The sequence below is a fragment of the Lolium rigidum genome, chromosome 1 (genome assembly GCF_022539505.1).
Source record: "Lolium rigidum isolate FL_2022 chromosome 1, APGP_CSIRO_Lrig_0.1, whole genome shotgun sequence".
NCBI classification, from domain to species: Eukaryota; Viridiplantae; Streptophyta; class Magnoliopsida; order Poales; family Poaceae; genus Lolium; species Lolium rigidum.
The window spans coordinates 240,942,056-241,086,234 of NC_061508.1; positions in this window are offsets into that span (position 1 = coordinate 240,942,056).

Below are 144,179 nucleotides of genomic sequence, written 5' to 3' on the forward strand. Positions count from 1 at the left end.
GGGATGAAGGGTGTCAAAGAGGCTTCGACGACATCAAGAACGCAGCCTACCTCGATTGGCGCCCTACTTTCTCAACACAATGATGAAGGAAAAGAGGTGGCTTGCTACTACTTGAGCCGCACCATGGTGGGTGCTGAGCGCAACTACTCTCCAATAGAGAAGTTATGCTTGACGCTCATATTCGCACTAAAGAAGTTGAGGCACTACATGCTACCACTCCAAATCCAGCTCGTTGCAAGAGCGGATCCTATAAGGTATGTGCTAAGTCAGCCCGCGTTGATGGGGCGACTCGGTAAATGGGCGCTGCTCATGATGGAGTTTGACATCACGTTCCTCCCTCAGAAGGCAGTCAAGGGTCAAGCCTTGGCGGAGTTCCTCGCGGCGCACCCCGTCCCCGATGATTCCCCGCTCATCACCAACCTTCCAGACGAGGAGGCGTTCGCCGTCGAGTTGGAAGCGCCATGGGAGCTCTACTTCGACGGTGCTTCCCGCACGGAGGTCGACCCCGACGGAACTCCTAGGCGAAGAGCAGGGGCAGGACTGGTGTTCAAGACACCACAAGGAGGGGTGATGTACCACTCATTATCCCTCCTTAAGGAAGAGTGCTCCAACAACGAGGCGGAGTACGAGGCGCTCATCTTCGGCCTTCTCCTAGCGCTCTCCATGGAAGTCCGTTCCTTACGGGCCTATGGAGATTCTCAACTCATCGTTCGACAAGTGAATGACATCTACGAGGTACGCAAGCCTGAACTGGTGCCGTACTACAACGCGGCCCGGAAGCTCATGGAGAAATTTCAACAAGTCGAAGTGCTCCATGTTCCGCGAAGCAGGAATGCACCTGCCGATGCGTTGGCGAAACTGGCATCGGCGCTGGTTCTCCCAAGTGACAAATCCATGCAAGTGACGGTTGAAGAACGGTGGCTTCTTCCCGCTGTCTTGGAGCTCGTCCCGGAGGACGGTAAAGTCAATACCATCACGACAAATGTCGTGGAGGAGGACGAGTGGCTGCAACCCTTCCTCAACTAATTCAAGCACGGCAGCCTCCCCGACGACCCCGTCAAGAGGCGCCAACTGCAGCGACGACTCCCGTTCTATGTCTATAAGGCCGGCGTCTTGTACAGACGGTCTCATGGGCAGGAGATTTTACTTCGGTGTGTCAACCGAGGTGAAGCCCTGCAGGAGATGCACCACGGAGTTTGCGGTGGCACCAAGGCGGGGCCAAAATGTACCATGGCATACGCCTAGCTGGGTACTATTGGCCCGGCATCATGACCGACCGTCTCCGGGTGGCCAAGTCATGCCATGGTTGCCAAATCCATGGCAACTTCAAGCATCAGCCGACGGCTCCTCTACACCCCACCATGCCCGCATGGCCATTCGATGCTTGGGGCATCGACGTCATCGGCCCTATTGACCCACCATCTTCCGAGGGACATCGCTTCATCCTTGCAGCGACCGACTACTTCTCCAAGTGGGCAGAGACTGTCCCGCTGCGAGAGGTGAAGAGCGACAACGTCATCAACTTCCTAGAGCGAAATATCATATATCGCTTTGGGATTCCACACCGCATCACCTCCGACAACGCCAAGGCCTTCAAGTCCAATAAGATGCACGGGTTCATGGCGAAGTACAAGATCAAGTGGACCTACTCCACGGGCTACTACCCTCAAGCAAACGGAGCCATTGAAGCCTTCAACAAGACGCTTGGCAAGATACTCAAGAAGACGGTGACAAGACATAGAAGAGACTGGCCCGACCGTCTCTTCGAGTCTTTATGGGCGTACCGCGTTACGGTCCGTACACCAACTCAAGCTACTCCCTACTCCCTGGTCTATGGGAGTGAAGCGGTTCTTCCATTGGAGGTCCAGCTACCCTCTCTACGGGTGGCTATCCAAGGCGAACTCACCAAGGACGAACAGGTACACTTGCGGTTTTAGGAGCTCGACGCCCTGGAAGAGGAGCGACTTCATGCCCTACAAAATCTGGAACTTTATCGCCAGAACGTGGTGAGAGCTTATGACAAGCTCGTCAAGCGGCGCGTCTTCCGGAAAGGTGAGCTGGTCCTTGTGCTCAGACGCCCCATCGTCGTCACACACAAGACGAAGGGGAAGTTCGAGCCGAAGTGGGAAGTACCATACGCCATTGAGCAAGTCTACGACGGGGGTGCATACCAGCTGGTCGATCCCCAGGGAGCCCGGCCCATGCCTCCAATCAATGGAAGGTTCCTCAAAAAATATTTTTGCTAAACATTTGCTCGTTCCATTGCCTTTTTTTTGTTTTTTTTAATAATGGGGAATCCTCGGTCGGCTCGATCTATGGTACATTCTTATATGCATGGCGTGGATATTTATTTTCCCCATTTTAAAATGGACCATGTCCAACAACAAAAATAAAACTGGCTTTCCCCCAACACACCATGCTTGTGATTGAAGATTTGGCCACCCTGGGGCTTGTCGGAGGGTGGCACAACGTGTCAAGCTGCAAGTTGAGCGGCTCTTACACCCATAAAGCACGGCACGTACCAAGTGTATGCTTCCGGAGGCGGTGGAGAAGATTACTTGGGCACTTCATCGTTCCGAGGCTCCACGCACTACTAGGAAAAGGGCAATCGGTGGCGCACCACTTTTACCCATCGGTGGCGCACTAGTGGTGCGCCACTGCTATCACGCCACTGCTAACTTTTAGTAGTGGCGCACTAGTGGTGCGCCATTGCTATTTGGCTTAGCAGTGGCGCACCATGTAGTGCGCCACTACTAGCTTCATGGTGCGCCACTCCTAAACGTCTGAGGTGCGCCACTGGATAGAAAAAAGGTGCGCCACTACTAAAATTTGAAATTTCTAGATCTGGATCTGGATCTGGATCTGGATCTGGCACATTTTTTTTCGATTTTTTTGGCTCGTTATTTTTTCTCGTTTTTGTTGCTAGAATTATTTGTGCAATGTTCATTCTCATTTTTCTTAGCCTAGCCGCCGGTGATGATGGATGAGGGACGTAGGAGAGGTGAAGAGAGGTGAGGAGATGTAGGAGAGGATGAACAAGAGGACGAAGGCCATAGGTAATGGAGGCTAGAGGGTCGCCGGAGGGTCGTCGGAGAGTAAGGTCACCGGAGGTCACCATAGTGGAGGAGCTCGCCGGAAAGTAAGGTCACCGGAGCTCGACATAGTGGAGGAGGTCGCCGGAGTGAAAGGAGGAGAGGAGAGGAGGAGGTCGCCGGAGTGAAAGGAGGAGAGGAGAGGAGGAGGTCGCCGGAATGAAAGGAGGAGAGGAGAGGAGGAGGTCGCCGGAGTGAAAGGAGGAGAGGAGAGGAGGAGAGCGAGGAGGAGGAGAGGAGAATATGTGGAGGAGGAGGGAGGAGGGAGGAGGGAGGAGGGGGTTAAGTGGCCGGCTCCTCCCATTTTGAAATTCGTGGGCGGGAAGCTTAGCAGTGGCGCACCAAGGCATGGGTGCGCCACCGCTACTTTTTTTCTATTTTTTGAAATTTTTTCATCAAAATCTAAAACCTGAAAAAAGTCCTGTTTCTGTTTTCCAATTGACGAATCCATTTTTTGTCCAAACGGCCGTAGGCGTGGGGACCGACTTCAGGTGCAACCTTTGAGGGAAGCACCCACCTCATCCATGAGGCGAACTGGACCGCCGCATCCACCTACGACGTTGGTGCCTCCAAGAACCCATGGGGCTCCCACGCGCTAAAGAAACCGCGGAGTTCTATACAAAGAACTTGAGGACTTGGTGCTTTTGGAGCCGCGGGAGCGTCGTGCATAGAAGATCTCCCTCGACTATGCAAGAAAATTACAAGCCCTCCTTCTCGGTAGCTAGGGATGGGGAGTTCTGCTCCAATCTCGCCGGGGGCAGGCTCTTCTACGCCCGCCCCAACAGCCACCTTGCTTCGAAGGCGAGGTTCCCACCGTCAACGAAAATCACGTTGAGGTGTCCCGGAAAGTCCGAAGACGTTGATCGGCAGCGGTAATGCGCCATCAACCATCACGCTACGGGTGCACAATGCTCCAAAGGAGGTGTGTGTAACCGCACAAGGTGGCGTGGTTAGAAGAAGAATCAAGGAGATAGAAGAAGCCGCAAGGGGAGCTCAAGACATGCAGCCCCCATCCCTCTACGTAAATGTGGCTTCTCCATTGGAGGTTTGGGCCATCCCAAATTCATCCAGAAGAGGCTTCTTCAACAATGAAGGCCGACCCGAGGATGGCTCGCCTGCTGGAGAAGGCCGGGTTTACCCTCCGGCAAAACGACAAGATCCCTCCGCCCCACGCAGTGTGTGAGGTGTGGTGGAGGGAATCCGAGGATCTCATCAAGAAGAGGTACAAGGCTCGACCCAAGTTCGGGCTCGGTCACATCAACCTTGGCGGCTACGACGATGAAGAAGAGGGGCCATGCTACATCCCACGAGCTACGTGCCATGCTACGTTTGTCTCTTCAGGAGACGACACTGAAACTTCACGCCGCGGTCTCCATCGACGAAACTACGACGACAACGACCAAGCAGAGGTGGGGGCGCTTGACTCGACATCGGCCCCGCAAGAGCTAGAAGACGGTGGGCAGCCCACGATCGATGAGCTCGTTGAGGTCAACATTGGGACGAGAGGATGATCCACGCCCCACTTTCGTTAGCGCCACGCTGATGGAAGAGGAGAGTGAAAGCTATCGAAGCTTCTTGATGGAGTATCGAGATTGCTTTGCCTGGAACTACAAGGAGATGCTGGGGCTGGACCCTCGTGTTGCCACTCATAAGCTGGCGATTGATCCGCATCACCGCCCAGTCAAGCAGCATCCACGACGCTTATGACCTGAATTTGAAGACCAAGTCATCGCCGAGGTAGATAAACTTATCCTTGCAGGTTTCATCAAGGAGGCCAAATACACTCGGTGGCTCGCAAACATCGTTCCCATAGAGAAGAAGAACGGCCGGGTGCGGGTCTGCCAGGACTTTCGCGACCTAAACCGAGCATGCCCCAAGGACGACTTTCCCTTACCCATCACGGAGATGGTAGTCGACTCCACCACGGTTCATGGCGCACTGCCCTTCATGGATGGTTCGTCTAGCTACAAGAAAATCAAGATGGACCCAGATGACGCCATCGACACCGTGTTCGAGGACCCCGAAGGGAAACTTCTACTACACCGTCATGCCGTTCGGCTTGAAGAATGCTGGTGCAACGTACCAGCGGGCCATGACCTGCATCCTCGGCGACCTGATCCACCATTCGGTGGAGTGCTACGTTGACGACATGGTGGTCAAGACCAAGGACCGCGAGGATCATCACAAGGACCTTCGGGTTGTCTTTGAACGTCTACGACAACACCAGCTCAAGATGAACCCATTGAAGTGCGCATTCGCCGTACAATCATGCCTCTTCCTAGGCTTTGTTGTCCATCATCGAGGCATAGAGATCGAGCCCAAGAAGATCAAGGCCATCCTCAACATGCCGCCTCCTTGTAACCTCAAGGAGTTGAGGGCATTGCAAGGGAAGCTGGCATACATTCGCCGCTTCATATCCAACCTCTCCGGACGTATCTAGCCTTCTCGTGTCTCATGAAGAAAGGAGCTCCGTTCGTGTGGGATGAAGGGTGTCAAAGAGGCTTCGACGACATCAAGAACGCAGCCTACCTCGATTGGCGCCCTACTTTCTCAACACAATGATGAAGGAAAAGAGGTGGCTTGCTACTACTTGAGCCGCACCATGGTGGGTGCTGAGCGCAACTACTCTCCAATAGAGAAGTTATGCTTGACGCTCATATTCGCACTAAAGAAGTTGAGGCACTACATGCTACCACTCCAAATCCAGCTCGTTGCAAGAGCGGATCCTATAAGGTATGTGCTAAGTCAGCCCGCGTTGATGGGGCGACTCGGTAAATGGGCGCTGCTCATGATGGAGTTTGACATCACGTTCCTCCCTCAGAAGGCAGTCAAGGGTCAAGCCTTGGCGGAGTTCCTCGCGGCGCACCCCGTCCCCGATGATTCCCCGCTCATCACCAACCTTCCAGACGAGGAGGCGTTCGCCGTCGAGTTGGAAGCGCCATGGGAGCTCTACTTCGACGGTGCTTCCCGCACGGAGGTCGACCCCGACGGAACTCCTAGGCGAAGAGCAGGGGCAGGACTGGTGTTCAAGACACCACAAGGAGGGGTGATGTACCACTCATTATCCCTCCTTAAGGAAGAGTGCTCCAACAACGAGGCGGAGTACGAGGCGCTCATCTTCGGCCTTCTCCTAGCGCTCTCCATGGAAGTCCGTTCCTTACGGGCCTATGGAGATTCTCAACTCATCGTTCGACAAGTGAATGACATCTACGAGGTACGCAAGCCTGAACTGGTGCCGTACTACAACGCGGCCCGGAAGCTCATGGAGAAATTTCAACAAGTCGAAGTGCTCCATGTTCCGCGAAGCAGGAATGCACCTGCCGATGCGTTGGCGAAACTGGCATCGGCGCTGGTTCTCCCAAGTGACAAATCCATGCAAGTGACGGTTGAAGAACGGTGGCTTCTTCCCGCTGTCTTGGAGCTCGTCCCGGAGGACGGTAAAGTCAATACCATCACGACAAATGTCGTGGAGGAGGACGCAGTGGCTGCAACCCTTCCTCAACTAATTCAAGCACGGCAGCCTCCCCGACGACCCCGTCAAGAGGCGCCAACTGCAGCGACGACTCCCGTTCTATGTCTATAAGGCCGGCGTCTTGTACAGACGGTCTCATGGGCAGGAGATTTTACTTCGGTGTGTCAACCGAGGTGAAGCCCTGCAGGAGATGCACCACGGAGTTTGCGGTGGCACCAAGGCGGGGCCAAAATGTACCATGGCATACGCCTAGCTGGGTACTATTGGCCCGGCATCATGACCGACTTGTCTCCGGGTGGCCAAGTCATGCCATGGTTGCCAAATCCATGGCAACTTCAAGCATCAGCCGACGGCTCCTCTACACCCCACCATGCCCGCATGGCCATTCGATGCTTGGGGCATCGACGTCATCGGCCCTATTGACCCACCATCTTCCGAGGGACATCGCTTCATCCTTGCAGCGACCGACTACTTCTCCAAGTGGGCAGAGACTGTCCCGCTGCGAGAGGTGAAGAGCGACAACGTCATCAACTTCCTAGAGCGAAATATCATATATCGCTTTGGGATTCCACACCGCATCACCTCCGACAACGCCAAGGCCTTCAAGTCCAATAAGATGCACAGGTTCATGGCGAAGTACAAGATCAAGTGGACCTACTCCACGGGCTACTACCCTCAAGCAAACGGAGCCATTGAAGCCTTCAACAAGACGCTTGGCAAGATACTCAAGAAGACGGTGACAAGACATAGAAGAGACTGGCCTGACCGTCTCTTCGAGTCTTTATGGGCGTACCGCGTTACGGTCCGTACACCAACTCAAGCTACTCCCTACTCCCTGGTCTATGGGAGTGAAGCGGTTCTTCCATTGGAGGTCCAGCTACCCTCTCTACGGGTGGCTATCCAAGGCGAACTCACCAAGGACGAACAGGTACACTTGCGGTTTTAGGAGCTCGACGCCCCGGAAGAGGAGCGACTTCATGCCCTACAAAATCTGGAACTTTATCGCCAGAACGTGGTGAGAGCTTATGACAAGCTCGTCAAGCGGCGCGTCTTCCGGAAAGGTGAGCTGGTCCTTGTGCTCAGACGCCCCATCGTCGTCACACACAAGACGAAGGGGAAGTTCGAGCCGAAGTGGGAAGTACCATACGCCATTGAGCAAGTCTACGACGGGGGTGCATACCAGCTGGTCGATCCCCAGGGAGCCCGGCCCATGCCTCCAATCAATGGAAGGTTCCTCAAAAAATATTTTTGCTAAACATTTGCCTGTTCCATTGCCTTTTTTTTGTTTTTTTTAATAATGGGGAATCCTCGGTCGGCTCGATCTATGGTACATTCTTATATGCATGGCGTGGATATTTATTTTCCCCATTTTAAAATGGACCATGTCCAACAACAAAAATAAAACTGGCTTTCCCCCAACACACCATGCTTGTGATTGAAGATTTGGCCACCCTGGGGCTTGTCGGAGGGTGGCACAACGTGTCAAGCTGCAAGTTGAGCGGCTCTTACACCCATAAAGCACGGCACGTACCAAGTGTATGCTTCCGGAGGCAGTGGAGAAGATTACTTGGGCACTTCATCGTTCCGAGGCTCCACGCACTACTAGGAAAAGGGCAATCAGTGGCGCACCACTTTTACCCATCAGTGGCGCACTAGTGGTGCGCCACTGCTATCACGCCACTGCTAACTTTTAGTAGTGGCGCACTAGTGGTGCGCCATTGCTATTTGGCTTAGCGAGTGGCGCACCATGTAGTGCGCCACTACTAGCTTCATGGTGCGCCACTCCTAAACGTCCGAGGTGCGCCACTCTGGATAGAAAAAAGGTGCGCCACTACTAAAATTTGAAATTTCTAGATCCGGATCCGGATGCGGATGCGGATCTGGCACATTTTTTTTCGATTTTTTTGGCTCGTTATTTTTTCTCGTTTTTGTTGCTAGAATTATTTGTGCAATGTTCATTCTCATTTTTCTTAGCCTAGCCGCCGGTGATGATGGATGAGGGACGTAGGAGAGGTGAAGAGAGGTGAGGAGATGTAGGAGAGGATGAACAAGAGGACGAAGGCCATAGGTAATGGAGGCTAGAGGGTCGCCGGAGGGTCGTCGGAGAGTAAGGTCACCGGAGGTCACCATAGTGGAGGAGCTCGCCGGAAAGTAAGGTCACCGGAGCTCGACATAGTGGAGGAGGTCGCCGGAGTGAAAGGAGGAGAGGAGAGGAGGAGGTCGCCGGAGTGAAAGGAGGAGAGGAGAGGAGGAGGTCGCCGGAATGAAAGGAGGAGAGGAGAGGAGGAGGTCGCCGGAGTGAAAGGAGGAGAGGAGAGGAGGAGAGCAGGAGGAGGAGAGGAGAATATGTGGAGGAGGAGGGAGGAGGGAGGAGGGAGGAGGGGGTTAAGTGGCCGGCTCCTCCCATTTTGAAATTCGTGGGCGGGAAGCTTAGCAGTGGCGCACCAAGGCATGGGTGCGCCACCGCTACTTTTTTTCTATTTTTTGAAATTTTTTCATCAAAATCTAAAACCTGAAAAAAGTCCTGTTTCTGTTTTCCAATTGACGAATCCATTTTTTGTCCAAACGGCCGTAGGCGTGGGGACCGACTTCAGGTGCAACCTTTGAGGGAAGCACCCACCTCATCCATGAGGCGAACTGGACCGCCGCATCCACCTACGACGTTGGTGCCTCCAAGAACCCATGGGGCTCCCACGCGCTAAAGAAACCGCGGAGTTCTATACAAAGAACTTGAGGACTTGGTGCTTTTGGAGCCGCAGGAGCGTCGTGCATAGAAGATCTCCCTCGACTATGCAAGAAAATTACAAGCCCTCCTTCTCGGTAGCTAGGGATGGGGAGTTCTGCTCCAATCTCGGCGGGGGCAGGCTCTTCTACGCCCGCCCCAACAGCCACCTTGCTTCGAAGGCGAGGTTCCCACCGTCAACGAAAATCACGTTGAGGTGTCCCGGAAAGTCCGAAGACGTTGATCGGCAGCAGTAATGCGCCATCAACCATCACGCTACGGGTGCACAATGCTCCAAAGGAGGTGTGTGTAACCGCACAAGGTGGCGTGGTTAGAAGAAGAATCAAGGAGATAGAAGAAGCCGCAAGGGAGCTCAAGACATGCAGCCCCCATCCCTCTACGTAAATGTGGCTTCTCCATTGGAGGTTTGGGCCATCCCAAATTCATCCGGAAGAGGCTTCTTCAACAATGAAGGCCGACCCGAGGATGGCTCGCCTGCTCGGAGAAGGCCGGGTTTACCCTCCGGCAAAACGACAAGATCCCTCCGCCCCACGCGAGTGTGCGAGGTGTGGTGGAGGGAATCCGAGGATCTCATCAAGAAGAGGTACAAGGCTCGACCCAAGTTCGGGCTCGGTCACATCAACCTTGGCGGCTACGACGATGAAGAAGAGGGGCCATGCTACATCCCACGAGCTACGTGCCATGCTACGTTTGTCTCTTCGGGAGACGACAACTGAAACTTCACGCCGCGGTCTCCATCGACGAAACTACGACGACAACGACCAAGCGAGAGGTGGGGGCGCTTGACTCGACATCGGCCCCGCAAGAGCTAGAAGACGGTGGGCAGCCCACGATCGATGAGCTCGTTGAGGTCAACATTGGGACGAGAGGATGATCCACGCCCCACTTTCGTTAGCGCCACGCTGATGGAAGAGGAGAGTGAAAGCTATCGAAGCTTCTTGATGGAGTATCGAGATTGCTTTGCCTGGAACTACAAGGAGATGCTGGGGCTGGACCCTCGTGTTGCCACTCATAAGCTGGCGATTGATCCGCATCACCGCCCGGTCAAGCGAGCATCCACGACGCTTATGACCTGAATTTGAAGACCAAGTCATCGCCGAGGTAGATAAACTTATCCTTGCAGGTTTCATCAAGGAGGCCAAATACACTCGGTGGCTCGCAAACATCGTTCCCATAGAGAAGAAGAACGGCCAGGTGCGGGTCTGCCAGGACTTTCGCGACCTAAACCGAGCATGCCCCAAGGACGACTTTCCCTTACCCATCACGGAGATGGTAGTCGACTCCACCACGGTTCATGGCGCACTGCCCTTCATGGATGGTTCGTCTAGCTACAAGAAAATCAAGATGGACCCGAGATGACGCCATCGACACCGTGTTCGGAGACCCCGAAGGGAAACTTCTACTACACCGTCATGCCGTTCGGCTTGAAGAATGCTGGTGCAACGTACCAGCGGGCCATGACCTGCATCCTCGGCGACCTGATCCACCATTCGGTGGAGTGCTACGTTGACGACATTTTTTTTCGTTTTTTTGGCTCGTTATTTTTTCTCGTTTTTGTTGCTAGAATTATTTGTGCAATGTTCATTCTCATTTTTCTTAGCCTAGCCGCCGGTGATGATGGATGAGGGACGTAGGAGAGGTGAAGAGAGGTGAGGAGATGTAGGAGAGGATGAACAAGAGGACGAAGGCCATAGGTAATGGAGGCTAGAGGGTCGCCGGAGGGTCGTCGGAGAGTAAGGTCACCGGAGGTCACCATAGTGGAGGAGCTCGCCGGAAAGTAAGGTCACCGGAGCTCGACATAGTGGAGGAGGTCGCCGGAGTGAAAGGAGGGAGAGGAGAGGAGGAGGTCGCCGGAGTGAAAGGAGGAGAGGAGAGGAGGAGGTCGCCGGAATGAAAGGAGGAGAGGAGAGGAGGAGGTCGCCGGAGTGAAAGGAGGAGAGGAGAGGAGGAGAGCAGGAGGAGGAGAGGAGAATATGTGGAGGAGGAGGGAGGAGGGAGGAGGGAGGAGGGGGTTAAGTGGCCGGCTCCTCCCATTTTGAAATTCGTGGGCGGGAAGCTTAGCAGTGGCGCACCAAGGCATGGGTGCGCCACCGCTACTTTTTTCTATTTTTTGAAATTTTTTCATCAAAATCTAAAACCTGAAAAAAGTCCTGTTTCGTTTTCCAATTGACGAATCCATTTTTTGTCCAAACGGCCGTAGGCGTGGGGACCGACTTCGAGTGCAACCTTTGAGGGAAGCACCCACCTCATCCATGAGGCGAACTGGACCGCCGCATCCACCTACGACGTTGGTGCCTCCAAGAACCCATGGGGCTCCCACGCGCTAAAGAAACCGCGGAGTTCTATACAAAGAACTTGAGGACTTGGTGCTTTTGGAGCCGCAGGAGCGTCGTGCATAGAAGATCTCCCTCGACTATGCAAGAAAATTACAAGCCCTCCTTCTCGGTAGCTAGGGATGGGGAGTTCTGCTCCAATCTCGCCGGGGGCAGGCTCTTCTACGCCCGCCCCAACAGCCACCTTGCTTCGAAGGCGAGGTTCCCACCGTCAACGAAAATCACGTTGAGGTGTCCCGGAAAGTCCGAAGACGTTGATCGGCAGCGATGATGCGCCATCAACCATCACGCTACGGGTGCACAATGCTCCAAAGGAGGTGTGTGTAACCGCACAAGGTGGCGTGGTTAGAAGAAGAATCAAGGAGATAGAAGAAGCCGCAAGGGAGCTCAAGACATGCAGCCCCCATCCCTCTACGTAAATGTGGCTTCTCCATTGGAGGTTTGGGCCATCCCAAATTCATCCGGAAGAGGCTTCTTCAACAATGAAGGCCGACCCGAGGATGGCTCGCTTGTCTGGAGAAGGCCGGGTTTACCCTCCGGCAAAACGACAAGATCCCTCCGCCCCACGCGATGTGTGAGGTGTGGTGGAGGGAATCCGAGGATCTCATCAAGAAGAGGTACAAGGCTCGACCCAAGTTCGGGCTCGGTCACATCAACCTTGGCGGCTACGACGATGAAGAAGAGGGGCCATGCTACATCCCACGAGCTACGTGCCATGCTACGTTTGTCTCTTCGGAGACGACACCGAAACTTCACGCCGCGGTCTCCATCGACGAAACTACGACGACAACGACCAAGCGAGAGGTGGGGGCGCTTGACTCGACATCGGCCCCGCAAGAGCTAGAAGACGGTGGGCAGCCCACGATCGATGAGCTCGTTGAGGTCAACATTGGGACGAGAGGATGATCCACGCCCCACTTTCGTTAGCGCCACGCTGATGGAAGAGGAGAGTGAAAGCTATCAAAGCTTCTTGATGGAGTATCGAGATTGCTTTGCCTGGAACTACAAGGAGATGCTGGGGCTGGACCCTCGTGTTGCCACTCATAAGCTGGCGATTGATCCGCATCACCGCCCAGTCAAGCAGCATCCACGACGCTTATGACCTGAATTTGAAGACCAAGTCATCGCCGAGGTAGATAAACTTATCCTTGCAGGTTTCATCAAGGAGGCCAAATACACTCGGTGGCTCGCAAACATCGTTCCCATAGAGAAGAAGAACGGCCAGGTGCGGGTCTGCCAGGACTTTCGCGACCTAAACCGAGCATGCCCCAAGGACGACTTTCCCTTACCCATCACGGAGATGGTAGTCGACTCCACCACGGTTCATGGCGCACTGCCCTTCATGGATGGTTCGTCTAGCTACAAGAAAATCAAGATGGACCCGAGATGACGCCATCGACACCGTGTTCGGGACCCCGAAGGGAAACTTCTACTACACCGTCATGCCGTTCGGCTTGAAGAATGCTGGTGCAACGTACCAGCGGGCCATGACCTGCATCCTCGGCGACTCTGATCCACCATTCGGTGGAGTGCTACGTTGACGACATTTTTTTTCGTTTTTTTGGCTCGTTATTTTTTCTCGTTTTTGTTGCTAGAATTATTTGTGCAATGTTCATTCTCATTTTTCTTAGCCTAGCCGCCGGTGATGATGGATGAGGGACGTAGGAGAGGTGAAGAGAGGTGAGGAGATGTAGGAGAGGATGAACAAGAGGACGAAGGCCATAGGTAATGGAGGCTAGAGGGTCGCCGGAGGGTCGTCGGAGAGTAAGGTCACCGGAGGTCACCATAGTGGAGGAGCTCGCCGGAAAGTAAGGTCACCGGAGCTCGACATAGTGGAGGAGGTCGCCGGAGTGAAAGGAGGAGAGGAGAGGAGGAGGTCGCCGGAGTGAAAGGAGGAGAGGAGAGGAGGAGGTCGCCGGAATGAAAGGAGGAGAGGAGAGGAGGAGGTCGCCGGAGTGAAAGGAGGAGAGGAGAGGAGGAGAGCAGGAGGAGGAGAGGAGAATATGTGGAGGAGGAGGGAGGAGGGAGGAGGGAGGAGGGGGTTAAGTGGCCGGCTCCTCCCATTTTGAAATTCGTGGGCGGGAAGCTTAGCAGTGGCGCACCAAGGCATGGGTGCGCCACCGCTACTTTTTTTCTATTTTTTGAAATTTTTTCATCAAAATCTAAAACCTGAAAAAAAGTCCTGTTTCCGTTTTCCAATTGACGAATCCATTTTTTGTCCAAACGGCCGTAGGCGTGGGGACCGACTTCAGGTGCAACCTTTGAGGGAAGCACCCACCTCATCCATGAGGCGAACCGGACCGCCGCATCCACCTACGACGTTGGTGCCTCCAAGAACCCATGGGGCTCCCACGCGCTAAAGAAACCGCGGAGTTCTATACAAAGAACTTGAGGACTTGGTGCTTTTGGAGCCGCAGGAGCGTCGTGCATAGAAGATCTCCCTCGACTATGCAAGAAAATTACAAGCCCTCCTTCTCGGTAGCTAGGGATGGGGAGTTCTGCTCCAATCTCGCCGGGGGCAGGCTCTTCTACGCCCGCCCCAACAGCCACCTTGCTTCTGAAGGCGAGGTTCCCACCGTCAACGAAAATCACGTTGAGGTGTCCCGGAAAGTCCGAAGACGTTGATCGGCAGCAGTAATGCGCCATCAACCATCACGCTACGGGTGCACAATGCTCCAAAGGAGGTGTGTGTAACCGCACAAGGTGGCGTGGTTAGAAGAAGAATCAAGGAGATAGAAGAAGCCGCAAGGGGAGCTCAAGACATGCAGCCCCCATCCCTCTACGTAAATGTGGCTTCTCCATTGGAGGTTTGGGCCATCCCAAATTCATCCAGAAGAGGCTTCTTCAACAATGAAGGCCGACCCGAGGATGGCTCGCCTGCTGGAGAAGGCCGGGTTTACCCTCCGGCAAAACGACAAGATCCCTCCGCCCCACGCGGTGTGCGGGGTGTGGTGGAGGGAATCCGAGGATCTCATCAAGAAGAGGTACAAGGCTCGACCCAAGTTCGGGCTCGGTCACATCAACCTTGGCGGCTACGACGATGAAGAAGAGGGGCCATGCTACATCCCACGAGCTACGTGCCATGCTACGTTTGTCTCTTCAGGAGACGACACTGAAACTTCACGCCGCGGTCTCCATCGAAGAAACTACGACGACAACGACCAAGCGAGAGGTGGGGGCGCTTGACTCGACATCGGCCCCGCAAGAGCTAGAAGACGGTGGGCAGCCCACGATCGATGAGCTCGTTGAGGTCAACATTGGGACGAGAGGATGATCCACGCCCCACTTTCGTTAGCGCCACGCTGATGGAAGAGGAGAGTGAAAGCTATCGAAGCTTCTTGATGGAGTATCGAGATTGCTTTGCCCGGAACTACAAGGAGATGCTTGGGGCTGGACCCTCGTGTTGCCACTCATAAGCTGGCGATTGATCCGCATCACCGCCCAGTCAAGCAGCATCCACGACGCTTATGACCTGAATTTGAAGACCAAGTCATCGCCGAGGTAGATAAACTTATCCTTGCAGGTTTCATCAAGGAGGCCAAATACACTCGGTGGCTCGCAAACATCGTTCCCATAGAGAAGAAGAACGGCCAGAGTGCGGGTACGCCGGGACTTTCGCGACCTAAACCGAGCATGCCCCAAGGACGACTTTCCCTTACCCATCACGGAGATGGTAGTCGACTCCACCACGGTTCATGGCGCACCGCCCTTCATGGATGGTTCGTCTAGCTACAAGAAAATCAAGATGGACCCGAGATGACGCCATCGACACCGTGTTCGGGACCCCGAAGGGAAACTTCTACTACACCGTCATGCCGTTCGGCTTGAAGAATGCTGGTGCAACGTACCAGCGGGCCATGACCTGCATCCTCGGCGACCTGATCCACCATTCGGTGGAGTGCTACGTTGACGACATTTTTTTTCGATTTTTTTGGCTCGTTATTTTTTCTCGTTTTTGTTGCTAGAATTATTTGTGCAATGTTCATTCTCATTTTTCTTAGCCTAGCCGCCGGTGATGATGGATGAGGGACGTAGGAGAGGTGAAGAGAGGTGAGGAGATGTAGGAGAGGATGAACAAGAGGACGAAGGCCATAGGTAATGGAGGCTAGAGGGTCGCCGGAGGGTCGTCGGAGAGTAAGGTCACCGGAGGTCACCATAGTGGAGGAGCTCGCCGGAAAGTAAGGTCACCGGAGCTCGACATAGTGGAGGAGGTCGCCGGAGTGAAAGGAGGAGAGGAGAGGAGGAGGTCGCCGGAGTGAAAGGAGGAGAGGAGAGGAGGAGGTCGCCGGAATGAAAGGAGGAGAGGAGAGGAGGAGGTCGCCGGAGTGAAAGGAGGAGAGGAGAGGAGGAGAGCAGGAGGAGGAGAGGAGAATATGTGGAGGAGGAGGGAGGAGGGAGGAGGGAGGAGGGAGGAGGGAAGAGGGGGTTAAGTGGCCGGCTCCTCCCATTTTGAAATTCGTGGGCGGGAAGCTTAGCAGTGGCGCACCAAGGCATGGGTGCGCCACCGCTACTTTTTTTCAATTTTTTGAAATTTTTTCATCAAAATCTAAAACCTGAAAAAAGTCCTGTTTCTGTTTTCCAATTGACGAATCCATTTTTTGTCCAAACGGCCGTAGGCGTGGGGACCGACTTCGGTGCAACCTTTGAGGGAAGCACCCACCTCATCCATGAGGCGAACCGGACCGCCGCATCCACCTACGACGTTGGTGCCTCCAAGAACCCATGGGGCTCCCACGCGCTAAAGAAACCGCGGAGTTCTATACAAAGAACTTGAGGACTTGGTGCTTTTGGAGCCGCAGGAGCGTCGTGCATAGAATATCTCCCTCGACTATGCAAGAAAATTACAAGCCCTCCTTCTCGGTAGCTAGGGATGGGGAGTTCTGCTCCAATCTCGGCTGGGGGCAGGCTCTTCTACGCCCGCCCCAACAGCCACCTTGCTTCGAAGGCGAGGTTCCCACCGTCAACGAAAATCACGTTGAGGTGTCCCGGAAAGTCCGAAGACGTTGATCGGCAGCGATGATGCGCCATCAACCATCACGCTACGGGTGCACAATGCTCCAAAGGAGGTGTGTGTAACCGCACAAGGTGGCGTGGTTAGAAGAAGAATCAAGGAGATAGAAGAAGCCGCAAGGGGAGCTCAAGACATGCAGCCCCCATCCCTCTACGTAAATGTGGCTTCTCCATTGGAGGTTTGGGCCATCCCAAATTCATCCGGAAGAGGCTTCTTCAACAATGAAGGCCGACCCGAGGATGGCTCGCCTCGCTGGAGAAGGCCGGGTTTACCCTCCGGCAAAACGACAAGATCCCTCCGCCCCACGCGAGTGTGTGAGGTGTGGTGGAGGGAATCCGAGGATCTCATCAAGAAGAGGTACAAGGCTCGACCCAAGTTCGGGCTCGGTCACATCAACCTTGGCGGCTACGACGATGAAGAAGAGGGGCCATGCTACATCCCACGAGCTACGTGCCATGCTACGTTTGTCTCTTCAGGAGACGACACTGAAACTTCACGCCGCGGTCTCCATCGACGAAACTACGACGACAACGACCAAGCAGAGGTGGGGGCGCTTGACTCGACATCGGCCCCGCAAGAGCTAGAAGACGGTGGGCAGCCCACGATCGATGAGCTCGTTGAGGTCAACATTGGGACAGAGGATGATCCACGCCCCACTTTCGTTAGCGCCACGCTGATGGAAGAGGAGAGTGAAAGCTATCGAAGCTTCTTGATGGAGTATCGAGATTGCTTTGCCTGGAACTACAAGGAGATGCTGGGGCTGGACCCTCGTGTTGCCACTCATAAGCTGGCGATTGATCCGCATCACCGCCCAGTCAAGCAGCATCCACGACGCTTATGACCTGAATTTGAAGACCAAGTCATCGCCGAGGTAGATAAACTTATCCTTGCAGGTTTCATCAAGGAGGCCAAATACACTCGGTGGCTCGCAAACATCGTTCCCATAGAGAAGAAGAACGGCCAGGTGCGGGTCTGCCAGGACTTTCGCGACCTAAACCGAGCATGCCCCAAGGACGACTTTCCCTTACCCATCACGGAGATGGTAGTCGACTCCACCACGGTTCATGGCGCACTGCCCTTCATGGATGGTTCGTCTAGCTACAAGAAAATCAAGATGGACCCAGATGACGCCATCGACACCGTGTTCAGGACCCCGAAGGGAAACTTCTACTACACCGTCATGCCGTTCGGCTTGAAGAATGCTGGTGCAACGTACCAGCGGGCCATGACCTGCATCCTCGGCGACCTGATCCACCATTCGGTGGAGTGCTACGTTGACGACATTTTTTTTCGATTTTTTTGGCTCGTTATTTTTTCTCGTTTTTGTTGCTAGAATTATTTGTGCAATGTTCATTCTCATTTTTCTTAGCCTAGCCGCCGGTGATGATGGATGAGGGACGTAGGAGAGGTGAAGAGAGGTGAGGAGATGTAGGAGAGGATGAACAAGAGGACGAAGGCCATAGGTAATGGAGGCTAGAGGGTCGCCGGAGGGTCGTCGGAGAGTAAGGTCACCGGAGGTCACCATAGTGGAGGAGCTCGCCGGAAAGTAAGGTCACCGGAGCTCGACATAGTGGAGGAGGTCGCCGGAGTGAAAGGAGGAGAGGAGAGGAGGAGGTCGCCGGAGTGAAAGGAGGAGAGGAGAGGAGGAGGTCGCCGGAATGAAAGGAGGAGAGGAGAGGAGGAGGTCGCCGGAGTGAAAGGAGGAGAGGAGAGGAGGAGAGCAGGAGGAGGAGAGGAGAATATGTGGAGGAGGAGGGAGGAGGGAGGAGGGAGGAGGGGGTTAAGTGGCCGGCTCCTCCCATTTTGAAATTCGTGGGCGGGAAGCTTAGCAGTGGCGCACCAAGGCATGGGTGCGCCACCGCTACTTTTTTTCTATTTTTTGAAATTTTTTCATCAGAATCTAAAACCTGAAAAAAGTCCTGTTTCTGTTTTCCAATTGACGAATCCATTTTTTGTCCAAACGGCCGTAGGCGTGGGGACCGACTTCAGAGTGCAACCTTTGAGGGAAGCACCCACCTCATCCATGAGGCGAACCGGACCGCCGCATCCACCTACGACGTTGGTGCCTCCAAGAACCCATGGGGCTCCCACGCGCTAAAGAAACCGCGGAGTTCTATACAAAGAACTTGAGGACTTGGTGCTTTTGGAGCCGCAGGAGCGTCGTGCATAGAAGATCTCCCTCGACTATGCAAGAAAATTACAAGCCCTCCTTCTCGGTAGCTAGGGATGGGGAGTTCTGCTCCAATCTCGCTGGGGGCAGGCTCTTCTACGCCCGCCCCAACAGCCACCTTGCTTCTGAAGGCGAGGTTCCCACCGTCAACGAAAATCACGTTGAGGTGTCCCGGAAAGTCCGAAGACGTTGATCGGCAGCAGTAATGCGCCATCAACCATCACGCTACGGGTGCACAATGCTCCAAAGGAGGTGTGTGTAACCGCACAAGGTGGCGTGGTTAGAAGAAGAATCAAGGAGATAGAAGAAGCCGCAAGGGAGCTCAAGACATGCAGCCCCCATCCCTCTACGTAAATGTGGCTTCTCCATTGGAGGTTTGGGCCATCCCAAATTCATCCAGAAGAGGCTTCTTCAACAATGAAGGCCGACCCGAGGATGGCTCGCCTGCTGGAGAAGGCCGGGTTTACCCTCCGGCAAAACGACAAGATCCCTCCGCCCCACGCAGTGTGTGAGGTGTGGTGGAGGGAATCCGAGGATCTCATCAAGAAGAGGTACAAGGCTCGACCCAAGTTCGGGCTCGGTCACATCAACCTTGGCGGCTACGACGATGAAGAAGAGGGGCCATGCTACATCCCACGAGCTACGTGCCATGCTACGTTTGTCTCTTCGAGGAGACGACACCGAAACTTCACGCCGCGGTCTCCATCGACGAAACTACGACGACAACGACCAAGCGAGAGGTGGGGGCGCTTGACTCGACATCGGCCCCGCAAGAGCTAGAAGACGGTGGGCAGCCCACGATCGATGAGCTCGTTGAGGTCAACATTGGGACGAGAGGATGATCCACGCCCCACTTTCGTTAGCGCCACGCTGATGGAAGAGGAGAGTGAAAGCTATCGAAGCTTCTTGATGGAGTATCGAGATTGCTTTGCCCGGAACTACAAGGAGATGCTGGGGCTGGACCCTCGTGTTGCCACTCATAAGGCTGGCGATTGATCCGCATCACCGCCCAGTCAAGCAGCATCCACGACGCTTATGACCTGAATTTGAAGACCAAGTCATCGCCGAGGTAGATAAACTTATCCTTGCAGGTTTCATCAAGGAGGCCAAATACACTCGGTGGCTCGCAAACATCGTTCCCATAGAGAAGAAGAACGGCCAGGTGCGGGTCCGCCGGGACTTTCGCGACCTAAACCGAGCATGCCCCAAGGACGACTTTCCCTTACCCATCACGGAGATGGTAGTCGACTCCACCACGGTTCATGGCGCACTGCCCTTCATGGATGGTTCGTCTAGCTACAAGAAAATCAAGATGGACCCAGATGACGCCATCGACACCGTGTTCAGGACCCCGAAGGGAAACTTCTACTACACCGTCATGCCGTTCGGCTTGAAGAATGCTGGTGCAACGTACCAGCGGGCCATGACCTGCATCCTCGGCGACCTGATCCACCATTCGGTGGAGTGCTACGTTGACGACATGGTGGTCAAGACCAAGGACCGCGAGGATCATCACAAGGACCTTCGGGTTGTCTTTGAACGTCTACGACAACACCAGCTCAAGATGAACCCATTGAAGTGCGCATTCGCCGTACAATCATGCCTCTTCCTAGGCTTTGTTGTCCATCATCGAGGCATTGAGATCGAGCCCAAGAAGATCAAGGCCAGCCTCAACATGCCGCCTCCTTGTAACCTCAAGGAGTTGAGGGCATTGCAAGGGAAGCTGGCATACATTCGCCGCTTCATATCCAACCTCTCCGGACGTATCTAGCCTTCTCGTGTCTCATGAAGAAAGGAGCTCCGTTCGTGTGGGATGAAGGGTGTCAAAGAGGCTTCGACGACATCAAGAACGCAGCCTACCTCGATTGGCGCCCTACTTTCTCAACACAATGATGAAGGAAAAGAGGTGGCTTGCTACTACTTGAGCCGCACCATGGTGGGTGCTGAGCGCAACTACTCTCCAATAGAGAAGTTATGCTTGACGCTCATATTCGCACTAAAGAAGTTGAGGCACTACATGCTACCACTCCAAATCCAGCTCGTTGCAAGAGCGGATCCTATAAGGTATGTGCTAAGTCAGCCCGCGTTGATGGGGCGACTCGGTAAATGGGCGCTGCTCATGATGGAGTTTGACATCACGTTCCTCCCTCAGAAGGCAGTCAAGGGTCAAGCCTTGGCGGAGTTCCTCGCGGCGCACCCCGTCCCCGATGATTCCCCGCTCATCACCAACCTTCCCGGACGAGGAGGCGTTCGCCGTCGAGTTGGAAGCGCCATGGGAGCTCTACTTCGACGGTGCTTCCCGCACGGAGGTCGACCCCGACGGAACTCCTAGGCGAAGAGCGAGGGGCAGGACTGGTGTTCAAGACACCACAAGGAGGGGTGATGTACCACTCATTATCCCTCCTTAAGGAAGAGTGCTCCAACAACGAGGCGGAGTACGAGGCGCTCATCTTCGGCCTTCTCCTTGTGGTGTTGAATTCGAATAGGAAATTTCGCGTAGATAGATTTTGATATAAAAAAGTTTTTCATCGGAGGTCGTATGCAACCAGAAATCCCGTTTTACCGAAAGATGACGCCATTTTGCATAATATATCAAAATTCATTTTTTAAAAATTTCACTAAACCTAGATGACATATTACATGGGCATCTCGAAGGATTTTATTTTTTGAAATTTCTATCTATTTCTTTTATTTTTTCCAAACCCGAAAAGGCGATTGCGATCCACGGGGGGGGGGTGGAAATGTTTAGGCACCACTTAGCAGTGGCGCACCAAGCATGGTGCGCCACTACTAAGTGATGCCTAAACATTTCCATCATCCCCTTTACATAGCAATGGCGCACCATGTAGAGGTGCGCCACTGCTACATAAAATAGCTGTGGCGCACCTCTACATGGTGCGCCATTGCTATGTATAAGGCTGGGTCAAACCCATGGTCAAACTTAGTGGTGGCGCACCACAGAAGAGGTGCGCCACTACTACATTTTTAATAGTGGCCCACCACTTTCCGGTGCGCCACTGCTAAGTAGTAGTGGCGCACTGCCCTCCTGGTGCGCCACTAACACCCATCTTACGGCTAGGCCTTTTCCTAGTAGTGACGCCCCGTGCTTCCCGGCGTGCCACTCTCTCACAGAGGCTCACGCTCCGGGGAAGACCTTAGGAGAAAGATCATAAAAGGCCCGCCCAACTCAGCACAAGTTGGACTAAGTGTGGAGCCACGTGACAACCCTGGGGCGTGCCACCATAAGCTCCAGATAAAGTGCCAGAGGGTTTCGTAGTCCACCAAGGTGAATGGTTGCCTTCCAAGTTCTCAAGATGGGTCCCCAAGAAAGCGAAGAAGAGTCAAGAAAGCGAAGAAGAGTCCCAAAAGTTCAAGCAGAGAAGAATTACAAAGAAGCTCAAGCAAACAAAAACTCCAAAATGAGTACATGCAATCTCATGAAGTTTATGGTCATTCAAATGGCCCGTACAAGCAGCCCTCACAAGATGGCAAACATCCAGAAAATCCAAGAATCAAATATAAAGGTCCCGAAGATCAATGGAACCATTGGAAAGAAGGCGGAAGGTAGCTGTTCACCACCCCTCAAGAAGGCATGGAAACTCCCAAGCCATTGTCCCAAAGCCATTCAGCCCCGTCCTACCATGCCCAAGCCTCTGGGTCCGTGGGGCATCAGGCTGGAGGCATGCTGAGCTGTGGGGTTCCTCCGTATCATGATGGGCTAGGGTATGAATCTCTATGCCTCTCGGAAGCATCTCCGAATACGGCGCCTCCACACACACTTACACGCAAGGACAAGATATAATCGTCATGGTCTTTCGACGGTTCCCAATGACAAGTCCTTCGGCGGCCTTCTCGGATATCACACATAGAGCTAGTGTATAACGGGAAAGCCAAAAAAAAATTTAAAAAAAATCCCAAGCCAAAACCGTGTTTTTTGTTACTCTCTACCTTGCTTTGTGTTTCCTTGCTCTTGTTTGCTTTACACCTCGAACTCGAGCAAATACAGAGTTGAGTGGCGACGGGGCATCCATTATGCTGGACTCACCTCAATCTTCAAATGTTTACACCGACCTACTTCGGCAATACCGGGACGGTGTTGATGCCGATGACTTTCCGGCGGCGCATCTACATCAATAAATGAAGATATGGGAGCAGTGCAGCGCGCCAGTGCGGCCAGCGCGAATCTGTGAAACCCTTCAATCTAGTCGGCTGGCACCGTGATGGCTACATGGTCCCGGCTGGATTGATAAAATTTCTCCACAACACGGCATGTTATTTCGCCGTGGACTGAAGATGAAGGAAGATTAGCCAGTTGGCTGGTATCGCACATGATCCCAACCGGTCTTCTTCAAATTGTGTACGCGGACGTACCTTCCTGCACTCATCTACATCAACACTTGGCTCTCGCGACTCTGCCTCTACATCAACACCTGGCAACCGCGACACCCATCTACATCAACACTCGGCTCTCGCGACATTGCCTCTACATCAACACCTGGCAGCCCTGACACTTCCTCTACGTCGATGCTCGACACTCGCGACACAGCCTCTACATCAACACTCGGCAACCGCGACACTTCCTCTACACCAACATTCGGGCAACACTTCCTTGAGCTGGAAGTTCGTCTGCGTCAACCACCTCGACCTCTGGCGCTGGGTTAAGCTCATCACCATCATCGCAACGACACGGCAACGACAGTAGTCGTGCACGTACCTGCGGTAAAGACGCCAGCTACTGGCAGCCGCGCAAAGGCCCTGGAGTGCGCGTATGTACTTCCAATGGTTTCACTTGAAGACCTTAATGAAAGGTGGGATGTGCATGTACACTGCTACGTACATATGCATCTCCTGACTCCATCAACTACGGAGGCCAGCGCATGGAGGCTGTGAGAAGTACAACGGTGCAATGTGCTTTGAAAAGGTTCATCCCCTGGCAGTTTTTTTCCCGAAACTCACGGAGCCACCTCTCGCGTGGCGACTAGGGTTTAGGGGAGTTTGGCGGCGCACGTCGATCCGATCGACGGGGTGAAGGGAGATCACCGGCCAGGCATGGATGCATCTGGGCGCGGTGGGGAGAAGGGGAAGGGAGTGGTGTCGCCGAGGATGGCGAGAGCGAAGCTGGAGGAACAATTGGGGAAGCTGGACATCTCTGATGCGGAGGCCACGCCGTTGGTGATTGATGATCGGGAGGAGGAGTCCATGAAGAAGTGGTTGTTGGCAGGAAAGGTTCTGCACTGTAAGGTGTTTCATATCCAGACCATAGTGAGTGCCCTTCGACCTGCGTGGGGAAATCCGAAGGGGCTGATGTTCCGATCTGTAGGTGCAAACATGTTTGTTGCAGAATTTGCGACTCAGGGAGATCAGGAACGGGTGTGGAACGGATCGCCGTGGCATGTCAACAAGAATGCGGTGATTCTGTCGGAGTTTGAGGAATGCATGAAGCCGTCTGAACTCAAGTTTGATCGGCTATCGTTGTGGGCGAGGGTGATCAATTTACCCTTCAATCTGCGAGATAAGAAGTGGTGGCTACCGATTGCGCAGCAGATAGACAAACATGCGAAGGAAGTCCACTTTGATCATGTTGGTGGTTTCTTGAGGGCTCGGGTAACAGTGGATGTTGCGAGCCCGCTGAGGCGATGGGTTCTGATTGAATCAGCCAGGAGGGGTGGTATGGATCTCTATGATATACAATATGAACAAGCCCCTCACTTCTGTTTTTCATGTGGTCGGTTTGGACATGCCGACCTGCTCTGTCTAACGCCTGGCACAAGAGATGCAAATGGTGTACTTCCTTTTGGGAAGGGCTTGAGGGCACCGGATGAGTGGAGGAAGCCAACTTTCAGTGATGGTACTTCTGGAGGACAAGGATCCGTCAAGAATGACAAAGCTGATACAAGGGGTTCGAGTAATGCAGCTGAGGCGGGTACAGAGGCCACATCTCCTCTGAAAAAGAATAACTCAAACAAACGCAAGGCTGGTGCAACGACGCAGGTGTATAGGAGGGTGGTGCCATCGCTCCTGCAGATTGAGCCGACAAAGGTTGTGGGGGAGGACAGGAGTATGGTGCCATACGCTGCCCCCGCGCAGCCGGTAACTAGCTCTGAAGTAGTTGAAGAAGTGGATGGGGACCGGGATCCCAAGAAGAACAAACCTACTCCGACGAATTCAGACAATATGGCAGTGGCTGTGATGCAGCCCTGCCAAGAGCAATGAGTTGCTTAAGTTGGAACGGTCGAGGGCTTGGGAACCCTGCGGCTGTTCGAGAGCTTCGCAATGTGGTGAAGCAAGAAGGGCCCAGTCTCTTATTTGTAATGGAGACTAAGATTTCTGCAGACCGAGTGGTGGCTCTAAAGCAAGTACTTGGTTTTGCTGGATGTTTTGCGATGGATAGTGATGGGTTAAGTGGAGGTATTGGTTTGTTTTGGTCAACTGATGTTTCAGTGGACGTAAAGAATTTCAGTTCCTGCCATATTGATGCGATGGTGAGGAAGACAAATAGTGGGGAACCTGAGTGGAGATTTACTGGCTTTTACGGGGCACCGAAACCCCGGGATAGACACCACAGCTGGAGAGCGATGCGGACACTAGCTGCGATTGAACATCCGGCATGGCTGTGTGTTGGAGACTTCAATGAGACAACAGAACATTTTTCCCGGGCTATTCGTCCAGAGTGGCAGATGAGGGCGTTTAGGGAAGCGGTGGAGGATTGTTCTCTCACTGACCTTGGATGGTCAGGGGTAGAGTATACATGGGATAATGGACAGATTGGTGTTGCAAATGTGAAGGCTAGACTTGATAGAGCCTTTGGTGATGAATTATTTGTTAACACTTTTGCTCACTATCGTGTCCGCCATATTGTATCGGCAGAGTCAGATCATTGTTTTGTCTTTGTGGAGTTTCGGAAAGAGGAACACATGGAGAGAGCCAAGGGTGCTAGGCAATTTAGATATGAAGACGTTTGGCAGACTCATGTTGATTATGATAAGCTAATTCTTGATAAATGGCAAAGAGGTGCTGGTCAACAGGGGCTCAGTGGTGTTGTGGACGCTTTGTCAAACCTGCAGACAAACCTAAGTGTGTGGGGAGCAAAGGAGTTTGGATGCTTGGCTCGGAAGGTGCGCAAGCTGCGGGAAAAGTTGAATAAACTGCGAACCCGTTCTGTGGGCCGTGGGCCAAATGAGGAAGAAAAGACGATTGTCAAACAATTAAAAGAAGCACTTCGCCAGGAGGAAATATGGATGAAACAACGCTCGAGAGTTCAGTGGTTACGTGAAGGTGATCGCAACACGGCTTATTTTCATGCACAAGCTGCCCAGCGGAAGCGAGTTAATAAGATCGAGAATCTTGAGCGGGAGGATGGGTCAAGATGTGCTACTTGGGATGAAAATTGTACAGAGGTTCAAAGTTTCTTTCAAAACCTGTATACATCTCAAGGGTTCAGGCATATGGACGAGTTACTGAACCTTGTTCCTACTCGTGTGACTATGGAGATGAATGCTGAATTACAAAAAGCCTTTACGGCTGAAGAAGTGAAAGGAGCCTTATTTCAGATGGCACCTTTCAAGGCACCGGGGGTGGATGGATTTACAGCGGGATTTTTTCAACGGCACTGGCTGCTATTGAAAGATGATATTGTTCCAGCTATTCTGGATTTTTTAAATGGAGGGGAGTTACCTGTGGGGATGAATGATACGTCGATTACACTTATACCCAAGGTACATCACCCACAACGTATTTCTCAATATAGACCCATATCGCTCTGTTCTGTTTTGTTTAAGATTGCTGCAAAGTGCATTGCAAATAGGACTAGAGATTTTTTGGGAGATATTATTGGAGAGGAACAAAGTGCTTTTGTTCCCGGACGTCTGATAACAGATAATGTGCTAGTTGCATATGAGAGTGTGCACGCTATGAAGAGAAGGAAGAAGGGGAAGAATAGTGTGTGTTCGGTTAAGCTAGACATGATGAAGGCTTATGACCGTGTCGAGTGGCACTACTTACAAGCAATTATGCTGAGGTTGGGTTTCAGTTCTAGCTATGTTAGATTGATTATGAAGTGTGTTACCTCGGTCAGGTTCACTGTCAGAGTCAATGGGGAACTGTTGCCTTCTTTCACACCCACGAGAGGGCTGCGACAGGGAGATCCGATGTCGCCATATTTATTCCTGCTATGTGGGGAAGGGTTCACGACACTACTGAATTTGTTTGGTGGTGTGCGTGCTGATAAAGGTATAAGGGTGAGTCCTCGCTCACCTTGGATTAATCACTTGCTATTTGCTGATGATAGTTTGATATTTATGAAAGCGAATATGCTGAGTGCGCAGAGGTTAAATGATGTTCTGAGAATTTATGAAGATTGTTCGGGGCAGTGTGTGAACAGAGAAAAGAGCTCTATTTTCTTTAGTCCGAATACTTCTCAGACTACTCGACAGTCTTTGAAATTGTTACTAGGCATTGCTGTGGAGGCGTTCTCTGAAAGATATCTGGGGCTTCCAACGGCGGTGGGCCGAATCACAAGTGACACTTTTGACCATATAGGCGAACGGATTAGAAGTAAACTGAATGGAGGTTCAGAGAGGATGGTGTCCTGTGCTGGCCGTGAGGTGTTCCTGAAAGCTGTGATTCAGGCAATCCCGACGTTTAGCATGAGTTGTTTTAAGTTAACAAAGAAGGTAATTAAGAAGTTGATTTCTTACATGGCTCGTTATTGGTGGAGCAGCTCTCTTGACCGTCGTTCGTTGCATTGGGTAGCATGGGATTTTCTCACAAAACCCAAGTGCCAAGGTGGGATGGGCTTTCGTGATTTGGAGATGTTTAATCTGGCCCTGCTCGGTAAGCATGGGTGGAGATTTTTTACTCAGCCTGATTCTCTGTGTAGTCGAGTGCTGAAACCCTCGAGACGGGGGAGTTGGCGATGCGCCGAGATTGGTTTGTGGTGAACGTTGGTTGTTGTTTATTTCATAAACCCTAGATACATATTTATAGTCCAGGGGACTTTCTAATTCAGGCGTGCACCTAACCGTGCACGGGTTAAACTCTAACTTCTAAACGACACGTATCCTACTATGTTACAGATACACGGGCAAACTAGCCCAAACTTGGTATAGAAGGCCGATTCATGTATTTCTTCTATGTATATTCTTCAAGTCCATCTTCAATCGCGGCCCACCTCTGATCCGGTCAAATTCTGGTGATAACACATGCCCCCCTGGTTTTGGAAATGACATTTCCAAAATCATTACGCTTTTCCTTCGTCGGGTCATGTCGTGGCAGAGCAGAACTGCCGCAGTATCCTTCATCACGATGCCTTGCCTCTTCCACTTCTCCGCGTGGCCTGACAAATTTTTTTTTCTGTTGGGCACCACTTCCTCGGAAACTGCTGTGGCATTGAATCTCCACCATATCCCCTTTTATTTAACCGTTCTAAACAGTTCGCTTCTTCATCCCCTTCGCATTAGCACCCAAAAAGCCCTCCTGCGCCACCATGTCTTCTTCCTCCTCTTCCTCTTCCGGTCTTTCCTATCGGTCTTCCTCCTCCCGCGAGCCGACGCCGGAGGACATACGCGCACCAGAAGAGTGGGACCAGGAGGACCACGCCTCCTCCGTCTGGTCCGAAGATGACAAGTCCTTGACCAGCGGAGATGAAGATCTCCAGTTCCTCGCCGATGGGGAACTGGAATCGGAAAGCGAGGATGACTTGTTCCCCTGGGACGGCTGCCCCTCCTCTGAAGAAGAGGAGGAGGAAGACGACGACGACGACTCCCTCGAGGGCTACCCGCCGGTGAAACGCCTCCGCATGTGGTGGGACGACGACGACAACGATGATGACGAGGAGGATGAAGCTCCCGTAGAGGGCTACGGGAGCAGCGACGAGGAGCCCACCGGCAGTAGTGCCGATGAGAGCTCCGAGGACGACGACGAGGGCAGCGACGGCCCGTAGACTAGGATCTACTAGTGTAGGCCTAGTAGTAGTAGATTGGTCAACAGACCCTTCTTTTGTTCTTCCTTCTTTGAGCAATCGGCTCTTTCTTTGTAAGAAATCCTGTTTATTAATGAAGAATTTTCCCCAATTTGGTTTTGCCGATTTCCTTTAAGCCGATTCTCAATGAGCCGATGGCAACGCATCGGTCCTTCACAATCTATCCTTCAACTCTTCGACTGATGACTCTGAGACCTGGTGGACAACGTGGAAGACCCTTGCCTTCACGAGGGTCCTTGAATTCCTCTCACCAGCTCCGGTGATCCTCCTCTGCAAAAACTCACCGTCCTTGAAGAAGGTTGCGACGCAGGAGCAGCCGATGATACTCCAATTGCCTTCTAGAAACAGAGCATCTACCAGGTCAGCTGCCCCCCGAGTCTCAGTCAAGGCGAAACAGAGACGAGGACACGCAATTCAGAAAAATGGACCTGGGCTCGATCATGTCTGAGAGAACTACCACGCAGAGCCAGCCAAAGCCGATCACCCCTCCTCCGTTGAAAGTCGATATTGCAGATGATCATACAACGGCTCAGAAACAGAACTCCTCTGACACAGAGCTGGAGGTCCTTGTGTTTTGCACATGCCACTGGTAGATCCCATGAAATTTGTGCTAGAGTCGATGGCCGTGCATCGGCTTTGTCCCTCAGCTCTAAAGTCGATGTCCGTGCATCGGCTGTACATTGCAAGAAACTGCGTGAGAATTTTTTTTTTACGGGCCGATTTTTCTATCGGCCCCCAATGTTTCACTGCACATGTATCGCACATGTTCATCCGATTAGGTGCCCCCCGAGCCGATTCTGCCAGGTAACTGCTGAAATCGGCTCTGTGGTTAGCCAAGGCACTATATGTGAACGTCGGCTCGGTTAGGACCAGTGTGGACTTCTTCTAGCTCATCAGCCGACGCAACCCCATTGCCCATTAGATTGGCGTTGAACCCAGGCAAAATGTATGGTGAGGATAATTTTGGCCGATTGCTGGAATCGGCCTCCATGTTGAATTGTTCAATGAAGGTTTTGTAAGGTTCCTCCATAGATCCTTGGGGCCGATCACATGGATCGGCATCGCCATGTTTGTGCCATCGATGTTGCTCTTGTTACACGGTCAGGCCGGTGGATAAAACCAGCCTAACCCCGTCCTTTGTCACGTCGATGCGTTCGCAGTCGTCCAAATTGATGCCTGAGAGTGGCTCTTGGCCTGATGTCTCCCAAACGTCCATGCCAGCCGTTGAAATCTCGGCTGAATCATCTGCGTGGACGACTTCTACTTCATCTCCATCCCACTGTATTAGGCATTGGTGCATCGTGGATGGAATGCAACAGTTGGCGTGGATCCAATCTCTCCCAAGCAGGACAGCATAAGTGCTCTTGCTGTCGACAATAAAGAACGTCGTAGGGACGGTTTTCCTTCCTACGGTCAGATCCACGTTCAGAACACCTTGTGCGTCAGATGCTTGGCCGTTGAAATCGCTCAGTGTCACATTGGTCTTGATCAGATCCGAGCTAGAGCGTCCCAACCGACGTAGCATGGAGTACGGCATAATGTTGACTGCCGCTCCGGTGTCCACCAGCATCTTGTTAACAGGCTGCCCATTGATGTAACCTCCCAAGTACAGGGCCTTCAGATGCCTGTAGCTTCTTTCTCGTGGCTTCTCAAAGATGACCGGCCGTGGGCCGCAGTCAAGTTGTGCCACAGGTGCTTCGTCTACTCCTGGAGCACTAAACTCCGTTGGAAGGATGAACACCATGTTTGTGCCAGCCGATGTCTCATCATCGGCTTTCTTTTGTCTGGGGTGCCACTCTTTCCTTTGTGGCCGACCTTCTTCGTCCGTGGTTCGCTGAATTTTAGCGGCCGGATCAGGCCGCGCCTTCCTCAACGTGTGCAGGTATAACCTTTCGGCCTTCCTCCAACCCACGTAGTCGCTGAACCCTTCGCTTTTGGGAACGGCTGAGCCCATCGTGGCACCACCTTGGCCGATGATACTTGTCTTCTTCTTCATCATCGTCCTCTAGTTCCTTGAGATCTTCCACCCGAGCGGACTCAGCATGCTTGTTCCGAGGCGGGAGAGGCCCTAGACGTTTGAACACGGACACGTTAGCCGCATCCTTCTTCTTTTGTTTACATTCGGGCGCTTGCCGATTGTAGGCAATCGGCTCATTCCTGAATCCCAGCAGTGTCTGAAGAAGGGGCAGTCCCAGTGCCTATCCACGTCGTCTTGCTCTCTCGACTTTTCCTTGGCGTGGCGCTCATATCGCTCCTCGTCGCGATCATGCCGACGACGTCTCCTGTCGTCCCTAGCCAGACGATCTTTTTCATCATCGTCGTTGTATCGTCGGCGTTGGTCATATTGACCCACATACTTGTTGAGGAGGTGATCAGAGAGAGGTCGCTGATATCTTACGTTCCTCACTTCTCCCTCTGTGATGTAGCGCTTGCCATCATGACGGAGCCGATCGCGTGGAGCGGCTTCCTCTCGTGTCCTTGCTATGAGAGCAGCTGCCCTCATCTCCGTCCTTACCAGAGTGGTGCCCAGGTCCTACCATGTTGATATTGCACGAGAATCCTGGCTGGCACCCTCCATGGTAAGTGTACTCCACCATGTTAACGACGGGGAAGGGGTGCGTGTCGACCTTCATGGCGTACTGGCTGAAAATTAGCCACCCTTGTTCTATCGCCATTTGGATCTGCTGACGCCACACCCTGCAGTCGTTGGTGGCGTGGGTGAACGTGTTGTGCCACTTGCAGTATGGCTTTCCGTTCAACTCCTGAGCCGTGGGGATCTTGTGGCCTTCGGGTACCTTTAGCTGCTTCTCCTTGAGTAAGAGGTCGAAAATCTGCTCAGCTTTGGTCACGTCGAAGTCAAACCCTTTTGGAGGACCTTGTGGCTTAACCCATTTACAGGACACGGGGCTTGCCCCCCGAGTCCATTCGGCCACTGCTACCTCTTGATCTCCCGCAGCACCTTCATCTTCGTCTGCCTCAACCAGGACCACCGCACGCTTGAATTTATCCTGGTAAACATCTGGGTGGCGCTGTTCGTATGCTGACAGCTTCTGCACCATGTGCGCCAGTGAAGGGTAGTCTGCTTGGGAGGCCACGTCCTTGATTGATGATGAGAGACTCACCACCGCCAACTCGACTGCTTCTTTTTCACTTACATGAACCGAATAGCATCGGTTCCTAACGGTCCTGAAGCGCTGGATGTATTCCGACACCTGTTTCCCGCGCTTCGTCGTACTTGTGCTAGATCGGCAATGCCAGCCTCGAAGCTTCGAGTGATACCGCACGTGGAACTGTTCTTCCAACCGCTTCCAAGTCCGGATTGAATTTGGTGGCAGCGATGTGTACCACCCGAAAGCCGATCCCGTGAGGGATCGTGCGAAGAACCTCACACGCAGCTCGTCCGATGCTGAGATCGTGCCCAGCTTGTGCCAAATATCGGCTCACATGCTCGATGGAGCCGGAACCATCTCGATCCATTAAACTTGGTGAAATCGGGGAGCCGATATTTGGGTGGTAGTGGGATCAATTCGTACTCATTGGGGTACGGCTTGGAATAGCCGATTGTCCTCCTTTTCGGCATCATGCCGAACCGATCTTTCAGATTGTACAAATCTGATCCGCGGTGATGGCTGCAGGCGTCGAACTCGAAGATTCGCCGGGGTGGCATACTTAGCCAGCCATGCTTGCTTTTCCAGCTCTGAGCCAACTGCAGGAGCTGAGCTCTGGAGGTTTGTCAGAGTGGCGTACTTAGCTAGCCACGTCTGCTTCTCAAGATCTGTTCCCGACGTTCCTCCTACTGTTCCAGAAGTCCCTGCGTTGCAGCCTGGTTCGAGAGTGCCCAGTTACTGCAGTCTGGCACGTATGCGCACGTGTATCCGTGGGGAATCTCCTTGGGCGCCTCATGCAAGAATTGGTAGTCACTAGGGTCACCACCGATCTTGTAGACGACGTATGCCGATGAATTCGGCACTTCTGGTGCTGCCAACGCGAACGGCAGCGGTGGGCGGGACTGGAGTGGCATCTCTCCTTGGTAAGTCCCCAGAGCCGGTCCTGACGGAGAATACTGATGGCTCATGATTTCCTGGATCACGCGCAGAGCGACACGCTCGAAAGTGTTCACCGAGCTCTCGGAATGGCGGTGCAGCGAATGAGCCACCATGAAGTTGATCTCCCGACGCAGCGAACCTGGTGTGTTCTTCCGACGGGGTGGACAGGTCCACTCCATCGAGCGCGCTCAGGTGAGAACCCTTTCCACCCGATGCCATGTGAGCGGGTTCCGTGAAAAGAGCCGATGAGGTCGGCTTCGAGGACTGCTTTGATCTCGTCATGCTTCTTCTTGAGCTCCTCGCCGGATCCTCGTACTTGACCGGAGTGCCTTCCGCCATCTCGGATGTAGATGGCAATGCGGTTGATGTCGAAGATGGTCCCACCGGGCGTGCCGGAATGTGTTGCGGTCGGAAACCCACCGGCGGGCAGCGACGGGCAACACCGTAGAGCCGGGAATCTCCCGAGACTGCGGCTGACCCTGGTCCCTCCGAGCGACGGCCCGCAAAGCCTTCGGCACGCACGTCCGATGCTGATGCAAGGGCGTGCCACCTGACCTATACCTGGTCAGGAAGGTGTTGGAGAATGCCTCGCTTAGTTTCCTGCATGGCATACACGTAAACGTTAAATACGAGCCTCGATCGGCTCTCAGGTTGTCCAGAGCCGATTCACCCATGATGCGTACGAGGTGTACGATCAGATGGTGGTCCTGCTTGATCAAGATAAAGCTAAAACGACCAACTACGATTTAGGGTTTTCACCGCATAATCGGAACATCCTACTCGTGATCAAGCCTCGCGGCCACGCACGGTGATCGTAAACCGACCCTAGACAAGGCCTAAAAACCAACACGAAGTTGATCCTCGGAACATCCTGTCTAGGGCTAGCAAACTACACCCTACGCGCCACTGGATCCTTTGACCCGTTTGTAAGGCCTAACAATTCAGATATTAAACTAATCCTTGAAGAACAAGGAGCAATCATAACGGATCGGATCTACTAGATAATGATCAAGCGGGGTGCCGCCCTTACACCTAAGATAGGTGTAAGGGCGGCTAGATGCCTAAGGGTTGCACGACGATAGCATATGATACGAAGAACAATGCTAACCCTAAAACATCTATGATAACTACGTTGCTCGCCATCAAAAAGGCTTCGAGTACGAGCAACGCATGGACGACGAATAAACGTAGGCTGCCTAGATCGCAAGATGCGATCTAGGCAGCATGGTGCTTACTCCGGAAGAAACCCTCGAGACGGGGAGTTGGCGATGCGCCGAGATTGGTTTGTGGTGAACGTTGGTTGTTGTTTATTTCATAAACCCTAGATACATATTTATAGTCCAGGGGACTTTCTAATTCAGGCGTGCACCTAACCGTGCACGGGTTAAACTCTAACTTCTAAATGACACGTATCCTACTATGTTACAGATACATGGGCAAACTAGCCCAAACTTGGTATAGAAGGCCGATTCATGTATTTCTTCTATGTATATTCTTCAAGTCCATCTTCAATCGCGGCCCACCTCTGATCCGGTCAAATTCTGGTGATAACAGGTTTATGTTCAGATTGTTATTCATCATCATATCACCTCTGATCATGTTCCATATGATGTCTCGTGAGTAGTTCGTTTAGTTCTTGAGGACATGGGTGAAGTCTAAATGTTAGTAGTGAACTATGGTTGAGTAATATTCAATGTTATGATATTTAAGTTGTGGTGTTATTCTTCTAGAGGTGTCGTGTGAACGTCGACTACACGACACTTCACCATTTATGGGCCTAGGGGAATGCATCTTGTACTCGTTTGCCAATTGCGGGGTTGCCGGAGTGACGAAACCTAAACCCCCGTTGGTATATCGATGCAGGAGGGATCGCAGGATCTCGCAGTTTAAGGATGTGGTTAGATTTACCTTAATTACTTTCTTGTAGTTGCGTATGCTTGCAAGGGGTATAATCACAAGTATGTATTAGTCCTAGGAAGGGCGGTACATTAGCATAGGTTCACCCACACAACACTTATCAAAACAATGAAGATTAATCAGTCGTATGTAGCGAAAGCACTAGACTAAAATCCCGTGTGTCCTCGAGAACGTTTGGTCATTATAAGTAAACAAACCGGCTTGTCCTTTGTGCTAAAAAGGATTGGGCCACTCGCTGCAATTATTTCTCTCCCATTTTACTTACTTGTACTTTATTCATCTGTTACATCAAAACCCCCTGAATACTTGTCTCGTGAGCATTTACGAGTGAATCCTTCATCGAAACTGCTTGTCAACACCTTCGCTCCTCGTTGGGTTCGACACTCTTATTTATCGAAAGTACTACGATACACCCCCTATACTTGTGGGTCATCAAGACTGTTTTCCGGCGCCGTTGCCGGGGAGTGAAGCGCTATTGGTAAGTGGAATTGGTAAGGAAAACCTTTACTGTTTGTGCTGATTTTATTTCTGCCTGCTCCTATAAGTCATTATGGAGAGATCTTCTCTTCAATTTCTATTTGGGAAATCTACTACTACTGCAACGGTAGTGGATGAGGCGCCAGGTGAGGAAGTAATACCATATAAAATACCAACGAAAATTATTGAACATGTTATGGATAACCGCTATGAAGGGGATGGAACTGTCCATCTTGGTGATCATTTACTGTTTTTGTATGAATTATGCGGGTTATTCAAATGTGCAGGTATTGCTATGAATGAAGTTAGGAAGAAACTATTCTCTATATCGCTGTCTGGTAAAGCGGCGTGATGGCGTGTATTTCACACGTTCGTTGGGCAACCCCAAGAGGAAGGTATGATGCGCACAGCAGCAAGTTTTCCCTCAGAAAGAAACCAAGGTTTATCGAACCAGGAGGAGCCAAGAAGCACGTTGAAGGTTGATGGCGGCGGGATGTAGTGCGGCGCAACACCGGAGATTCCGGCGCCAACGTGGAACCCGCACAACACAACCAAAGTACTTTGCCCCAACGAAACAGGTGAGGTTGTCAATCTCACCGGCTTGCTGTAACAAAGGATTAACCGTATTGTGTGGAAGATGATTGTTTGCGAGAGAAAACGAGTAAAAACAAGTATTGCAGCAGATTTGTATTTCAGTATTAAAGAATGGACCGGGGTCCACAGCTCACTAGAGGTGTCTCTCCCATAAGATAAAAGCATGTTGGGTGAACAAATTACAGTCGGGCAACTGACAAATAGAGAGGGCATAACAATGCACATACATGACATGATAAGTATAGTGAGATTTAATTGGGCATTACGACAAAGTACATAGACCGCCATCCAACTGCATCTATGCCTAAAAAGTCCACCTTCAGGTTATCATCCGAACCCCCTCCGGTATTAAGTTGCTAAACAACATACAATTGCATTAAGTATGGTGCGTAATGTAATCAACAACTACATCCTCGGACATAGCGCCAATGTTTTATCCCTAGTGGCAACAGCACAACACAACCTTAGAACTTTCTGTCACTGTCCCATGTGTCAATGCAGGCATGAACCCACTATCGAGCATAAATACTCCCTCTTGGAGTTAAAAGTAAAAACTTGGCCAGAGCCTCTACTAGTAACGGAGAGCATGCAAGATCATAAACAACACATATGTAATAACTTGATAATTAACATGACATGGTATTCTCTATCCATCGGATCCCGACAAACACAACATAGAGTATTACAGATAGATGATCTTGATCATGTTAGGCAGCTCACAAGATCCAACAATGAAGCACAATGAGGAGAAGACAACCATCTAGCTACCTGCTATGGACCCATAGTCCAGGGGTGAACTACTCACTCATCACTCCGGAGGCGACCATGGCGGTGTAGAGTCCTCCGGGAGATGAATCCCCTCTCCGGCAGGGTGCCGGAGGAGATCTCCGTAATCCCCCGAGATGGGATCGGCGGCGGCGGCGTCTCGGTAAGGTTTTCCGTATCGTGGTTTTTTCGCATCGGGGTTTCGCGACGGAGGCTTTAAGTAGGCGGAAGGGCAGAGTCGGGGGCCAGACGAGGGGGCCACACCATAGGGCGGCGCGGGCCCCCCGGGCCGCGCCGCCTTGTGGTGTCGCCACCTCGTGGCCCCACTTCGTATGTTCTTCGGTCTTCTGGAAGCTCCGTGGAAAAATAGGCCCCTGGGTCTTCGTTTCGTCCAATTCCGAGAATATTTCGTTACTAGGATTTCTGAAACCAAAAACAGCAGAAAACAAGAACTGACACTTCGGCATCTTGTTAATAGGTTAGTTCTAGAAAATGCACGAATATGACATAAAGTGTGCATAAAACATGTAGGTATCATCAATAATATGGCATAGAACATAAGAAATTATCGATACGTCGGAGACGTATCAGCATCCCCAAGCTTAGTTCTGCTCGTCCCGTGCAGGTAAAACGATAACAAAGATAATTTCTGAAGTGATATGCCATCATAACCTTGATCATACTATTTGTAAACATATGTAGTGGATGCAGCGATCAAAACAATGGTAATGACATGAGTAAACAAGTGAATCATAAAGCAAAGACTTTTCATGAATAGTACTTCAAGACAAGTATTAATAAGTCTTGCATAAGAGTTAACTCATAAAGCAATAAATCAAAGTAAAGGTATTGAAGCAACACAAAGGAAGATTAAGTTTCAGCGGTTGCTTTCAACTTATAACATGTAAATCTCATGGATAGTTGTCAACATAGAGTAATATAACAAGTACAATATGCAAATATGTAGGAATCAATGCACAGTTCACACAAGTGTTTGCTTCTTGAGGTGGAGAGAAATAGGTGAACTGACTCAAGATAAAAGTAAAAGAATGGTCCTTCAAAGAGGAAAGCATCGATTGCTATATTTGTGCTAGAGCTTTTATTTTGAAAACATGAAACAATTTTGTCAACGGTAGTAATAAAGCATATGAGTTATGTACATTATATCTTACAAGTTGCAAGTCTCATGCATAGTATACTAATAGTGCCCGCACCTTGTCCTAATTAACTTGGACTACCGGATCTTTGCAATGCACATGTTTTGACCAAGTGTCACAATGGGGTACCTCCATGCCGCCTGTACAAAGGTCTAAGGAGAAAGCTCGCTTTTGGATTTCTCGCTTTTGATTATTCTCAACTTAGACATCCATACCGGGACAACATGGACAACAGATAATGGACTCCTCTTTAATGCATAAGCATGTGGCAACAATTATTATTCTCATATGAGATTGAGGATATATGTCCAAACTGAAACTTCCACCATGAATCATGGCTTTAGTTAGCGGCCCAAAGTTCTTCTCTAACAATATGCATGCTCCAACCATAAAGGTGGTAGATCTCTCTTACTTCATACAAGACGGACATGCATAGCAACTCACATGATATTCAACAAAGAATAGTTGATGGCGTCCCTGAAGCATGGTTATCGCACAACAAGCAACTTAATAAGAGATAAAGTGCATAAGTACATATTCAATACCACAATAGTTTTTTAAGCTATTTGTCCCATGAGCTATATATTGCAGAGGTGAATGATGGAATTTTAAAGGTAGCACTCAAGAAATTTACTTTGGAATGGCGGATAAATACCATGTAGTAGGTAGGTATGGTGGACACAAATGGCATAGTGGTTGGCTCAAGTATTTGGGATGCATGAGAAGTATTCCCTCTCGATACAAGGTTTAGGCTAGCAAGGTTATTTGAAACAAACACAAGGATGAACGGTACAGCAAAACTCACATAAAAGACATATGGTAAACATTATAAGACTCCATACCGTCTTCCTTGTTGTTCAAAACTCAATACTAGATGTTATCTAGACTCTAGAGAAACCAAATATGCAAACCAAATTAGCAAGCTCTAAGTGTTTCTTCATTAATGGGTGCAAAGTATATGATGCAAGAGCTTAAACATGAGCACAACAATTGCCAAGTATCAAATTATCCAAGACATTTTAGAGTAACTACATGTATCATTTTCCAATTCCAACCATATAACAATTTAACGAAGAAGAAACTTCGCCATGAATACTATGAGTAGAGCCTAAGGACATATTTGTCCATATGCTACAGCGGAGCGTGTCTCTCTCCCATAAAGTGAATGCTAGGATCCATTTTATTCAAACAAAACAAAAAACAAAAACAAACCGACGCTCCAAGCAAAGTGCATAAGATGTGACGGAATAAAAATATAGTTTCAGGGGAGGAACCCGATAATGTTGTCGATGAAGAAGGGGATGCCTTGGGCATCCCCAAGCTTAGACGCTTGAGTCTTCTTAGAATATGCAGGGGTGAACCACCGGGGCATCCCCAAGCTTAGAGCTTTCACTCTCCTTAATCATATTGCATCATACTCCTCTCTTGATCCTTGAAAACTTCCTCCACACCAAACTCGAAACAACTCATTAGAGGGTTAGTGCATAATAAAAATTCACATGTTCAGAGGTGACACAATCATTCTTAACACTTCTGGACATTGCATAAAGCTACTGGACATTAGTGGATCAAAGAAATTCTTCCAACATAGCAAAAGAGGCAATGCGAAATAAAAGACAGAATCTGTCAAAACAGAACAGTCCGTAAAGATGGATTTTATTAGGCCACCAGACTTGCTCAAACGAAAATGCTCAAATTGAATGAAAGTTGCGTACATATCTGAGGATCATGCTCGTAAATTGGCTTAATTTTCTGAGCTACCTACAGGGAGATAGACCCAGATTCGTGACAGCAAAGAAATCTGGAACTGCGCAGTAATCCAAATCTAGTACTTACTTTTCTATCAAAGACTTTACTTGGCACAACAAAACACAAAACTAAGATAAGGAGAGGTTGCTACAGTAGTAAACAACTTCCAAGACACAAATATAAAACAAAGTACTGTAGCAAAATAACACATGGGTTATCTCCCAAGAAGTTCTTTCTTTATAGCCGTTAAGATGGGCTCAGCAGTTTTAATGATGCTCACATGAAAAATAGAGTATGAAGCAAAAGAGAGCATCAAGAAGCAAATTCAAAACAAATTTAAGTCTAACATGCTTCCTATGCATAGGAATCTTGTAAATAAACAAGTTCATGAAGAGCAAAGTAACAAGCATAAGAAGATAAAACAAGTGTAGCTTCAAAAATTTCAGCACATAGAGAGGCATTTTAGTAACATGAAAATTTCTACAACCATATTTTCCTCTCTCATAATAACTTTCAGTAGCATCATGAGCAAACTCAACAATGTAACTATCACATAAAGCATTCTTATCATGAGTCTCATGCATAAAATTATTACTCTCCACGTAAGCATAATCAATTTTATTAGTTGTAGTGGGAGCAAATTCAACAAAGTGGCTATCATCATATATAGGAGGCATATTGTAATCATAAAAGAAAATTTTCTCCTCAATGCTTGGGGTACTAAAAAGATCATGCTCATCAGAGCCAGCTTCCCCAAGCTTAGAATTTTCCATAGCATTAGCAACAATGGTGTTCAAAGCATCCATAGTAATAACATTCCCATTAGCATGCATATAAAGTTCCATGGGTTTTTTAATTCTCTCTTCAAACACATCATGTCCTAATTCAAGATAAAGTTCATAAAGATCTCTCATATATTTGTTGTTTTCCATTATGCTTAACTAGTGAAATAAAAACATGCATGATATTAAGTAAAGTAAAACAAGTAACTATTTTTTTGTGTTTTTGATATAGCAAACAAGACAAGTAAATAAAGTAAAGCTAGCAACTAATTTTTTTGTGTTTTGATATAATGCAGCAAACAAAGTAGTAAATAAAATAAAGCAAGACAAAAACAAAGTAAAGAGATTGGGAAGTGGAGACTCCCCTTGCGGCGTGTCTTGATCTCCCCGGCAACGGCGCCTGTAAAATATGCTTGATGGCGTGTATTTCACACGTTCGTTGGGCAACCCCAAGAGGAAGGTATGATGCGCACAGCAGCAAGTTTTCCCTCGAAAGAAACCAAGGTTTATCGAACCAGGAGGAGCCAAGAAGCACGTTGAAGGTTGATGGCGGCGGGATGTAGTGCGGCGCAACACCGTAGATTCCGGCGCCAACGTGGAACCCGCACAACACAACCAAAGTACTTTGCCCCAACGAAACAGCTGAGGTTGTCAATCTCACCGGCTTGCTGTAACAAAGGATTAACCGTATTGTGTGGAAGATGATTGTTTGCGAGAGAAAACAAGTAAAAACAAGTATTGCAAGCAGATTTGTATTTCAAGTATTAAAGAATGGACCGGGGTCCACAGCTCACTAGAGGTGTCTCTCCCATAAGATAAAAACATGTTGGGTGAACAAATTACGATCGGGCAATTGACAAATAGAGAGGGCATAACAATGCACATACATGACATGATAAGTATAGTGAGATTTAATTGGGCATTACGACAAAGTACATAGACCGCCATCCAACCGCATCTATGCCTAAAAAGTCCACCTTCAAAGTTATCATCCGAACCCCTCCAGTATTAAGTTGCTAAACAACGGACAATTGCATTAAGTATGGTGCGTAATGTAATCAACAACTACATCCTCGGACATAGCGCCAATGTTTTATCCCTAGTGGCAACATCACAACACAACCTTAGAACTTTCCGTCACCGTCCCAGTGTCAATGCGGGCATGAACCCACTATCGAGCATAAATACTCCCTCTTGGAGTTAAAAGTAAAAACTTGGCCAGAGCCTCTACTAGTAACGGAGAGCATGCAAGATCATAAACAACACATATGTAATAACTTGATAATTAACATGACATGGTATTCTCTATCCATCGGATCCCGACAAACACAACATAGAGTATTACAGTATAGATGATCTTGATCATGTTAGGCAGCTCACAAGATCCAACAATGAAGCACAATGAGGAGAAGACAACCATCTAGCTACTGCTATGGACCCATAGTCTAGGGATGAACTACTCACTCATCACTCCGGAGGCGACCATGGCGGTGTAGAGTCCTCCGGGAGATGAATCCCCTCTCCGGCAGGGTGCCGGAGGAGATCTCCGAATCCCCCGAGATGGGATCGGCGGCGGCGGCGTCTCGCAAGGTTTTCCGTATCGTGGTTTTTTCGCATCGGGGTTTCGCGACGGAGGCTTTAAGTAGGCGGAAGGGCGGAGTCGGGGGCCGACGAGGGGGCCACGCCATAGGCGGCGCGGGCCCCCCGGGCCGCGCCGCCTTGTGGTGTCGCCACCTCGTGGCCCCACTTCGTATGTTCTTCGGTCTTCCGGAAGCTCCGTGGAAAAATAGGCCCCGGGTCTTCGTTTCGTCCAATTCCGAGAATATTTCGTTACTAGGATTTCGAAACCAAAAACAGCAGAAAACGAGAACCGGCACTTCGGCATCTTGTTAATAGGTTAGTTCCAGAAAATGCACGAATATGACATAAAGTGTGCATAAAACATGTAGGTATCATCAATAATATGGCATAGAACATAAGAAATTATCGATACGTCGGAGACGTATCACGGCGCATTGGTATAAATTGCTGAAGAATGGTGATTCTCTTGATTGGGAGGACATTGTGCCTTTATTTTATTCCAAATTTTATCCTCCAAGTGAAATTCACAAAGATCGGAACCGCATATATAATTTCTGGCCTCATGATGGAGAGAGTATTGCCCAAGCTTGGGGAGATTGAAGTCTTTAATGCTCAAATGCCCCATTCATGAGCTTCCCGGTAATGTTATTATTGATAATTTCTATTTAAGACTTTCTTTTCAAGACAAGACCTTGTTGGATACTTCTTGTTCTGGATCATTTACACGCAATAAAGAAGAGTTTAAAAGGGACCTTCTTGATCGGATCCAAGAAAATACCGAAGGTTGGGAGAACGACAAGGATAGAGAATCAGGTATAATTTATGATTATAAATGCATTGAAGCTTTTATGGATACTGATAAATTTCGTAATATGAGTGCTATATATGGTCTTGATTCTCAAGTTGCTGCAAACCTTTATAAAGCTTTTGCCTCTCATTATGAATTGCCTAAGAAGAATTTTTACAAGTATCATGAACCGTATAAAGATAAAATTGATTCATCTATTAATAAGTGTGTTGTAGTTGAAACTGCTGATCATGTTATTCCTGAAGCTTATATTGAAAAAACTCCTTTTCCTGCTAAAATGAAGGAGTACTCTATTATAAATAGTGCGGTTCATAAAAGTGAAAAGAAACCTATAGAACCTGAAGAACAAATAAAAGTTGAACTCGCTTGTTGCAATAGTTAAAGATCTTGTGACTGAAAATGTGGAGGATGGTCATATTATTTTCCGTGAAGATGCTTCTAATATTGTTTCACATCCTAATAAACCCAAACAAGCTAGTGTTCCTATGCTATCTCGTTAGAATTGGTGATCATTGCTATTATGGTTTATGTGATATTGGTGCAAGTGTTAGTGCTATACCTTATGAGCTTTACATGGAGATTATGCACGAAATTGATTCTTGTGAACTTGAAGATATTGATGTGGTTATTCAGCTGGCTAATAGAGAAACTATTTCTCCAATTGGTATTGTTCGAGATGTGGAAGTTCTATGTGGTAAGATTAAATATCCTGCTGACTTTTTGGTACTTGGTTACTGCTTGCTAGTGATTATTGTCCTATCATTTTTGGTAGACCTTTTCTAAATACTTGTGGAGCTATTATAGATTGCAAGAAAGAGAAAATTTTGACTAAATTTGCTGGTGAATCTTATGAGTTTAACTTCTCTAAATTTACCAAAACTCCTTATAAAGCTGATTTGCCTAGTGATGATTTTAAAATGGAGCGAGTGTGCATCTATTGTTCTTGTTCCTAATAATCCTTTGCGAGCAACATTTGGAGGATAGCGAGAGTGAAGTTTTTAGGAAAGAAAGAGATGAGCTTGAGGAGATTTTTCTTCGCCAACCTATTCTCAAGCATGATTTACTGGTGGAAGACTTGGGTACAACACCGCCACCAAAGGAAGATCCTGTTTTTGATTTAAAGCCTTTGCCTGATAATCTTAAATATGCTCATATTGATGATAAGAAAATATATCCTGTTATTATTAGTTCTAAGCTTACAGAGTTTGAAGAAGAAAGATTATTGCAAATATTGAAGAAACACCGAGGTGCTATTGGCTACACTCTTGATGACTTGAAGGGGATTTCTCCCTCTATTTGCCAACACGCCATTAATATGGAAGATGATGCGAAGCCTGTTGTTGAACCTCAGCGTCGTCTAATTCCCAAGATGAAGGATGTGGTAAGAAATGAGGTATTACGACTTCTTGAAGCTGGTATTATATATCCTATTGCTGATAGTAGATGGGTTAGTCCTGTTCATTGTGTTCCTAAGAAAGGAGGAATGACTGTTGTTCCTAATGATAATGATGAGCTCATACCTCAAAGAGTAGTTGTAGGTTATAGAATGTGCATTGATTTTCGAAAAGTTAATAAGGTTACTAAGAAAGATCATTACCCTTTGCCTTTTATTGATCAAATGTTAGAAAGGTTATCTAAAAATACTCATTTTTGCTTTCTTGATGGTTATTCTGGTTTTCACAAATTGCTCGTTAAAGCTAAAGATCAAGAGAAAACCACTTTCACTTGTCCCTATGGAACTTATGCTTATAGGCGTATGCCTTTTGGTTTGTGTAATGCTCCTGCTACTTTTCAAAGATGCATGTCTGCTATTTTTCATGGCTTTTGTGAGAGTATTGTGGAGGTATTCATGGATGATTTTTCTGTTTATGGGAATTCTTTTGATAATTGCTTGCGAAACCTTGATAAAGTTTTGCAGAGATGTGAAGAAACTAACCTTGTTCTTAATTGGGAGAAATGTCACTTTATGGTTAATGAAGGAATTGTATTGGGACATAAAATTTCCGAGAGAGGTATTGAAGTTGATAGAGCTAAAGTTGAAGCCATTGAGAAGATGCCCTATCCAAGGGATGTTAAAGGTATTCGTAGTGTTCTTGGTCATGCTTGGGTTTTATAGGAGATTTATTAAAGATTTCTCCAAGATTTCAAAGCCTCTTACTAATCTTCTTCAAAAAGATGTACCTTTTGTTTTTGATGATGATTGTAAGGAAGCTTTTGAAACTCTAAAGAAAGCCTTAACAACTGCTCCTATAGTTGAACCTCCTGATTGGAATTTACCTTTTGAAATTATGTGTGATGCTAGTGATTTTGTTGTAGGCGCTGTTCTTGGACAACGAGTAGATAAAAAACTGAATGTTATTCATTATGCTAGTAAAACTCTCGATGCTGCTCAAAGAAATTATGCTACTACTGAAAAAGAATTGTTAGCTGTAGTCTTTGCTTGTGATAAATTTAGATCTTATATTGTTGATTCAAAAGTTACGATTCATACTGATCATGCTCGCAATTAGATACCTTATGACAAAGAAAGATGCTAAGCCGAGGCTTATTAGATGGGTACTTCTTTTGCAAGAATTTGATTTACATATTGTAGATAGGAAAGGTGCTGATAATCCCGTTGTTGATAATTTGTCTAGATTGGAAAATATTGCTTATGATCCTGTTCTCGTTAATGATAGTTTTCCAAATGAACAATTGGCTGTGATAAAGGTGAGCTCGCGAGACATTCCTTGGTATGTTGATTATGCTAACTTTATTGTTTTCAAGTACTTGCCTCCAACCTTTTCAGTTTCAGCAGAGGAGGAAATTCTTTTATGACTTGAGGCATTATTTCGGGATGACCCACACTTATATAAAGAAGGAGTGGATGGTATTACTGCGAAGGTGTGTTCCCGAATATGAACAACAAGAGATATTGAGTAAATGTCATGGTAGTGCTTATGGAGGACATCACGCCGGAGATAGAACCGCGCAAAAGGTTCTACAATCAGGTTTTTATTGGCCAACTCTCTTCAAAGATGCAAGGAAGTTTATTTTATCTTGTGATGAATGTCAAAGGGTTGGTAATATCTCCAGACGCAATGAAATGCCCATGAATTATACTCTTGTTATTGAACCGTTCGATTGTTGGGGATTTGACTTTATGGGACCTTTTCCCTCTTCAGAAGGTAACACTCATATACTTGTTGCTGTTGATTATGTTACTAAATGGGTGGAAGCCATACCTACAAAAAGTGTTGACGGTGAGACCTCTTTAAAAATGCTTTTAGATATTATTTTTCCTAGATTTGGAGTTCCTAGATATATTATGACTGATGGAGGTTCTCATTTTATTCATGGAGGTTTTAGAAAGACTCTTGCTAGATATGGTATTAATCATAGAATTGCTTCTGCTTATCACCCTCAAACTAGTGGTCAAGTAGAATTATCAAATAGAGAAATTAAATCTATTTTGGGAAAGACCGTCAATAAATCTAGAAAGAATTGGGCTAGTAAGTTGAAGGATGCACTATGGGCTTATAGAACTGCTTATAAAAACCCCATGGGAATGTCACCTTATAAAATGGTATACGGAAAAGCTTGTCATTTACCTTTAGAACTAGAACACAAAGCTTATTGGGTCGTTAGAGAATTAAATAAAGATCCTAAACTTGCCGGTAATAAAAGGTTGCTACAATTAAGTTCTCTAGATGAATAGAGAAGTGAAGCTTATGAAAATGCTAAACTCTTTAAGGAGAAAGTTAAGAAATGGCATGATAGAAGGATCATCAAAAGAGAGTTTAATATTGGGGATAAAGTCCTATTGTATCGGTCTCGTCTCGTACTCTTTGCAGGGAAATTACTCTCGAAATGGGAAGGACCGTATGTTGTTGAGGAGGTGTATCGTTCAGTAGCAATTAAAATTAGCTCTCTCCAAGGCAATGCTACGCAAGTGGTGAATGGACAAAGACTCAAGCATTATATCTCGGGTGATTCTTATAATGTTGATGTTGATATTATTCAAGTGGAAACACCGGAGGCTTTTATCAAAGGACGAATTGACAGTCCGCCAGAACTCGACTTTGAATAGGTAACAGTACTGGTAATGAAAAGTTCGCGATTTACTTTCCGAACAATATTTTTGCTGTTTTTGGAAAAGACGCACGAGGGTGTGCCACCACAGGCCGGCGCGGGCCCCAGCCTGGCCGCGCCGACCTATGGTGGCACCGCCTCGTCGCCCCTTTCCGACTCTGGTTCGACCTGGTACTTTCCGTTTGTTCTGAAATTTTTTATTATATAATCCCCCGGACCCCTGGAGGTCCGTATATCGTTTTCTCGACGTGTTTTGTTTCGAGCTGTTTCTGCCAGGACTTGTTTCGGATCTAGAGCCATCATGTCTTCGTCGGGAACTCCGAAGGACAGCTCCTGCAAGGATGTTGGCAACTTGTACATGGAGGAGCTGAGGATGCACCCAAAGGAGTTGATGCTCGTCGAGGGAAAACTGCGCATCAAAGATGTTCGGTGGTCCCAAAGGAGAAGGAAGCTTGGAAGACAGGATGGAGAAGCTAGAACAAGAGGTCTTCAATTACAAGAAGATGGCCGAGCGTGAAGTGGATATCTTCCACAAGATTGTGTCTGAACTCATTGCTGAACACGAGAAGGAAACTGCAAAGCTATGGGGCGACATCCTCTCACTTCACGACACCACCAACAAACTCCAGGCTCAACTCTATGACATTCATAATCAGAACTGTGAGTATGAAAACAGGTTTAAACATATAAGCAGTGCTGCTAGTTTCAGGATTCCCGAGACCAAGATGTCATTTGTTGATGGAGAGCCTCTATCTTGGAAGTCTGAAGACGGGAATTCATCACCACCATCGCCAAAGGAGTAATCCATCATCGGTATTGGCATCCCCTTGGTTTGTTCCAAGCTTGGGGGGTGCCGCGGTATCACATTATCACCACCTTTTACTTTTTACTATCAAGTAGTGTCATATCATGAGTAGGGAAGTTATCGTATAAGATGGGTTGCGAGTGTGGAAGTATCTCTCCTTTAGTTTGTCTATGTATCCCTTGGTGTGAGTTATCGTTATGGAATATTAATGAGAAGTCTTATCATTTACATATTGCACACCTTATTTTAGTTTGCAATTTCTACTATATGATTGATCCTGAGTTTAGTATTGGTACCACTTTGGGAGTATTGAGTAAATCTATTTGGTTTTGGCAAACTTAGCAATGGTCAATAGTAACAACACTTTGAGTTCAAGAAGAATAGAGGAAATACATGTAGAAGATGTTATTATCTTTCTTATCAGTCCTTAGCTTAGTATTCTAAAGTTAAAACTGTTTGTGCTTACAAGTAAGATGCATGATTGTTTCTATCACATGTATATTTGTTTGTTTCCCTCAAACTCCTATGCTTGCTATTTAACCTTGCTAGCCAAAGACCTGTACTCGAGAGGGAATACTTCTCGTGCATCCAAACCTGAACCCAAACCTATGCCATTTGTGTCCACCATATCTACCTACTCGCATGGTATTTTCTGCCATTCCAAGTAAATACTTCATGTGCTACCTTTAAATAATTCAAAACTTATTACTTCTTATTTGTGTCAATGTTTTATAGCTCATGAGGAAGTATGTGGTGTTTCATCTTTCAGTCTTGTTAGGCAGCCTCCACTAATGGACTAGTGGCTTCATCCACTTATCCTATAATTTTGCAATAAGAGCTGGCAACGGGGTTCCCAGCCCCAATTAATCAACTTTCATTAATGATTCTCTTCACATGTTTTGCCCTGATTCATCAGTAAGCAACTTAATTTTGCAATAGACACTCCTCCATGGTATGAGATTGTTGGAAGGCACCCGAGGATTCGGTTAGCCATGGCTTGTGTAAGCAAAGGTTGGGGGGAGTGTCATCTTTAAATAAACTAAAATACATGTGTAAACAAAAGAGAAGAGGGATGATCTACCTTGCTGGTAGAGATAACGTCCTTCATGGGAGCCGCTCTTTGGAGGTCTGTTTGGCAAGGGGGTTAGAGTACCCGCTACCAGTCGTTGACAACGACAAACACCTCTCAAAACTTTACTTTTATTCTCTTTATATGATTTCAAAACTGAAAAGCTCTAGCACATGATTTAATCCCTGCTTCCCTCTGCGAAGGGCTTGTCTTTTACTTTATGTTGAGTCAGTAAACCTATTTCCCTCCATCTCAAGCAAGCATTTGAGTTGTTGTGATCAAACTATTATATTGTGATTTGCTTCATCATGTCTTTACTCTTTCTTGTTTAGTACAAGTTTTACCTGAATGAATATAGCTTTGAAAGTCATCAATGGTTAATATGATTGAGTATGCAAGTTTACCATAAGTTTTAATATGAGAGCGCTGCTCAATAGATAAAGTATAATCTGTTAACTGTTCTCTGACCAAGAACAAAGTTTGCCATCACCAATTATGATTTCTTATGCACCTTTATTTGTGATTACCTTATACTTGTTTCAAGTTGAGTTATATGAGGAAGTTGTTTACTATAATGTCTTGTGTGAATGAATATGATGCTTCTTGTCCGTATTTTATTTATCGACTCTTCACTCCATAAACATGTGGTCCTGTTTATCGAGTTCGGTTCGCTTGGGGACAAGCGAAGTCTAAGCTTGGGGGAGTTGATACGTCCAATTTGCATCACTATTTTATATCATAATTTGTTGTTATTCCTTGATATATTTCATATTGGGACACAATACTTATTTTATTTCATCTATTTTGCATGTTTCATGATTATTTGGAGATCGAGCACTCGGAGCCGGGATTCTCGCTGGAAAAAGCACCGTCGGGATGCAATATTTCGGAAGATCAACTGTGGAAGGAAGTTTTACCAAAAATCCTATTTTTCCAGATGACGAAGGAAGCCAGAAGGGGGAGCCAGTTGGACCCAAGGTGGGCCCACACCATAGGGCGGCGCGGCCCATGGCCTGGCCGCGCCACCATGTGGTGTGGGGCCCCCACAGCCTCTTTCGCCTCCTTTTCTTCGCGAAACCCTTCGTCCCGAAGACCTAAGCCACAGAGGAATCCTCACGAAGGGTTACAGCCGCCTCTGCGGGGCGGAGAACACCAGAGAGAAAAGAGCTCTCCGGCGGGCAGGGATCCGCCAGGGAAATTCCCTCCCGGAGGGGGAAATCGACGCCATCGTCACCGCCATCGAGTTGGACATCATCTCCATCACCATCATCATCATCTCCACCATCATCACCGCCATCTCCACCGCTGGACATCGTCACCGCTGTAGCAATTTGGGTTTGATCTTGATTGTTTGATAGGGGAAACTCTCCCGGTATTGATTTCTACTTGTTATTGATGCTATTGAGTGAAACCATTGAACCAAGGTTTATGTTCAGATTGTTATTCATCATCATATCACCTCCGATCATGTTCCATATGATGTCTCGTGAGTAGTTCGTTTAGTTCTTGAGGACATGGGTGAAGTCTAAATGTTAGTAGTGAACTATGGTTGAGTAATATTCAATGTTATGATATTTAAGTTGTGGTGTTATTCTTCTAGTGGTGTCGTGTGAACGTTGACTACACGACACTTCACCATTTATGGGCCTAGAGGAATGCATCTTGTACTCGTTTGCCAATTGCGGGGTTGCCGGAGTGACGAAACCTAAACCCCCGTTGGTATATCGATGCGGGAGGGATCGCAGGATCTCGAGTTTAAGGCTGTGGTTAGATTTATCTTAATTACTTTCTTGTAGTTGCGGATGCTTGCAAGGGGTATAATCACAAGTATGTATTAGTCCTAGGAAGGGCGGTACATTAGCATAGGTTCACCCACACAACACTTATCAAAACAATGAAGATTAATCAGTTTGTATGTAGCGAAAGCACTAGACTAAAATCCCGTGTGTCCTCGAGAACGTTAGGTCATTATAAGTAAACAAACCGGCTTGTCCTTTGTGCTAAAAAGGATTGGGCCACTCGCTGCAATTATTTCTCTCGTATTTTACTTACTTGTACTTTATTCATCTGTTACATCAAAACCCCACGAATACTTGTCCGTGAGCATTTACAGTGAATCCTTCATCGAAACTGCTTGTCAACACCTTCTGCTCCTCGTTGGGTTCGACACTCTTATTTATCGAAAGTACTACGATACACCCCCTATACTTGTGGGTCATCAGTCACCTTTTCAAGTTCAAAACACAAGTCACATTTGGGAAAAGTTCTGATGACGGAACAGTATGGCCTTTCCAACTGTCCATGACCGCGGACGCGGCTATTCGAATAGGTTTACACTCTGCAGAGGTTGCACACTTGTGCCACAACATTTGATTACATCCGTCAGGGATAACCCTGAATAATCATAACTCAGTATGCGGATCATCAACCATTAACCCTTCACTTACACATCCTAGTATAGGCACCTCTCCCCATGAGCTTGGCCTCCCGGTGATAGCCAACTGTTATCCCGGGAACTGCACAGGGCTTGGGTCGTACATTCACCTCATTCACGTCATTTTACTTTCAATGGAGGTAGCCTCGGAATAACCTCTATGATGCTTGTTCAGAGGGAACCCATACTAAGACACGTAAATTTCCAGCTAAAGCCTTACCCATAATCAGGTATTGTGGGGGTACTTAATAATTGGAAGGGTATCGCATCCGAACCCAATCATCAATTTTCATCAAAAACACCGTTTCATTCAAATCACATTCACCTTCAAAATCTTTCAATAGAATGACTCATCATTCCAAGGTTTTCAAAATTCAAAGGTTCACAAGTTCCCATCTAGAGTAGTCATTTTTAATTTAGCACTAGCAACTAGGCATGAGGGGTGCTAACTAGCTTGTAGCTCTCTAGGCTAACTTTGATACTCTTGTACTACTCCAAATCTAGACTCAAGTTAACTATAAAAGTAAACTTGCAAATCAAAGTAAAGCTTTGAGAGATAAAAACTAGGATTGGTAAAGTAAACACAAGGTAATAGGGTAATAGTGCCTTGCTCAAGAGGAGCTTTGCACTAAGGTATATTGCAAGAATATTAGCTTGTCTTGAGTGGTGTACTGATCAAAGTGGTCTTCTTCTTCCTGGAAGTATACCTCCTCCTCCTGGTACTCCTCGGTACTAGCGTCTAAAATCGAATACGAAGTATACAATCACCAAACAAGTCTTAAGGCTATACTAATCACTCAATTGGTTCACATCCACTATTCTAGCATCATAACACTAATCACCAAGGGGTTTGGCTTGTGTGTTAAGAAAACTTGTAGGAGAGAAATAATTTCCTCTCATTGAATCTTCTTAAGATTTAAGTTCCTCAAATAATAATAAGGTATGAATTCATGTTGCTCAAGGTCAACACTTCATATCTATTATTTGGGGAACATGATTTGAATGAGGTACTAACCTCATACCATTTAAACCTTACTCTTACAACAATTTAATGTCTCTAAGTAATCCATTATGGGATGATATAGACCAAGTCAACACATCACTTTTAATTGCTTAGGATCATGATTTAAATGAGAGGGAACCCCTCATACTAATTAAGAAATAATTTTGAATGATTTAAATGGGCCAGAAATAGCCACATAGCCATTATTTTGCTCTAGCCCATGATCATACAAACAATTATGTGATGTTTTTACATAAACATGTAGAGTATGTGAAATGTGATTTATGAGAGTTGGAATCAACTCAAAATCACTTAGGGTTGATTTTTAATAATTGTTTGAAGTTGTAAAAGGCCCTGCCTTATTATTTTTGTCACATTAATTCTACAAAGGAATTTGAGGTGAGACCAGTGAGGTTGGATAGAGTTTTTCACAAGCTTTCCAACAACACCAAATTCATCAAATTTGGGTTGGTAGATTCGATTCTATTCAAATTTGAAAATAGCATCTGCAAGCAATTTAGAATTAAACTGAAAATCGAAATTTGAATTCCTGGGCCTGGCGGGAAACGAAGCTGGGCCGAAACGGTTTAACTGCGAGGACCAGCCCACCACGCGTCTCTCACGCGTGGGCTGCCTGACAGGGTGGGCTCCACCCGTCAGTCACTCATCAAACGCGAAACGGTATGTTTGATTCTGAGCCGCACGATTAGAACAAGATCCAACGGATCAAGTCCATCATCGTCGACGGTGAGATGGAGATACTAGCGCGGAGAGGGGAGGGGGTCGACGGCTCACCGGCGGCGCGGCGATCGTCGGCGAGGTGCTGCGGCGGCGTTGTGGACGACGACGAGGCTCCAGGAACAAGCGGCAGCTCCGGGGGTGGCGTCAATCTCCGGCGAGCTTCTGCGGCGGCTCACGGGCAGCGATGAGGCAATTGAGTGGCTATGGTGGGAAATGTCGAGCGGCGAGTGGATGAGGAGAGCGAGAGAGGAGAGGGGAAGCTGTTGGTGTGCTTGATTTGGAGAGGGAGGCCCTCCTTTTATAGCGGCGGAGCGAGGCCGAAGGGGGCGGCTCAGGTCACCCATGGCGACATTGCTACAGGGGTGCGGAGTGGCTGGCGATGACGCGCGCGAGTTGGCGGGGTCCGTGTGGTCAAGCAGTGCTTGACTGCGGTGAAAACGAGGCAAGGACGAGGGCAGGAGGGTGACGGGAGCGCTCAGTACTGCGGCGGTGGTCGTCGACGAGGTCGTCGGCTAAAGCATTCCCGCGGGCAGGTGAGCATGTCCTGGCGTCTCTTGGCATCGTGGCGGAGCTGCTAGCGAGCGGAGAGGGCGAGTGGTGGCCGTGGTCAGCGGGGCGACGTCAGTGCCTGGCGCGCTCTGGTGCTCGTCCGTGCACGCTCTAGCGTGCGCGTGCGTCACTGGGCGCGCGTGTCCTGGCGCGTGTGGTGCTCCACTTCGTCGACCGCGATGTCTAGCGTGTGCAGGAGAGTGTGAGGAGGGCGTGTGACATGGTCGTGCACGTTAGAATGGATCAGAGAGAGGGATGGCATGTGGTGCTCATGTCATGCCACGTCACGGCCTTGTTTTGTCCAAATGGTGATGATTTCGTGTACTGCAAAGTGTCTCTGAGGCTTGGCGTCGTGCAAGGGGTAGATAGAGGTACTCCAGATGACATAAGCTCGATGGTTAGGGCTAAAACCCACTGGACAAAGGCATGTCTAGGGTTGGCAGGTTTGTGCCCACTAGGTGCTCGATGGAATGGCCGCAAGAAAGAAATTTTGGAAATTTTCAGTGAATTTTGGTGGAGTCCAAACATATAATTTTTGAAGCCTAGTGGTGGTGGTGGTGGTCAAATTTGAGTTGATTTGCAAAAAACCAAAAAGTGCATAATCTTGAATCTGCTTCAATGTCCCCACTTTGCTTGAGCATAACTTTGAATCCAGAGAGAGTTTGCAGGGGTGATCTTGAGCAAAGTTGTTCTCCTTGATGAGGTCTTGGATGAGGTGCAAAGAGTTGGAAAAGTTTGGTTTGAGAATCTCTTAAAACAGAGGCTCAAAGTAGGCATCAGGTTAAAGTTGGCAGTTTTGACCATTAGTGCATGTGAGCACAATTTGCATTCAAATTTGATTTGATTTGAGTTTCTTTGATTTCAAAAGTGTTTATAAGTGTTTAGTAACAATCTCCAACAAATGGTGGAAGCCAAAATGGTCTAGGTTCAAGATTTGCAAAAATGGCCTAAACCATATGTGAGGGTGTTGTGATTTTCTAACTTGTATTATTTTCTTTTTTGTTTTGCTTTTCTTCTTGATCTTAGAGGATCAAAGGTAGGGTTTTAGGAAATTGGCAAGAGTTGCAAACACACACAATGGCAATGTCACACAAATGCACAAACACTATGCATAGCACTATATGCAAAATAAAGTTTTTGTTGGGTGCAAAATTTGAATTTTGGAAACCACCATTTCTTATTGATTGAAAATTTGGGATGTTATAGGGTAGCCTCTAATAGAAAGAAAGCAGTGTTTGGGGTATTTGCAATTCCGAAACAGATTCTGTGCTGGTCACGAAAAAAATTCTTAAAAACCACCAGAACGTTATTTTGAGCTGAAAATTTTGTGCTTATGCCCCAGTATGTTAGCTAACTTTCGTTAGTTTAGCATTTTTCGATTTGAGCAATAGAACTATTTCTTTAATTTCGATCTCTTCATGCTCGTCTGTTTTGACATATTTCTGCCATGTTTTGCATTTGCGTCTTATGCTTCATGTTTTTGAGTTCTTTTGTGAAAAAGAGCTTTGGGAAGAAGTAGCTACAGTAGCATATGTTAAAATGAGTGTTTGATATGTGCCATTATCGAAGCCTTGCTTGGTTTGATATATTTTTATTTGCACTAATGTTGCTAATCAATTGTGCTGAGTTTTGTGTGAAGGAAGTTTTCAAGTGTAGGGAGAGAAGAATGATGCAATAAGATGAAGCATGGACAAGAGCTGAAGCTTGGGGTTGTCCCCTGGACCCCCCAAGAAATATCCAACAAGTACAAGCGTCAAAGCTTGGGGATGCCCAAGGCATCCCCTCTTCATCAACAAAAAGCACTATATGCAAAATAAAGTTTTTGTTGGGTGCAAAATTTGAATTTTGGAAACCACCATTTCTTATTGATTGAAAATTTGGGATGTTATAGGGTAGCCTCTAATAGAAAGAAAGCAGTGTTTGGGGTATTTGCAATTCCGAAACAGATTACATGTGTCGGTCACGAAAAAAATTCTTAAAAACCACAGAACGTTATTTTGAGCTGAAAATTTTGTGCTTATGCCCCAGTATGTTAGCTAACTTTCGTTAGTTTAGCATTTTTCGATTTGAGCAATAGAACTATTTCTTTAATTTCGATCTCTTCATGCTCGTCTGTTTTGACAGATTTCTGCCATGTTTTGCATTTGCGTCTTATGCTTCATGTTTTTGAGTTCTTTTGTGAAAAAGAGCTTTGGGAAGAAGTAGCTACAGTAGCATATGTTAAAATGAGTGTTTGATATGTGCCATTACTGAAGCCTTGCTGGTTTGATATATTTTTATTTGCACTAATGTTGCTAATCAATTGTGCTGAGTTTTGTGTGAAGGAAGTTTTCAAGTGTAGGGAGAGAAGAATGATGCAATAAGATGAAGCATGGACAAGAGCTGAAGCTTGGGGTTGTCCCCTGGACCCCCCAAGAAATATCCAACAAGTACAAGCGTCAAAGCTTGGGGATGCCCAAGGCATCCCCTCTTCATCAACAAAAAGCACTATATGCAAAATAAAGTTTTTGTTGGGTGCAAAATTTGAATTTTGGAAACCACCATTTCTTATTGATTGAAAATTTGGGATGTTACAAACCCTTCCCCCTTACAAAAGATCTCGTCCCGAGATCTTAAAGAAAACTAGGTACTAAAGAGATCGGGGAATTCCTTCTTCATATCTTCTTCTCGCTCCCAACACTACTACAAAAAGCCTTACCACCGGCGACCTGGATTGGCTTACCGCCGGCGCCTTTGCATTCGCCGGCGATCACCTCGCCGGTGGTAATGCCTCATCGCCGGCGCCTTCCAATTCGCCGGTGGTAAGGGGCTGTTACCGCCGGCGTTTTATCCAAATCGCCAGGGGTAACTGCTGGCGCCTACCAATTTCGCCGGGGGTAAGTGGTCGTACTGCTGGCGCTTACCGAATACATGTAAAATTTCGCCGGTGGTAATATTAACAGGAGCAAAAATAAAAAAATAAACTCGAATTACATAGCATATACACCAGAATTCATAGCATATACACCAGAATTCATAGCATATACACAGAATATACCGGCAAATACCAGAATGACAGCAAGATATACATCATTAGCAAGATACACATCATTGGCAATGATACACATCATTAGAAAGTCCCGAAATGTCCATAACATGCAAGCATGCATCAATAACACAAGTGTCGACCATATGGTTCAAACATCACGACTCGAAGTAGCACATATTACACAAATACATATAAGTCCAGTCGACGACCTAGCTAAACAACAATGACATAGTAAACTATAGAGGCGGTGGCGGCAAGCATCATCACGATGAAAGGGGTCCTCCACATCTCCCTCCTCTGTCCCACTCGAAAGTTGGCGTATCGAGCTTCCGCCTCCTCCAAAGTGGTGTACCCCTTGAACTGCTGCCGCTGAAACGGTGGACCTGCCTCCTACAGTCTTCCCAGTCCTCGTAGACTCCAGGAACCCTACCGTGGTAGACGACATAGTACGTCATCTATGCAAACACAGAAAAAAGAAATGAAAGTTGTTAGTACATTAGTAGAGAGAGATATAACATAGAGTAGTGCAAAGAAAAAGCATGGAAATTACTTAAGTAATTTTATGACTAACATTTGCAAAGGAGAAAAGTTTTTGAGTCAAGTCGGCTTCGGCGGGAAGGGACGGATGCCCTCGAGCGTGTTAAATGTTCTGTCGTCACATCCATCTTCTAATCGGCCTTCTATCTTGGCCTTAGAAAGTGCGAGACCATAGTGGAACAAGCCACCATTACCGCAGACATCCCTCCAGAGTATTGTGCAAATGGTCCGCTGGATGGCACGGAACTCGGCTCTCACGTTTTCATCGGTGGTGTCCAACATGTTCACGAACATCCGCTGAAGACTGGATGGCAACAAGAGATCGTTCTGAGACCTTACAATCGACCTCATCTGTAGGATGGCAAACCAGGCCTCCATCCCATTGTCATGCGCCGATTGCTTGAGGCAGGGGAACTTGGTTATGTGGTTGCACACATAGCAACCTTTAACTTTCTTCTCATGCCTGATTTTGTCGATGCCAACCTCGGCTATGAAGCCGCTGAGGGCTTTATCAAGTGTAGACTTAAGGTCGGTGAAGTCTTTGTCCGGATCAAGCCCGGAGTCGAGATAACTGACATGGGAATGATACGGGTGAAAGAGGAGGAGGGTGCAGTACTTGAATCTGCGCAAAATGGAAATAAACCATCATACTCGATCAACTATGAAGGAAATTCATGAAAGAATGTAATAGAGGGTACTCTAGTAACAAAATACTTACTCGCGGAAATATGGTATGGCAAAGCATTTCTTATCCTTGTTTAACACCAAGAAATCCTTGATGTACTTCGCTAGAAATGCTTGTTCGTTCTGGACGACAGCTGGAGTCATGTAGAAGGGGTCCATGATAGCGATGTGCGCTGTGTTCTCCATGGCGCTATCGTGCGCCATGCTGAGCGATACGAGGCGGACCAAGTTTCGGTCGAGCTGTTGCATGTTCAAGAGCCTGAAGATGTCTTCATATCGAATGAACATCAAGTCCGCAGGGTATGTGGTGACAAAGCCAAAGCCAGTGGGCACCTTGGCCGTCAAAACCGGGTACGAGGGATTTCTATCTCGAAGAAGTAGGTCCTCCTTCATTAGAACAACATCATGCAAGCTCCTCATATCCGGCGTCACCTGCTGGACAATGTGTGCCTGCAGCATAGGTTGGCCTAGATTCCTCCACGGGGTCGGCAACTTGTTATTAACCACTTTCTTGGTCTTGGCAACATCTCCGGACTTCTTCCGCTTCCTGCCCTTCTTCTTATTGCAACTGGGAGTGGCGTTTTGTTTCATACCCTCCATGGTCGCACCAAGGAGTGTCCTCGGGGTAAGCCCAACTCGGGGTGGAGCGGTGAAGGCGGTAGTGTCTTCCTGCTCCGGCGTTTCTTGTGAAATGAACAACTTCTTCTTTAGCATATGATCGGCGGGTGGCTTGTAAGGAGAAACCCCGTCACCCTCCATCTCAGCGATGAACGTATCGACTAGAGCTTGATCGATGTCCAACGCGTTGTCGTGCTGACTCTCGGGCTGACTCTCGGGCTAACTATCGGGCTCAAAAGGACCACCAGCCGGTGGAGGACTGACCCTGGCTTGGCTCGGGGCAGCCGTCGCATCCTGAGGAGTGACCATGCCATAGCTTGCCTCCGAACCTGAGGCGGTGTTCAACCGAATTAGGGCTTTCGGCCATAGAAGGATGTGATTCTTGAGGTCCCCGAGAGTGAGCGGGGTTTCCGTTTCTGGGGGTAGATAAGGAGGATGGAGGTCTTGGCATCCCGGTAACGACCGGTTCACGCGAACCCGGCTCATGCTATCATCCATCCTGGTGCAGTGGAACGTCCGATTTTTTGGCAGGAGGACACTGCCGCTCGCTACATCCTTCAACTTGTTATCCACATTCAGTAGGAAGGTGCAAGGAGTCACGTCCTCCTGTGAAAACATGTGTAGGTCAGAGAGGGGCGATGACAAAGTAACTAATTTGTAGAGGCTTGAGAGGCTAAATTAATTACCGTGAGGGCGTCAAGCTCGGCTCGCGTCGAAGGACCGAGGCCAGGCGTGCACGTGACTGAGGGGCTACTGGCGCCCCCATGGCCGGCGAATCCTCTCTAGTGCATACCAAGTTGGGTGTGCATTGAGCGTGTATAGTTCGAGGCCGGTTGTCGGAGTTGCTGGCGCCTAGGCTGATCACCGGCATCGGTCCCTTTTGGCCGCCGACGAAGTAATTCTTCATCGACTCTACAAGATCAGGGATGATTTCATTGACCCTGCTGGCCACCGCGTCATCAACCTTGCTAGAAACCGCGGCACTAACGCGTTGCTCCATGGTTGTTTCCAAGTCGGCCACCTTTTTCAGAAGAGCCTCGTGCTCCCGGTCCTTCTGCGCCTGCCGCGACTCCTTAGTTCTTGCGGGCATGTCCAAGCCATAGTCGACAAGCTTGCGACCTCCTCCGGCGCCGGGGACATGGTGGGGCTTGTCCAACGGCGGCCGTTCCTTCACGGTGTTTAGACCCCTGATAAAAGGCGTGTCCCACGGGACTTTGCCCGTCGACGTCTGAGTCGAGGAGCCAGCTGTTCGGTGGCTGCTTGTTCCTTCAACTGCCAGAAGTAACATGAACAATTTTAGAATGTAATAATGGACTTGGTGAGCAGTATCAAATTAATAAGCTGGTAAATTGCTGACCACTGCATTCTCAAGTGCCTTCACCAACTCAACTCCCACCACCACATCAGGTTTCGTGACACGTTTCCCACTCATTTCTCTATGGTATCGGGACCTGAGATATGCCCTGAAGAGTGGGTCTTTGTACTTGGCAAAAGGGGGCTCGAGGCCAGCGTTTATGTAGGCCTGGTCCTCCTTGTCCCATACCGGCTGCTTGCCTTCGAAGCCACGACAACTGAGATGGTGGTGACCGATGTTCTTATCTGCCAGCTCCTTCCCCTAGGCCGATTGTTATTGGTGTACTCGAGCTCCTCGTTTTCCAAGAATTTATTATACTGATCCAGCGTCATCCGCGGGAAGTGGCGCTGGATCTCTGTCCAAGTCTCATTGTCACCAAGCATCCCCCTCAGCATGGTTTTATAACCGCTGAGGTTCTTGGTGAACTTAGAGAGGGCTCGTCTGTTCACGATGTTATCCTTGGGATCCTCGTTCCTTTATTCCACACTGAACTCATACCGTGCGTGCAGCCGCGCAAGGAGTTGGGCCTGCAGATGCTGCTTCTTCTTGGTTCGGAGTTTCGTCTCGTTGACGTCGACGACGTCCCGAAGGATTGCTCCCATTTGGAGGCCGTACCCCTTCGCCAGGTGCTTGGCTCAGTAGGAAGACCGGTCTTGGCGTCCACCGCGGTGATTATGTCGCGAGTGGTGCCGACCCTGTTTGGGCGCCGCTGCTTCCGTTTCCTCTTGGCCTCGGTAGTAGTATCCGAGCTACCCCCGGCAATGCCACTGTCGGTGGTCTCGTCGGCAGCGGCCCTCTCATCCTCGCCATCATGGGCATCATCGTTGTCCATCACATCATCCCCCTCCTCTGAGGACTCGTCATCGCTGCCTGGAAGTTCCTCCAGCTGATCCGAGACCATGAGCCTGTAGTGCTCATCCAACTTCCACTGAGAAGACCCGTCAACGTCTTCGTTGGGGTCTGCAAAAGACGACATCGCTAGCTACGTGCTTCTGCCATGTATTTGGAACCACTATTAGTCAAAGAAAGAAATCAGGCAGTGTTTTTGGAATCTGATGTATTTTCATAGTTCACAATGATCTTTACTGTATGACAAAGCCAGGTGGTTTATTTTCGAAAATAAATTGCACTCCAGAATGTCTGGACAACAACAGACCTCATTAAGTATCAGGTAATTGAGAAACCACGTCCATTGAGAAAAGATATGCAGAAAGAGTAACATTAATTGAGTTGATCAGGTAATTTATTTTAATATAACCTCAGAATAATTGGTTATTTGTCTTTTTACTTAAGTTTCATTGTATCAACAAAATGGGGAAACCAGCACCAACAGTACATACTGTGACTTATTAAATGTATCAACAAAATGCAAGTTATAATTGCCTTGTATAAAAAAAATTGCCAAGTATATTCTGTTAACACTACTAGGTGTAAATCCACGGCGAAAATTCGGCATGACCTTTGCTAAATTGTCATGCCGGAGTGCCAGAAATTCGCCAGAACGGAAGTTAATCGACATTCCGGCAAAACATTGGCACTCAATGTACCCGCAGACACATTTCTACACTCCAGTATATGTAGCATATATATGTGATATCCGGCGAAACATTGGCACTCAATGTACCTGCAGATCACATTTCTACACTCCAGAATAATTGAACTGAACACCCAGCTTCTCAGGAAATCAACACCACAATTTAGCTCTTATTGCACCAGTATGTATATAAATAAATAGCCTACAAGATAGCTCAGTAGACCAACTCATGCTTCTTCAAAAGTAATAGGTAAGAAAGGATAACAGAGACAACCGAGCATGGATTGGTATATTTTCATATACTGCATGAGTGAGACCCCCAAAAAAAAGTGTATCAGGTGGAGGGTATATAACTGTATGTCATTTATCTTTAACATCATTTTATGTTTGTAAACTAAGCCCTCACAGAAACCCCTTTTGAACTATGCCCAGTGAGGAAGATAAGCTACAGAGGGAAACTCAAACCTTTGCAACAATATGAACCACTGAGTAGTAAATAGAACCATGGGATCATCTGGTGTAATTAGTAGGCCGGGCTCAACTGACTCCACTGGTCTACTCCAACTAGTTAATTACTATATTTAGGTAACTTAAATATACTATGTTGTTCATAACATATTCTTAAATTCACTAATGCAGTATCATAACAACTATCTGAATGTGTGTGACTATAGTTCTGCACAAAGTACTCTTTATTCTTGTTCCCAGTTAAACTTCTTCCACAATACATAATACAACAAGAAGCTGCTGTTGTACTTACAAAACAGCAGCTGCAAACCTACAACATCTAGAGACAACAAACAAAGTTCAAGTCCATTTTTGTTAACCGTATGCATCACAGCGGGATGATATTTCTAGAATCAGATTCAATCTTCACAATGAGCACAAAAAGAAAAGGGGATTAACTCACCTTGCAGTAGTAGCCGAGGTTGCACAACGCGTAGACGCTGGCGAGACGGCGGCGTAGCCGTGGGGGTGGGGGCCAGCAGCGACGGCAGCAGATCGACGGCAGCCGTGGGGGTGGGGGACAGCAGCGATGACGGCGGATCGATGGCGGCCTCCTTCCTCCTGCTGGTGGCCGACGAACTGGTGGCACGGCGGCGGAGGTCTGAGGGAGGCGGCGACGGCGGCGGATCGATGGCGGCCTCCTTCCTCCTGCTGGTGGCCGACGAACTGGTGGCACGGCGGCGGAGGTCTGGGGGAGGCGGCGGCAGTGAGGAAGGAGGAGAGGGGAACGACGGTAAGGGAGAGAGGGAGGCAGGGGAGAGGGGCGCACCTGCGGTGGAGGGATCGACGGTGGCAGGGGGCAACGACGGTGGCAGGGGCAACGACGGCGGCGGATCGACTGCGGCAGGGCAACGACGGCGGCGGATCGACTGCATGGTCGATTTGGCCGTGGGGAACGACGGCCACACGCCTAAGTCCTGGAACGCGTACCCCCGGCGTTTTTGCGAAAACGCCGGCGGTAATGTTTCAGCCACTTACAGGTGGGACCATGTGGAGTTACCACGGGCGGAAACGACCAATTCGCCGGGGGTAACTAGTTTTTTTTCACAGGGCGCGCGATACACCTTTTGTTCTGTAAACCATATTGTTATTCAAAAACGAATCAGTAACAGAGTGGTTCCACTCACTTGGGCATAGCTGCAGCATCAGGAGTTTGAATACCACAGGGCGCAAAAAAGCCACTCATTTTTTTATCCCTTTCCTAGACCTCTTTTGTTGTTTCTAGTCATTTTTAGGATATACTTGAAGGATAATTAAATTGCAAGACATAAATTTATGATTTTAATTCTTGAATAACTTCAAAGTCCTTTCGGCGATATCCGATAAAAAAACCAAGACATAAATTTAGGATACACTTGAGAAGGACAAATGGTTGTTCGAGAGATAATTATTAGAAATACACAAATGACTTCAAAGTCCCTTCCGCTTGGTCCTTGTGACCCCACCGGTATCGTCGCGACTCCTTGTGTACGGAGGAACACTTGACCTAGGTAGCGTCGTCCTTCTTCTTCTTAGTGTGTAGGTTCTATCGTCTTCATCGGGTTCTTCCATCATTGGGTCTCCGACGAGGCCGTCGAAGTCTTGCTCGTCGGCAAATCCATCCATTCCGACGAGGGCCCTTTTTCCTCTCCTTACGACAACATGGCTGGGCCTTGACGGGTCAGTTATGAAGAAGCATTGCTCGACGTGCTTAGCCAATACCCAAGGCTCATTTTGCGCGGTGGGGTTCTTGGTCTTGGATTTGGGGGCAGTCGCATGGTGGTGACATACGCATCTTCTTTTGTGACGTCCGTAGCCCATCTGACACGAAACATCGGTAGCTTCTCCCCGACGTAGTCGAGCTCCCAGATTTCCTCGATCCTTCCGTAGTACCTTTTCTTCTCTTCACCCGTGTACGATTCCATCGTCACACCCGAGTTCTGATAGTCGCTTTTTTTGTCTCTCTCCTCTGTGGAGAATGTGTAACCGTTGATGTCGTATTTCTGATAAGTCATGAGGTTGAGGGCGGGTCCATAAGACAAGGCAATATCATTTTATCTACGTCGCTTGCCATTGGTGGGGGATTGGCATCAATCTGGTCTTTGAACCAGCTCGCGAAAGAGGAGTTGTGCGCTCTAAATACCTCTTCTTCTATCATCGGCTTGTCCTATTGATCATGTTTATGTGCTGATCCACCCAAGGCTCTACCTCGTTCATGTGTTGTAGTGCTACTAAGTGGGCCCTGTTAAAGTCTGTTCTCCTATCATCTTGATCCGCGTCGAGTTCCCTCCTGCCAGTGTTGTGGCCTACTCCCTCGAATCTGCCGAGGTGCTTGTTGGCGGGCAATCCAACCGGACGTGGGTTGTCCTCGTTTAAATAATTCTTGCAGAAAGAGATGCACTCCTCGGTGAGAAAGCCCTGGACGATGCTTCCATCCGGATGTGCCACTGTTACGAACGTATCCTTTGATGAAGCCGTTCATTCTTTCTAACGCCATCATGTTGTGAAGGAACGCGGGCCCGAGATCCTCGATATCGTCCACTATATGCACCAGCAGATGGACCATGATGTCAAAGAATGCGGGCGGGAAGTACATCTCCATCTCGCATAGGATGGTGACGATCTCTTCCTGCAGCCTCCCAAGTTTCTTGACGGTTATCGACTTTCGAGTGATGACGTCGAAGACATTACACAGATCAGTCAGCGTCGCACGAACGTGCGGTTCCATTATCCCTCGGATAGCAACCGGAAGTATCTGCGTCATCATGACATGACAGGCATGAGACTTTATTCCGCTGAAGATTTTTTTCGTCGGGTCCAGCCATCTGCGTATCAGCCCCGCGTAGCCTAGGGGAAATTTGACTTCTAGGAGGCACTTGAAGAATTGTTCGAGCTCATCGGGATTTAGAGTGAAGCAGGAGGGGCGAGGAGTTTCGCGCTGCTTGGCCACCCTTTTGCGTTTGCGACCATCCGTCTCCTCCTCCTCGGTTTCCTGGTCAACCTGCGCGAAATGAAGCTCTTTTCGATATCAAGGGCCATCAGGTCGTGTCTTGCTTTCGACCCGTCTTTGGTCCTCTCCGGCATGTTGAGCACGAGTGCCAAGCAAGCTCTCGCACACGTTCTTCGTGATATGCATGACATCAAGGCTATGAGGCGTACCGAGGATCTTCCGAGTACGGCAAGTCCCAAAACACGGACCTCCTTTTCCATACCCCCAAGAGCGGCCCGGGTTCCTTTTTCTTTCTCTTGTCTCCTTTCTTCCGCTTCGGATCTTTATCTTACTCGCCGGAGGGCAGTTTTTCCAGTTTTTCAACAGAGTATCTATCTCTTCGCCGCTTCGCCTAGGTGGAGGTCCCTCGACCTCATCCTTCCCATTGAACAGGTCTCCACGCTTCCTCCACGGGTCATTCTTGGGAAGCCACATTCGATGCCTCATGTAGACGGTTTTTGAAGACCCGGGATCCTTACCCAGTCTGTAAAAACGGCGTCTTTTCCATGCACCTCACACATGCCTTGTGTCCGTGGCACACACGGCACGCGATATATCCGTATCCAAGATAGTCCTGCACCGTCGTCAACAGTGCGGCTTTCATATGGAAAGTTTCTTGTCCGTAGGCGTCCCAAGTTTCTATCCCTTCCTCCCACAGAGTGACTAGCTCCTCCTTCAATAGCTCCAGATACAGGTTGATATCGCTCCCTGGCTGCGTCGGACCTTGGATTAGCATACTCATGTGTATGTACTTATTCTTCAGGCATAGCCATGGAGGAAGGTTGTACATCCATACAAACACGGGCCAGGTGTTGTGCTTGCTGCTTTGGTTCCCAAACGGATTGAGTCCGTCGGTGCTCGCACCCAACCTGATGTTCCTTGGTTCTTTCCCGAATTCTTCGTAATACTCATCGTCTAATGTTTTCCACTGGCTTGCATCCGAAGGGTGTGTTAGCACTGGGTTTTCAACCCGTTCTACATCACGCATCACCACCTCCTTTCTTTCCGCATGCCAGCGCATGAGCTTTGCTTCCTTGGGGTCCACGAAGTACCGCTGCAGATGGGGCGTGAGCTGGAAGTACCACACAACTTTTCGAGGAGATTTTCTTGTCCCTCTCTTGTATCAAGATTCGCCAAACTGTGGGCATGTATCGAGATTGGCATGCTCGTTCCGATATATTACGCAGTCACTGATGCAGGCGTGGTATTTTTGGTGCGGTAAATCGAGAGGGCACACGATTTTCTTGGCCTCCTGTAGGCTACCGGCACACGTGTTATCTTTAGAAAAGTGGATCTTCAAGTATCCGAAGAGTTCGTCCACGCTTGTGTCTGTCCATTTGTGCTTTGCCTTCATCTCCATAATATCGAGAGCGTATCTCAGACGGCTCTCCTCCCTCCCACGAGCTGCATCGTACAACGGAGTTCTCGAGTCTACCTCGACTTGATCCAGCTTAGACTTCCGTCTACCAGCGATTTTGGGGTCGGTCGATGTGTTGCTGAGAAGAAGTTCTTGAACATGACGGTCCTGCACGGCCGAGGTTAGCGGCGTATTTCTACTCATGTCCTCGTCGGCCGCATGTTCTTCCCGGCCTTCTTGATCACCATCAACGTGTGCGCCATCCTCTTCAACCTCGTCTCCATTGCCGTATGGGGCATCCTCTTCATCACCTTCGTTATCATCATCTCCACCATCATCATCTCCATCATCATCACCTTCGATATCATCGTCTCCATCATCACTCATCCACTGAGTATGACCCTCCATGAAACTATACCTGAGCAGGTGCTCATTCACTATGCCTGAAAAGGGGCCGAACAACGACCCTAGCTTGCATCTTCGACAAGGACACATTATATCCTTTCGCTTTTTTTGATACATGTCGGCCGTCGCGCGTTCCACGTATCTATCAACGACGCTTTCCCTCATCTTGATGACCATCGTCGCCTACAAGACAAGATAATTGATTACAACCGCCGCCTCGGTTTTCACGAAAAAATTCGGCATGACCTTTGCTAAATATTGTCATGCTGGAGTTCCAAAAATTCGCCGGAACGGAAGTTAATCAACATTACGGCAAAACATTGGCAACTCAATGTTCCTGCACACGTCAAGAAATGCAAAACAATGCATTTACATATATGGAACCATGCCTTTTGCGATCACTAGTGACATAACCGCGACTTTTCACCAACTCATGAACATTCCACTCATTAGTTATATACCTATTAGTTGACGCGACGTCCAAAAGCACCGGAGAGACGCCACACGTCGACTTTATGCTCGAGAGATCTAGAGATCTAGAAATAGAGAGATCTAGCTAGATCTAGTGGAAAAGGTGGTGGGAGGAGATAGATCTAGATCATGCAAATCATGAAAGAGGGGCTAGGTAGTGCATGATTTGCTCAAATACATCATATTTTGTTGGTTGAAATAGCTAAAATGGGTGGGGGAATGAGATAACAAGTGCTTGGGTTGATTTGCCATCACATATAAGTGTGTGAGGGTGGTGGTAGGTGGCTGGTCGAGTTAATGGCATATCCCAGGTTACCGCCGGCGCCAACATGTGCGTTTGCCAGCAGTAGGGCCCATTACCGCCGGCACCTACGGCCCACAAACGCCGGCGGTAAGTGCAGGATGGGTGGCCCACCCAGCCACTCGTTACTCCCGGCATTTTCATTTTGGGGTTCGCCGGTGGTACAGCCAGATACCCCCGGCGCTTTGGGCATAAAACGCCGGCGGTAAGTGCAGGCTGGGTGGCCCGCCCAGCCACTCGTTACCCCCGGCATTTTCCTTTTCGGGTTCGCCGGCGGTAAAGCCCGCACCCCCGTCGCCTTGCGTTCAACTCGCCGGCGGTAGGGTTAGGCCACCCTGGAAGGTCTTACCATCGGCATTTTCAAACCGTACTCGCCGGCGGTAAGGAGTGCTGCTATAAGCCTTTTCCTAGTAGTGCAAGTGGCTTCTTCTTCGGTATGATTGCTCCATTGAATCTTCAGGAACTTGATACTTCTGGTGCGGGTGGTTCTGAAAGCTTCTTCCAGGATGCGAATAGGCACTTCACGATACGTCAAGTCCTTGTTGATATCCACCGATCTGTGATCGATATTCTTGAACACCTTCGTCTTCTCCGGTACTTCTAAGCACTTCCGAAGTAGTGATATGTGAAACACATTGTGCACACGGACATTTCTTCCGGTAGTTCAAGCTGATATGACACTTCTCCTCGGTGACTCAGAACTTTGAAGGGTCCGACATATCTGGGGGCAAGATTTCCTCTGAGTTGGAATCTCTGCATTCCTTTGAGGGGTGACACTTTGAGATACACGAAATCTCCGATATCGAAGGTCATCTCTCGGCGTCTCTTGTCGGCGTAACTCTTCTGTCTTGACTGGGCAGTCTTGAGGTATTCACGGATCTTGTGAACCTTCTCTTCGGCTTCGCGGAGAATATCGGGGCCAAAGATTGACTATCTCCGCCTTCTGACCAGTTCAGAGGGGTACGACACTTCCTTCCGTACAGGGCTTCAAAGGGGTCCATTTATAAGCTGGCTTGATAACTGTTGTTGTACGAGAATCCTGCGTAAGGCAGGCAGTCTTCCCACTTATATCCATACTCCAGCACACAGGCTCTCAACATATCTTCTAGTATCTGGTTGACTCTCTCGGTCTGTCCGTCAGTCTGCGGGTGATAAGCTGTGCTGAAATTCAGCCGGGTTCCTAGGCCTTCATGCACCTTCTGCCAGAATCTTGAGGTGAATTGAGATCCTCTATCTGACACAATTGACTTCGGTGTTCCATGCAGGCTGACTATTCTGGAGGTGTATAACTGAGCTAGCTTTGGGCCTTGGTATGTGGTCTTGACGGGGATGAAGTGGGCGACCTTGGTTAATCTATCGACCACTACCCAAATAGAATCATTTCCCCTACTTGATTTGGGCAATCCTGTGATAAAGTCCATTCCTACAGAATCCCACTTCCATTCGAGAATCCGTAATGGCTGCAACAATCCTGCGGGTCGTTGATGTTCTGCTTTGACTCGTTGACAGATATCACACTTGGCGATGTAGCTTCCAATTTCTCTCTTCATTCCATGCCACCAAAATTGTTCCTTCAGGTCTTGGTACATCTTGGTTCCTCCGGGGTGAATGGAATACAGGGTATCATGGGCTTCCTTCAGAATGACTTGCTTCAACTCTGAATCTGACGGCACACATAGGCGTCTGTTGTACCAAAGAACTCCTTCTTCATCTTCGGTGAATCCCGGTGCCTTTCCTGCAGCTATTTGACTCTTGATTCCATCAATGCTGGCATTTCCCTTATGGGCTTCCTTGATTTGACTCATCAAAGTAGGCTGGAGCTCAATGCTCGCTAGGAATCCTTCGCTAACTAGCTCTAGTCTAAACAGTTCAAATTCTTGATACAAACTAGGCTGTTCTTCTGCGATCATGGAGTTCAACTGAATTGGCTGTCTACTCAGGGCATCCGCTACCACATTGGCCTTGTCGGGGTGATAGTGAATTTCCATATCATAATCCTTGATCAACTCAATCCATCTGCGCTGCCTCATATTCAGCTCCTTCTGGGTGAAAATATACTTCAGGCTCTTGTGATCCGAATAGATCTCGCATCGATTACCCATGAGGTAATGACGCCACACTTTCAAGGCCAAGACTACTGCGGCTAGCTCTAAGTTATGGGTTGGATAGTTCTGCTCATGTTGCTTCACTTGCCTTGACAGGTATGATATCACCTTGCCTTCTTGCATCAACACACATCCAAGACCAATCTTGGAGGCGTCACAATAGACGTCAAATGGCTTGGTGATATCGGGCATGGTCAATATTGGGGCTGTGGTTAATCTGCGCTTGAGTTGCTGGAAACTCTCTTCACATTTGTTAGTCCATTCAAACTTCTTGTCCTTCTTCAACAGTTGAGTCATTGGTCTTGCTATGATGGAAAATCCTTCAACAAACCTGCGGTAATATCCCGCTAATCCCAGAAATGCACGGACTTCAGTCTGGGTGGTTGGGGCTTTCCATTCCTCAACGGTTTTGATCTTAGCGGGATCTACGGCAATTCCTCCTGCAGACAAGATGTGTCCCAGGAATCCTACTTCCTTCAACCAAAACTCACATTTGCTAAACTTGGCGTACAACTTGTGCTGCCTAAGGGTTTCTAGGATAACTTCCAAATGTTGCTCATGTTCTTCCTTAGATTTGGAGTACATAAGGATGTCGTCGAGGAAGACAACGACAAATTTATCCAAAAAGTTCATAAAGATCTTATTCATGAGATTCATGAAATAAGCGGGGGCATTGGTCAATCCAAATGACATGACATTGTACTCATACAATCCATATCGGGTGGTGAAGGCAGTCTTGGAGATATCGGTTGCACGAATCTTCAGTTGATGGTAACCAGTCCTAAGATCAATCTTAGAGAACACTTTGGCACCGGTCAGCTGGTCAAACAGGTCTTCTATCTTTGGCAAGGGGTATTTGTTCTGGATGGTGACATCGTTAAGCTTACGGTAATCCGTACATAAATGAGTGGCACCGTCTTTCTTATCCACAAACAAAACTGGGGATCTCCAAGGCGACGCATTTGGTCGAATCAGACCTTTGTACAGCATGTCATCCAGTTGCTTCTTCAGTTCCACTAACTCCGCGGGGTTCATGCTATAGGCTCTCTGGGCTATAGGTCCTGTTCTAGGGATTAACTCGATGATAAACTCGATATCCCGATCTGGGGGCATACCGGGTAGATCATCAGGAAACACATCGGGGTATCGACAGACGACCCTGATCTGATCCAAGGTTGGCTTGGCTAAACTCTGGTTGGAGGTGAATTTTCTGGGCAGCCTTTCAGACACATGTTCTACTAACACTCCGGTGCTACTAGTCATGGTGATGGCCTTCTTGGCACAGTCAATCAATCCATGATGTTTCGACATCCAATCCATACCCAGTACTACTTCCAAACTTTTTGTTCCGAGAACAATCAAATTTGCATAAAAAACTATTTCATGGATTCTGATGGGTATATCTTTGCAAATTTTTCTAGCTTTTGTAGTTGAACCAGGTATTTGAACTATCATGACATGTTTCAAACTGATTGGTTGAATCTTACTAGTGCATGCAAAATCTTCCATAACAAACGAATGCGATGCTCCGGAATCAAACAACACTCTTGCAGGTATTGAGTTAACAGAGAACATACCTAGCAAAACATCTGGTGCTTCCTGGGCTTCTTCGGCGTTCATGTGGAAGAGGCGGCCACCGCGGTTGTTCGGGTTGTTCGGGGTGAACTTCCTGCCGGTGGAGACACGGCGTTGCTGCTGAGCAGGGGCAGAGGTATTGGGGGTGGTCTTGGCGAGCTTCCTGGGGCACTCATTGGAGTAGTGTCCCAATATTCCGCATTCATAACAAGTCACAGTCGACTTGTCCTTGGGGGCGACAGGGACAGCGTTGCTCCCAGCCCTTGGAGCGGTGTTGTTGTTGTGGTTGTCGGGGGCTCTCATTGGGGCACGGTTGAAGTTGGTGTTCTTGTTGGCATGGTGGTTGTTGTTGTTGTTGTGGCCTCCTGGCCTTGGGTGTCCTCCACTCCGATTCTGGAAACTCGGACGTGATAGCGGCACATGGGGCTTGTTGTTCCTGGGGTTGAATCCTCCGCTTGAACTGGGGCGATACTTTGGGGTATTGCTGGGCCCACTCTGATTCATCATGCGGCGTTTGCGGTTCTTATTGGCTTGATGCAGTTTGCCCTCCATCTGGATGGCTGAGTCCACCAAGGCTTCTAAGTCAGCAAAGGGGATGTTTACCAGCACAGTCTGCATCTCATCGTGCAGTTCGTTTAGGAATCTTTCCTTCCTCTTCTCAGTGGTGTCGGTCTCGTCCGGGGCGTACCTTGACAGTGTGAGAAACCTGTCGCGGTATTCCACCACGGACATTCTGCCCTGTTTGAGTTCCCGGAACTCATGCCACATCTTCTTTATCAGACCCGGGGGCACGTGATACTTGCTGAACTTGAGCTTGAAATCTGCCCAAGTCATGATCTGTCCGGCATTCATGGCACGGGTGCTGGTCCACCAGGCTCTTGCAGGTCCTGCTAAGTAATGGATGGAAAACAATACTTTCTCTGCGGCTTCGACTCCCGCAACCTCTAAGTTGTTCTCCATAGTCTGGAGCCAGTCATCTACATCGAGTGGCTCTTCTGTCTTGCTGAACACATGGGGATTGGTGTTTTGAAAGTTCTTGAGTTTGGACCCAGGGTGATCATGGTTTCCCTGGCCCTGGTTGTTGTTAGCAATCTGTTGCAGTGCAGCAATGTTGTCTTGTCTTTCAGCCCTCTCAACTTCTCGATCTGCCATCAGGGTTTGCAAAAGTTGCATCATTGCTTCTTGACCGCTGCTGCGAGTCGGAGGGGCCATCTGAACATTGAGATAGATCATGAGATGAGAGGGAAATTCTCTATGGCTTGTTTTGTGATAAGTTAAAAGTTTAAAACTTGAGTACTTGTCATGTTGAAAACAAACAACACTTTCATTCATTGCAAACAACACACATTACAAACTAACACATTAATGGTTTTAAGAACCATTTATGCAAGCTACGATACAAGGGACCCTGATACAACTCACACCTACGCAAGTGAACAAGTGAAACTACTCATCATCTACATCTATCGGGATGTAGTCATCTTCTCCGTCCTCCATGAACTCGTAGTCCTCCACATCAGTGTTCTCATCCTCTTCGAAGTCATCATCATCACTCAGGAAGGCTGCTCCTCCCTGAATGTCTTCGCCTTCTTCTTCTATCTCCCTCAGCTGAGTCTCTTGAGCCTGAACAGTTGCCTCCAATGAGGCTATCTTCGCGCGAAGGCGAGCGAAGGTGGAGTCCTTCTTGGCTCGCTGTTGGCGGAGTGTCTTGCGATCCTTGGCCAGCATCTTGATGGTCTCAGTCTGCTGAGACAGGTGGAGGTGAGTCTGGTTGGCGTAGATGCGGGAGTTGTCCAGTTCCTTCTGGGTCTCGTGCAACATAAATTCCAGATGCTCCACGTGGTGCTTCAGCTCGGGGTGCGACTGCAGGTCCATGGGTCCTCCAATGGAGTCATGCCTCGCAAAGTGAGCGAAGCGAGAGTCCTCGATCCCAATCACATTCTGCCCGCATAGACGGGCAAGTGCTTCCTGAAGAGCACGAGCGAGTCCATCCAGCCAGTTGCTTTCCCGGATGGTGAAGTGGATCCTCTCGGAAGTGGGAGGCTCCATCCTGCCTCTCAGATCCGCAATGATAACCCACTGTAGTTCACCTCCGGGTTGGTCGTTGACTTGAGTTCCAAAGAACTCCAGGTGTGGGCGCCCGAGATGCACAGACAGAGCATCCAAGTCCCTCTCGAAAATCAAGTTACCACCGTTGCCTAGCTGGTAAAACTTGGTCTGGTTGAGTGGCTCCATCTGTAAGGGAATTGGAGGATTAAGTTAGAGAGTGTAAGTGTAGCAAAATTTTATATATAATTACAAGTAAAAAGGTACGACATGAATTTCCTTTTTTTGAAAAGATCTCAAGGGTAAGAGAGTGAATAAAGTTTTCATAAGTATTCACTTCCTTTGTTTTTGAATCTAAGTTTTTCAGACGTCCATTCTAACTAGGGTCTCCTAAGGTCAAACAATGGCTCTGATACCAACTTGTCAACACCCGGATTTTTAAGTCCAGATGCCTATTATGCCATACATCGCAATCCCAGGAAGATTGTTTTTGCGAGACATAACAGTTGAATATCGTAGAGTCATCATTCATTACAACACCATAATAGTCTTACAATAAAAAGGATCACATGATCCAGTCTCATTACAACACTTGATCTATTGATCATTACATAACACGTAGCGGAAGCGAAGTAGTAGTGGACTATCTATTCCACAGGCAACGCTTGACGTTAGAAGAGGCTCCTAGTTGTCGTAGACGTCCTGTTGGCCGTCATCTTCATACTGCTGTTCAGCTTCATAGTCTGGCCATTTGAATAGCCAGGGACACAGCCGTCAGTACTTTCAAGTACTCGCAAACCAATACTAGTGTAAGTACTAACAGTTCTAGTGAGAGGGTGCTAAGCTCTAGGTTTATTTGCATAAAGCCAACTTTAGTTCATAGATGTTTTGTAAAAGACTCCTCATATGCTAACTAACTCAAGTGGGAACATTAGTGTCATTCCCACAACTCTGTTGTGATTCAAATCCAAGTCACCTTTTCAAGTTCAAAACACAAGTCACATTTGGGAAAAGTTCTGATGACGGAACAATATGGCCTTTCGAACTGTCCATGACCGCGGACGCGGCAATTCGAATAGGTTTACACTCTGCTGAGGTTGCACACTTGTGCCACAACATTTGATTACATCCGTCAGGGATAACCCTGAATAATCATAACTCAGTATGCGGATCATCAACCATTAACCCTTCACTTACACATCCTAGTATAGGCACCTCTCCCCATGAGCTTGGCCTCCCGGTGATAGCCAACTGTTATCCCGAAAACTGCACAGGGCTTGGGTCGTACATTCACCTCATTCACGTCATTTTACTTTCAACGGAGGCAGCCTCGGCATAACCTCTATGACGCTTGTTCAGAAGGAACCCATACTAAGACACGTAAATTTCCAGTTAAAGCCTAACCCATAATCACGTATTGTGGGGGTACTTAAGAATTGGAAGGGTATCGCATCCGAACCCAATCATCAGTTTTCATCAAAAACACCGTTTCATTCAAGTCACATTCACCTTCAAAATATTTCAATAGAATGACTCATCATTCCAAGGTTTTCAAAATTCAAAGGTTCACAAGTTCCCAGCTAGAGTATTCATTTTTAATTTAGCACTAGCAACTAGGCATGAGGGGTGCTAACTAGCTTGTAGCTCTCTAGGCTAACTTTGATACTCTTGTACTACTCCAAATCTAGACTCAAGTTAACTATAAAAGTAAACTTGCAAATCAAAGTAAAGCTTTGAGAGATAAAAACTGGGATTGGTAAAGTAAACACAAGGTAATAGGGTAATAGTGCCTTGCTCAAGAGGAGCTTTGCACTAAGGTATCTTGCAAGAATATTAGCTTGCCTTGAGTGGTGTACTGATCAACAAAGTGGTCTTCTTCTTCCTGGAAGTAGACCTCCTCCTCCTGGTACTCCTCGGTACTAGCGTCTAATATCGAATATGAAGTATACAATCACCAAACAAGTCTTAAGGCTATACTAATCACTCAATTGGTTCACATCCACTATTCTAGCATCACAACACTAATCACCAAGGGGTTTGGCTTGTGTGTTAAGAAAACTTGTAGGAGAGAAATAATTTCCTCTCATTGAATCTTCTTAAGATTTAAGTTCCTCAAATAATAATAAGGTATGAATTCATGTTGATCAAGGTCAACACTTCATATCTATTATTTGGGGAAAATGATTTAAATGAGGTACTAACCTCATACCATTTAAACCTTACTCTTACAACAATTCAATGTCTCTAATTAATCCATTATGGGATGATATAGACCAAGTCAAAACATCACTTTGAATTGCTTAGGACCATGATTTAAATGAGAGGGAACCCCTCATACTAATTAAGAAATAGTTTTGAATGATTTAAATGGGCTAGAAATAGCCACATAGCCATTATTTTGCTCTAGCCCATGATCATACAAACAATTATGTGATGTTTTTACATAAACATGTAGAGTATGTGAATTGTGATTTATGAGAGTTGGAATCAACTCAAAATCACTTAGGGTTGATTTTTAATAATTGTTTGAAGTTGGAAAAGGCCCTGCCTTGTTATTTTTGTCACATTAATTCCACAAAAGAATTTGAGGTGAGACCAGTGGGGTTGGATAGAGTTTTTCACAAGCTTTCCAACAACACCAAATTCATCAAATTTGGTTTGGTAGATTCGATTCTATTCAAATTTGAAAATAGCATCTGCAAGAAATTTAGAATTAAACTGAAAATCGAAATTTGAATTCCTGGGCATGGCGGGAAATGAAGCTGGGCCGAAACGGTTTAACTGCGAGGAAGCCAGCCCACCACGCGTCTCTCACGCGTGGGCTGCCTGACAGGGTGGGCTCCACCCGTCAGTCACTCATCAAACGCGAAACGGTATGTTTGATTCCGAGCCGCACGATTAGAACAAGATCCAACGGATCAAGTCCATCGTCGTCGACGGCGAGATGGAGCTACTAGCGCGGAGAGGGGAGGGGGTCGACGGCTCACCGGCGGCGCGGCGATCGTCGGCGAGGTGCTGCGGCGGCGTTGTGGACGACGACGAGGCTCCAGGAACAAGCGGCAGCTCCGGGGGTGGCGTCAATCTCCGGCGAGCTTCTGCGGCGGCTCACGGGCAGCGATGAGGCAATTGAGTGGCTATGGTAGGCAATGTCGAGCGGCGAGTGGATGAGGAGAGCGAGAGAGGAGAGGGGAAGCTGTTGGTGTGCTTGATTTGGAGAGGGAGGCCCTCCTTTTATAGCGGCGGAGCGAGGCCGAAGGGGGCGGCTCAGGTCACCCATGTCGACATTGCTACAGGGGCGCGGAGTGGCTAGCGATGACGCGCGCGAGTTGGCGGGGTCCGTGTGGTCACGCAGCGCTTGACGGCGGTGTAAACGAGGCAAGGACGAGGGCAGGAGGATGATGGGAGCGCTCAGTACTGCGGCGGTGGTCGTCGACGAGGTATTCGGCTAAAGCATTCCCACGGGCAGGTGAGCATGTCTTTGCGTCTCCTGGTATCGTGGCGGAGCTGCTAGCGAGCGGAGAGGGCGAGTGGTGGCCGTGGTCAGCGGGGCGACGTCAGTGCCTGGCGCGCTCTGGTGCTCGTCCGTGCACGCTCTAGCGTGCGCGTGCGTCACCGGGCGCACGTGTCCTGGCGCGTGTGGTGCTCCACTTCGTCGACCGCGATGTCTAGCGTGTGCAGGAGAGTGTGAGGATGGAGTGTGACATGGTCGTGCACGTTAGAATGGATCAGAGAGAGGGATGGCATGTGGTGCTCATGTCATGCCACGTCATGGCCTTGTTTTGTCCAAATGGTGATGATTTCGTGTACTGCAAAGTGTCTCTGAGGCTTGGCGTCATGCAAGGGGTAGATAGAGGTACTCCAGATGACATAAGCTCGATGGTTAGGGCTAAAACCCACTGGACAAAGGCATGTCTAGGGTTGGCAGGTTTGTGCCCACCAGGTGCTCGATGGAATGGCCGCAAGAAAGAAATTTTGGAAATTTTCAGTGAATTTTGGTGGAGTCCAAACATATAATATTTGAAGCCTAGTGGTGGTGGTGGTGGTCAAATTTGAGTTGATTTGCAAAAAACCAAAAAGTGCATAATCTTGAATCTGCTTCAATGTCCCCACTTTGCTTGAGCATAACTTTGAATCCAGAGAGAGTTTGCAGGGGTGATCTTGAGCAAAGTTGTTCTCCTTGATGAGGTCTTGGATGAGGTGCAAAGAGTTGGAAAAGTTTGGTTCGAGAATCTCTTAAAACAGAGGCTCAAAGTAGGCATCAGGTTAAAGTTGGCAGTTTTGACCATTAGTGCATGTGAGCACAATTGGCATTCAAATTTGATTTGATTTGAGTTTATTTGATTCCAAAAGTGTTTATAAGTGTTTAGTAACAATCTCCAACCAATGGCGCAAGCCAAAATGGTCTAGGTTCAAGATTTGCAAAAATGGCCTAAACCATATGTGAGGGTGTTGTGATTTTGTAACTTGTATTCTTTTCTTTTTGTTTTGCTTTTCTTCTTGATCTTAGAGGATCAAAGGTAGGGTTTTAGTAAATTGGCAAGAGTTGCAAACACACACCATGGCAATGTCACACAAATGCACAAACACTATGCATAGCACTATATGCAAAATAAAGTTTTTGTTGGGTGCAAAATTTGAATTTTGGAAACCACCATTTCTTATTGATTGAAAATTTGGGATGTTATAGGGTAGCCTCTAATAGAAAGAAAGCAGTGTTTGGGGTATTTGCAATTCCGAAACAGATTCTATGCTGGTCACGAAAAAAATTCTTAAAAACCACCAGAACGTTATTTTGAGCTGAAAATTTTGTGCTTATGCTCCAGTATGTTAGCTAACTTTTGTTAGTTTAGCATTTTTCGATTTGAGAAATAGAACTATTTCTTTAATTTCGATCTCTGCATGCTCGTCTGTTTTGACAGATTTCTGCCATGTTTTGCATTTGCGTCGTATGCTTCGTCCTTTTGAGTTCTTTTGTGAAAAAGAGCTTTGGGAAGAAGTAGCTACGGTAGCATATGTTGAAATGAGTGTTTTATATGTGTCATTACTGAAGCCTTGCTGGTTTGATATATTTGTATTTGCACTAATGTTGCTAATCAATTGTGCTGAGTTTTGTGTGAAGGAAGTTTTCAAGTGTAGGGAGAGAAGAATGATGCAATGAGATGAAGCATGGACAAGAGCTGAAGCTTGGGGTTTTCCCCTGGACCCCCCAAGAAATATCCAAGAAGTACAAGGGTCAAAGCTTGAGGATGCCCAAGGCATCCCCTCTTTATCAACAAAAAGCACCATGTCATTTTTCAACACGCTATATTTTTATTCCTTGATGTGATATGTGTTATCCTTGGAACATCTTTACTTTTTGTTGTGTGTTTACTTTCAATAAAGTTGGATCCCATCATTCATGTTTACTTCGGAGTGAGACACGCTCCACCGCTTTGCATATTTACTTTGGAGTGAGACACGCTCCGCTGTTTTGCATGTTTATTTTGGAGTGAGACACGCTCCACTGTTATGCATTTTGCGTTGGAGAGAGACACGCTCCACTTTTACATTTATTTGAGTTTCAATAGCTCTCTGGACATTTACTTGTTTTTCATATATGAGAGTTGTTTGGTTTCATTTGGTTGGCGTTGGAAGCATGAAAAAAAATTTATATGTATATGATGTAAATGCAAGCATTTTTAGACTATGGCATAGTTATTTTTTCATATCTTGCTACTCCCTCCATACCGGTTTATTGGGCTCATTAGTAGCAGCGCTGCGACCAAGGTGTTTTCCTATTGGGCCAGAAAATTGCTTCCACAAGCTGTAATCCTTGATTAATTCTCGGTTTGATGCGTTAATTAAGGGTAGAAAGAGAAGGAGACCCTTCGGTCTACATGCCTTCCAATCAAAATATAAACGCATGCGCATGCATTGGTGGGTCTGTGTTATGGGATTTAATAAGGAGAGAACGTCCTCTGCTTTTGGGAGAAAATCGCACATTAATTGCTAATTGAGCCTAACTAGTCAATAACCCGTGCAGCGCACGGGCTTGTATTTATGAAGTATATTATGAAACTATTTTAATATGGAAATGCTTAAATTTGGATACAACAAAAGTAAAAAAGTGCACAGTTTGCAAGAACAAAGAGAGTATTCATTCTTTTAACATAGGCGGCAAAAGTTTATATACATTATATGGAATAAAATAGGTTATAGGTTAAATGCATGAATTACTCAAAATTAGTGCATGAATTACTCAAAATTAGTAGGCATGAGTGTTCAGCGTTGGGATGCATTAGTTTGTGAGCAATTTTCGCAGGCTTATATAGCTTCCAAATGTCTATGAGGGAACTCAACAAATTCACATACAAACACTCTGCAATTGAATAAATACACAACTGAATAGTATCTTGTGTTCCTTCTTATTATTTTTTCTTATTATACTATGCCGACAGAACAAAGTTTGAACTAAAGTATTACCACGGAAAAAAAATATATGCAAAATCGGGGAATAAAGTTGTCTGTAGCTATGAGTATTGGAAGTTCTAACAACTGGTATCCCATTTGCAGAACACAATGTGTTTTTTCAAAGCAAACATAACAACTTCCTTCCTATATCTCATTCATTACAGACTGCGTATGCACTTAGCAAAATAAATATGAATGTGCGGACTATAGGACACACCCGACCAATTTATTCGGCTTCACCCCTCGTGCATAAGCTTGATTTTCATAATTCTCCCTGTATAAAAAACTCTTCTTTTATCTACGCCAAAAGTTTCACAGTACATATATTCATCTAGCCTTGACTCATCCCGATATCAATTACATCACTTCTATCCATCTATTGTAGAAAATTAGCTTTCGGTAATTATAAAGGGAAAACTTGCAAAATTCAACCATTAAATTATCACACATTTTTATTACTAATATTGGCTTATTGTTTCATATTCCAGTATATGTTATAATTTTATTAATATTAAGCAACAAACTTTTTCCATTCGGACCTACGTGTCGCAGATTTGTCTAAATTTGCATGTATCTACACACTAAAACATCTCTACCTACATGTGAATCTAGAAAATCTGTGACACTCATTTTCGAACGGACGGAGTATTTCGAATGAGAAAATCGTAGAGGAAAAATACTACATGTGAAGTGTCACATTTTGTGATGAGACTAACTCTATCTGATTTCTTCTCGTGCTCTCATAATTCGAGGCAAAAGGGAAAGCTTGGCGAAAAAAGTGAATTGCCTGTAGAACACTGAAATAGCACTCAAAGGATTTCTAGCAACAAATAGTGAAACAGAGTTGGAGTATACTCTGTTAGCTATATCAAGCGTGTAGCAACTTGATACCAATTGAGATTTTGCTTAAAGGAAGGACAAAAGATAAGTATTGAAGTCGATCTTGCCAATATGAGGATACAACTACTTCACTGCCAGTCAGTCTTATATGCCTAAGAGCTATGGAAAATTTAATACGAACAGTACATACTGACACATATTTAGTCAGTTTTGTCTATTTGCTTTTGATCATATAAATCTTCAAAGAAACAGTATGTTATCAATGTTAGTGAAATTCAAAACAGATGTTATTTGAACGTAAAAATGCAGATTGATGCTAGTTCTTTTCGTGTCTAATAAGTTATGTAACATAGATCTTTGTGTACATACATTCCGCTGGATGCTTTTCGGTATTCACATATTTAAACAAACACTATATTTCAAATAAAATACAGAAAAAATAGTTGTTGGAGTAACTGCTATTTCCTAATATATGATTTTTTTTTTCCATAAGGTCTGAATAATTGGATTCCTTACAAAGCAGTCATCACCAGGGACCCTTTGCCAAGAACCGAGTAAGAGCAAGTCTGAAAAATAGCACAAATCATCAATAGTACTTTCAGTAATATAAATCCCAATATTATTGCACATGGTCGATAGCATACAATCATTCTTACCTTTGAACTGCACTCCACTGAGGATCAAGCATCCATAATATCACGTGTGCCCTATACTCTCACACCTACTGTTACAAATATTTTCTCTGATAAAGATAACGCTATAACATATGTAGAGGCTAGGAGATTCAAGATCCTTTTCAAAAAAAAGTCATGATATAGATAAAATTAAGATTAAGATTAAGGTAAGCATACTGACCTTATTAATGGCCAATGCGTATACTCTAGTTTCATGCTGTGAGGCTAATACTCTAAAAGCAATGCTTAACCACAAATCAGAGAGGCCACCAGCCGGCAAGCAATCAGTCATGCCAGCATGATAGGCAAAATCAACGATGGAGATATGCAAAATCAATCTCTGGTTGACCAAGGAACCTACGCTACAGTTTCATCTTCCAACATTATCAAGTTGGTGAATGAAGTAGATCAATCGGTTCTGATTTGATTGGAAAAAGAACAGACCATTATTGCATACCAAAGATCATTCATACTGGTTCAGGATCTGGAGAGACTTGGACAGAGGGGGCATCATGCACACACTGTATCCTTTGGCGAACTCTGCGGCCGGCCGGATCGTGAAAATTTGGGCTGCTGCCGCAGCAGAGGTGCAGTACTCCGTATATCACTTGCATGATGCACCGAGAGATGAGCCTGGCAGTCCGTGTAACAGATCTCAGTTGGGGCCTTTTAGGTGGATCGGTACGTGGGATAGCCATTGCTGGGAGATCGGATAGGAGGTGACGATAAGGGAAGGAGAGGGATCCTGCATGGAAGAATTGTTGCAGGTATGTCGGGCTAGAGGAGGAGGCGGCGATTAGGGAAGGAGAGGAGTCCCGCATCCTGGGACATGGCGGAGCGTGGATATCCCCTTAATCAGACGGTTATGGATGGACGGTTAGTCTGATCTGATGGACCAAATTTACTAATCACAGGGATTAACGTGGTGCTTCGTTGGGAGTCTCCAATTAGTAAATGTAAGATTTGATGGTATTTTCCTAGATTCATTAGAAGCCCAATAAACCGGTATGGAGGGAGTAGATGTTATTCTCATGATGAGCTTGTTAATTATGTTTTCATTATGATTAGTCTCAAATACTGAGAGTGTTTAGTGTGCCATTGAAGGTTCCATGCATTGTTTTTAGCATACAATAGAAAAAGCATAATATTGTGGTATATATTCCCATGCGAATGTTTTTATTTGGGTCGACTTGGCACATGTTTTGCAACACATTCCAGTCAATTCTTGCCTCTATGATCATTTAGTTTGCAACTTGTGTATCACTTTATGCTTTGATTAATATATTTTGTCGTTGTGCATGATTATGGCCATTATGCTCTCTTAATTAGTTGGTCGCACCCGGTCTTTTTATAGCCTCCATTTGTGTGAGTATTTTATTCATGCATCCAACCACCAAAAACCAAATATGCCAAAGTGTCCACCATATTTACCTATATGTGGTATTTAATTGCCATTCCATAGTAGTTTGCTCGTGTGCTACCTTTAAAACATTCAAACAGTTCCTCGTTTTGTGACATTGTTTTTAGCTTATGAGGAAGTAAATTAAAATTTTGGTTGTCGTCTTCCATACTAGTTAAGTAACTCAAAGACTCGCGAGCTTCATCTTGCTTGTCACATAAAAAAGTATATAAAAAAGAGCTGGTTTGACCACAATTTCCAATAGGGGAAGAAAATAGGAAAAGTATAAGAAAAGAGCACTTCTCCATGGTTTGTGATTGCTTGGTCGGCACCTGAGGATTCGGTTATCCATGGTATGTGTAAGCAAAGGTTGGGAGGAGTGTCACAATTTTATAAGTAGTATAAATGAAAAGAGGCTTCGCCCAAATATTTCGGAACCGCTCTCAAACTCTCAAATTTGACTACTAGTTGACATGAACAACCACCTCTCAAAAGTGCATTTTATACTCTTGTTGTTTCAATAAAAAGCTCTAGCACATGAGTGATCTTACTTGCCTCTCAAAGAGAGACCTTCTTTTACTTTTATGTTGAGTCTCCGCCTTCTAGTTTATGCACCACTTATGAGAGCATAGTTGTCATTCTTAGTTTTATGTGCATGGTCCCAAGATTTTATTGATTGATTCATAATTATGGTATTGCTTGTTCAAACTTTTTGTTTCTAGTCATCATTATAATCTTTTAAAGGTGTCCAAGCATTTAGTTTTGCTTCCACTTATGGGACAAGATGAGTACCACTTTATTATGTATCTATGCTATGCTCTTGACAATCACTTTGCTTTCCATGCACGTTATACATTTTCTTTTGTTTGATTACTATTCATGTTTTAGCATGGTTATTAAGTTTCATTGTTTGATTATATCTATCATACTTATGTTAGGATTTTATGATTCCAGCTATGTTTGCTTTTACACTTAGATTCATCAAAGTAGTGTGACAGCATGTCACCTCAAAAATTATGTGTTTGTTATCACTTACCTACTCGAGGACGAGAAGGAGTTAAGCTTGGGGATGTTGATATGTCCCAAACGTATCTATAATTTTTGATGCATGCTCCATGCTTGTTTTGTTACAATTCTTATATGTTTTATGTGCACTTTTCCACACTTTTTAGCATTTTCTGGGACTAACCTATTAACGCAGTGCCGCAGTGACAGTTCCTGTTTTCTGCTGTTTTTGTGTTTCAGAAAAGTTGTACATGAAAGTTTCTCGGAATTGGACGAAACAAAAGCCCAGAGTCTTATTTTCCGGGACGAAGACGGAGCCAGAAGGACACGTGCAGGAGAGCTGCCACATGGCAGTACATAGGGAAGGCGCGGCCCCACCCTTGGCCGCGCCTGGCCCTTGTATTGGCGCCTCGCCGCCTTGTTTGCTCCGCCCTTCCGCCTATTTATTCCTCGTATCGGGAAAACCCCAGAGACGGGAGCCTCCATCCACGAAAAGTTCTGACGCCGCCGTCAACCAAAACCCTAGTTCGGGAGGGTTCTGCAGTCCATCCCGGCACCCTGCCGGAGAGGGAAATCACCGCCGGAGGCCTCTACATCGCCATGTCTTCATGCGAGGTGATGCGTGAGTAGTCCTCCACGGGACCATGGGTCCATAGCAGTAGCTAGATGGCTGTCCTCTTCTTGTTGTGCTTCATGTATAGATCTTGTGAGCTGCCTAACATGATCAAGATCATCTATTTGTAATTGCTACATGTTGGTTTGATGTGGATCCGATTTATAGAGATATTGCTTTGGTTGAGATTATGTATTATGTTATTATGATCTTGCATGCTCTCTGTTTCTAGTAGATACTCTGGCCAAGTAGATGCTAGCGACTCCAAGAGGGAGTATTTATGCTCGATAGTGGGTTCATGCCTCTATTTAACCATGGGAAGTGATCTTGTTCTCTACGGTTGTAGATGTGATGTTGCTACTAGGGAGAAAACAGCGGTGTTCGATTCAAGGGTAGTTTCATCGTTTACTTTACACACATTAATTGCTTAAAGTGATAGTCTGTTGCTTGCAACTTAATACTGGAGGGTGTCGCGGATGCAATCCTGAAGGTGGATTATTAGTCATAGATGCAGTTGGATTATGGTCTATGTATATTGTTATAATGCCCGCATACTTTCGTAGCATGTATTCTGCACCAACCATTAGCATAGAATCTCTGTTTATCAATTGCCCATGTGTAATTTGTTCACCCAGCATATTTATTTTATTGGGGAGGCGCCTCTAGTGAACTGTGGACCCCGGTCCTTGTTCTTCTCAATCTTCTACGTCATTTTCCTATTCTGTTCTCTGCAAACAATTTTTCTTCCACACGGTTTGTTTAATCCTCTGTTTTCAGCAAAACCAGTGAGCTTGACAACCTTGTTGAAAGTTGGGGACAAAGTACTTGGTTGTTTGTGTGCAGGTCTCCATGTTGCTGCTTGATGACGCGTAAAGCACACGCCCGTTGGGAACCCCAAGTGGAAGGTGTGATGCATACAGCAGCAAGTTTCCCTCAGTAAGAAACCAAGGTTTATCGAACCAGTAGGAGTCAAGAAGCACGTTGAAGGTTGATGGCGGCGGAGTGTAGTGCGGCGCAACACCAGGGATTCCGGCGCCAACGTGGAACCTGCACAACACAATCACAGAACTTTGCCCCAACGTAACAGTGAGGTTGTCAATCTCACCGGCTTGCTGTAAACAAAGGATTAGATGTATAGTGTGGATGATGATGATTGTTTGCGAAGAACAGTAAAGAACAATTGAAGTAGATTGTATTTCAGATGTAAAGAATAGGACCGGGATCCACAGTTCACTAGTGGTGTCTCTCCCATAAGATAGCAGATGTTGGGTGAACAAATTACAGTTGGGCAATTGACAAATAAAGAAGGCATAACAATGCACATACATATATCATGATGAGTACTATGAGATTTAATCAGGGCATTACGACAAAGTACATAGACCGCTATCCAGCATGCATCTATGCCTAAAAAGTCCACTTTCAGAGTTATCATCCGAACCCCTTCCAGTATTAAGTTGTAAACAACGGACAATTGCATTAAGTATGGTGCGTAATGTAATCAACACAAATATCCTTAGACAAAGCATCGATGTTTTATCCCTAGTGGCAACAACACATCCACAACCTTAGAACTTTCTGTCACTGTCCCAGATTTAATGGAGGCATGAACCCACTATCGAGCATAAATAACATATATGATAGATTGATAATCAACTTGACATAGTATTCAACATTCATCGGATCCCAACAAACACAACATGAAGGATTACAAATAGATGATCTTGATCATGATAGGCAGCTCACAAGATCTAACATGATAGCACAATGAGGAGAAGACAACTATCTAGCTACTGCTATGGACCCATAGTCCAGGGGTGGACTACTCACACATCGATCCGGAGGCGATCATGGCGATGAAGAGACCTCCGGGAGATGATTCCCCTCTCCGGCGAGGGTGCCGGAGGCGATCTCCTGAATCCCCCGAGATGGGATTGGCGGCGGCGGCGTCTCTGGAAGGTTTTCCGTATCGTGGCTCTCGGTACTGGGGATTTCGCGACGAAGGCTTTAAGTAGGCGGAAGGGCAGAGTCGGGAGGGTCACGAGGGTCCCACACGCTAGGGCCGCACGGCCAGCATCTGGGCCGCGCCGCCCTACTGTGGCGCCGCCTCGTGGCCCCACTTCGTTTCCTCTTCGGACTTCTGGAAGCTTCGTGGAAAAATAGGCCCCTGGGCGTTGATTTCGTCCAATTCCGAGAATATTTTCTTACTATGATTTCTGAAACCAAAAACAGCGAGAAAACAGCAATTGGCTCTTCGGCATCTCGTCAATAGGTTAGTGCCGGAAAATGCATAATAATGACATATAATGTGTATAAAACATGTGAGTATCATCATAAAAGTAGCATGGAACATAAGAAATTATAGATACGTTTGAGACGTATCAAGCATCCCCAAGCTTAGTTCCTACTCGCCCTCGAGTAGGTAAACGATAACAAAGACAATTTCTGAAGTGACATGCTATCATAATCTTGATCATACTATTGTAAAGCATATGAAATGAATGCAACGATTCGAAGCAATGATGAAGATAATGAGTAAACAAATGAATCATATAGCAAAGACTTTTCATGAATAATACATTCAAGACAAGCATCAATAAGACTTGCATAAGAGTTACTCATAAAGCAATAAATTCAAAGTAAAGGCATTGAAGCAACACAAAGGAAGATATAAGTTTCAGCGGTTGCTTTCAACTTCAACATATTTATCTCATGGATAATTGTCAACAAAAAGTAATATAATAAGTACAATAAGTAAACATGTAAGAATCAATGCACACAGTTGATACAAGTGTTTGCTTCTGGGATAGAAAGAATAGGCAAACTGACTCAACAATAAAGTAGAAGATAGGCCCTTCGCAGAGGGAAGCATTGATTACTATATTTGTGCTAGAGCTTTTCATTTTGAAAACAAGAAACAATTTTGTCAACGGTAGTAATAAAGCATATGTGTTATGAGTTGCAAGCCTCATGCATAGTATACTAATAGTGCTCGCACCTTGTCCTAATTAGCTTGGATTAACATTGATTATCATTGCATAGCATATGTTTCAATCAAGTGTCACAAAGGGGTACCTCTATGCCACTCTGTACAAAGGTCTAAGGAGAAAGCTCGCATTGGATTTCTCGCTTTTTGATTATTCTCAACTTAGACATCCATACCGGGACAACATAGACAACAGATAATGGACTCCTCTTTAATGCATAAGCATTCAACAACAGTTAATGTTCTCATAAGAGATTGAGGATTAATTGTCCAAACTGAAACTTCCACCATGAATCATGGCTTTAGTTAGCGGCCCAATGTTCTTCTCTAAAAGTATGCATACTCAAACCATTTGATTGTGAGAACCGCCCTTACTTCAGACAAGACGAACATGCATAGCAACTCACATGATATTCAACAAAGGTAAAAGAGTTGATGGCGTCCCCAGAAACATGGTTACCGCTCAACAAGCAACTTATTAAGAAATAAGATTCATAAGTACATATTCTTCACCACGATAGTTTTTAAGGCTATTTGTCCCATGAGCTATATATTGCAAAGGCAAAGAATAGAAGTTTTAAAGGTAGCACTCAAGTAATTTACTTTGGAATGGCGGAGAAATACCATGTGGTAGGTAGGTATGGTGGACACAAATGGCATAGTAATTGGCTCAAGGATTTGGATGCATGAGAAGAATTCCTCTCAATACAAGGCTAGGCTAGCAAGGTTGTTTGAAGCAAACTCAAGTATAAAAGGTGCAGCAAAACTCACATATGAACATATTGTAACTATTATAAGACTTTACATTGTCTCCTTGTTGTTCAAACACCTCTACCAGAAAATATCTAGACTCTAGAGATCAATCATGCAAACCAAATTTTAACAAGCTATATGTAGTTATTCATTAATGAGTACAAGGTACATGATGCAAGAGCTTAAACAAGATCTATATGAGCACCAAGTATCACATTATTCAAGACATTAAACCATTTACCACATGCGGCATTTTCCGTTTCCAACCATATAACAATGAATGAAATAGTCCAACTTTCGCAATAAACATTAAAGATAAAGCTAAGAACATATGTGTTCATACGAAACAGCGGAGCGTGTCTCTCTCCCAAACAAAGAATGCTAGGATCCTATTTATTCAAACAAAAACAAAAATAAAAACAAACAGACGCTCCAAGTAAATCACATAAGATGTGACGAAATAAAAATATAGTTTCACTAGAGGAACCTGATAAGTTGTCGATGAAGAAGGGATGCCTTGGGCATCCCCAAGCTTAGACGCTTGAGTCTTCTTAAAATATGCAGGGATGAACCACGAGGGCATCCCCAAGGTTTGACCTTTCACACTTCTTGATCATATTGTATCATCCCCCTCTCTTGACCCTTGAAAACTTCCTCCACACCAAACTCGAAACAAACTCATTAGAGGGTCAGTGCATAATTCATATATTCAGAGGTGACATAATAATTCTTAACACTTCTGGATATTGCACAAAGCTACTGAAAGTTAATGGAACAAAGAAATCCATCAAACATAGCAAAACAGGCAATGCGAAATAAAAGGCAGAATCTGTCAAAACAGAACAGTCCGTAAAGACGAATTTTAAAGTGGCACAAGACTTGCTCAGATGAAAATGCCCAAATTGGATGAAAGTTGCGTACATATCTGAGGATCACGCACGTAAATTCGCATATTTTTTTAATTTTTCTACAGAGTCTACTGCTCAAATTCGTGACAGCAAGAAATCTGTTCCTGAGCAACAATTTAAATCTAGTATTGGCTTTACTATCAAAGACTTTACTTGGCACAACAATGCATTAAAATAAAGATAAGGAGAGGTTGCTACAGTAGTAACAACTTCCAAGACTCAAATATAAAATAAAGTGCAGAAGTAAAATAAAAACATGGGTTATCTCCCAAGAAGTGCTTTCTTTATAGCCATTAAGATGGGCTCAATAATTTTAATGATGCACTCGCAAGAAGTAAGAGTTGAAGCAAAAGAGAGCATCAAAAAGCAAGCATGAAACAAATTTAAACCTAACCCACTACCTATGAAAAGGAATCTTGTAAATAAACAAATTCATGAAGCATAATGCAACAAGCATAGAAAGACTAGACAAGCGCAACTTCAAGATTTCAGCAAAAAGAGAGGTGTTTTAGTAACATGAAAACTTCTACAACCATATTTTCCTCTCTCATAAAGATTTTCAGTAGCATCATGAACAAACTCAACAATATAACTATCAAATGAAACATTCTTATCATGATCTACATGCATAAAATTATTACTACTCCCAACATAAGCATAGTCATTCTTATTAATTGTAGTGGGAGCAAATTCTATAAAGTAGCTATCATTATTATTCTCATCACCATAATCATCATAAATGGGAGGCAAAGTATCATCAAAGTAAATTTTCTCCTCCATGCTTGAGGCACTAAAAATATCATGCTCATCAAAACTAGCTTCCCCAAGCTTAAATTCTTCCATAGCATTAGCAATAATAGTGTTCAAAGAGTTCATGCTAATAACATTGCTACAACTATTTTGCAAACAAAGTTTCATGGGTTTTTTAATTTTCTCTTCAAACACCTCATGTCCTAACTCAAGATAAATACTATAAAGATCTCTAATATTTTTGTTATTTTCCATTAAGCCTAACTAGTGAAATCACACAACTTAGTGTTCTCAGGAGTATTCATTTTAACAGTAATAAAGAAAGCAAACTAAATAAAGTAAATGCAAGTAACTAATTTTTTTTATGTTTTTGATATGGAGAACAAGACAGTAAATAAAGTAAAACTAGCAACTAATTTTTTTGTATTTTGATATAATGCAGCAAACAAAGCAGTAAATAAAGTAAAGCAAGACAAAAACAAAGTAAAGAGACTGGATGTGGAAGACTCCCCTTGCAGCGTGTCTTGATCTCCCCGGCAACGGCGCCAGAAATTTAGCTTGATGACGCGTAAAGCACACGCCCGTTGGGAACCCCAAGTGGAAGGTGTGATGCGTACAGCAGCAAGTTTCCCTCAGTAAAAAACCAAGGTTTATCGAACCAGTAGGAGTCAAGAAGCACGTTGAAGGTTGATGGCGGCGGAGTGTAGTGCGGCGCAACACCAGGGATTCCGGCGCCAACGTGGAACCTACACAACACAATCACAGAACTTTGCCCCAACGTAACAGTGAGGTTGTCAATCTCACCGGCTTGCTGTAAACAAAGGATTAGATGTATAGTGTGGATGATGATGATTGTTTGCGAAGAACAGTAAAGAACAATTGCAGTAGATTGTATTTCAGATGTAAAGAATAGGACCGGGGTCCACAGTTCACTAGCGGTGTCTCTCCCATAAGATAGCAGATGTTGGGTCAACAAATTACAGTTGGGCAATTGACAAATAAAGAAGGCATAACAATGCACATACATATATCATGATGAGTACTATGAGATTTAATCAGGGCATTACGACAAAGTACATAGACCTCTATCCAGCATGCATCTATGCCTAAAAAGTCCACTTTCAGGTTATCATCCGAACCCCTTCCAGTATTAAGTTGTAAACAACAGACAATTGCATTAAGTATGGTGCGTAATGTAATCAACACAAATATCCTTAGACAAAGCATCGATGTTTTATCCCTAGTGGCAACGAGCACATCCACAACCTTAGAACTTTCCGTCACTTGTCCCAGATTTAATGGAGGCATGAACCCACTATCGAGCATAAATACCCCTCATGGAGTCACAAGTATCAACTTGGCCGAGCCTCTACTAGCAACGGAGAGCATGCAAGAACATAAATAACATATATGATAGATTGATAATCAACTTGACATAGTATTCAATATTCATCGGATCCCAACAAACACAACATGAAGGATTACAAATAGATGATCTTGATCATGATAGGCAGCTCACAAGATCTAACATGATAGCACAATGAGGAGAAGACAACCATCTAGCTACTGCTATGGACCCATAGTCCAGGGGTGGACTACTCACACATCGATCCGGAGGCGATCATGGCGATAAAGAGACCTCCGGAAGATGATTCCCCTCTCTGGCAGGGTGCCGGAGGCGATCTCCTGAATCCCCCGAGATGGGATTGGCGGCGACGGCGTCTCTGGAAGGTTTTCCGTATCGTGGCTCTCGGTACTGGGGGTTTCGCGACGAAGGCTTTAAGTAGGCGGAAGGGCAGAGTCGGGAGGGTCACGAGGGGCCCACATGCTAGGGCCGCACGACCAGCACCTGGGACGCGCCGCCCTACTGTGGCGCCGCCTCGTGGCCCCACTTCGTTTCCTCTTCGGACTTCTTGAAGCTTCGTGGAAAAATAGGCCCCTGGGCGTTGATTTCGTCCAATTCCGAGAATATTTCCTTACTAGGATTTCGAAACCAAAAACAGCGAGAAAACAAGCAATCGGCTCTTCGGCATCTCGTCAATAGGTTAGTGCCGGAAAATGCATAATAATGACATATAATGTGTATAAAACATGTGAGTATCATCATAAAAGTAGCATGGAACATAAGAAATTATAGATACGTTTGAGACGTATCACTCGCTGACGCCGGCAGTGCGCCCTGCCACGAGTTGGTTCGCAACACCTCGGGAGAGAACTTTTTTCTCCTACTGGTCGATAAACCTTGGTTTCTTACTGAGGAAAACTTCCTGCTGTGCTCATCATACCTTCCTCTTGGGGTTCCACTCAATGTTGCGCATAAATTCTCCTTCATCAACTTCACACCAGCAAGACTTTTTCTGGCGCCGTTGCCGGGGAACTGAAGAAAAGGTACACCACAAGGATTTCTAACTCCCACGGCAACTTCCCGCTCAGCAGTGGTTTGGTGGAGCAGCATGAGTTGTGAAATCATGTAACGTTTTACATATATAGCAGATTTCACAATTAGGTCCGACATGATTGCAGAAAAGTCCTTGAACAGAGAAGAAGAAAAGCAATCAGGTCATCCCCTCATCCTTAGCTTATCCCCACTGGAGCCGCCGGTCGAGACGAGCTCGGTGATGCCGCCGGTCGAGACCTTGTTGGCTCTACCACCACTGGTGTGTGGAGGAGATGGAGGGGGACGAGCTGCGGAGGATGGCGGACGAGCTGCGGGCGAGGACCGGCCGGGGCCAGTGCTGGCGTGCCACCGCCGGTCCCGTGTGGTTGCGCATCGTGGCGGCACTGGGAGCTGCTATGGAGGATATGTAGGGGGTGAGCTGGGGGCGAGGGCCAGCTGGGGCCAGCGCCGTCGTCGGTTCCATGTCTGCGCATCGTGGCGGCGTTGGGAGGAGTTGTTATAGGACGAGTGGTGCTTGAGAGAGGCGTGCGGGGAGAATGGATAGGAGGCAGTAGGGGGGGGTCGCGTGTCAACACCCAGATTTTTAAGTCCAGATGCCTATTATGCCGTTCATCGCAATCCCAGAAATATTGTTGTTGCGAGGCATAACAGTCGAATATCATAAGTCATCATTCATTACAAACCATACTTGTCTTACAAATTTAGATCACATGATCCATATTACACAAATAGTTGATCTAGTGATCAACGAACACAGTTCATAGCGGAAGCGTAAATAGAATGGACTCTCTAGTCCACAGGCCAACGCTTGACGTCGGAAGACTCCTAGTTGTCGTAGGCGTCCTGCTGGTCGTCACCTTGGTAGTTTTGCTCTTCTTCATATTCTGGCCATTTGAATAGCCAGGGACACAGCCGTGAGTACTTTAAGTACTCGCAAACTAATACTAGTGTAAGTGCTATCAATTATAGTAAGGGGTGCTAAGCTCTAGTTTCTTTTGCATAAAGCCAATTTTAGTTCACAAGTATTTGATAAAGACTCTTTCATGTGCTAACTAACTCAAGTGGGAACATTAGTGTCATTCCCACAACTCAGTTGTGATTCAATTCAATTCAGTTCAATTCACCATTCACTTCATCAATATTTTCAAGAATCTGACACCGGAAACTGTATGGCCTTTCCAACCGTCCGTAACCGTGGACACGGCTATTCGAATAGGTTTACACTCTGCATAGGTTGCACACTTGTGCCACAACATTTGATTTCATCCGTCGGGGATAACCCCGAATCATCGTAACTCAGTACGCGGATCATCAACCATAACCTTTCACTTACATACCCTAGTATAGGTACCTCTCCCCATGAGCTTGGCCTCCCGGTGAAGACCAACTCGTCAACCCGGGAACCGCACGGGGCTTGGCCGTACAATTCACCTCATTTCACATCATTTCCCATACAACGGAGGCAGCCTCGGCATAACCCCTATGATGCTTGTTTAGAGGGAACCCATACTAAGATGTATAAACTTCAAGTTAAGCCCTACCCATAATCAGGTATTGTGGGGGTACTCAAAAATTGGAAAGGTATCGCATCCAAACCAATATCAGTTTTAATCAAAAGTTCACCATGTCATTCAGGTCATATTCACCTTCAAAGATCTTTCAATAGAATGACTCATCATTCCAAAGTTTTCAAAATAATTTCAAAATCACATGTTCCCATCTAGAGTAGTCAATTTAGTTGTTAGCACTAGCACTAGTAATGAGGGGTGCTATCTTGTTTGGCCATCTTTGAGACTAACTTTGCTACTCTAGTAACATTCTAAACTTAGACCAAAGTTAACTATAAAAGTAACTTCTTAAATAAACCAAGTAAAAACTTGTAAGGTAAAAACTTAGGATGGGATCATGGTAAGTAAGGTAAGATCAATGGTGCCTTGCCCCAAAGGGCTTTGCACTTGCAAGAATGTTAGCTTGCCTTGGTTGGGGTAGTGATCACAGTTCTCTTCTTCCTATTCTTGGTAGAAGCCTTCCTCCTCTTGGTATTCTCCGGTACTAGCGTCTAAAAACGAATACGAGATACAATCACCCAACAAGGTTCAATATATATACTAAGCACACAATGGCTTCACACAAACTATTCTAATCTCATGACACACATAACATATTATTTGAGTTTAGTTTTCTTTCTTAAAGAAAAAATAATTTCCTCTCATTACATATGTAAATGATAGTTTCCATATAGTTCTTTGAGGAAATAATTTCCTCTCATTGAATCTTCTTAAGATTTAATTTCCTCCAACAATCATGTATGAATCTATGTTGACCAAGGTCAACCATTCATCATCATCATTTGGGGAAAATAATTTAAATGAGGTAGAAAACCTCATACTATTTAACAATACTAAATATGATTTAATATCACCAAGTAATTTCATGTGAGAGTATTTAGACCAGGGTCACAACTTCATATGAAAGTACTTGGGACAAGATTTAAATGAAGCAAAACACTTCATATGATTTACCTAATAGTTTTGGACAATATCATTTGACTACAATAGTCATATAGTCCTTTATTTAAACTAGGCCATGATCACTCAAAGTAACCACACCATATTTTTGCAGAAACAATTAGTGTAAGTGAAAAGTGAGCTATGAGAGTTGAAATCAACTTAATATCACTTTTGGTTGATTTTTAATAATTATTTGAATGTGCAAAAGTCTCTGAATTGTTCTTTTTGTCACATTATTTCTACAATGAATCTCACAGTGAGACCAGTGGGGTTGTGTAGATCTTTTCACTAGCTTTCCAACGGTATAAAATTTGTGAAGTTTGGCCAAGTAGATTTGTCCCTATTTAATGTGGAAAATGGCATCAGTTTGCAAATTGATTTAATCTGGAATTTGGAATTCAAACGAAACGGGCTGGCGGGAAACCTAACGGGCCACACAGAAGAAAAAGGAAATGGGCCGGCCCAGCAGTGCGTCCAGCGCAGCGGGCCGCCTGACAGCGTGGGGTCCACGCGTCAGCGGGTCTTAACCGCCGAAGCGGTACGCTCCTTTCGCGCTGTAGGATTAGACGCGGATCGGACGGACGACGAGCGTCGTCGTCTCCGACGAGAGATGGCCACGGGCGCGGCGACGGTGGGGGGGGGGTCGGAGACTCACCGGCGGCGTGGCGAGGGTCGGCGATGAGCTGCGGAGAGGTTGTCGAGGACGAGGAAGCAGATGGAAGCAGCGGCTTCTCCAACGGCGGCCTGAGTCGACGGCGCCCTTCTCAGCACCTCCGCGGGCAACGAGCTTCAAATTCCGGCGAGGGAGTGGCTAATGTGGAAGAGAGAGGGGCTAGGAAGGATCAGTGGTGAGAGGGAGGAGTGGTGGTGTGTCGAATTCGAAGAGAGGAGGGCTCCTTTTATAGCGGCGCGGCGAGGCCGTGGTGCTTCGGCGAACTCGACATGGGAGTGGCTTCTCCGGCGGTCTATCGAGCTAGGCGAGGGCGCGGCGGTGTTCAGTACGTCATGGCGGTCCTCTGGGTGGCGACAGGTAGCTTAGGAGGTGCCTAACTTGGTCGGGGTGCTGCGATGTTCTGGCGCGGCAACGGCGGGATTTCTTCCTCGTCTCCGGCGGCGGCGGCCACGGGTCGTGGTCGCGAGGTTGTCTGGCAGCTTCGTGGTGGTGCGGCGATGCTCGACGTGCAGAGAGGGGGGCCAGGGGCTGCGCGAGGTGGCGAGGCGACTCGTGGCCAAGGCATGTCTGCGGGCGTGCACGCGTGACGGCGTCGGCATGGCTGGGCGCGCGTCATCCGGCGACTGTCGTGCTCCTCCTCGACAATGGCTGGCGTAGGCAGGTGCAGGGGTGCGAGGTGGCACGAAATGGCACGGTGGCCGTGGCTGGCGAGGAAGGAGAGAGGGGTTGGGTGGACATGGTGACCATGGCCGGCATGGCCATGGCATAGCCATGTGTGGCCTTGCTCCTAGGGTGCCTATGCTGGTGTGAGAGAGAGAGGGGACCAGGGGACAGGTAGGGCATCAATGGTTAAGGTAGGGTGAGCCAACACTATTCCAAATAGTGTTTGAGATTTGGCCATATTTGCAATTTCAAATTCTTGCTAAATTTGTTCTTTGCAAAGTGGTTCCAAAATTTGAAATTGAGTGGGTTGGATTGGTTGCAAATGACCAGAGACACACAATGGTGGTGGTGGCATTGCAAAAATAAAAGAAAAGCAAAATTTTCAAAGTGTGAGATTGTTGAAATTGTTAAAAAGTCTCAACTTTGCATCAACATAGTTTTTGATCCAGGATGAATTTGATATGGTGGTCTTTACAAAAGTTGTTCACCTTGATGTGCTCTTGGATGAGGTGCAAAGAATTGGATTTGTTTGGTTTGACAATCTTGAAATCCAGGGGCTCAAAGTAGTGACCAGATTGTAATTGGCAGAATTGACCATTATTACATGTGATCACATTTTGAGTTCAAACTTGATTTGATTTGAGTTTATTTGATTCCAAGAGTTGTAATAAGTGTTTAGTAACATAATACAACTAATGGTGAAAGTCAATTTGGTGTAGGGTAAAGATTTGAAAATGGCATAAACCATATGTGAGGGTTTTAGGGTTTTTCTTATTTGATTTCTTTTCTTTTTATTTAATTTGAATTATGATCTTTTCTTGATCTACTTAGGGTTTTAGGGTTTAGCACATAAACATATAAGCACTCATCATGGCATATCACACAAAAATGCACAAGTCCTATGCATAGCACTAGATGCAAATAAAAGTTTTTGTTGGTTCTAAATTTTGGATCTTTGAAATTCTTCTTCTTCCTTTATTTGAAATTTGGGATGTTACAAACCCTTCCCCCTTACAAAAGATCTCGTCCCGAGATCTAAAAGAAAATTAGGTACTAAAGAGATCTGGGTTCTCCTTCTTCATATAGTCTTCGCGTTCCCAAGTGGCTTCATCTTCGGTATGGTTGCTCCATTGTATCTTCAGGAACTTGATGCTTCGGGTGCGGGTGGTTCTGAAAGCTTCTTCCAGTATGCAAATCGGCACTTCGCGGTACATCAAGTCCTTGTGGATGTCCACCGATCTGTGATCGATGTTCTTGAACACTTCGGTCTTCTCGGGGACTTCTAGACACTTCCGGAGTAAGGAGATGTGAAACACGTCGTGCACAGCCGACATTTCTTCTGGTAACTCCAGTTGGTACGGTACTTCGCCTCGGCAACTCAAAAACTTTGAAGGGTCCGACATATCGAGGTGCAAGCTTTCCTTTCAGTTGGAATCTCTGCATTCCTTTCAGGGGGGGTACTTTGAGATAGACAAAATCTCCGATCTCGAAGGTCATCTCTCGGCGTCTGTTGTCGGCGTAGCTCTTCTATCTTGATTGCGCCGTCTTGAGGTACTCGCGGATCTTCTGCACCTTCTCTTCGGCTTCACGAAGAACATCTGGTCCAAAGACTTGGCTCTCTCCAACTTCTGACCAATTCAGAGGGGTACGGCACTTCCTTCCGTACAGGGCTTCAAAGGGGGCCATTTGTAAATTGGCTTGGTAGTTGTTGTTATAAGAGAATTCTGCGTAAGGCAGGCAGTCTTCCCATTTGGATCCATCTTGCAGTACACATGCTCTCAACATGTCCTCCAGTATCTGGTTGACCCTTTCCGTCTGTCCATCGGTCTGCGGATGATAGGCGGTGCTGAAATTCAGCCGGGTTCCTAGTCCTTCATGCACTTTCTGCCAGAATCTTGAGGTGAATTGGGATCCTCTATCTAACACAATCGATTTCGGGGTTCCGTGCAGGGCGACTATTCTGGAGATGTACAACTCAGCTAACTTTGGGCCTTGGTATGTGGTCTTGATGGGGATGAAATGGGCTACCTTGGTTAACCTATCAACAACTACCCATATAGAATCATTTCCTTTGCTGGATTTGGGCAAACCTGTGATAAAGTCCATTCCTACCGAGTCCCACTTCCATTCTGGAATCTGCAGTGGCTGCAGCAATCCTACGGGTCGCTGATGTTCCGCCTTGACTCGCTGACAGATATCACACTTGGCGATGTAGCTTCCAATTTCTCTCTTCATTCCATGCCACCAGAATTGTTCCTTCAGGTCTTGATACATCTTGGTACCTCCGGGATAAATTGAGTAAAGGGTGTCATGGGCTTCCTTCAGGATGACTTGCTTCAGCTCAGAATCTGCTGGCACACATAGGCGTCCTTTGTACCAAAGAACTCCGGCTTCATCTACGGTGAATCCTGGTGCTTTTCCTGCAGTGATTTGGCTCTTGATTCCGTCGATGCTAGTGTTTCCTTTCTGGGCTTCCTTGATCTAGCTAATCAAGGTGGGTTGAAGCTCTATGCTGGCTAGGAATCCTTCATTAACTAGTTCAAGTCTAAACTGTTCAAACTCATGAAACAGGCTGGGTTGCTCGATTGCGATCATGGAGTTCAACTGACACGGCAGTCGACTCAGGGCATCTGCTACCACATTGGCCTTACCGGGGTGGTAGTGAATTTCCATGTCGTAATCCTTGATCAATTCTATCCATCTGCGCTGCCTCATATTCAGCTCCTTCTGGGTGAAGATATACTTCAGGCTCTTGTGGTCGGAGTAGATCTCGCATCGATTACCCATGAGGTAATGACGCCAAACTTTCAAGGCTAAGACTATGACTGCAAGCTCTAAGTCATGGGTTGGATAATTCTGCTCATGTTGCTTCAGTTGTCTTGATAGGTATGATATCACTTTGCCTTCTTGCATAAGCACACATCCAAGACCAATCTTGGAGGCGTCGCAATAGACGTCAAAGGGCTTGGTGATGTCCAGCATGATCAGAATTGGGGCTGAGGTCAATCTACTCTTAAGTTGCTGGAAACTTTCTTCACATTTGTCAGTCCACTCAAACTTCTTATCCTTCTTCAACAGTTGGGTCATTGGTCTAGCTATGCTTGAAAAGCCTTCGACAAATCTGCGGTAATATCCGGCTAATCCAAGAAAAGCGCGGACCTCGGTCTGAGTGGTTGGGGCTTGCCATTCTGTAACAGTTTTAATCTTGGCGGGATCTACGGAAATTCCTCCTGCAGACAAGATCTGTCACAGGAATCCTACTTCCTTCAACCAAAACTCGCATTTGCTGAACTTGGCGTACAACTTGTGTTGTCTAAGGGTTTCTAGGACAATCTCCAAATGTTGCTCATGTTCCTCATCGGATTTGGAGTAGATAAGAATGTCATCGATGAAGACAACGATAAACTTATCCAAAAAGTTCATGAAGATCTTATTCATGAGGTTCATGAAATAAGCTGGGGCATTGTTTAATCCAAACGACATGACTTTGTACTCATACAACCCATATCTGGTGGTAAAGGCAGTCTTTGGAATATCAGTGGCACGAATCTTCAGCTGATGATAACCAGTCCTAAGATCAATCTTAGAGAACACTTTGGCACCGGTCAACTGATCGAACAGGTCTTCTATCTTGTATAGGGGGTACTTGTTCTTGATGGTGACATCGTTAAGCTTACGGTAATCCGTACATAAGCGAGTGGCACTGATACGTCTCAAACGTATCTATAATTTCTTATGTTCCATGCTAGTTTTATGATAATACTCACATGTTTTATACATACTTTATGTCATTTATACGCATTTTCCGGCACTAACCTATTAACGAGATGCCGAAGCGCCAGTTCCTGTTTTGTGATGTTTTTGGTTTCAGAAATCCTACACAGGAAATATTCTCGGAATTGGACGAAACGAACGCCCAGGGTCTTATTTTTCCACGGAGCTTCCAGAAGACCGAAGAGGATACGAAGTGGGGCCACGAGGCGCCGCCACCACAGGGCCGCGCGACCAGGGTGGGGCCCGCACCGCCCTATGGTGTGGGCCCCTCGTGAGCCTCCCGACTCTGCCCTTCCGCCTACTTATACACTCCGTCGCGAAAACCCTATTAGCGAGAGCCACGATACGGAAAAAGTTCCAGAGACGCCGTCGCCGCCAATCCCATCTCGGGGGATTCAGGAGATCGCCTCCGGCACCCTGCCGGAGAGGGGAATCATCACCCGGAGGACTCTACATCACCATGATCGCCTCCGGACTGATGTGTGAGTAGTTCATCCATCGACTATGGGTCCATAGAAGTAGCTAGATGATTGTCTTCTCCTCTTGTGCTATCATGTTTAGATCTTGTGAGCTGCCTATCATGATCAAGATCGTCTATTTGTAATGCTACATGTTGTGTTTGTTGGGATCTGATGAATATGGAATACAATGTCAAGTTGATTATTGAACTATCATATATATGTTGTTTATGTTCTTGCATGCTCTCCGTTGCTAGTAGAGGCTCTGGCCAAGTTGATGGTTGTGACTCCAAGAGGGAGTATTTATGCTCGATAGTGGGTTCATGCCTCCATTGAATCTGGGACAGGTGATGTGAAAGTTCTAAGGTTGTGGATGTGCTTGTTGCCACTAGGGATAAAACATCAATGCTTTGTCTAAGGATATTTGTGTTGATTACATTACGCACCATACTTAATGCAATTGTATGTTGTTTGCAACTTAATACTGGAAGGGGTGCGGATGCTAACCCGAAGGTGGACTTTTTAGGCATAGGTGCATGCTGGATAGCGGTCTATGTACTTTGTCGTAATGCCCTAATTAAATCTCATAGTACTCATCATGATATGTATGTGCATTGTTATGCCCTCTCTATTTGTCAATTGCCCAATTGTAATTTGTTCACCCAACATGCTATTTCTTATTGGAGAGACACCACTAGTGAACTGTAGACCCCGGTCCATTCTTTTACATCTGAAATACAATCTACTGCAATCTCTGTTCTCTGTTGTTCTTCGCAAACAAACATCATTCTCCACACCATACGTTTAATCCTTTGTTTACATCAAGCCGGTGAGATTGACAACCTCACTGTTAAGTTGGGGCAAAGTATTTTGATTGTGTTGTGCAGGTTCCACGTTGGCGCCGGAATCCCGGTGTTGCGCCGCACTACACTCCTCCACCAACAACCTTCACGTGGCCTTCATCTCCTACTGGTTCGATAACCTTGGTTTCTTACTGAGGAAAAACTTGCTGCTGTACGCATCACACCTTCCTCTTGGGGTTCCCAACAGACGTGTGTCTCACGCGCCATCAAGCAATTTTTCTGGCGCCGTTGCCGGGGAGATCAAGACACGCTGCAAGGGGAGTCTCCCACATCCAATCTCTTTACTTTGTTTTTGTCTTGCTTTACTTTACTTTATTTACTGCTTTGTTTGCTTTCTCCATATCAAAAATACAAAAAATTAGTTACTTGCATTTACTTTATTTACTGTCTTGTTTGCATTCTCTATATTAAAAACACAAAAAAATAGTTACTTGCATTTACTCTACTTTATTTAGTTTGCTTTATTTACTATTGCTAAAAATGAGTAATCCTGAAGTTGAAGTTCGTTCGTTTAAGCAACAAGGGGGAGAATGTTTTAAATATGCTTGGTATAGAATTAGTGATGCTCATCATAGGTGCACTAAGAAACACTCCACTATTATCCTACTTAGGAACTTTTATGTTGGTATCTCTAGCTGGAATAGGTATGTTCTTGATACTCTTGCGGGAGGTAATTTCCTAGGCACTCCTGCTTTAGAAGCTAGTTGCATTATTGAGAGTCTAGTTGGAATACCACCTGTTAATGAAGCTAAAATTGAAATCTCTCTTGAATATGTCATGAAAAAGTTGGAGGCCATAGAGAAAAATCTTCCAATTGTTGAAACTAAATTGGGAATATTACTTGATAATACTGATAAACTTGATAAATCTCTAGGAGGAATTGATGAAAGAATTACTGTCATAGAAACTTGTGCTATCCATGATAATCAAACCCATAGGATTGGTGAACTTGAAAAAGCCATGGGAACCTTGGGTTCAACTTTTTCTTCTCTTAAGTTTAAGGAGAAAGCTTATGTGGGTAAGGAGCAAAAATTCATGTATGTCTCTAAAGTGCCTAAGCCAAAGAATTATTATAAGCCTAAAATTGATAAAGCCCTTAGCACCACTATGGGAAATATAGATAATGGAGCATCTAAGATACCTATTGATGTTGATGCTTCATCTCTTGATAATACTTGATTCACACTTTTTGCGCCTAGCTGAAAGGCGTTAAAGAAAAGCGCTTATGGGAGACAACCCATTATTTTACTTCTGCACTTTTGTTTTATATTTGAGTCTTGGAAGTTGTTACTATTGTAGCAACCTCTCCTTATCTTTATTTTATTGCATTGTTGTGCCAAGTAAAGTCTTTGATAGTAAGGATGATACTAGATTTGGATTACCTTGCGCAGAAACAGATTTCTTGCTGTCACGAATTTGAGTAGACCTCCCTGTAGGTAACTCAGAAAAATCTGCCAATTTTCGTGTGTGATCCTCAGATATGTACGCAACTTTCATTCAATTTGAGCTTTTTCATCTGAGAAAGTTAAGTGCCCCTGAAACATTCGTCTTTACGGACTGTTCTGTTTTGACAGATTCTGCCTTTTATTTCGCATTGCCTCTTTTGCTATGTTGAATGGATTTCTTTGTTCCATTAACTTTCAGTAGCTTTGTGCAATGTCCAGAAGTGTTAAGAATGATTATGTAACCTCTGAATATGTGAATTTTTGATTATGCACTAACCCTCTAATGAGTTTGTTTTGAGTTTGGTGTGGAGGAAGTTTTCAAGGATCAAGAGAGTAGGATGATACAATATGATCAAGAAGAGTGAAAAGTCTAAGCTTGGGGATGCCCCCGTGGTTCATCCCTGCATATTTCAAGAAGACTCAAGCATCTAAGCTTGGGGATGCCCAAGGCATCCCCTTCTTCATCGACAACTTATCAGGTCACCTCTAGTGAAACTATATTTTTATTCTGTCACATCTTATGTGCTTTACTTGGAGCGTTTGTATGTTTTTGTTTTTGTTTGAATAAACTCGGATCCTAGCATTCTTTGTTTGGGAGAAAGACACGCTCCGCTCGTTCATATGAACACTGGTGTTCTTAGCTTTACTTTTAATGTTCATGGCGAAGGTTGAAACTGCTTCGTTCATTGTTATTTGGTTGGAAATAGAAAATGCTTCATGTGGTAATTGGTATATTGTCTTGAATAATTTGATACTTGGAAATTTTTGTGCTCAAATAGATCATGTTAAGCTCTTGCATCATGTACTTTGCACCTATTAATGAAGAACTACCATAGAGCTTGTTGAAATTTGGTTTGCATGATTGGTCTCTCTAAAGTCTAGATATTTTCTGGTGAAGTGTTTGAACAACAAGGAGACAGTGTAGAGTCTTATAATGCTTGCAATATGTTCTTAAGTAAGTTTTGCTGTACCGGTTCATACTTGAGTTTGCTTCAAACAACCTTGCTAGCCAAAGCCTTGTACTGAGAGGGAATTCTTCTCGTGCATCCAAATCCTTGAGCCAAAAACTATGCCATTTGTGTCCACCATACCTACCTACTATGTGGTATTTCTCTGCCATTCCAAAGTAAATTACTTGAGTGCTACCTTTAAAATTTCATTCTTTGTCTTTGCAATACATAGCTCATGGGAAAATAGCTTAAAAACTATTGTAGTATTGAATATGTTACTTATGTATCTTATTTCTTATAAGTTGCTTGTTGAGCGGTAACCATGTTTCTGGGGACGCCATCAACTATTACACCTTTGTTGAATATCATGTGAGTTGGTATGCATGTTCGTCTTGTCTGAAGTAAGGGTGATTTATCATGATCAAATGGTTTGAGTATGCATATTGTTAGAGAAGAACATTGGGCCGCTAACCAAAGCCATGAATCATGGTGGAAGTTTCAGTTTGGACATCAATCCTCAATCTCTTATGAGAATATTATTCGTTGTTGAATGCTTAAGCATTAAAGAGGAGTCCATTATCTGTTGTCTATGTTGTCCCGGTATGGATGTCCTTAGTTGAGATCTATCAAAAACGAGAAATCAAATGCGATCTATCTCCTTGGACCTTTGTACAGGCGACATAGAGGTACCCCTTTGTGACACTTGGTTGAAACATATGTTATGCAATGACAATCCATGTAAATCCAAGCTAATTAGGACAATGTGCGAGCACTATTGGTATTCTATGCATGAGGCTTGCAACTTATAGGATGTTTTATGCATAACACATATGAATTATTACTACCGTTGACAAAATTATTTCTATGTTTTCAAAATGAAAAGCTCTAGCACAAAAATAGTAATCCATGCTTCCCTCTGCGAAGGGCCTTTCTTTTACTTTATGTTGAGTCAGTTTACCTACTTCTTTCTATCTTAGAAGCAAACGCTTGTGTCAACTGTGTGCATTGATTCCTACATACTTGCTTATTTGCATTCATCATATTACTTTGTGTTGACAATTATCCATGAGATATACATCCATGAGATATACATGTTGAAGTTGAAAGCAACCGCTGAAACTTATATCTTCCTTTGTGTTGCTTCAAAACTTTCTACTAAGAATCTATTGCTTTATGAGTTAACTCCTACGCAAGTCTTATTGATGCTTGTCTTGAAAGTAATATTCATGAAAAGTCTTTGCTATATGATTCAGTTGTTTAATCATTGTCTTTACCATTGCTTCGAATCACTTCATTCATCTCATATGCTTTACAATAGTATTGATCAAGATTATGATAGCATGTCACTTCAGAAATTATCCTTGTTATCGTTTACCTACTCGAGGGCGAATAGGAACTAAGCTTGGGGATGCTAGATACGTCTCAAACGTATCTATAATTTCTTATGTTCCATGCTAGTTTTATGATAATACTCACATGTTTTATACATACTTTATGTCATTTATACGCATTTTCCGGCACTAACCTATTAACGAGATGCCGAAGCGCCAGTTCCTGTTTTGTGCTGTTTTTGGTTTCAGAAATCCTACACAGGAAATACTCTCGGAATTGGACGAAACGAACGCCCAGGGTCTTATTTTTCCACGGAGCTTCCAGAAGACCGAAGAGGATACGAAGTGGGGCCACAAGGCGCCACCACCACAGGGCCGCACGGCCAGGGTGGGGCCCGCGCCGCCCTATGCTGTGAGCCCCTCGTGAGCCTCCCGACTCTGCCCTTCCACCTACTTATACTCTCCGTCACGAAAACCCTATTACCGAGAGCCACGATACGGAAAAAGTTCCAGAGACGCTGCCGCCGCCAATCCCATCTCGGGGGATTCAGGAGATCGCCTCCGGCACCCTGCCGGAGAGGGGAATCGTCACCCGGAGGACTCTACATCACCATGATCGCCTCCGGACTGATGTGTGAGTAGTTCATCCTTGGACTATGGGTCCATAGCAGTAGCTAGATGGTTGTCTTCTCCTCTTGTGCTATCATGTTTAGATCTTGTGAGCTGCCTATCATGATCAAGATCGTCTATTTGTAATGCTACATGTTGTGTTTGTTGGGATCCGATGAATATGGAATACAATGTCAAGTTGATTATTGAACTATCATATATATGTTGTTTATGTTCTTGCATGCTCTCCGTTGCTAGTAGAGGCTCGGCCAAGTTGATACTTGTGACTCCAAGAGGAGTATTTATGCTCGATAGTGGGTTCATGCCTCCATTGAATCCGGGACGATGACGAGAAAGTTCTAAGGTTGTGGATGTGCTGTTGCCACTAGGGATAAAACATCAATGCTTTGTCTAAGGATATTTGTGTTGATTACATTATGCACCATACTTAATGCAATTGTCTGTTGTTTGCAACTTAATACTGGAAGGGGTGTGGATGCTAACCCGAAGGTGGACTTTTTAGTCATAGATGCATGCTGGATAGGGGTCTATGTACTTTGTCGTAATGCCCTAATTAAATCTCATAGTAGTCATCATGATATGTATGTGCATTGTTATGCCATCTCTATTTGTCAATTGCCCAACTGTAATTTGTTCACCCAACATGCTATTTCTTATTGGAGAGACACCACTAGTGAACTGTGGACCCCGGTCCATTCTTTTACATCTGAAATACAATCTACTGCAATCTCTGTTCTCTGTTGTTCTTCGCAAACAAACATCATTCTCGACACCATACGTTTAATCCTTTGTTTACAGCAAGCCGGTGAGATTGACAACCTCACTGTTAAGTTGGGGCAAAGTATTTTGATTGTGTTGTGCAGGTTCTGATACGTCCCAAACGTATCCATAATTTCTTATGTTCCATGCTACTTTTATGATGATACTCACATGTTTTATACACATTATATGTCATATTTATGCATTTTCCGGCACTAACCTATTGACGAGATGTCGAAGAGCCGATTGCTTGTTTTCTGCTGTTTTTTGTTTCAGAAATCCTAGTAAGGAAATATTCTCGGAATTGGACGAAATCAACGCCCAGGGTCCTATTTTTGCACGAAGCTTCCAGAAGTCCGAGGGATAGACGAAGTGGGGCCACGAGGTGGCCAGACAACAGGGCGGCGCGGCCCAAGCCCTGGCCGCGCCAGCCTGTTGTGTGGGGCCCCGTGGCGCCTCTTGACCTGCCCTTCCGCCTACTTAAAGCCTCCGTCGCGAAACCCCCAGTACCGAGAGCCACGATACGGAAAACCTTCCAGAGACGCCGCCGCCGCCAATCCCATCTCGGGGGATTCACGAGATCGCCTCCGGCACCCTACCGGAGAGGGGAATCATCTCCCGGAGGTCTCTTCATCGCCATGATCGCCTCCGGATCGATGTGTGAGTAGTTCACCCCTGGACTATGGGTCCATAGCAGTAGCTAGATGGTCGTCTTCTCCTCATTGTGCTATCATGTTAGATCTTGTGAGCTGCCTATCATGATCAAGATCATCTATTTGTAATCATACATGTTGTGTTTGTTGGGATCCGATGAATATTGAATACTATGTCAAGTTGATTATCAATCTATCATATATGTTATTTATGTTCTTGCATGCTCTCCGTTGCTAGTAGAGGCTCTGGCCAAGTTGATACTTGTGACTCCAAGAGGGGGTATTTATGCTCGATAGTGGGTTCATGCCTCCATTAAATGCTGGGACGAGTGACGGAAAGTTCTAAGGTTGTGGATGTGTTGTTGCCACTAGGGATAAAACATCGATGCTTTGTCTAAGGATATTTGTGTTGATTACATTACACACCATACTTAATGCAATTGTCCGTTGTTTACAACTTAATACTTGGAGGGGTTCGGATGATAACCCGAAGGTGGACTTTTTAGGCATAGATGCATGCTTGGATAGCGGTCTATGTACTTTGTCGTAATGCCCTGATTAAATCTCATAGTACTCATCATGATATATGTATGTGCATTGTTATGCCTTCTTTATTTGTCAATTGCCCAACTGTAATTTGTTCACCCAACATCTGCTATCTTATGGGAGAGACACCACTAGTGATATGTGGACCCCGGTCCTATTCTTTACATCTGAAATACAATCTACAGCAATTGTTCTTTATTGTTCTTCGCAAACAACCATAATCATCCACACTATACATCTAATCCTTTGTTTACAGCAAGCCGGTGAGATTGACAACCTCGCTGTTACGTTGGGGCAAAGTTCTGTTATTGTGTTGTGCAGGTTCCACGTTGGCGCCGGAATCCCTGGTGTTGCGCCGCACTACACTCCTCCGCCATCAACCTTCAACGTGCTTCTTGGCTCCTCCTGGTTCGATAAACCTTGGTTTCTTTCTGAGGGAAAAAACTTGCTACTGTACGCATCACACCTTCCTCTTGGGGTTCCCAACGGACGTGTCGACTGCACGCATCAGGTTCCACGTTGGCGCCGGAATCCCTGGTGTTGCGCCGCACTACACTCCTCCACCAACAACCTTCACGTGGCCTTCATCTCCTACTGGTTCGATAACCTTGGTTTCTTACTGAGGGAAAACTTGCTGCTGTACGCATCACACCTTCCTCTTGGGGTTCCCAATAGACGTGTGTCTCACGCGCCATCAGGCACCATCCTTCTTGTCCACAAACAAAACTGGGGATCTCCAGGGTGAGGCACTTGGTTGGATCAAACCTTTGGCTAACATATCATCAAGTTGTTTCTTCAGCTCCACTAGTTCTGTTGGGTTCATACTATAGGCTCTCTGGGCTATAGGTCTAGTTCCGGGGATTAACTCGATGATAAACTCGATATCCCGATCAGGGGGCATACCGGGTAGATCATCCGGAAACACATCAGGGTATCGACAAACGACCCTGATCTGATCCAGAGTTGGCTTGGCTACACTTTGGTTGCAGGTAAACTTTCTGGGCAGTCTTTCAGATACATGTTCTACTAGGATACCGGTGCTACTAGTCATGGTGATGGCTTTCTTAGCACAATCAATCAGTCCATGGTGTTTTGACATCGAGTCCATTCCTAGCACGACTTCCAAACCTTTGGTTCCCAGAACAATCAGATTGGCATAAAAATCTACTTCATGGATTCTGATAGGCACATCTTTGCAAAATTTTCTAGCTTTGGTGGTTGACCCAGGTATTTGAACTATCATAACATGCTTCAAACTGATGGGTTGGATTTTACTTGTGCATGCAAAGTATTCAGTGACAAAAGAATGCGATGCTCCAGAATCAAACAACACTCTGGCGGGTACTGAGTTGACAGAAAACATACCCAGTACAACATCTGATGCTTCCTGAGCTTCTTCGGCGTTCATGTGGAAGAGACGGCCGTTGCGGTTATTGGGGTTGTTTGGGGCGAACTTTCGGCCGGTGGAGACGCGGCGTTGCTGCTGAGCAGGGGCAGCGGTGTTGGCGGCATTCTTGGCTAACCTCTTGGGGCACTCGTTGGAGTAGTGTCCCACCACTCCACACTCATAGCAAGTGATGGTGGACTTGTCCTTGGGGGCGACGGGGATGGCGTTGCTCCCAGTCCTTGGAGCGGTGTTGGTGTTGTTGTTGTTGTTGTTGGGGGCTCTGGGCGGAGCGCGGTTGAAGTTGTTGTTGTTGTTGTTGTTGTGGCCTCCTAGTCTGGAGTTTCCTCCACTCCGGTTCTGATAACCCGGGCGTGAAGTCTGCATCTGGGGCTTGTTGTTTCTTGGGGCGAAACGTCCGCTTGAGCTAGGGCGATACTTCGGGGCATTGATGGGCCCACTGTGGTGCATCATGCGGTGTTTGCGGTTCTCGTTGGCTTGGTTGAGCTTGCCTTCCATCTGGATGGCGGAGTCCACCAAGGTTTCAAGGTCGGCAAAGGGGATGTTGACTAGCACAGTCTGCATCTCGTCATGCAGTCCGTTCAGGAATCTCTCCTGCCTCTTCTCGGTGGTGTCGGTCTCGTCGGGGGCGTACCTTGACAGTGTAAGGAACCGGTCGTGGTATTCTACCACCGTCATCCGTCCTTGTTTGAGTTCGCGGAACTCATCCCTCATCTTCTTGATTAGACCCGGGGGCACGTGGTACTTGCTAAACTTGAGCTTGAAATCTTCCCAAGTCATGACTTGACCTGCGTTCATGGCACGGGTGCTAGTCCACCAGGCTCGGGCTGGTCTGGCAAGGTAATGGGTTGCGAACAAGACCTTGTCGGCGGCTTCAACTCCCGCCACTTCTAGGTTGTTCTCCATGGTCTGGAGCCAGTCGTCGGCATCGAGGGGTTCTTCGGTCTCGCTAAACACCGGAGGGTTGGTGTTCTGGAAGTTCTTGAGTTTTGATCCGGGGTGGTCATGATTCCCATGGCCTTGGTTGGCAAGGTTTTGCAGTGTTGCGATGTTGGCTTGGCGTTCAGCTCTGTCAGTCTTCCTGTCGGCCATCAGGGTCTGCAGCAGTTGCATCATGGCGTCTTGATTTGCACCACGGGTTGGAGGGGCCATCTGAACATTGAGATAGATCATGAGATGAGAGGGAATTTTCTATGGCTTATTTTGGGTAAGTTCAAAAATTTAAAACTTGAATTCTTTTGATGACAAACACAAACATTCATTCATTCATTCAACATCACACATTACAAACTAACACTTCCCATGGTTTTAAGAACCACTTCTCATGCTACGATACAAGGGACGGGATACAACTCACACCTACATAAGTGATCTAGTGCAACTACTCCTCCTCATCAACATCGATCGGGACGAAGTCATCGGGTCCGGCCTCCAGGAACTCGTAGTCCTCGATGTCAGTGTTCTCGTCCTCCTCGAAGTCATCGTCATCACTCAGGAAGGCTCCTCCTCCCTGAATGTCTTCACCTTCATCTTCCATCTCTCTCAGCTGGTCCTCTTGGGCCTTGACAGTGGCCTCCAAGGATGCTATCTTGGCGCGAAGGCGCGTGATGGTAGCGTCCTTCTTGGCACGCTGCAGGCGAAGTGACTTGCGGTCCTTGGCAAGCATCTTGATTGCATCGGCATGATTAGCCAGTGCGAGGTGAGTCTGGTTGGCGTAGGAGTGGCGTTGTCCAGATCCTGCTGAGTGTGGTACAGCATGAAGTCCAGATGCTCAGCGTGGTGCCTCAACTTGGGGTGGGGCTACAGCTCCATGGGTACTCCTGCGGCATCACGCCTCACGAGGTGAGCATAGCGAGACGCTAAGAGTGCTACCCCGTTCTGCCCGCACAGACGGGCAAGTGCTTCCTGAAGAGCACGTGCGAGTCCATCCAGCCAGTTGCTCTCCCTGAAGGAGAAGAGGATCCTCTCAGAAGTAGGAGGCTCTGATAACCCACAAGTATAGGGGATCGCAGCAGTCTTCGCGGGTAGTAAAACCCAATTTATTGATTCGACACAAGGGGAGACAAAGAATACTTGAAAGCCTTAACAACGGAGTTGTCAATTCAGCTGCACTGGAAACGGACTTGCTCGCAAGAGTTTATCAAGTAGTAACAATTTTATAGCAAGTAGCGAGTAGTGAAATAACAGCGACAGAGTAACAGAGACAGCAGTAGTGATTATAGTAAACAGCAGGATTAAAATACTGTAGGCACGGGGACGGATAACGGGCGTTGCATGGATGAGAGAAACTCATGTAACAATCAAGCAGGGCATTTGCGGATAATAATAAAACGGTGTCCAAGTACAAAGCAATCAATAGGCATGTGTTCCAATTATAGTCGTACGTGCTCGCAATGAGAAACTTGCACAACATCTTTTGTCCTACCAACCGGTGGCAGCCGGGCCTCAAGGGAATCTCATTGGATATTAAGGTACTCCTTTTAATAGAGTACCGGAGCAAAGCATTAACACTCCGTGAACACATGTGATCCTCACATCACTACCATCCCCTCCGGTTGTCCCGATTTCGTCACTTCGGGGCCATTGGTTCCGGACAACGACATGTGTATACAACTTGCGGTAAGACCATAAACAATGAATATCATGATGAAATAATAACATGTTCAGATCTGAGATCATGGCACTCGGGCCCTAGTGACAAGCATTAAGCATAACAAGTTGCAACAATATCATCAAAGTACCAATTACGGACACTAGGCACTATGCCCTAACAATCTTATACTATTACATGACTAATCTCATCCAATCCCTACCATCCCCTTCAGCCTACAGCAGGGGAATTACTCACACATGGATGGGGGAAACATTGCTGGTCGATGGAGAGGCGTCGGTGGTGATGATGGCGATGATCTCCTCCAATTCCCCGTCCCGGCGGAGTGCCAGAACGGAGACTTCTGGCTCCCGAGACGGAGTTTCGCGATGTGGCGGCGTTCTGGGGGTTTCTGGCAACTTCGACTTCTCCCCCGTGCGTTTTTAGGTCGAAGGCAATAAGTAGTCCGAAAGAGGGTGTCCGGGGCCAGCCGAGGCCGCCACACACTAGGGCCGCGCGGGCCCTTCCTGGGCCGCGCCGACCTAGTGTGTGGGGCCCTCGGGCCCCCACCTGGCTTGCCCTTCTGGCTCTGTCAGTATTCTGGTAAAATAGGACCTTTCGCATAAATTCCGAGGATTTTCCTAACGAGACACCAGAACAGTTCTGCTGAAAACAGCGTTAGTCCGTGTTAGTTGCATCCAAAATACACAAATTAGAGGCAAAACAATAGCAAAAGTGTTCGGGAAAGTAGATACGTTTTGGACGTATCAACTCCCCCAAGCTTAGCTTATTGCTTGTCCTCAAGCAATTCAGCTTAACAACCGAGCGATAAAAGAACTTTCACGAACACATTTGTTCATATGATGAAAATATTCTCATGCTATGGCTAACACTTAGGCAGTTCATAATAAGATACATGCAAATAAGATCATCTAATAGCTATGTCAATCATGGAAAGGTACCAACAATTAATAATAAGCATCATGAATCATGTATATAAGCAGGATTGCAATGTTCATAAAAGAGTATGATAGAGTGGTATCTCGCTTGCCCATATTTGATCAGCAAAACATAAATGCTCAGGCACCTCTGAAGTTCATAGAAAGACTAGAAACAGTGATTGTCAAAGATAAAAGCATCAAAGTTATACCACAATCAATCATATTTTGAGATAAGCATATTACACTAAGAATGACAATTGTGCTCTCAAGAAAGTACTCAAAGAAAGGATGGAGACTCAATGTAAAAGTAAAAGATTGACCCTTCGCAGAGGGAAGCAGGGATTAACATGCGCTAGAGCTTTTCATTTTTAAAACAGGAGTAAAATTGTTTTGAGAGGTGTTTTTTGTTGTCAACGAATGGTAATGGGTACACCAACTACCTCGCCAACCGGACTTTCAAGAGCGGCTCCCATGAAGGACGTTATCTCTACCAGCAAGGTAGATCATCCCTCTTCTCTTTTGTGTACACACGTATTTTAGTTTTATTATGGGTGACACTCCCCCGAACCTTTGCTTACACAAGCCATGGCTAACCGAATCCTCGGGTGCCTTCCATCAATCACATACCATGGAGGAGTGTCTATTTGCGAAATTAAGTTGCTTACTGATGAATCAGAGCAAAACATGTGAAGAGAATTATTAGTAAAGTTTGATTAATCGGGTCGGGAACCCCATTGCCGCTCTTTTTGCAAAATTATTGGATAAGCGGATGTGCCACTAGTCCATATGAAAGTCCGTCAAGAGTAAATGACAAGATTGAAAGATAAACACCACATACTTCCTCATGAGCTATGAAACATTAACACAAATTGAGAAGCATTTTGAAGGTTTAAAGGTAGCGCATGAGAATTTACTTGGAATGGTTTGAAATGCCATGCATAGGTATTTATGGTGGACACTTTGGAACAACTTGGTTTTCAGGGGTTTGGAAGCACGAGCAGGGTTCCCGCTCAGTACAAGTGAAGGCTAGCAAAAGACTAGGGAGCGACAAATCAAGAGAGCAGTAACTGTCATAATCATTCTTGCGTCAAAATAAATTAACTGAGGCATAAAAGTGATACAAGAACTCTGAGACGATGTAAATCATTGAGGCTTAATTGACTCTTGTTCAGTCATATACATGCGTGAGCATGTGCCAAGTTAATTCAAACGAATTATTCAGAGAAGGATACCACAATATCATACCTATTTATGAATAAAACATTGCAAGCAAACATTCATGACATGCTACTCATATTAATAGATTGGAGCTAAACATGAGAGATCATGAACTACTAGATTTTCTTAGATGACATATACCTCACACACCAACCAAGTATGCTCACATGGATGAGTATATGTACAAAAATGAAAACAAATAGAGTTCATACCAGCCTCTCACCACAATCAGATTGTCGTAGATCATCATTATTGCCTTTTCACTTGTGTAGCTTGAATAATATGGAATGAAAACCACGCTCCGGCCACCGAAGACCATTGAACTCATAAAGAACTTTACAAAACCAAAGAAGAACAGCAAATATTTTTGGTGTTTTCGAATTTGGAAACAAGAACAAAAGGAAACAAGCAAACAAAGCAAAATCTTTTTGGGTTTTCTTATAGCAAACTAGCAACAGCAAATAAAGCAAAATGGGAATAAGAAACCAAGATAAACAAATGGCGAAGAGAAACAACAGAAATATTTTTGGTCTTTTTGTGTTTTAGGAAAGGAACAGAGCAAAAACAAAAGAATGAAAACTAGAAGAATCACAGAAAAGCAGGATGGCAGAAATCTGCCAAAACCTGACAGCAGTACAGAAATCGATTTTTACAAAAATCTTCCGTTGCTCAGCTCGAAAAGTGTTCAACTAATGAAAGTTAGATAACAACCTGGGGAACATGCACAAAAATTGGCAGCTCAAAATAACGTTCTGGCTGTGCGCACGAATTTTTTTATTAACAGTCCAAAATCTGTTTTCAGGCAGCACTTCCCCAAATATCATCTCCCTCTCATTAGAAAACCACTCAAAGAAACTAAACAAGTATGTACAAGTATCCAGCAACCATAATATGCAAAGAATGAGTGATGCCGGTATACCTCCCCCCAAGCTTAGGCTTTTGGCCTAAGTGGAGATCAATCCCATGGTGCCCATGAAGTAGCACCTCCGTAGTACGAAGATGGATCATATTCCGGGTATGTGCTAGAAGAAGCATTCGGATACGTGACGGTGTAGTCGTAGGAGGGCTCGGCGTTCTCGGAGTCATGCTGCTGGTGGAAGCCTTGTATCTTCAATTGCTCATCCACCTCCTCCTTAGTGCGCGACCATGGTTTCCTGTCAATACTGAACAAATCTGGCTGCGGCAAAACGATTTCCCTCTCTTCCCCGTCAGCAAACAATATTCTATAGACAATCTTATCTAAACTAGAGTCGGTTGTAACAAATTGATGACTCTTCATAGCAGCAATATCGAGCCTCATAGGAGTTATTTTTACATCATTAGGGTCAAGAGGAAGCTCTAAATATGCTAAAACGCGTGAAGCAATAATTCCTCCAAATATAGGCCCCTTGTTAGACAAGCGGCGAGCAACAAGAGCACCAAGATGATAAGGCGTGTCCCCAATGAGTGCAGCAATTAAGAAACCAAGGTGATAGCTAGATATGTTACTAGTGTTCTCCCTACCAAGAATGCTAGTGCCAATGTAATAAGCAAAATACTTAATGGCGGGGAGTTGGATGTTTCTTATCTTGCCACGCTGAATGGTGCGACAATCATCATTGGTGATCCCTCGATAGAGCTCCAGCAATTCCTTGGGGTTGTCCTCGATCTTCCTTGTTGTACCTACAGGGACAATACCCAATGCAGCACAAAAAAATTCCAACTTCATAGTAATAGGTTTACCATAGATCTTGAATGAAACTGTCAGGCGAAAGTGCTTATTGTTGAACTTGAAGCTCTCCACAAAGATTTTAGTGAGCGTGTAGTATTGCTCACTCTCATCTCCCACATAGGTGGTTAAGCCTGCCTTACCGACGAGGGTCAAGAAATCATCCAACAAACCTGCATTTCTCAAAAAGTCATAACATGGGAAGGATGAAGCATTAGGGACTCCATTGTCCTCCTCGGGTGCGAAGCTTGGTGCGATGAGATCCTCATTGTAGGATTGCTCGAATCGGGTGGATGACCTCGAGGGCCTCCCCGTGCTTGTTGTCTCCCCTTGGAACACTTCTCCAAAGTTAAAGTTGTCCATCCCCCTTTTCTGAAATTTTTCAACAAACAATATAAAATCTGATTTGGTGACATATAATTGAGGGAAACTACCATAGGAACTTGCTAGAGTACTAATCATGCATCAAAACTAGTTTCTACCACTTAGAACAAGCATGCAAGCTCACTAAACATGTTACCTACAGCAGCAAAATATTCAAGATATACTCCACCAAACAAAATTCTACTTGGATAATCGGAGGAGTCACATACCGGAGAGTAAATGTGCCAAATCTCAGACAGAAATCTGGGCTGAGCAAAGAGATCGAGAAATCTGGAGTTCTTGAGCAAAAACGCGAGTGATAGGAAGCTGGTGTCGATTTTTCGGGAGAGAGAAGAGTGTGGGAGGAAGAGATGCTGAAGTGGGGCAAAGGGGGACCCACACACCAGGGTGGCGCGCCCCCCTTGCTGGCCGCGCCGGCCTGTGGGGTGCCGCCCTGGGGTGCCACACTGGTCATCCCCAGGTGCTCCTAGGTGCCTCGTCGAAAAATAGGACCAACAGTATAATTTTCGTGAATTTTTGAAAACTTTGAAAAATGCACATTTCTGGGTATTAAGTTTATTATTACTGGCCAGGAAAAATTTTGAAATCTCTAATTAACTAAAGAACTTTACAAAACAAAAGTGCTACAACAAGTAGAACAAGTGGAGGAAGAAAGAAATGTTGTTTACCTCCTCTATGCATATAAAAAGTATTTGTTAACAAGGTTGATCAAGTCTTACCACCAAATAAATTTTACATAGCATAAGAAGAAATAAACCTCAAATCAATCATGTTACCTTGAATTGTATTGATATGGATCCAATCATAAGATTTTGATATCCTTCCTTAGGCTCATATATAGGACAATCGATAGTTCCAACTTTGATAGTTCTCACATTAGAAATAGTATTAACTCCACATACTTTATCAATCCTCTTGGGGAAATAGACGGTGTGCTCCTTATCATCAACATTGAAAGTAACCTTTCCTTTATTGCAATCAATAACAGCCCCCGTGGTGTTAAGAAAAGGTCTCCCAAGAATAATAGACATATTATCATCTTCGTGCATTTCCAACACAACAAAATCAGTTAATATCAAGCGATTATTAGTAACTTGAACAGGAACATCCTCACATATACCAACAGGAATAGCAGTAGATTTATCAGCCATTTGCAAAGATATATCAGTAGGTATCAACTTATCTAAGTAAAGTCTCTTATAAAGAGAAAAAGGCATAACACTAACACCGGCTCCCAAGTCACATAGAGCAGTTTTAACATAATTATTCTTAATAGAACAAGGAATAGTAGGTATACTCGGGTCGCCCAACTTCTTTGGAACTTTGCCATTAAAAGAGTAATTAGCAAGCATAGTGGAAATCTCCTCATTAGGAATTTTCCTTTTGTTAGTAACAATATCTTTCATATACTTTGAATAAGGAGGCAATTTAATAGCATCAGTCAAAGGTATTTGCAGAAATAAAGGTTTCATCCAATCACAAAATTTGTTATAGTGTTCTTCTTCCTTTGATTTTAGTTTCTTAGCAGGAAAAGGCATTTGCTTTTGCACCCAAGGTTCCCTTTCATTACCATGTTTCTTAGCAATAAAATCTTCTTTAGTATACTTTTTATTTTTATCTTGCTTTTCAGTTTCATCTTCAACTTCTTCTTTATCAGAAACATCATTCTTATCATTATCTTTATCATGTTCATTACCACTTTCAGTTTCAGCATCGGAAATAGAAATACTATTAGGATCATTAACAAGTTCAGAGGATTCTACAACATTTTTATGTTTCTTTTTCTTTTTCTTAGATGGAGCACTAGGTTCAGTTCGTTGAGAATCTTGTTCAATTCTTTTGGGATGCCCTTCAGGATATAGAGGATCCTGGGTAGAAACATTGCCTCTAGTTGTTACTTCATAAGCATGTTTCTCTTTAGAATTATTTTTTAATAAGTCATTTTGCACTTTAGTGAGTTGATCAATTTGAGTTTGAACCATTTGAAAATGTTTAACAAGCATCTTAACATCATTGGAGGTTCTCTCTACAATACCATGCAATTCACCAATAGCTCGAGAATTTTCCATTAAGTGATTCTCTACTCTCATATTAAAATTTTCTTGCTTAACAATATAATTATCAAACTCATCTAAGCATTGCGCAGGAGGTTTTGAATACGGAATATCTTCCCTAGTAAAGCGCTGGAAGGGAGTTTACCTCAATCATGGATGAAGGGGGAATTATCTCACATATATCTTCTATGGGAGGTAGATTCTTCACATCTTCGCATTTAATACCTTTATCCTTGAGAGACTTCTTGGCTTCCCTCATATCTTCATCATTCAATTTAATTAAACCCATCTTCTTCAATATTGGCGTTGGAATTGGTTCAGCGTAGTCCAATCATCATGATTCCGGCCTATTTTAGCCAATAATTCTTCAGCTTCGTCCGGAGTTCTTTTCCCGAAAACACAACCAGCACAACTATCCAAATATGCCCTAGACTCGAATGGTTAGTCCACTATAAAATATATCAAGTAGATCATTCTTTTCTAAATCATGTCCAAGTCGAGCTCGATAAGAGAACAAAATCTTGCCCAAGCCTCGTGCAATTTCTCTTCATCTCCCCGGTCAAATCTATAAATTTTCCGTAAAGCAACATGTTGAGCACTAGCAGGAAAGTATTTTCGAAAGAAAACATCACGCAAATCAGTTGGACTTTTAATAGAACCAGGAGGCAAATTATTATACCAAGTTTTAGCATCATCCTTTAATGAGAAAGGAAAACTTTTAGCGACAAAATAAGTACGCATCTTGACATCATCAGAAAACAAGCTACTCATAGAAGAAAGTTCAATCATGTGTTCTACGGCACTTTCTTTTTCAGTACCACAAAAGGGTGCTTTCTCTACAATAGCTATATGAGATAGATCAAGAGAAAAATCATAATCTTTATCCTTAATGCATATAGGAGATGTGGCAAATTTAGGATCAGGAGATAACTTATGTCTAACAAGTATATTGTGTGAGAAACTTTTAATTTTACTTGCATCAGCAGTAGCATTGCATCTATTAATAAAATCATCATTAAGCTCCACATAATTTTCATCAGGATCATCACTAGAATAATCAAGTTCAGGTGAATTAACAGGTGTAGTAGCATTAGGAGTTTCAGTATTTTCAATTTGTCTAGACCTAGCAATTGTTGCATCTAGAAAAGATCCCAATGAACCACTATCATCAAGCACAGCAGAAACATTATCAATATTATGAGAGTTTTCATATTCAGCAGAAGTACCAGCAAGTGAAGCATGTGGCGGTGAAACAAGTTTATCAATCACAGATGGTGAATCAAGAGCAGCTGAGGTACTCAGAGTTGTACCTTTTCTTGTAGTGGATGGTAATATGGCGACTTTAGGATCGCGAGTTTTACCCATGATGGAGAATTTGCAGCGAACAATATCAATCCAAGTGAACTTCCAAATAAAGCTATGCTCCCCGGCAACGGCGCCGTAAAACAGTCTTGATAACCCACAAGTATAGGGGATCGCAGCTAGTCTTCGCGGGTAGTAAAACCCAATTTATTGATTCGACACAAGTGGAGACAAAGAATACTTGAAAGCCTTAACATCGGAGTTGTCAATTCAGCTGCACTGGAAACAGACTTGCTCGCAAGAGTTTATCGAGTAGTAACAGTTTTATAGCAATGAGCGATAATGAAATAACAACGAGCAGAGTAACGAGAGACAGCAGTAGTGATTATAGTAAACAACGAGGATTAAAATACCGTAGGCACGGGGACGGATAACGGGCGTTGCATGGATGAGAGAAACTCATGTAACAATCAAGCAGGGCATTTGCGAGATAATAATAAAACGGTGTCCAAGTACAAAGCAATCAATAGGCATGTGTTCCAATTATAGTCGTACGTGCTCGCAATGAGAAACTTGCACAACATCTTTTGTCCTACCAACCGGTGGCAGCCGGGCCTCATGGGAATCTATCGGATATTAAGGTACTCCTTTTAATAGAGTACCGGAGCAAAGCATTAACACTCCGTGAACACATGTGATCCTCACATCACTACCATCCCCTCCGGTTGTCCCGATTTCGTCACTTCGGGGCCATTGGTTCCGGACAGCGACATGTGTATACAACTTGCAGGTAAGACCATAAACAATGAATATCATGATGAAATAATAACATGTTCAGATCTGAGATCATGGCACTCGAGCCCTAGTGACAAGCATTAAGCATAACAAGTTGCAACAATATCATCAAAGTACCAATTACGGACACTAGGCACTATGCCCTAACAATCTTATACTATTACATGACCAATCTCATCCAATCCCTACCATCCCCTTCAGCCTACAGCGGGGGAATTACTCACACATGGATGGGGGAAACATTGCTGGTCGATGGAGAGGCGTCGGTGGTGATGATGGCGATGATCTCCTCCAATTCCCCGTCCCGGCGGAGTGCCAGAACGGAGACTTCTGGCTCCCGAGACGGAGTTTCGCGATGTGGCGGCGTTCTGGAGGGTTTCCGGCGACTTCGACTTCTCCCCGTGCGTTTTTAGGTCGAAGGCAATAAGTAGTCCGAAAGAGGGCGTCGGGGGCCAGCCGAGGCCGCCACACACTAGGGCCGTGCGGGCCCCTCCTGGGCCGCGCCGGCCTAGTGTGTGGGGCCCTCGGGCCCCCACCTGGCTTGCCCTTCTGGCTCCGTCAGTATTCTGGTAAAATAGGACCTTTCGCATAAATTCCGAGGATTTTCCTGAAAGTTGAATTTCTGCACAAAAACGAGACACTGTAACAGCTTCTGCTGAAAACAGCGTTAGTCCGTGTTAGTTGCATCCAAAATACACAAATTAGAGGCAAAACAATAGCAAAAGTGTTCGGGAAACTAGATACATTTTGGACGTATCAGGCTCCATCTTGCCCCTCAAGTCAGCGGTGATGATCCACTGAAGCTCCCCTCCGGGCTGGTTGTTCACCTCGATTCCGTGGAACTCGGGGTGAGGGCGTCCAAGAAAGTCCGACACGGCGTTGAGGTCATGCTCGAATATCAGACTCCCGCCATTCCCAAGCTGGTAGAACTTGGTGTTGATGGGTTCATTCGGCTCCATCTGAAAGTGAATTGGATAAGTAAGTTAGAGAGTGAACCAGTGTGTCAAAATTTTATGTAGATTCATAAGAAAGAACATGATTCATCAATTTGAAAGGATCTCAAAGACAAGAGTGTGAATAATTTTTCATAAATATTCCTTTCATTTGCTTTCAAAACTAAGTTTTTCTGAACGTCCATTCTAACTAGGGTCTTCTAAGGTCAAACAATGGCTCTGATACCAACTTGTCAACACCCGGATTTTTAAGTCTAGATGCCTATTATGTCGTTCATCGCAATCCCAGGAATATTGTTGTTGCGAGGCATAACAGTCGAATATCATAAGTCATCATTCATTACAAACCATACTTGTCTTACAAATTTAGATCACATGATCCATATTACACAAATAGTTGATCTAGTGATCAACGAACACAGTTCATAGCGGAAGCGTAAATAGAATGGACTCTCTAGTCCACAGGCCAACGCTTGACGTCGGAAGACTCCTAGTTGTCGCAGGCGTCATGCTGGTCGTCACCTTGGTAGTTTTGCTCTTCTTCATATTCTGGCCATTTGAATATCCAGGGACACAACCGTGAGTACTTTAAGTACTCGCAAACTAATACTAGTGTAAGTGCTATCAATTCTAGTAAGGAGTGCTAAGCTCTAGTTTCTTTTGCATAAAGCCAATTTTAGTTCACAAGTATTTGATAAAGACTCTTTCATGTGCTAACTAACTCAAGTGGGAACATTAGTGTCATTCCCACAACTCAGTTGTGATACAATTCAATTCAGTTCAATTCACCATTCACTTCATCAATATTTTCAAGAATCGACACCGGAAACCGTATGGCCTTTCCAACCGTCCATAACCGTGGACACGGCTATTCGAATAGGTTTACACTCGCATAGGTTGCACACTTGTGCCACAACATTTGATTTCATCCGTCGGGGATAACCCCGAATCATCGTAACTCGAGTACGCGGATCATCAACCATAACCTTTCACTTACATACCCTAGTATAGGTACCTCTCCCCATGAGCTTGGCCTCCCGGTGAAGACCAACTGTCAACCTGCGAACTGCACAGGGCTTGGCCGTACAATTCACCTCATTTCACATCATTTCTCATACAATGGAGGCAGCCTCGGCATAACCCCTATGATGCTTGTTTAGAGGGAACCCATACTAAGATGTATAAACTTCCAGTTAAGCCCTACCCATAATCAGGTATTGTGGGGGTACTAAAAAATTGGAAAGGTATCGCATCCAAACCAATATCAGTTTTAATCAAAAGTTCACCATGTCATTCAGGTCATATTCACCTTCAAAGATCTTTCAATAGAATGACTCATCATTCCAAAGTTTTCAAAATCATTTCAAAATCACATGTTCCCATCTAGAGTAGTCAATTTTAGTTGTTAGCACTAGCACTAGTAATGAGGGGTGCTATCTTGCTTGGCCATCTTTGAGACTAACTTTGCTACTCTAGTAACATTCTAAACTTAGACCAAAATTAACTATAAAAGTAACTTCTTAAATAAACCAAGTAAAAACTTGTAAGGTAAAAACTTGGGAAGGGATCATGGTAAGTAAGGTAAGATCAATGGTGCCTTGCCCCAAAGGGCTTTGCACTTGCAAGAATATTAGCTTGCCTTGGTTGGGGTAGTGATCACAGTTCTCTTCTTCCTCTTCTTGGTAGAAGCCTTCCTCCTCTTGGTATTCTCCGGTACTAGCGTCTAAAAACGAATACGAGATACAATCACCCAACAAGGTTCAATATCTATACTAAGCACACAATGGCTGCACACAAACTATTCTAATATCATGACACACATAACATATTATTTGAGTTTAGTTTTCTTTCTTAAAGAAAAAATAATTTCCTCTCATTACATATGTAAATGATAGTTTCCATATAGTTCTTTGAGGAAATAATTGCCTCTCATTGAATCTTCTTATAAGATTTAATTTCCTCCAACAATCATGTATGAATCTATGTTGACCAAAGTCAACCATTCATCATCATCATTTGGGGAAAATAATTTAAATGAGGTAGAATACCTCATACTATTTAACAATACTAAATATGATTTAATATCACCAAGTAATTTCATGTGAGAGTATTTAGACCAGGGTCACAACTTTGAAAGTACTTGGGACAAGATTTAAATGAAGCAAAACACTTCATATGATTTACCTAATAGTTTTGGACAATATCATTTGACTACAATAGTCATATAGTCCTTTATTTAAACTAGGCCATGATCACTCAAAGTAACCACACCATATTTTTGCAGAAACAATTATTGTAAGTGAAAAGTGAGCTATGAGAGTTGAAATATACTTAATATCGACTTTGGTTGATTTTTAATAATTATTTGAATGTGCAAAGGTCTCTGACTTGTTCTTTTTGTCACATTATTTCTACAACGAATCTCACAGTGAGACCAGTGGGGTTGTGTAGATCTTTTCACTAGCTTTCCAACGGTATAAAATTTGTGAAATTGGGCTAAGTAGATTTGTCCCTATTTAATTTGGAAAATGGCATCAGTTTGCAAATTGATTTAATCTGGAATTTGGAATTCAAACGAAACGGGCTGGCGGGAAACCTAACGGGCCACGCAGAAGAAAAAGGAAATGGGCCGGCCCAGCAGTGCGTCCAGCGCAGCAGGCCGCCTGACAGCGTTGGGTCCACGCGTCAGCGGGTCTTAACCGCCGAAGCGGTACGCTCCTTTCCGCGCCGTAGGATTAGACGCGGATCGAACGGACAACGAACGTCGTCGTCTCCGACGAGAGATGGTCACGGGCGCGGCGACGGTTCGGGGGGTCAGAGACTCACCGGCGGCACGGCGAGGGTCGGCGATGAGCTGCGGAGAGGTTGTCGAGGACGAGGAAGCAGATGGAAGCAGCGGCTTCTCCAACGGCGGCCTGAGTCGACGGCGCCCTTCTCAGCACCTCCGCGGGCACCGAGCTTCAAATTCTGTCGAGGGAGTGGCTAATGTGGAAGAGAGAGGGGCTAGGAAGGATCAGTGGTGACAGGGAGGAGTGGTGGTGTGTCGAATTCGAAGAGAGGAGGGCTCCTTTTATAGCGGCGCGGCGAGGCCGTGGTGCTGCGGCGAACTCGGCATGGGAGCGGCTTCTCCGGCGGTCTATCGAGCTAGGCGAGGGCACGGCGGTGTTTAGTACGTCATGGCGGTCCTCTGGGTGGCGACAGGTAGCTTAGGCGGTGCCTAACTTGGTCGGGGTGCTACGATGTTCTGGCGCGGCAACGGCGGGATTTCTTCCTCGTCTCCGGTGGCGGCGGCCACGGGTCGTGGTCGCGAGGTTGTCTGGCAGCTTCGTGGTGGCGCGGCGATGCTCGACGTGCAGAGAGGGGGGCCAGAGGCTGCGTGAGGTGGCGAGGCCACTCATGGCCAGGGCGTGTCTGCGGCCGTGCACGCACGACGGCGTCGGCATGGCTGGGCGTGCGTCGTCCGGCGACTGTCGTGCTCCTCCTCGACAATGGCTGGCGTAGGCAGGTGCAGGGGTGCGAGGTGGCACGAAATGGCGCGGTGGCCGTGGCTGGCGAGGAAGGAGAGAGGGGTTGGGTGGACATGGTGACCATGGCCGGCATGGCCATGGCATAGCCATGTGTGGCCTTGCTCCTAGGGTTCCTATGCTGGTGTGAGAGAGAGAGGGGACCAGGGGACAGGTAGGGCATCAATGGTTAAGGTAGGGTTGGCCAACACTATTCCAAATAGTGTTTGAGATTTGGGCATATTTGCAATTTCAAATTCTTGCTAAATTTGTTCTTTGCAAAGTGGTTCCAAAATTTGAAATTGAGTGGGTTGGATTGGTTGCAAATTACCAGAGACACACAATGGTGGTGGTGGCATTGCAAAAATAAAAGAAAAGCAAAATTTGCAAAGTGTGAGATTGTTGAAATTGTTAAAAAGTATCAACTTTGCATGAGCATAGTTTTTGATCCAGGATGAATTTGATATGGTGGTCTTTACAAAAGTTGTTCACCTTGATGTGCTCTTGGATGAGGTGGAAAGAATTGGATTTTTTTGGTTTGACAATCTTGAAATCCAGGGGCTCAAAGTAGTGACCAGATTGTAATTGGCAGAATTGACCATTATTACATGTGATCACATTTTGAGTTCAAACTTGATTTGATTTGAGTTTCTTTGATTCCAAGAGTTGTAATAAGTGTTTAGTAACATAATACAACTAATTGAAAGTCAATTTGGTCTAGGGTAAAGATTTTTAAAAATGGCATAAACCATATGTGAGGGTTTTAGGGTTTTTCTTATTTGATTTCTTTTCTTTTTCTTTAATTTGAATTGTGATATTTTCTTGATCAACTTAGGGTTTTAGGGTTTAGCACATAAACATATAAGCACTCATCATGGCATATCACACAAAAATGCACAAGTCCTATGCATAGCACTAGATGCAACTAAAAGTTTTTGTTGGTTCTAAATTTTGGATCTTTGAAATTCTTCTTCTTCCTTTATTTGAAATTTGGGATGTTACATAGCGCGACGCCCCGCTGCCTCGGGACGAGTTGCGGCCTTGCGGAAGTGTTGTCGGGCGAGTCCCAGCCCGGCAGGGCTGAGACCGCTTTTCGTATGAGGTGGGCAATGCCCAGTTGACCCGACCCAACCTACAAACAACAAAATCTTTAAAAATCTAGGATGAGGTGGGCGAATCTGTGTCCAACCAGTCTACCAAACACACCCATAGTTGGGAGAAGGATGATGGATATTGCTTCCATTTTTTCTATTCAAATCTTCAAGCAATAGTTCACACATTTCAAAGATTGCTCGGTGTTGAGCATGTTCTTTATAATACAACGGATATTTGAAAAAAAAATATAGATGCAATGTTTTGTTAAACATAATTTGACCATGCATGTGTGTAGATTAAGAGAACAAGGATACAATGGTGCCAAGAAATGCGTGGAAAGAAACATGGTTTAAACACTTAATCGTATGATACAACACTATATCTTATCAAAATGTAGCTCTATTTTGTATGTTTTTGTTATTTATTGTCGTTTGCAGCTGTAGTTGATGAAAATATGCAAATTGAATCGGTTTGTACCTTTTTCGTTGAATACACTAGCTTTTCTATCAAAGAAAAACTCGAAGATTATTTTTCCGACATGACTCAGTCCAATTCCTAGCTCCGCCGCGCCCTTGCGCATAACTAGATGATGTCATCGAATATCATGCAATAAATTTATGATTGGCACGAATCCCTCAAAGCAAATCTGGCGGATTGGAGATATTTTCGTGGTTTCATCCCCACTTGCAACTGAGAAAAAAATCTTTACGAAAAATCCCCACGGTCCACCTTGGCTCCTCCTAATGTGCGGCCATGTCGACGTCATCCCTTCAAAGTTTGACCCACCCTTAAAAACTGATGTCAGAGTGTTGCTAGATGAAACGGCACGCCCAAAATTGGGACATAGATTTGGTGCACATGAGCTGTGATCTCATTATTTAAAATTCTAAAAATCATTTTTATGTTTTAATAAATCTAAAAATAAATCATGAAATAGCTAGTAATATCTCTCACAACCGTGCAAATTTGCAATTGAAAATACTGTGTATTTTGGGCAGCACTTTTGTTTTGTAAATCTGAGCATAGTGATTTCAAATCTCTAAAATAAGACAGACTTTGTCATTTTTGTGCAACTCAAAATAGAAAGCATTTGATATTAAGATTTTGCACGCTAGTGAAATATATCATTAGTTACTTTCATAATTTTGTTTCATAATTTTTTGAAACTTCTAAATATAAATTTTTGAATTTTGTAATATGGCGAGAGCACTGGTGCTCTGGAGCCAAAATGACTTTTCGCCAGAATTCGTAGTTTTTAGGAAAAATAGCAAAATCAAAATGGGTACTCGCACATGCTTCCTTAAACGTATGCTTTTTTCCGGCCACATCACACGCGTAGTTACTGCGCCTGGGCAATTTAGTCCATCTATTCCAAATTTTACCTATTCCTAAGTTGCCCAGAACCCAAAGTAAAGGTAAACCGGAGGTATTTGCATACTCATGCGACCGCTTCCCTTCTTGTGGAAGAACAGACATCTCCAGTCCACTCGCCGCTTGCTAGGATGAACAACACTCATCCTTCAGTCAGTGCGGCGGGTCTAGAGGTTAGGAATCTCAAAGAGCTCCGGGAAGAATTGGCTGAACTCTGGCGGAAACTACAAGCCGCCCGGCAGCATCATCCGCTCGCTTTCCTACCTCTGCCACGTTTGGTGAATAAACCATCTCCCGCAGCAGCAACGGCTGCGGCTGCAGCTTCGAGACCTTCGTCTGCTGCGGAGCCGGGATGTGCATCGCTGCCTGCTTCGATTGCATCGGTGGTGGTGGCGGGATCCTCATCATGTCCGATCGATGCACCGGAATCACCACCCTCGCCAGTTGCTTGGATTGCGTTGGAGGCGGCTGCGGAGGGATCCTCATCGGCGCTTGATTCCAAGGCGCTAGAGGCGGCGGCTGCTGCTTCGAAGGCGTTGGACGCGGCTGCTTTGATGGTGTTTGAGGCGGAGGCGGCGGCGTTGGAGGCGGCTGTGGGTTCCTCATCGGCACCTGCATCGAAGGCGAAGGTGCCATCCTCGTCAGCGCCTGCTTCCAAGGCCACAGGTTCGTCGGCCCCTGCTTCCAAGGCGGTGGCGGCATCCTCATCGGCGCGTGCTTCCAAGACGCTGGATGCGGCTAGATCCTCATCGGCGCCTGCTTTGATGGCATCAGGGGAGATGGTGGCATACTCAGCGGCGGCTGCTTCAGAGGTGTTGGAGTTGGCAGCGGTGGGACCCTCATGGGCGTCTGCTTGGAAGCCGGTGGAGGCGAAGGCGGGATTCTCATTGGCGTTTTCTTGGAAGGCGGTGGAGGCGTCGGCGGGATCCTCGTCGGCTAGCAGTGCGCCGTCGCTTAGGCGCCCGTCTCCTCTTGTTACTCGGTCGTCTGCGTCAAGCCCTTGTGCGGCAGCGTTGAGGTCATCAGCACCGGCTGCTAGTGCCACGGCCGAGCTCGGGTTGCGCCCTGCTTGGTGCTCCAAAAGAAGTAGAAAAGACCCCGTGTGCACCCGAAAAGGAAGTTCAGGAAGAAGAAAGGTCTCCCGGTGGCCTTCGTCGGTGCCGCCAGGTTCATCCATGCGACCCATTGACCGCTTTGTAAGTCATGCCTCCCCCTGCTGCAGTTAATTCGGTTAATCTGAAGGAATATTGTGGTACGAACGCAAATCCCACGCATGTGCATGTAGTTAGATTTGGCAAATGTGTCATGCGTGTTTTAATGAACTTTTTAGTTAATTAGTGATTGATGCTGCTGATTTTGTTAATATGTTAATTAACTATTTAGTTAGTCACTAGATTCAGGGAGTACTAAATGGTGTGTAGATACATTTAAATTTGGGTTTGACTATTTATCAGTCGACTGAGAAATAACTTCTTTCTCAGTCAGATGATGTCATCAAATTTCAGTTGCAACTAATGACTAGCTCGCCTCAGGATGCAAATAAAATGGTGTAGGACTTAACTGAATACGAAGTTAGTTCTCATCTAGCTAAGAACTAGCAAATCCCTTAAATTTAGACATACTTTGACAGCTAATTATGGTCAGAGGTGGTTGCGGAGAAATTTCGTTAAATTTTATTCGTGATAATTGGAAGCACATTTGGTGCACATGCGCATCGGTGCTCCCAGTTTTCAAAAGGGATTTCTAATTTCGTGCCCCTGCTTCGTTAGTTCTACTCAGTTTTCCCCAGCCTCTTAGTTTTTCCTTAGCTTTCCCCTCCCTCTAGTTTGAAACCCCTCGAAGACGCGGGTTGCCGTCAGGTCAGATGCCTTACCGTCACCGTCAGGTCAGTTCCTCTCTGACCGTCTCGTGCTGACGGGTAGCCATCCATCTACCGCTGACGCGTGGGCCGTTTTATTTCCTGATTGTATACGCGGTGCTGCCAATGACAAATGGGGCCGCTCTATGGGGCTGCCGCAGCCAATGACCGGTGGGTCGTCTATTTATTTATAGAAAATTATATATTGCCGCTCCGTGGGGCCTCCGCAGCCAATGACCGCTGTGGCAGGTGACTATTTTCGCAGCTTAATCTAAAGTGACTCTTATGCTAAACATTGTGCATCCCGACGTTGACCTAGCAGGTGGCGGCGAGCATAGCCGTTCGACCATGCCGATATCGGCATCGGCATCGGCATCGTTTGGAGGATGTGGTGCTCGAATAATAGTGGAAATGCGATATTATTTTTTACATGCATAATATATAGAAAATAGCTAGATCTCTAAATCGATGCATATGAAGCTACATATATATTCTTGGTCATAATCCCCTTATCTAAAGGGGATGGATGCATGGCTTCACGTCGTCGTCGCTTTCATCGTCAGTATCTTCGTCGTCTGAGTAGTAGTACCTCCTGCACATTGTTCCGTCGAACACCTTCACCGTGAGCACATCATCGCCTTCATATTTGAAGTGTACGTAGCAGCCGAAATCCACACCGTGCGCGATGGCGAATTTCTCCCAGCCCTTGTCGAGGTACATCCGGCCTTGTCCGTCAAATAGGACCTCCACGGTCCAGAGACGAGGAGCGCAGTCAGCTGCTCCCGGATACACCTTAGCCGGCTCCCGGCCGTCAAGATAGTCCGCAAACTTTTTTGGGAGTTCCTGCAAAGAGATCGAGCGCCGATCGTTTGAAATTAAAGGTTTTTTAGAACATGCCCATAATTAATCACATGCATCATATATGTGGGAACGCGTACGTACCTTCTTGACAAAAGGGTCTTCATAGACGACGATGAAGAACTCATCTATGATCAATGGCAGTGTTGACGGTGGTGGTGGCAATGATGATGATCCACTTCCCCTTCCCCTTCCCCTTCCCCTTCCCCTTCCCCTTCCCCTTCCCCTTCCGGTCCGAGACGTGGAAGCCATGGCAATGGATGATCAAGTGTATGTGAACGAAGAAGAGAGAGGCAGAACCTATTGACACAAGGGATGGCCGTGTGGGTGTTTATAAGGGAGAGATGACCGTTGTAGGGGTTTACACAATAAAATAAGGAGGAGGTGAACGTTGGTGGGGGTTTACACAATAAATTAAGGAGGAGATGACCGTTGTGGGGGGTTACACAATAAATTAAGGAGGAGACGACCGTTGTGGGGGTATATATCTCAACAAAAAAGTAATGCGGACTATCTTGACGGAAATGGAACTTCGTGATATAGTTTATCATTTTACCGTGAAAAGTAATGCCTAAAAGAAATGGTAATTCGTGATAGTTTATCATTTACCGTAATGGCTACAACAAATCGTTGATGGTTTATCATTTTTTGCGTGAAAAGTAATGGCTACAAGAAACGGGTGATGGTGTATCATTTTTTGCGTGCAAAGTAATGGCTACAACAAAATCGGTGATGGTTTATCGTTTTTTGCGTGAAAAGTAATGGCTACAAGAAATGGGTGATGGTGTATCATTTTTTGCGTGAAAAGTAATGGCTACAACAAAATCGGTGATGATTTATCGTTTTTTGCGTGAAAAGTAATGGGTACAAGAAATGGGTGATGGTGTAGCATTTTTGTGCGTGAAAAGTAATGGCTACAACAAATCGGTGATGGTTTATCGTTTTTTGCGTGAAAAGTAATGGCTACAAGAAATGGGTGATGGTGTATCATTTTTTGCGTGAAAAGTAATGGCTACAACAAAATCGGTGATGATTTATCGTTTTTTGCGTGAAAAGTAATGGTTACAATCCCTACAAGAAATGGGTGATGGTGTATCATTTTTTTGCGTGAAAAGTAATGGCTACAACAAATCGGTGATGGTTTATCATTTTTTGCGTGAAAAGTAATGCCTAAAAAGAGTTTATAATTTAGCTCGTGAAAAATAATGCAGAAAACCAAACTTTGCGTGAAGCTAACCGACGACAGAGAGAGAGAGGGTGGTGGCCCCGACCAAAGAGAGAGAGATAGGGGTTATCCTGCCCGTTAGATCATACGATCAACGGTCGGTGGCCACGATCCGCGTGACATGGGCTAGACCAATCAGGGCAATGTTGGGCGTCCGTGAGAGTTTGTGAAGCGAGAGGGCAAAACTGATTAGTATCAAGAAACCAAGGGCAAGTGAGTAGTAAACAGACTAAGGGATTCAAATATGAGATTTAAAAAATGGAAAATGCGTGTTTTGTACAATGAAACCCATCTTGGCCTACCTCAAACTATTTGCAATACAAATCTACATGAGTGTAAAAATTATGGCCTCATTCAGACAAAGTATGTTTTGGGGAAAGCTGTTTTGGGTAGGGCTTATTATGGAAAACCATGCACCTTCATAGCTACTAGGTGATTTGAGAAGTGGAAATTTGTGGTGAAACTTGATTTATCTATGATTTGAGAAGTGGCAATTTGTGGTAAAGACTCCATGAGTAAGTGCCACTCTTTTTCCGAATTTTTTGCACATTAAATAACTCATTTAACTAGTTAATCCCATTTGTTGACTCTCTGTTGACCAGCCACTTGAGGGTAAAACTGAGTATATTACACTAGCCAGTATTAGCACTCAAGGAGAAAACTGAGCACACAAAAAATGCTAGTATATGACTCGGGGGTATACCTGAGTATATCTAAATTTCCAGGGTTAGACCCGAGGACGCGTGTTGCGGTGCAGAAGTGGAAGACGTGCCATTGTTGACGCGTGTCGCGGTGCAGACGTGCAAATAGTGGACGCGTAGGACGCGGGTCGCATTTAGGACGTGTAAGCCCCTCCCTCCCTCCCTCTGCACACAGTCGTCTCATTCTCGCTCACGCACGAAACCACCCCTCTCACGTCCCATCAACTTCTCCAAATCGAAAAAACCCCAACCGCCGTACGCACGCTACCTTGCCGGCGATGGAGAAGAAGAATGCGCCGGCGGCCGTCGCCTCCGAGCCCGTCGCCTCCGCGCCCGTCGCCTCCGAGCCCGTCGCCTCCGAGGGCGGCGCATCAAAGCGCGGCGCCTCCGTGAACTAGGCCTCTCTCTCGGCTGATGGACCACTTCACAAGATCGGCCAATGCTTACTGGCGAACGAGGAGTACGCCGACACCTACTCTGCTATGAGGCAAGTCTGTAGAAATTGGCGCTCAGGTTTGCCTGAGCCCGACGTGCACCTCGACGAATGGATCATGCTACACCACGCCCTTCCACGCGTCGCTGAGTTCACCTTCCTCTAACTCGGCACATCACGCTACGTCACCATAGATCTATCGGAAGTTCATACAAGGTTCAAATTCCTCCATATCTACCTTTTTATTTTCAATCTTAAACACATCTTAGTGCTGAATGTTATCTTCATCAATATATTTTAGATACTACTTCGTCGGCTTTTACCGTGGTGTCATCGTGCTTGCCCAGAAGAACCCGCCGCTCAAGATACGGCTGCTGAACCCACTCACAAAGAAATCGAACACTATGTTTGAGGCGCAGATGCCATCTGTTTTTTCTGAAATCAGTCGCTGTTATCAAATCCCCGACTATGGTCTTCGTTGCCGCATGATACGTCTCCGACGTATCGATAATTTCTTATGTTCCATGCCACATTATTGATGATATCTACATGTTTTATGCATACTTTATGTCATATTTATGCATTTTCCGGCACTAACCTATTAACGAGATGCCGAAGAGCCGATTGCTGTTTTCTGCTGTTTTTGGTTTCAGAAATCCTACAAAGGAAATATTCTCGGAATTGGACGAAATCAACGCCCAGGGTCCTATTTTGCCACGAAGCTTCCAGAAGACCGAAAGGGAAACGAAGTGAGGCGACGAGGCGGCGACACGCCAGGGCGGCGCGGCCCACCTCCTGGCCGCGCGGCCCTGTTGTGTGGGCCCCTCGCGTCGCCTCTTGACCTGCCCTTCCGCCTACTTAAAGCCTCCGTCGCGAAACCCCCAGTACCGAGAGCCACGATACGGAAAACCTTACTGAGACGCCGCCGCCGCCAATCCCATCTCGGGGATTCTGGAGATCGCCTCCGGCACCCTGCCGGAGATGGGAATCATCTCCCGGAGGACTCTTCACCGCCATGGTCGCCTCCGGAGTGATGAGTGAGTAGTTCACCCCTGGACTATGGGTCCATAGCGTAGCTAGATGGTTGTCTTCTCCTCATGTGCTTCATTGTCGGATCTTGTGAGCTTCCTAACATGATCAAGATCATCTATCCGTAATTCTATATGTTGTGTTTGTCGGGATCCGATGGATAGAGAATACTATGTTATGTTGATTATCAATCTATTACCTATGTGTTGTTTATGATCTTGCATGCTCTCCGTTATTAGTAGAGGCTCTGGCCAAGTTTTTACTCTTAACTCCAAGAGGGAGTATTTATGCTCGATAGTGGGTTCATGCCTCCATTAAATGCGGGACAGAGTGACGGAAAGTTCTAAGGTTGTGGATGTGCTGTTGCCACTAGGGATAAAACATTGATGCTATGTCCGAGGATGTAGTTATTGATTACATTACGCACCATACTTAATGCAATTGTCCGTTGTTTGCAACTTAATACCGGAAGGGGTTCGGATGATAACCTGAAGGTGGACTTTTTAGGCATAGATGCATGCTGGATAGCGGTCTATGTACTTTGTCGTAATGCCCAATTAAATCTCACTATACTTATCATATCATGTATGTGCATTGTCATGCCCTCTCTATTTGTCAATTGCCGACTGTAATTTGTTCACCCAACATGCTATTTATCTTATGGGAGAGACACCTCTAGTGAATTGTGGACCCCGGTCCATTCTTTTACATTGAATACAATCTATCGCAATACTTGTTCTACTGTTTTCTGCAAACAATCATCATCCACACTATACATCTAATCCTTTGTTACAGCAAGCCGGTGAGATTGACAACCTCACTCGTTTCGTTGGGGCAAAGTACTTTGGTTGTGTTGTGCAGGTTCCACGTTGGCGTCGGAATCTCCGGTGTTGCGCCGCACTACATCTCGCCGCCATCAACCTTCAACGTGCTTCTTGGCTCCTCCCGGTTCGATAAACCTTGGTTTCTTTCTGAGGGAAAACTTGCTACTGTGCGCATCATACCTTCCTCTTGGGGTTCCCAACGGACGTGTGTTGTACACGCCATCAAGCATTTTTTCTGGCGCCGTTGCCGGGGAGATCAAGACACGCTGCTAGGGGAGTCTCCACAATCCAATCTCTTTACTTTGTTTTTGTCTTGCTTTATTTTATTTACTGCTTTGTTTGCTGCATTATATCAAAAACACAAAAAAAATTAGTTGCTAGTTCTACTTTATTTACTATCTTGTTCTCTATATCAAAAACACAAAAAAAATAGTTACTTGCATTTACTTTATCTAGTTTGCTTTATTTACCACTGCTAAAATGGGTACTCCTGAAAATACTAAGTTGTGTGACTTCACAACCACACCTATTGCTCCACCTGCTACTACAGCAGAATTCTTTGAAATTAAACCTGCTTTACTAAATCTTGTTATGCGAGAGCAATTTTCTGGTGTTAGTTCCGATGATGCTGCTGCCCATCTTAATAATTTTGTTGAACTATGTGAAATGCAAAAGTATAAGGATGTAGATGGTGACATTATAAAATTAAAATTGTTTCCTTTCTCATTAAGAGGAAGAGCTAAAGATTGGTTGCTATCTCTCGCCTAGAAATAGTATTGATTCATGGACTAAATGTAAGGATGCTTTTATTGGTAGATATTATCCTCCCGCTAAAATTATATCTTTGAGGAGTAGCATAATGAATTTTAAACAATTAGATAATGAGCATGTTGCACAAGCATGGGAAAGAATGAAATCTTTGGTTAAAAATTGCCCAACCCATGGACTGACTACTTGGATGATCATCCAAACCTTTAATGCAGGACTGAACTTTTCTTCGCGGAACCTATTGGATTCAGCTGCTGGAGGTACCTTTATGTCCATCACTCTTGGTGAAGCAACAAAGCTTCTTGATAATATGATGATTAATTACTCTGAATGGCACACGGAAAGAGCTCCACAAGGTAAGAAGGTAAATTCTGTCGAAGAAACCTCCTCCTTGAGTGATAAGATTGATGCTATTATGTCTATGCTTGTGAATGATAGGACTAATGTTGATCCTAATAATGTTCCGTTAGCTTCATTGGTTGCCCAAGAAGAACATGTTGATGTAAACTTCATTAAAAATAATAATTTCAACAACAATGCTTATCGGAACAATTCTAGTAATAACTATAGGCCATATCCTTATAATAATGGTAAAGGTTATGGTAATTCTTATGGGAATTATTACAACAATAACAGGAACACACCCCCTGGACTTGAAGCTATGCTTAAAGAGTTTATTAGTACACAAACTACTTTTAACAAATCTGTTGAGGAAAAGCTTGATAAAATTGATATTCTTGCTTCTAAGGTTGATAGACTCGCCTCTGATGTTGATCTTCTAAAATCGAAAGTTATGCCTAATAAGGATATTGAAAATAAAATTGTTACTACAGCAAATGCCATCCAAGTTAGAATTAATGAGAATATAAGATTGATGGCCGAATTGCATGCTAGGTGGGAAAGAGAAGAAAATGAAAAACTAGCTAAAGAAAATAATGTAGCTAAAGTTTGGACTATTACCACCACTAGCAATGCTAATGCTCCACATGTTGCTGCACCTCTTACTAATAATGGTGAAAGAATTGGTGTTGGCAATGTTTCCACTTTTAATGCAAAACCTGCAAAACTGCCGGAAGCGCTAAAGCCGTTGAAACTCGCTCGTGATAAAACTGCTGAAATTTTTTCCAACATTGGGGATGATGATCCCATTGCTTTAGATCATAATGGTTTAGATTTTGATGATTGCCACATCTCTGAAGTTATAAAGTTCTTACAAAAACTTGCTAAGAGTCCCAATGCTAGTGCTATAAACTTGGCTCTCACAAAACATATTACAAATGCTCTCATAAAAGCTAGAGAAGAGAAACTAAAACTTGAAACTTCTATTCCTAGAAAGCTAGAGGATGGTTGCGATCCCATCATTAAGATGAAGGTCAATAACTTTGATTGTAATGCTTTATGTGATCTTGGTGCAAGTATTTCCGTTATGCCTAAGAAAATTTATAATATGCTTGACTTGCCACCATTGAAAAATTGTTATTTGGATGTTAATCTTGTTGATAATGCTATAAAGAAACCTTTGGGGGAGTTGATAATGTTCGCATTACCGTTAACAATAACCTTGTCCCCATTGATTTTGTTGTCTTGGATATTGAATGCAATGCATCTTGTCCCATTATATTGGGAAGACCTTTTCTTCGAACTGTTGGAGCTATCATTGATATGAAGGAAGGTAATATTAAATATCAATTTCCTCTCAAGAAAGGTATGGAACACTTCCCTAGAAAAAGAATGAAGTTACCTTTTGATTCTATTATTAGAACAAGTTATGATGTTGATGTTTCGTCTCTTGATAACACTTGATATACACTTTCTGCGCCTAGCTGAAAGGCGTTAAAGAAAAGCGCTTATGGGAGACAACCCATGTTTTTACTACAGTATTTTTATTTTATATTTGAGTCTTGGAAGTTGTTTACTACTGTAGCAACCTCTCCTTATCTTAGATTTGTGCATTGTTGTGCCAAGTAAAGTCGTTGATAGTAAGGTTCATACTAGATTTGGATTACTGCGCAGAAACAGATTTCTTTGCTGTCACGAATTTCGACCTGCCTCTCTGTAGGTAGCTCAGAAAAATATGACAATTTACGTGCGTGATCCTCAGATATGTACGCAACTTTAATTCAATTTGGGAATTTTCATTTGAGCTAGTCTCGGGCCTCGATAAAATCCATCTTTACGGACTGTTCTGTTTTGACAGATTCTGCCTTTTATTTTGCATTGCCTCTTTTGCTATGATGGATGAATTTCTTTGTTCCATTAATGTCCAGTAGCTTTGTGCAATGTCCAGAAGTGTTAAGAATGATTGTGTCACCTCTGAACATGTGAATTTTTATTGTGCACTAACCCTCTAATGAGTTGTTTCGAGTTTGGTGTGGAGGAAGTTTTCAAGGATCAAGAGAGGGAAATGATGCAATATGATCAAGGAGAGTGAAAGCTCTAAGCTTGGGGATGCCCCGGTGGTTCACCCCTGCATATTTTAAGAAGACTCAAGCGTCTAAGCTTGGGGATGCCCAAGGCATCCCCTTCTTCATCGACAACATTATCGGGTTCCTCCCCGAAACTATATTTTTATTCCATCACATCTTATGTGCTTTGCTTGGAGCGTTGGTTTGTTTTTATTTTTGTTTTTGTTTGAATAAAATGGATCCTAGCATTCATTGTGTGGGAGAGAGACACACTCCACTGTTGCATATGGACAAATATGTCCTTAGGCTTTACTCATAGTATTCATGGCGAAGGTTGAATCTTCTTCGTTAAATTGTTATATGGTTGGAATCGGGAAATGCTACATGTAGTAATTCTAAAATGTCTTGAATAATTTGATACTTGGCAATTGTTGTGCTCATGTTTAAGCTCTTGCATCATATACTTTGCACCCATTAATGAAGAAATACATAGAGCTTGCTAAATTTGGTTTGCATATTTGGTCTCTCTAAAGTCTAGATAATTTCTAGTATTGAGTTTTGAACAACAAGGAAGACGGTGTAGAGTCTTATAATGTTTACAATATGTCTTTTATGTGAGTTTTGCTGCACCGGTTCATCCTTGTGTTTGTTTCAAATAACCTTGCTAGCCTAAACCTTGTATCGAGAGGGAATACTTCTCATGCATCCAAAATCCTTGAGCCAACCACTATGCCATTTGTGTCCACCATACCTACCTACTACATGGTATTTCTCCACCATTCCAAAGTAAATTGCTTGAGTGCTACCTTTAAATTTCCATCATTCTCCTTTGCAATATATAGCTCATGGGACAAATAGCCTAAAAACTATTGTGGTATTGAATATATACTTATGCACTTTATCTCTTATTAAGTTTCTTGTTGTGCGATAACCATGTTCCTGGGGACGCCATCAACTCTATGTTGAATATCATGTGAGTTGCTATGCATGTCCGTCTTGTCTGAAGTAAGGGAGATTTACCACTCATTTAATGGTTAGAGCATGCATATTGTTAGAGAAGAACATTGGGCCGCTAACTAAAGCCATGAATCATGGTGGAAGTTTCAGTTTTGGACATATATCCTCAATCTCATATGAGAACATTAATTGTTGCAACATGCTTATGCATTAAAGAGGAGTCCATTATCTGTTGTCTATGTTGTCCCGGTATGGATGTCTAAGTTGAGAATAATCAAAAAGTGAGAAATCCAAATGCGAGCTTTCTCCTTAGACCTTTGTACAGGCGGTATAGAGGTACCCCTTTGTGACACTTGGTTAAAACATGTGTATTGCGATGATAATCCCGGTAATCCAAGCTAATTAGGACAAGGTGCGGGCACTATTAGTATACTATGCATGAGGCTTGCAACTTGTAAGATATAATTTACATGATACATATGCTTTATTACTACCGTTGACAAAATTGTTTCATGTTTTCAAAACCAAAGCTCTAGCACAAATATAGCAATCAATGCTTCCTCTCTGCGAAGGGCCTTTCTTTTACTTTTATGTTGAGTCAGTTCACCTATCTCTCTCCACCTCAAGAAGCAAACACTTGTGTGAACTGTGCATTGATTCCTACATACTTGCATATTGCACTTGTTATATTACTCTATGTTGACAATTATCCATGAGATATACATGTTATAAGTTGAAAGCAACCGCTGAAACTTAATCTTCCTTTGTGTTGCTTCAATACCTTTACTTTGATTTATTGCTTTATGAGTTAACTCTTATGCAAGACTTATTGATGCTTGTCTTGAAGTACTATTCATGAAAAGTCTTTGCTTTATGATTCAGTTGTTTACTCATGTCATTACCATTGTTTTGATCGCTGCATTCATTACATATGCTTACAATAGTATGATCAAGGTTATGATGGCATGTCACTCCGGAAATTATCTTTGTTATCGTTTACCCGCTCGGGACGAGCGAGAACTAAGCTTGGGGATGCCGATACGTCTCCGACGTATCGATAATTTCTTATGTTCCATGCCACATTATTGATGATATCTACATGTTTTATGCATACTTTATGTCATATTTATGCATTTTCCGGCACTAACCTATTAACGAGATGCCGAAGAGCCAGTTGCTGTTTTCTGCTGTTTTTGGTTTCAGAAATCCTACAAAGGAAACATTCTCGGAATTGGACGAAATCAACGCCCAGGGTCCTATTTTGCCATGAAGCTTCCAGAAGACCGAAAGGGAAACCAAGTGAGGCGACGAGGCGGCGACACGCCAGGGCGGCACGGCCCACCTCCTGGCCGCCCGGTCCTGTTGTGTGGGCCCCTCGCGTCGCCTCTTGAACTGCCCTTCCGCCTACTTAAAGCCTCCGTCGCGAAACCCCCAGTACCGAGAGCCACGATACGGAAAACCTTACTGAGACGCCGCCGCCGCCAATCCCATCTCGGGGGATTCCGGAGATCGCCTCCGGCACCCTGCCGGAGAGGGGAATCATCTCCCGGAGGACTCTTCACCGCCATGGTCGCCTCCGGAGTGATGAGTGAGTAGTTCACCCTCGGACTATGGGTCCATAGCAGTAGCTAGATGGTTGTCTTCTCCGCATGTGCTTCATTGTCGGATCTTGTGAGCTGCCTAACATGATCAAGATCATCTATCTGTAATTCTATATGTTGTGTTTGTCGGGATCCGATGGATAGAGAATACTATGTTATGTTGATTATCAATCTATTACCTATGTGTTGTTTATGATCTTGCATGCTCTCCGTTATTAGTAGAGGCTCAGCCAAGTTTTTACTCTTAACTCCAAGAGGGAGTATTTATGCTCGATAGTGGGTTCATGCCTCCATTAAATCGGGACGAGTGATGGAAAGTTCTAAGGTTGTGGATGTGCTGTTGCCACTAGGGATAAAACATTTATGCTATGTCCGAGGATGTAGTTATTGATTACATTACGCACCATAATTAATGCAATTGTCTGTTGTTTGCAACTTAATACTGGAAGGGGTTCGGATGATAACCTGAAGGTGGACTTTTTAGGCATAGATGCATGCTGGATAGCGGTCTATGTACTTTGTCGTAATGCCCAATTAAATCTCACTATACTTATCATATCATGTATGTGCATTGTCATGCCCTCTCTATTTGTCAATTGCCCGACCGTAATTTGTTCACCCAACATGCTATTTATCTTATGGGAGAGACACCTCTAGTGAACTCGTGGACCCCGGTCCATTCTTTTACATTGAATACAATCTACTGCAATACTTGTTCTACTCGTTTTCTGCAAACAATCATCATCCACACTATACATCTAATCCTTTGTTACAGCAAGCCGGTGAGATTGACAACCTCACTCTGTTTCGTTGGGGCAAAGTACTTTGGTTGTGTTGTGCAGGTTCCACGTTGGCGCCGGAATCTCTGGTGTTGCGCCGCACTACATCTCGCCGCCATCAACCTTCAACGTGCTTCTTGGCTCCTCCTGGTTCGATAAACCTTGGTTTCTTTATGAGGGAAAACTTGCTACTGTGCGCATCATACCTTCCTCTTGGGGTTCCCAACGGACGTGTGCTGTACATGCCATCACCGCACATTACCCGCCGGAAATTGGTTGGGTCGATGAGAGCACTCCAACTAAGGATATAAATGAAGATTGGGGAGAAGGAAGATTTTCGATCAAGAACCATTGTCTGCGTAGCATTACCCCGTTCAATGGTGAACCGTATGCGTAGGCTGCGGACAATTTTGAGATCGGAAGAATAGTGTGCACCAATGTACGAGTTGCAGCAGCGCGCGAGCACCTGTCAAGATGGAGACACTAATTTCATTTCCGAACTTGGACGTCGAAGTTCTACCTTGTGAAGTCGGATGGTGATCTGCTGCTTGTGTTGTTGGTCAGCGAGGCTTTGGCGGGCAAACCATTGGTGTACCGTGTGGACACTCGGAGCCGCTCTCTCCATCCGGTCGTAACATTGGCAGTAATGCCTTCTTCGTGAATTATATCCGGTGTATCTCCGTCGACACCGGAGTGTACCCGACACTTCGACTCGGCAGCATCTACTACACGGATTTGGGTTATATCGTAGAGTACTCTCATGATACAAAGGCCTGGGATGAGTGGCCAGTACGTGTGGATAGAATAGGAAGCTACGGTATGAGAAATGAACGAAGCCATACCGTTTGGAGGATGTATTGGCGGCACACTGCAGACGGAAGGAGTTCAATGAATATTTCCTTGGGGTAATGCACGAATGGAGCGACGAAGAAATATATGAGGAGGAATGAAGAACAAATTCATTCATCCTAATCTTCTTGTTGTCCATACATTGCGTGCGTCTTGCATATTTTTCAGCTTAGTTTGTCGTGAACATTAACAACGTTATTGCTCGCTTTTGGCTGCTCGTATGCAGTTTATGTATTATACTTAGTTTTGTGATTATGCTTCGTTGTGAATTTATCATATACTAGCTTCTAGATTTGCTACTAGATTTGCTGCCATATTGGGCAAAAACGAGGGCCAAAAGGCATAAATAACCCCCAGAGATTTGCTACTAGATTTGCGACTAGATTTGCTGCCATATTGAAGAAAGACAGAAATAGAAGCTTCTCTAGATTTGATACTAATTTGGTGAAAAAGACAGAGAGAGAAAGAGGGGAAAAGGTGCTCTTAAAAATGCCAATTTGGGCCGAGAGAGACAAAACCCAGCTCCTGCTCACGTGCAACCAAACGCTTCTCGTCCTGTCCCATGCGGTCCCTTTCTACCAGCCCCACGCGACACGGCCCCACCCGACGCGGCCCCACAGACGACGCGGCGCAACACGTCAGCACAGAACGTCCAAATAAACGGATTCCTTCCGTCTGAGCTCCTTCTGCGGGTTTCAGACATAGGCTTGGGGAAAACTGAGGAAAAACTAAGGGGCTGGGGAAAACTGAGTACAACTAACGACCCGAGGGCACGAAAATAGAAATCCCTTTTCAAAATATTCAAAAATCGTGTATTTTTGTTTCAAAAAGTCATCACATTTATTTTATGAATAGATACACATGTCCTGAATACTTGTGTGAAGGTTCGGTAGAAATTGCATTGTATTTTGAGCTACATGAAAAAACAAATTTGTGGCTACTTATAGGATTAGATATTTGTCAAAACCTTGTCTTTTTTGTATAGCTCAAAATACAACATAATTTTCTCGAAAGTTCCTAGTGTACCTTTGGAATATATGTATGCGTGGGTATTTAATTTCAATTTTTTGAAATCCAAAACGTATGATTTTTGAAAACCAGGAGCACTGGTGCTCATGTTCCAAAAAAAAATTGGGTAAATTTGATTGTGCATTGTGCTGCTCAATCAATTTAGATGGTGTACTTTCTAGTTTTAGCTAATTTTGAAAATGCAGTGTCGTGTTAATGTATTAAAATTTTGATAATGCCTGCAGTATACATATTTTTGTATCTCGTGCGGGTTCTGGTATATATATGATCATACATTGTATGGCTACATGACGATTCATGTAGGACAAAGCAGTATCGAAGCTCGAGAAGGACTCCTACTACAATTGTGATGGGCTTCTACCAGTTGGATACGAGGATTGTCTCCGGTTGACTCCGAGTTCGAATAAGCCGAAGCTGCCTGGAAGGCGAGATGTGGCCATTGCGAGGGCAAAAGCTAATCGTATGGACCTAGATAGTTTGTACAACCCTCCTTCCCACCCTACCAAGGTCGGCCACCAAGCCAACATGCGGCATCCTAAGCGCTGGTGCGTCCAGTTGGAAGAAGATGACTAGTATATGCTCCTCATCCCACAGGAGTTTAGGACGTACGTTAGCGGGCGCACCTACCCTCTTGTAGTGGTAATCAATTACAGAGCGGGATGCATATAGAATGTGCATGCACATCCATTCAACGAGGACACGGACGTCAAGTCTAGAAGCCGCCGCGTGAAGGCCAGAGACAACCCCATGCAACCAATCGTCCTCGACAATGGGTGGTATGGCCTTGCTGATTTCCTTGGCTTGAAGGTGGGTGACTACGTGATGTTCAAGGTCATCCCAAACGGGTTCAAGATGATAATGTACGACCGCATCACCTCCTGTGAGAGAGAGGTCTCCTGCAATGATCACCCCTAATTACCTAACAGTTCTAATTTAGCCTTTTCTCGCCGGTCGGCCTTTTTTGAACTTTTGGTGACGTTTGATGGTTGTGGGATAGTAGCTCTGTGCTAGCTATGTGATGTGTGCTGAACTATTGCTCTGCCTTTTGTAGCCATTACTGATGACGTAAGTAAAAAAATACCTTATAACATGATGCAGTGTCAGGCTTCACTCTGCATTTTTTTTGACATTAGCTCTACATATTTTCTTGTGTGCGTCTATGGAAATAAGGTGGGTAAGATCACCAGGTGCAAGAAGAGGTGACAACATCTCACGCCTTATAATATGATTCATATTTTCTTGTTTGCGTATGTGGAAATGAGGTGAGTAACATCACCAGGTGCAATAAGAGGTGACAACATCTCTCACACGCTCCACAACCTCCACAAGCCTTATTTTCTTCCACTCACTCCTTGGAGTTCGAAACAACACATTCTGCCAATGTCGGAAAGGAGCACGGGAAGCTCGTACTTGGAGGACAACCCATACTACACCGCTCGGCACCGGCGCTTGGGACCTCCGATTCGTAGCAGGGAGGCGCCGAGCAACTACGCTCAAGGTCGTCAATGTACCTTCTGCGGCAGGAAGACACCACGCCAGATCTCATGGAGTAACCCTAATCCTGGAAGGAGGTACGACAGCTGCTCCAGGCCAAAGGTAAATCACCATATATTAGGATCTTCGAAATCCCCTTTTCTCGGTGTTTAATTTGCTCTGCTTCTTGTTCCATTGTGCTAGGGTGAAAAAATGCAAGTTTTTCTGGTGGTATGACGAGGAAGGTGAGTTGCCGAGCCCCTTCGCGAAGCAACTCATCATTGACCTGCGCAATGTTGTCTGGGATAAGATGGAAGAGATTTCGTGCTTAGAGCTCGAACTGCTGCAGCACAAGGGGAAGAAAGAAGGCAGATGTATGAGAGTGATTTTAATGGTGTTGGTTTCAGTAGGTTTAGCAATGTCTCTTGGTATGATTACGTCTGCACGCTGAGCTCAGCAGTGTGTCTTCTTCCTTGACTGGGCTAGCTATGTGTCTTTCCGCTATCTTTCTCCCCCTTCTCGCTTGAGAGTCGCCCCGTCCTCACTGAGCTGCTCTCCCCATTTCATCGGCTGGCCTCACCGGTCAAAGTGGACGGGTGAGCTGAGTATCGTCTACTCTAGATACTTCTCTGGTAGGTTGTAGGTCTAGTTTTAGATCTCGCTGGGTTCTGGTTGTAAAATACAAGTACGTGGTTGCATTTTCTTTCTTTTGATGGGCCTTGTATTTGGAAAGTTGTAATGCAACATTAATGCTGATCTACATCAGTATAATCTTCTTTTTATTAGATTATCAGGCTGCACACTCTATATAGCACAGTTTCATACAATAGTTATTTATCACTTGGAGACAATGAGTTTGAAGCCGGAGGAGGTTATCTTGGCTCGAGATGCAAATGGCCAGGATGTAGGAACGAAATCCTCTATAAACACCAAATTGGAAATTGAGGTGGATGTATGTAGTTGCAAGTACAACTTGTTTTACAAATTGTTGCAGTACAGTTGCTGAAACATTTTCAGCTTCGCGTAATTAAACAAACAAATAAATAAAATCATTCAACATTGATCTACCTATCATAAGTTTGAGACATGGCCAGAATGCAAGTTATGCGATTACAACAGGATGATAATTTGTTGGTGGGAATCTATTCCTGATCACTATCTACAATCATTTCTCCATAAGAACAATTGTCATTGTAGTACTC